The sequence below is a fragment of the Nuphar pumila genome, chromosome 12 (genome assembly GCF_984573655.1).
Source record: "Nuphar pumila chromosome 12, dmNupPumi1.hap1.1, whole genome shotgun sequence".
Taxonomy (NCBI): Eukaryota; Viridiplantae; Streptophyta; class Magnoliopsida; order Nymphaeales; family Nymphaeaceae; genus Nuphar; species Nuphar pumila.
In genome coordinates, this window is record NC_143260.1 from 20,113,610 (window position 1) to 20,257,788 (window position 144,179).

Here is a 144,179-nt window from a genome sequence, read left to right on the forward strand (position 1 = left end):
CTTCATTCTTCGTAAGAGTGATAGTTGTTTGGTTGTCGCACTAAATATACATTGGCCTATTGGTTATATACAGCTTCAATTATCTGATCAACCAGCTTATCTAAACAACAAAGGTAATAGTAGCATTGCAAGCAACATACTCAGCTTCTTGGGTATACCGAGCTACACATCTTTGTTTATTGCAAGACTAAAAAACAACACCTCCACTAAGGAAAAAAAAAATATCCATAAATGGATTTACTATCATCTCTACTACTAGCAAAACAGATAGTTAGTTTTAAGTTATCTACTTGAAAACTCAATTGCAAGTTTTTAGTCTCTTTCAAATATCTAAATACTTTCTCCAATGCTTGCCAGTAAAGCCAACCGGGATTATTCAATGAGGCCAATTAGGATTACTATGGTAGCGTCTAACAAGGCCAACAATTAATCTGATATCAGGCTTTCTATATAACATAGTATACATCAAGCTTCCAATGGTTTATGCATAAAAGACATTCAATCTTTCTTTTCTTTTGCTTGGACAATCATTTTTACTCAATTTTATCCTTTTTACCATTGTCCTAATAAGCTTGCAATCACTCATTCTAAACTTTTTTGAGTAAATGATTAATATACCTTTCTTGACTCAATCTTAAAAGTTTAGAATTCCTGTCTCGAGTGATTTTGATTCTAAAGACATAGGATGCCTCTCCCATGTCTTTCATCTTAAATTGAGAACTTAACCATGACTTGATTTTGATAAGCACTTCATTATCGTTACAAAACAAGTATAGAGAATTTGCTTATGCTTTTCTAAATATAAACACAATGGCCAAATCTATTTTTCATGAATCTCAATGTAGTAATTATCTTATAAAACCTCAAGTACCATTGTTTTGGTGATTGTTTAAGTTTGTATAGAGATTTTTTTAACTTGTCTTGGCCTTTAACAATATATCCTTCAAGATGATTCATAAAGATAGTTTCTTTAAAATCATTATTTAGGAATGTAGTTTTAACATCCATCTAATGTAGATCTAAATTATAATGAGATACAATAGCCAAGATTATTCTTATAGAGGCAAATTTTGCAATGAGGGAATATGTATCAACATAGTCTAAATCTTCTCTCTAAGAGAGAATCCTTTTGCAACTAATTTTTCTTTAAATTTGTCTATACTACCATCGGACTTGAACTTCTTTATTAATATTTATTTATATCAAATGGCTTTTCTTTCCTCAGGTAAATAAGATAATTCTCAGACTAGGTTTTTTTCAATAGACTCAATTTTCTCGTTCATGACTTTTATCTAATCGGTTGACTCAAGTAAATTAATTATCTTATTATATGATAAATTATCTTTCATGTCATCAAGGTTTGCCAAGTAACATAATTCCTCTGACAGGTAAATATAGTAGTCATTTAGATATAAAGGATGAGCTCGTGCATTTTATCGCCAGCCTGTGTCGGGTATGAGGTAGATGAATCACTAACTGATGGCTCATCATTATCTAATTGCTCTTGAGAATCATCAAAATCATAGATGGGATCAAACAAATCATTTTCATTTATTTCGGGAATGACCGGTTACATGTTTTTCTCTTTCAAGAATACAATGACTCTACTTTCAATCAAACATTTATTAGGATAATAAAATCTATAATCCTTAGATCCTTTAGAATATCTAATAAAAATATGTATTATAGATCTATTATCTAGCTTATCTCTTGACCGATATATAATTTTTATGTGAGCTATTGAACCCCATCTTTGAAGATGGCTTAGATTTAATTTTCTTTCAGTACATAATTCATGTGGTGTAAACACTATGACTTTACATAAAACTCTATTAAGGACATAATAGTTGTGCATATAGCTTCTCCCCAAAACACCTTGGGTAATGATGCATGAGCCAACATGGATTTAACGTCATATTATATCTTTCAGCCACATCATTTTTTTAAAGTGTTTTAGGTGTCGTGTTTTACGGTTTGATTTTATTCTCCTTACAATATTCAATAAATTCATTTGAGGTATATTCTTCACCTCGGTCTGGCATTTAAGTCTTTAATTCTTCTTTTAAGTTGAATTTCAACTTCTTGATGATACTTTTTAAATTTTTCTAATTCTTCAGACTTGATTGATATAAGATATATAACTATATCTTAGTTACTCATCGATGAAGGATATATAGTATTGCATTCCTTTGTGGGTTTTGGTCTTAAAAGGTCAACAAATCACTAAATGAATAATTTCTAATAATTCAGATACTCTAATTACTTCAAATGAAAATTATTATTTTTATCATTTTTTTATGAATACATGATTCACATCTATGAAAAGAAGTTTCTTCAAAATTGAACATTAAATATAGTTTGACAAGTTTCTTCATTTTATTTAAACTAATATATCTTAATCTTTGGTGTCATACATTCCCACACACATTAAACACACTATCAATATAAGTAGAAGATGCAACTTTATTCATATCAGAAACTTTAAGTTTGTACAATCCATGCTCTTTATCAAAGACCCCTTCAAACTTGACTTGTTCATATTTTTTCAGTCACCTTTCCTAGGACAAACCTAACTTCAGCTCTCTTATTAGTTAGAGTAGGAACAAACACCATATTTTGTCTCATAGATGGTACAAACAGCCACGAGACATAAACCCATCATCTTGATTATTTCAAAAACCACCACACTATTTGCCCAAGAAAAGTCACAAGCGTTATTTTTTAGAATGGGGTGAGGGTCCTAGCCACGGCTTTTTATGCCCCCAAGGATGGCGACTAAATCTCCGCACCCAGAGCTGCTGTTTCCCCGTTTAAAACATTGAAAAAAAAAAAAACTAAAGTGAATGGAAAGCAGCTAGGCATATCTATTCACCGGAGCAATTTCTTCAAAATTTAGGTGTTTTTTTAAAATATTTTAAACCTGAAATATCTACGTGTAAAATTGCCATATCTGAGGCACATATGTGTAAGTTAACAAATTGTGGGTGTAGATAAATTAGACCTTTTCCTTGCATGATTCGCCAAATGTTGGGTCCGAACCACAACCAATCAATTCTTACCTGCCAAGACTAATATGGTTCATGGATATTGTACTGTAGCATCACATGCAATACATCCCATTGCTGATGTTAACAATGTAATTGTGCTCTTCAACTGGTGTTGCACAAATTGGTTGATGAATAGTTACTCCATTGTGACGTTTTATAAAAATTATTGACTTAGACTTTGGTACATGATCTCTTGCTATTACCACCTATACGTCAAAGAGATAAGCCACTTTGGCCGCATCTTTCTGGTGACACGTCCGAACATGCTGATTCGGACATCGCTGCACGGCAATTGTTTTAAATAAAAATATATATTTTTATATTAAAATCAATAAAAATATTTTTATTGATTAAAAAATTAAAGAATTATGTATCTCCATGTCATATTTCTCGTAAAAAAACAAACTTAGGAGTCTAACACGTCGCGTGTCCTCGAAGTCACTATCAATGTGACAGAGATTACACTTGGGAGTTATAGTAATCAGGAAATAGGTCACTATATAACTCATTTTATAAAGCCACTTGGAAATTTGATGTCAAAGTTTTAAATAACTAATATAAAAGCATAGAATTAATAGAGCAGTTGGCACACCTCTGTTAGTGCCCAACTGCTAGCGATTTCCGTAAGAAAAGCGCGGTTGGCGTAACGCATTATGAAAGAGGAAGGCCTTGCTTTCTCCCCTTTCTTTCTTTTTTTCACTATGTGAAAGTTATTTTGGGGAGCTTGCTCCACAACGCATTTGTCTTCCAAAAGGATTTTGAAGGTGTTAGAGCACTCACGCAATAGCCCAATGCGAATAAAAACTTTACGTGATTCGGTTCAATGCTGAACCTATGTCCAAGGGAAATTCTCTCTCTCTCTCTCTCTCTCTCTCTCTCTCTCTCTCGTTTTTTCATGAGAGAGGTTACATCATATAGTTTTGGCAGATTCATTAAATTGCCTTGATACATTCGTAAACAATCATTAAGAGTCTTACAAAGACCTTCATTAGGAATCTTGAACTCCTTACTGCGCCTTCCTCTAATAAGGACTCTTCACGTGAAGAGTCACCCTCTTGTGAGTAGTCTTCTATCTTAACATACAAGTTTATCTTACTATCGCTGAGATTGAGATTGGACCTCAAGTAGTTGAATCTTTGAGCAGCAAGCAGTTCAGTTAAAATATCTGACAATTGAACCTTTGATGAAATAAATTTTAGTTGCAGCTCATTCTTTTGAACATTCTCCTGAACAAAATGAAAATTGATTTCTAGTGTTTGTCCTTGCGTGCTGGATTGGCTGGGAGATATGTGGCACCTAAATTATCATACTAAAGTACTGGTCGAACCTTCTGTGAAACACCCAATTCTTTTAATAAGAAAATCATGTGATTTTTTAGGCAGCACCCACAAGACTCTTGTATTTTGCTGTTGTGCTCAACCTGGTGACGGTTTTCTGATGAGAGTAAATCAGGACCGAGCTTGTGATCAACTGGGCAGCTTGCCCAGTATGTGTCAGAGTACCTACAAGCTAAACAGAGGACTTGTAAATTTTGAGTTTATAAGTTGTGTGCTTCAAGTAGTGAAGAATCTTTTAGCATGGCCCCAATGCTCATGCATAAATAGGCAAGCTTTATTTACGAAGAAAGCTACGTCTGGTCTTGTGAATGTGACATACTGCAAGGCAGCCACAATGCTTCCGCAGAGAATAGGATTTTCAAAAGGTACGCCTATAAATTTTGAAAGAATAACATTCACTGTAGCAGTAGTTATAGGCTTGGCACCCATTACATTTTCCTTGGTCAAAACATCAAATATGTATTTCGTTTGTGAGAGTCTTAACCTGTCAGTTGTGGGTACTGCCTCTATTCCCAATAAATAATGCAGCCTTCCCAAGTCTTTAATAAAAAATTCTTGTCGGCATCCTTGTATCATGTTCTGCATTTTCTTCATTGAATTGTCAGTAAGTATAATATCATCAGCATAAATCAATATAAACAACATATTATCACCCAATCTCAGAATGAACAATGAGGTGAAAATCTGTGATGATTCATTGAACCCAACTGACACAATGAGGTTTCATTATGTGATAGGCTGGCTAGTATTAGCATATAAAAACTTTGATTCATCAAAGATTACATGACGAAAAATATATACTATGCAAGCAATTGAAACATAACACAGGTTGTCACCCATAACCAATAAACACGCAAGCTTTTGATTTTTCTGAGTTTACCCTTGTTATATGGAACCATAAGAAGATAGCACGTGCAACCATAAATTCTAAGATGATCCAAACAAGGAACTTCCTTGAGTAGTAACTCATAAGATGATTTATACCCTTGATTAGAGCTTGGCAACTGATTAATTATATATATGGCAGCTCTAAAGGCATCAACCCAAAACCGAGAATGCATTGAGGCATGTAGAAGCATACTCATGCGAATTTGAACCACATGCCTATGCTTCCACTCAACCACACCATTTTGTTGTGGTGTTGAAGACAAAACAACCAACCAGTAATGTCTTTATACTGAAGAAAATGAGTGAATGCATCATTAACAAATTCACAACCTCCATCACTGTGAAAAATCTCAACTTCAGAGTTTAGCTGTTTTTCCACAATATTGTTGAAATTTTTAAAGCACTGTAATGCATCAGACTTTCTAACCAACAGGAAAATCCATGAGAAATGAGAAAACTCATCTGCGAGCTACATATAGTACCAATACCCTTCTCTGGAGCAAACAGGGGATGACCCCCAAAAATCAACATGAATAAGTTCTAAAAGACTTACTGACAAAATTTGGATGGTTTAAATGGTAACTTGTGTTGTGCATTTTTGCAATAGCACAATTGGAACAAAAATTAAATGTCTTATCACTACCAAAGCTAACATAACTTTTCTTTTGCAATAAAGCTAAAATATTCTGATTAGGATGACCCAACCCGAAGAGACACCTCTCCTTAGAGGTGACTTGAGCAAGATTTGTTTGTCCTCTTGAGCTCCTAACACGCCAAGCATAGAGCCCTCCTTTTGTGATCCCTGTGTAGAGAATTGTCTTGTTCTTTAGATCCTTTAAACAAAACTCCAGCAATAAACTCAAAAATACAATTATCATATTTGGTAAACTTGGCTATAGACAATAAATTCTTCCTAATCTAAGGAACATGAAGAACTTCATTCAAATGAAAGAGCATTCCAAAGGTTGAAGTTAAAGCAACATTACCCATGCTCGATATAGATATGTTGGCCTCGTTGTCAACCATGACTGTTTCTAGATCTTGACACTCAACTTTGTTTCCCATGGTTTTATCATCAGAGGCCATATGATGCAAAACTCCCGTGTCAAGGTACCACGTGTCATTGGAAGGTGCACTCATGCACATAGCAACAAAAGCTTTGGGAATGTCATAGCACTGCCTAGTAGTATGGTTTTTGCATCCACAAATCTGAAAAATAACATGCTGAGAAGAATTTTCTTGAAAACGTGAATTGTTACCTCCTTTAAGGTCGCTCTGAAAACCACAACCAGCAGACCAGCATTATAACCTCTTCCTCCGCCTCCGCCATGACCTCTGTTCTGTCTATTCTCATGCCCCATGCCTCTTTGGGAAAAGAAGGTAGTGGATGTTGACTCTTGATTTGTTTTTTGTTGTATCAACTGAAGTCTATTCTCCTGATTTAGGAGCATATCATATATTTCGGAGGGTAACTTCTTTGTGATAGTGACTGCAGTGGCAAAGCTCTCATACTCATTTGAGAGCCCATTCAAGATATACTGCACAATATCACTTTGAAGTTGAACTATAGATTCACCAACTGCACTCGATGAATATGAGATAAACTTCACATGATTAAGGTAATCAGTCTTATTACACTACAGGAAAAAGTGGCTTTACTGGCACAGCATTTGCACCAGTAAAAGCCTTTACTGGCGCAATCGCTGCGCCAGTGAAAGTTCCACCGGTGAAGCTTTCACTGGTGAATTCTGCATTCGCCAGTGAGAGTTTTCACTGGTGCAAAACTGCACCAGTGATACTATTTTCACTGTCAGACAGTTTGCGCCAGTGAAAAGCTTTTCAGTGGCACAAAACTGCACCAGTGATAATATTTTCACTGCGCAACAACTATGGCAGTGGAACTTTTAAAATGGGCTACTGAAAATCTTAAGTATAAATTCTTGAACAACTCTAAATCCTTGAATGATTAAAAGCATTAAAGAACAAACCATTGGCTTAAAATTCTAGAACGATTTCCATCAAGTAACAAAATCAAGCATGCCATTGGATCAAGGTAAAAGCATTCACTTATGTGTGTCATATCATCTACCTCCACAATAATATCACATTTGCTTGTGAAAAGAAAAGAAAATTCTCCATCAATCTGAAAGATACCTGAAAACGGCCTTTGCTCAAAAAAACAAATTCTTGATCATATGTTTTTGTATTTTCAAGCTAAAAGAAATGCTTTTCTCCAATCAAAAAATACCCTAAACAGAGTTGAACCATTTCTAGCAAAACAGTGTATTCAAGTCATAAACCTTCTCATAGCATATATGTTCCAAGCATTTCAGATAAAGCATTTTGTTATATTTTTTATATATAGTGGCTCGAAGAATCAAACATAATCTGCAATAGTATCCACAAAAGAACCAGAGAGAGACTGGCAGCAATTCATGTATCAGTTCTTAAAATTTGTTCAATGTCTTCTCCGCTTTTTGAGAGAATGAATCAAATACAAACAGAGATACTCATACATGTATTTAACTAGATTCCACTATATAAGAGAAAGACTCTGGCAGTTCAATTGATCAGAGGGTGTCTCTCTCTTCGAGTGGCAGAGGTCATACTTGAGCTACATTACATGTGTACAGATGAGACCATTTCTAAACACACATTCATAAATATCACTTGCTTACTGGTTTCTTGGGATACTTCCTTGCCCCAAATATGGTAGATCTGATTCTGACATTTGTACTGCCATGTCAATCTGTAAAGAGCAATGCAGACATCATCAGCTTATGTGTGATTAGCATATGAATAAGTTTGTGCATTTAAACTCTGATTGGTCCAGCATGAATCTCCAGACAATTAAAGTTTCATTACCGCTTGCTCAAAGTCTCCTGACATGCCCATTGACAACTCACACTGCTCCTCTGCAATTCCAAGTGCCTTGCAGACCTCACTCCTGCAGTTAGCCAGAGCCTGCTCCCCACAATGCATAGAAAATAGAGCATGATAAGAAACAGTTGCCAGCAAAGAAAACAATGACCAGAATTATGTAATGAATATCATAAAATGTGGAATTGAAAGAGAAGGGCAGAAGAAAGAAAGTGTAATATCTTGCAATTTTTGCCTTTATTTTTAATTTAATTAATATAATTTTTATTTAAATAGTGACATTTTTTATGTCTGAAATTAAAACAATATTATATATATATTAATAAATAGTGGTTGACTTTAATGGGATCTTGATATGGATCTTGGATCTGTTGCCAAGATCCATGATCTAATTATAATATGGATTTTGAAACCGTTGCCAAGATCCATGATCCAGTTATAATATGGATTTTGGACCCATTGCCAAGATCCATGATCCAGTTATAATATGGATCTTGAAATCGTTATCAAGATCCATAATCCATTTATGATAAGGTAAATTAATTTTCTTTTTAAAAACTAAATTATATTAATGATAGAATAATAACTAAATAATATATATATTAGATATATATGTATATAGGAGTCCTGGTTTAGAAAGACTTCTATTTCCATAAGGAAATAGAAAGCTTTCTATTCCAAAACAAGATGGGATGTCCCGTCTAGGGAGTCTGTCTTGCTTTATAAACCTCATATCAGCCCTCTCTCTATACCGATTTTGAGAGAGAGGTAGAGGGCTGAACACAGAAAAAAAAAAGAGGTTGTAAAGTGGGAGAGAGAAAGAAAGAGGCACTACCTCCTTCTCCAATGTCTTCTTTTACGGATCTACAAGCAAAAGTCTGGGTTTCTCTCTTAAACCGATAGATGAAGAGATTGGCATGGGTTGGATCATGCGTAGGTTTGAGAAAATAAAATGTGTTCATGCACAGACCTTGGTTCATCATGCCTTGATCTTCGCTAGTCTGTATATAAATTTCTTTTGGTTCGTTACGCTTCAACTGAACCTGCCTTTGATCCTGATCATAATTCAATTTATTTACAGCTGTCTTTTTTTTGGGTTTGAGGTTCAATATTTGAATCTGCATTTTTCTTTTCTTGGTTGGGTTTTAAGATGTCTGATTTTCTGTTTTCACTTTGAGTCTTAAACCAGCAAAGAAATCTGTGTGATTTTAGTATTCACACGGATTTGAAAACCATCATAACATGTAAGGTTTTGGGTTTCACAATGGGTTTTAAATCAAAGAGAATCAGATTTATTTTGTAGATGTTCACGTTGGATGGTAGTTAAATAAAAATCTGTTTTCTTGTTCTTATATGTTCACGTTGGATGGTAGTTAAATAAAAATCTGTTTTGACCGATGCTTATGTTAGGTGTTGAATTTAATAAAACTGCTGTGATAGATGTTCAAAATCTTGTATGGCTTAGGGTTCAGGCACAAATCAGATGTTTTCTGTGAACATGTATGATATTTGTCTGTTTTTTTAAATAAATTGTGCAGAGGTGCAGTTTGTTTTTTACTGCGCTTATGTGTTGTCCCTGCAAACCTGAATAGGATGTGTGTTGGGCTTCCATGTGTAACAGTTTGTATCTATGCTGATTTTTAGGTTTATGCGATCTGATCCGAAACGAAAATCGAGATTTGGATCAATCTGCTGATGGATCTTTGGACTGAGCCCTGGATCTATCCCAAACCCAGATCACGTGGGGTTTGTACTGAAAATAAAAATCAGTGGAATCGGTTTTTGCTGGTTGTGGTCAGATTTCTGGACTGAACCCAAAAATCTGATTTGTTTTAATGTCCTGTTAGTATTAGATATTTTTACATATATATACATATGTCTGCACAATATAAATTTTATTACAGGTTTAGGATAGAACTTATATCTTAAAAAAACTCTGAGTTATTTGATACACGCAATAACTGAATTAAGTATCTACATTCATCTTTGTGTGTCACTGAAGTGTGAATGTTGTTGATGACTGAGAAACACTTATTGGACCGTTTTTAATCTTGGGATGTGAACAGTGATTTAAAAGGGGGAATTGGTACAGTTCTGTACTGAAATTTTGACTAAAAAACCTGTCAAGAACCCAGTTTTTTTAGTTCTGGGTTGTTTTCAGGGTTGAACAGGGATAGATTTCATATATTAAAATTTGCATATGCAAGCAGGGCAGATGCTGAAGCATGCCTACCAACTGATCAGACTTTGAGATATATATATATATATATATATATATATATATATATATATATATATATATATATATATTTGAGAGTGAACCCTGGTAGATCTATCTCAGTTCAACTGCAAGTATAAATCTGATTTTATTCTGTATCATTTGGTTTTCTTTTTTTAACATGATTGGCTTAGTATATATATATATATATATATATGGGTTTGGCATTAAGCATTGGGCTTAAGAAGAGACCTTATCAAAATCGTTAAGTTGAATTTGGTCAGTCATAAAAAGTTTAGTTTTTTTGCTAATATGATAAATCGGATTTGCTTGATACGATTTGCAATCATTCATTAACCATAAATATGCTTTGGTGTCATGTCTTGTGAACTATGAATACTAAATGTGTTCATCTATGGGTAACTATTATTAACTGAATATTTGTAATGTTATTTCATTAAATTTTGTAGTGGTTATATGTAAACCAGAAATGGGCCTTTGGAGGCCAGGAGCATGTATTGCTCATGTCGTGGTAAGTTGTAAGCATTGCAAAATTATGTGGTATGGATTTTGAATTAATTATATTGTTGAATTTAATAGGGCAAGGGCCCAAAATTGTTATTGCATGTTGATTTCATAATTGTTCTTGTATAAAGAACCCTTAATTGATTAAGAATAGTAACAGAGATCAAAAGTGTAATAATTTTTCTTCCTTTGTGGCGCTCTGAAAGGGTGTGAATCTTAGATGACGGTCATGGGAGACCATGAGGATACTAAACGCCATATGCATTGTTTTTTCCAAGAAACCGACGTGTGATTCGTGTTTTCGACCATGGTTGTAGAGAACTCCCGCCACTTTTCCTGAGGATGGTATTGTTAGACTCAGTTGCAGTTATTGGTATACCGAGAAAGTGACGTCAATGGATGTTGATTAAATTTGTCGTCCTGGCATTAGGTGATGATTTCTAATGTTCTGATTGATGGTGATGATTTCTTATGTCGGTTGAGGAACATGTGTAGAACTGAATTAATAAAAATATAAATTATGTTAAGATCAGTGTTTTAAAACTCGCCGAGTCAACTCGTTGACTCAGCTGACTCGGCTCGGCTCGGCCCTCCAGCGAGTCAACCCGGCAAGGCAAACTCGGTTTGCCAAAACTCGGGCTTGACTCGGCCTGACTCGGCTTGACTCGACCTGACTCGGCTTGACTCGGCCTGACTCGGGCGAGTTCTGGGATGTTTGAAATTTGTTTTTTGAGTTTCAAATGGTAATGATATATATACATATATGCAGTCTACTGTTTACTGTCTGTACAATCTAGTTGAAAAATCACAGGTGCAAGTTGTATCTAAGCAATCTGACCTCATATATGTGTTCAACATGGTTTATTTGCTAGGAATCACACCTTTATCATATTTTTTTATATAAAAATATGTTTTTTGAGTCATGAAATTTTGGCATATTGTAGGCCATTGATTTGTGAAGCCCTTGAGAAACTTGCTTACATGTTGACAAACTATTTGAAAAAAAAAATTGTGTTCTAATAGATTGTATGTACAATTGACTGTGTAAAAACATACATTGAAAAACTTACTCTATTGGCAAAACCAGGAGATTTTTGTATGCATTTGCTTTTGCCAAATAAAAAATGGTCTATTTTGCAGTTTCAGACCTTGTTTACCTCAAAATTGGGATTGATATGAAAAATCAGATAAATTGTTGAAATGGAGAACCAGGTCTTGAGTAAGGCTAAAAGAGTCTAGTACTTTCTGTAAGCTGATGAAATGGTTTGGGAGTCGGGACTTAAACTAGCAAAATTAATGATTTTTTGCTTGTCATGACCAAATGTTCTACATCTAATAAACTTTTAATCTTTAAACTCCCAAATTTTTGTGGCACATGACAAATTGACAGTCAAAGTGCTTGTATACAACAAACAACAAACAACAACAACAACTACGCCTTCATCCCAAAACAATTGGGGTCAGCGATATGAACCAAAAAAGAAATTCATTTTGGGTCTTCCACATGAATCCTTTTCCTCCAATCATTTCTATCCAACGCCATGTCCTCGGTGAGGTTCAAAGCATTCATATCCTTTCCTATCATCTCCATCCAAGTCTTCCTAGGCCTACCCCGACCTCTTTTAACTAATATATTTTCCCATTTCTCCAACCTTCTAACTGGAGCATCATTAGGCCTTCGCCGAATATGTCCAAACCACCGTAAACGATTCTCTCGCATCTTATTTTCAATGGGTGCAACACCTACCTTCTTACGTATCTCTTCGTTCTGAATCTTATCTTTTATTGTATTTCCACACATCCATCTAAGCATCCGCATCTCAGCTACACTCATTTTTTGAATATGATGTCTCTTGGCAGCCCAATATTTCGTACCATATAGTAAAGCGGGCCTAATAGTCGTCCTATAAAACTTTCCCTTCAACCGCAATGGCATTCTACGATCGCACAACACTCCAGTTGCACTCTTCCATTTCATCCACCCAACCTTTATCCTATGATTTACATCTCCATCAATTTCTCCATACTTTTGAATGATAGATCCCAAATATTTGAAAGAATCATCCACCGGTATTTCTTGCTCACCAAGCTTCACTACACTCCCATCTCTTTTTCGTTGCTTACTAAATTGACATTCCATGTATTTTGTCTTACTCTTACTCAACTTAAAACCTCTTGCTTCCAATGTTTGTCTCCATAATTCTAACTTAGCATTAACCCCAACTTTAGACTCATCAATCAAAACAATATCATCAGCAAACAACATACACCACGTCACATTTTCTTGAATTAATCTCGTAAGCTCATCCATCACTATCGCAAATAGGAAAGGGCTTAAAGCAGATCCTTGATGTAACCCAACCGTTATCGAAAAATTGGTTGTCACCCCTCCACAAGTGCGGACATTGGTTACTACTCCTTCATACATATCTTTAATTATACTAATGTACTTGAGAGAAACACCTTTCTTCATCATTGTCCACCAGAGAACGTCCCTAGGTACTCTATCGTATGCCTTCTCTAAATCAATAAAAACCATATGCAAATCTTTGTTCCTCTCTCTATATCTTTCAATAAGTTGTCTAAGAAGATGTATAGCTTCCATAGTTGATCTTCCAGGCATAAAACCAAATTGATTCTCCGATATCATGACAACCTTCCTCAACCTAGACTCAATCACCCTCTCCCAAAGTTTCATAGTATGACTCATGAGTTTTATACCACGATAGTTTGTGCAATCTTGTATATCACCATTATTCTTATATAAAGGCACCAAAGTACTCTTCCTCCACTCATTAGGCATCTTATTTGTTCGCCAAATCAAGTTAAAAAGATTTGTCAACCATTCTAAACCTTTCTCTCCCAAGCATTTCCAAGCTTCGATAGGTATACCATCTGGGCCAACTGCCCTTCTTGATTTCATTTTCTTCAAAGCCTCTGCAATTTCTTTCTTTTGAATCTTGCGCATGAAGTCACGATTTATCTCATAAAAAGGAATGGAGAAGTCTCCAAGATCTTGAGCATGACTATCATTAAATAGCTTATCAAAATAATCTTTCCATCTCTCCTTAATCTCCTCATCTTTGACTAAAACCCTTTGCGTTTCATCTTTGATACATCTAACCATACCCAAATCCTTCGATTTCCTATCTCTCATCTTTGCAAGCCTATAAATATCCTTCTCGCCTTCTTTGGTATCCAACTTGTCATAAACCTCCTTATATACCTTAGCCCTCGCGTTTCGAACAACTTTTTTAGCTTCCTTCTTTGCTATCATATACTTCTCCAAATTCTCATTATCACGACTCTTACTTAGATTTCTATAACACTCTCTTTTAACCTTAATAGCTAATTTGACATCCTCGTTCCACCATGATGTATCCTTACCTAGTGGTGCAACCCTTTAGACTCACCCAATACCTCCTTAGCTACTTTTCTCATACCACCCGCTATCTTATTCCACATTGATTCTGAATCCTCCTCGAGACACCAATCAACTTCCTTAACTACCTGCTCTACAAACATTCCTTGTTTAGCTCCTTTCAGTGCCCACCACTTAATTCTAGGATCTATCCTATGTCTATCCCTTTTGCGGCATTGTCTAATTCTAAGATCTAAAATTAAGACTCTATGTTGTGTAGCTACACTTTCTCCTGGTATAACCTTACAATCGATGCAACAACCCCTATCTCTCTTTCTAAGTAGGAAAAAATCTATCTGACTCGTATTAACCCCACTTTTAAATGTTACTAGGTGAGACTCCCTCTTCCTAAACCAAGTGTTTGCTAAGATCATATCATAGGACAAACAAAAATCTAAAATCCTTTCTCCACTTTCATTTCTTTCTCCTATACCATAGCCTCCATGGATATTCTCAAATCCATCCCTACTAATGCCTACATGTCCATTAAGGTCACCGTCGATGAAAAGCTTTTCTCCATAAGATGTCTCTTGTACTACTCCATCTAAATCTTCCCAAAATTGATGCTTAATGGAATCATCTAAACCTACTTGAGGTGCATAAACACTAAAAATATTAATAATATCCGTACCTAATACTAATTTAATAAGTAAAATTCTATCACCCTTCCTACGGACCTCAACTACATTATCTATAAACTGACGACTCATAACAATCCCTACTCCATTCCTATTCCTATTTATTCCTGTATACCAAATCTTATATCCCCAAGGTTCTATCACTTTAGCTTTCTCACCTACCCATTTGGTCTCTTGAAGACATAAAATATCAATCTTTCTCCTACACATAACATCTACTAACTCTACCAACTTACCAGTTAAAGACCCTATGTTCCAAGTGGCTAACCTAATATTGTGGTCTTGGACTAACTTCTTTACCCCCACCCGTCCAACAAAGTGAGGGAACCCTTGCCTATTTGACACCACACCCGGGCGCCGGTGTGACGCGTCGCTTCTGGGCGACGACCTAGCAACCCTTGCACATTTATCACTGCCTCCGGGCCTAGAGAGTACAGCGCGTCGCTCAGTAGGGAACGCCCCAACGAAATTCTCATATTGGTTCATTTTCATAGGATATGACAGTTTTTATGCTGGCTGTCACAGGCCTACCGCAACCCTCCTCCTTTATCCGGGCTTGGGACCGGCAGTGTATAACTACAAAGTGCTTGTATAGATATCAAATTCAATTATTCAAGCAAACCTCTATAGCTCTTTGCAGTTGTTTTTATATTCTTACAGACATTTGGAGACTATGTTTACTCAAAAACATGGTTTCAGACAAATTATATATTGTTTTTCTTTTAAAATCAAAAGCTAACAAAACCCGGTCCGAGTCACCGAGTTGACCCGTCGAGTCACGAGTCAATAAAGAACGAGTCGAGTTCCGAGTCACGGGTTTTAAAACCTTGGTTAAGATATCACTGAAAACTTGAACCTCGAGAATTTGGCATGTTTTGAGTTTCTACGGGTTTTATATAGGTGAGAATTTAATTGTGTGTATTATATAGGAACATGCATGTAAAAGCAATACTCATAATTAAATTTAAAAAGTCATTTATGTGTCTCTAAATGTTTAATTTAGCATGAGATTGTTGGTTGTTTGAATTGATTGCTTATATTGCAAGCTTATACTGAATATGTGATGTTTGTTGAGATTTATTAAACTTATATTTGATTTAATTTATGCTAATTTTCTTACTGTTATATTTTGAGAGGGTCTCGTACGAGAACTTTGGTTCTTACCCTATTTTTTTTAAACCTTTTTCAAGTATTAAGACACAGTGATGGATGGACCAGTTGGTCGGCGGGAGCGAGGGTGATGATACAGTGGCTCGAATTATGACTTTGTTGGAAAGTTTTTGTTTTGAGGGAACATGTAAACCCTAAATGGGAAATTATTTATTAAATTCAATTCAATATAAATTCATGAATTGATTTGTTCTATTTTTGGAATGATGGTTAGGTTGTGTAAATTAAATCTATAATGTGTCTCGTGTCACAGGGATATTTTTTGCAATGTTTTAAAATTATTTATTTATAAAAAAAAAATTTGCATTTTCCGAGGGTCGGTATGGGGTCGTTACAGAAAGAAAGATAAAATAACAAGAAAAAAAACTTAAAGAGATTAAATAAAAAATTTTGTTAAGAACTTCCACTGGCAAATCAACAACGGTTAATATTGGAATGTTATTGGTGTTAAAAGAGGAATCCTAGATAAGGGCATTAACTTTCAAAAATACCAGGTGCAAAGTTACAGTTGTTGAAAGCTAATTACATCCACCTATGAAGGAATGCCACATGAATGAATGGCATGACTAGCATGATCTATAACCCAAATTCAACATTACTTTGTTGAATCTATCATACCAAGCTTTGGGAGTTTGCTTAAGCCCATACAAAGTTTTTCTTAAATGAAGAACTTTTTTTCTCTCGATTTTAAGACCAGAAGGAGGATCCATGTACACCTCTTCATTTAGGTCACCATTCAAAAAAGCATTTTTGACATCAAGATAGTAAATAGGTCACTTCCTAATGAATACTAAGGCAAGGTCTCTTCATAATCAATTTCATATTGATGAGAATAACATTTGGCCACTAACCTAGTCTTATATCTTTTCAAGGATTCATCCCCTTTTATCTTGACTTTATAAACCCACCTACATCCTATAGTCTTTTTTCTTATAGATAAAGATTGAATTTCTCGATTTTTGGCTTTTTCAAGGGCTCCTAGTTCTAGATTCATAGCATCTACCCATTCTAGAATATCTTTGGCCTCATCGTTGGTTGAAGGATCATGGATGGACATACGACAAGCTCTATATCTAAGTGAAAATGATTCATAAGACACAACCCTATCAGGAGGCCTAGAGGTTCTATTGGATTTCCTAATATTAGTGTCTCCAAAAGATTTGTTTTAAGAATACCTATCAAGTGCACATTAAGGATTTTCAATTGTTCTTCTAGAATAAGTTTGAATATCACGATTCTGAGCATCATCTAAGAAAATAGTACAATCATCAACATGCATAATACCATCATGCTTATTTTTTAATTCTTCATTAAAAGAATTTTTCTTTAGTAACAAATAAAATAAAAAGGAATACTTGACTTCATCCTTCGTCTTATCCATATTAAAACCATTTTCATTTTCAAGGAAATTCACATTTCTTGAAATATATAATTTGTCGTTCTTCAAATCATAGCATCTATATCCTTTTTGGTTTTTCGCATAACCAAAAAACACACATTTGATGGCTTTAGGGATAATTTATCTTTTTTTTCAATAAGTACAAAACATTCACATCCAAAAACTCTTTGAGTGACTTAAATCAAGAGTAGTTTGGTAAAGTTTTTCAATTGGAAATATATCTTGTAAAGAAGATGAAGGCATTCAGTTTATAAGATATACAACAGTTAGTGCAGCCTCAGCCCAAAGCTTTTTTGGAATACTTCTTGAAATAAGCAATGCTCTTATTGTCTCAACAATACGACGATAATTTCTTTTAGCTAAACCATTTTGTTGAGAAGTATTTAGACAAGATCTTTGATATGAAATGTCATTTTCTTTTAAGTAGTTTTTGAAATCATTAGATAAACATTCTTCTTTGTCTCCCCTTGAGTCAGATTGAAAAAAAACAATATTGATTTGAATTTGGTTTTACATGAGTTCGTGAAATTCTTTAAAAGATGAGAACACTTTATATTTTTGCCTAATGAAATAATCCATCAATAAATATCACATAATAAGAGAGCCATCCTTTCGATATGACTGGAGTCGATTCCTATACATCCGAATGCAATAATTCAAAAGATTTTGAAGAAACAAAGGTTCTAGAGATAAATAGAATAGATTTCATTTTCCCAAGAAAACAGGCATTACATATGAACTCTTTTTCAATATAAGAATCTTTCAAAAATGAAAAAAGAGACAATTTAGATACATTGTGATGGCCTAATTATTGGTGTCATAAAATAATATATTTTTCCTTTACAAAATTACAAAATTACAAAATGATTCTTTGGGAATATGAAGAAAATTCATGTCTTAGAGATCTCTCCTATGGCCTTCCCCAATCAGCTTCCCTAACTGGCAATCTTGAACCCAATATTTCTTAGATGAGAAAGAGACCTCATACCCACAATCTGAAATTTGTGATACCGAAAATAAGTTTAAATTGAGTTTTGGAACAACTCTAACTTTAGGAACTTAAAAATCCTTTGAAATATTTTTAAAAGTTCTAATACTTTTGATTTTCAAATTAGTTTCATTGATCGCAAACACATGTACCATAAAAGAGTTTAGTGCATTCAGATAAGAGGGATTTTAAAGTATTCATGTGAAAGGAGGCACCACAATCAAAGAAAGCATAACTATAGGAAAGGAGGTGGAGAAGGCGGCACCGGAAGTGTGTAGAGGATGTCTTAAAGAATTGTTGTAATGCCTCTGTTAGTTGATTGATAGTATCTTTAAGATCTCCTTCTTTCTTGATTGCTTCTTCACCCTTTTTGGGTGCCTCTTCAACAGTGGCCACCTTCTTTTTGAGTTTGGGACATTCTGTGTTGATATGTTTTGGTTCACTACAAAAATGACAAATTATCCTCCATCCTCCACCATTGTTGTTCCTCCCAAAATGAGGAGGTTTATATGATTTAATATTGTTGTCAAGTCTTGACACGGCAAAAACTTCCTCACTTCCTCTAGTCATGCCAAGTTGCGTTTCGGCTTGGTACACTTCGGCAAGGGTACCATTAAGAGAGGTGATGAGCATCCTATGTAAGATTATGGACATCACTTGCTCAAACTCAAGTTCCAACCCGAATAGGAACGTAAATAATTGTTCCTTCTCAAGTTGCTTTTGTCTTATTTCGATGGCGGGACCTTCCCACTTAAGCTACAACAATGCCACCTCGTCTCAAAGAGGTGAGAGTGCCATAGTAATCTCTCACACTCTTATCCCCTTCTTTTGTGGTATGAATCTTTTCTTGAAGAAAATATTGTTGTGCCAAGTCCTTTTGCACAAACATATTTTTAAGAAAATTCCATGCATCGCATGCCTTTTTAAATGTGACTGTTTGCAGCTATCTTGAGTTTCATACTATTTAGGAACCAAGAAAGGATTTGGGCATTTTCGGCTTCCCAATCCTCCAACTTGATGTGATATATTTTAAGTGCCTTTTTTCTGTCATCATCATCATGGGCTTTGATTTGATTTTCATCTCTTTTGGTGGGTATGAGTTGTGATTCACATGAAGTATCACTCACATACCCCCATAGCTTCTTACCCTTAAGAAGATTCTCCATAGCGGCAGCCCAGATTAGATAGTTGGAGTTATTTAATTTGAATGTGATCATTGTGATGGGTTCTTTTAAGCCCATCTTGAAGGACAATAACAAGTGCTTGTGGAAGATCCCTTCTTTGCTGCAAGCACAAACTTTGGAGAAGCTTTGCACAAACCCAAGAGCATGTGGCTCTAATACCATGTAATGAAACAAGAAAGATTATAATAATAAAGTCGCTAAGGGCATACAAGAATGAAAAACAAGTGCACAAGCACTAGTCCACCAAGGGACAATACAAGAGCCAATTAATGACAAATACAAAAGCACTAAGTGCATACAAAAAGCCACAAAGGATTAACACATGAGCACAAGATAAAAAAAATATAAGCCTTTTATTCACTAAATAATACTCAAGAGAAGCACAAAGAAATAGAGGAAGAACTCTATTTATAGAGGTTTACATGCACAAGAGGCTAGCCAATCTAGCTATTGGGCTAGTCTCTAACAGCTAAAAACTATAAAATAAAAAGCAAAAAAAAGACAAAAATAAAAAAAAAGTCAAAAGTGCCCCTAATGGGCACTACCTATTACATATGAAATGACCAAAATGCTCCTACATGGGCAAACCTAATACAATAAGGAAACAGTTACATATATGTATTATATATGCGCATATGTATATATATATACAAGAAAAAATGTGTATGCGACTAGGTATACATACGCATATGAATATATACAACAATACATTTTAACAATAACTAGGCCACAATCAAGATTTCTCTTAATCCCATACATCAGGGAAAGACAGCATATTGGAATAAACCAGCATTTTATCAAGAGGAAGATTGAAGATCAAGAATTGGAAGTCAAATTTATTGGTTCAAAAAATCAATTGGGTGACCTTTTCACGAAAGGGCTTCCAAGATGGAGATTTTAGTTTCTTATATCCAAGTTGTTCATGATAAAAGATCATGTACAACTTGAGGGAGGTTGTTGAGACGTGTTTAGTTTTGGATCTCAAGTCCCTGGGTCATGCTCAAATGTGTTCTCTTATGTGTTTTTATTCACATTTATTTTCTCTTTTTGCCCCTTCATGTGTGTTAGTTTCTTTTGTATCAATAGGGGTAATATTGTCCATGTAATATTATATGATTGAGTGTAAAAGAAACAGCCCTAAGACAACCCACATTGGGAATTCTCTCTCTCTCTCCTTGTTGTCTTTGTTGTCAAAGGCAGCCTAGGCACAGCCCCACCGCCTAGGCGATTGGGTTTGGGGGGTGGGGCCCTATTTTACCGCCGAGGCTTGAAGCCTAGTTTTGTCCCTTTTCTGTTGACCATTTGGTGGTATAAAAAGGGAAAGGCGTAGACCTTTCCCTTTTCACTCTCTCTCCCTCTCTCGCCCTTTCGTTTTTCTCTCTCTCGCCCTTTCATGCTCTCACGCTCTCGGTTTTTTGCAGCAAGAAGAAGAAGAAGAAATAGGTGCGTTGTATGTACCCCTTTCTTTGTTTCTCTTTCTCTTTCTCTTAGTTTTTTGCAGAAGCAAGAAGAAAAAGAAGGTACACCTACGCTCCTCTATCTCTTTGTTTCTCTCTCTTGGGTTCTCACTCCCGTTCTATGCCTCTCTCTCTCGGTTTCTCACTCTCGCTCTCTGCTTCTCACCTCTCTTTCTCTCGGTCTCTCTCTTAGTTTTTCTCTCTCTATCTCTCGAGTTCTCACTCTCTACCTCTCTCAGTTTCTCACTCTCTACCTCTCAGTTTCTCACTCTCTCTCTCTCTGGGTTTTCTTCTTCTTTTCTTCCTCCCTTTTTTCCTTCTCTTTTTTTTTCCTTTTGCTTCTTCTTCATGTTTTTCCTTCCCATTTCCTTTTTTTCTTCTCCCTGTTTTTTCTTCCTTTTTTTTATTTTCTTCCTGTTTTCCTTCCCTTTTCTTTTTTTTTTCTTTCATCTTCCAGTTTTTCCTTCTCTTTCCCTTTTTTTTCTTCTTCCTGTTTTTTCCTTCCCTTTTTTTTTTTTTCTTCTTCCAATTTTTCCTCCCCTTTTCCTTTTTTCTTTTTGTTTTTTTTTTTCCTTTTTACAATAGTTTATGTTTTCCAGTTATATATATATAATTGTATTTCAATTATTATAATATATATTTTGTGTTTGTGTGTTTCATATATATATATATATATATATATTTTGTGTGTGTACATGTAATGTAATTTATATATAATCTGTTTGACTATTTCTAAGTCTTATTTCTGAGTTATATTTCTGGTTGACTGTTTCTGAGTTATGTTTTGTGAGTTATATTTCTGGTTGACTGTTTCTGAGTTATGTTTGTTACAACAACAACAACAACTACGCCTTCATCCCAAAACAATTGGGGTCGGCGATATGAACCAAAAAAGAAAATCATTCTGGGTCTTTCACATGAATCCTTCTCCTCCAATCATTTATATCCAATGCCATGTCCTCGATGAGGTTCAAAGCATTCATATCATTTCCTATCATCTCCATCCCAGTCTTCCTAGGCATACCCCGACCTCTTTTAACTAATATATTTTCCCATTTCTCCATCTTTCTAACTGGAGCATCATTAGGCCTTCGCCGAATATGTCCAAAACATTGTAAACGATTCTCTCTCATCTTATTTTCAATGGGTGTAACGCCTACCTTCTTACGTATCTCCTCGTTCTGAATCTTATCTTTTATTGTATTTCCACACATCCATCTAAGCATATGCATCTCAGCTACACTCATTTTTTGAATATGATGTCTCTTGGCAGCCCAACATTCCGTACCATATAGTAAAGCGAGCCTAATAGTCGTCCTATAAAACTTTCCCTTCAACCGCAATTGCATTCTACGATCGCACAACACTCCAGTTGCACTTTTTCATTTCATCCACCCAACCTTTATCCTATGATTTACATCTCCATCAATTTCTCCATACTTTTGAATGATAGATCCAAAATATTTAAAACAATCATCCACCGGTATTTCTTGCTCACCAAGCTTCACTACACTCTCATCACTACTTTGTTGCTTACTAAACCGACATTCCATATATTTTGTCTTACTCTTACTCAACTTAAAACCTCTTGCTTCCAATGTTTGTCTTCATAATAAAAACGTCCCTAGGTACTCTATCGTATGCCTTCTCCAAATCAATAAAAACCATATGCAAATCTTTGTTCCTCTCTCTATATTTCTCAATAAGTTGTCTAAGAAGATGTATAGCTTCCATAGTTGATCTTCCAGGCATAAACCAAATTGATTCTCCGATATCATGACAACCTTCCTCAACCTAGACTCGATCACCCTCTCGCAAAGTTTCATAGTATGACTCATCAGTTTTATACCACGATAGTTTGTGCAATCTTGTATATCACCCTTATTCTTGTATAGAGGCACCAAAGTACTCTTCCTTCACTCATTAGGCATCTTATTTGTCCGCCAAATCTTGTTAAAAGATTTGTCAATCATTCTAAATCTTTCTCTCCCAAGCATTTTCAAGCCTCGATAGGTATACCATCTGGGCCAACTGTCCTTCTTGATTTCATTTTATTCAAAGCCTCTGCAATTTCTTTATTTTGAATCTTGCGCATGAAGTCATGATTCATCTCATAAAAAGGAATGGAGAAGTCTCCAAGATCGTGAGCATGACTTCCATTTCTGAATTACAGATGTATGTTTAATTCATATATGATTTGTCTGATTCTTCTTTTTCACACTTCACATGCACCCACACATAGAGTTGTTGATGCACACATATATGTTTGTTTAATGTGTAAATATATAGAATTATATATTAACATATCATAAGCATATATTATAATATTCTATACAACAACAACTACGCCTTCATCCCAAAACAATTGGGGTCGGCGATATGAACCAACAAAGAAAATCATTCTGGGTCTTCCACATGAATCCTTCTCCTCCATTCATTTCTATCCAATGTCATGTCCTCGGTGAGGTTCAACGCATTCATATCATTTCCTATCACCTCCATCCATGTCTTCCTAAGCCTACCCCGACCTCTTTTAACTAATATATTTTCCCATTTCTCCATCCTTCTAACTGGAGCATCATTAGGCCTTCGTCGAATATGTCCAAACCACCGTAAATGATTCTCTCTCATCTTATTTTCAATGGGTGCAACGCCTACCTTCTTACGTATCTCCTCGTTCCGAATCTTATCTTTTATTGTATTTCCACACATCCATCTCAGCATACGCATCTCAGCTACACTCATTTTTTGAATATGATGTCTCTTGGCAGCCCAACATTCCGTACCATATAGTAAAGCGGGCCTAATAGTCGTCCTATAAAACTTTCCCTTCAACCGCAATGGCATTCTACGATCGCACAACACTCCAGTTGCACTCTTCCATTTCATCCACCCAACCTTTATCCTATGATTTACATCTCCATCAATTTCTCCATACTTTTGAATGATAGATCCCAAATATTTGAAAGAATCATCCACCGGTATTTCTTGCTCACCAAGCTTCACTACACTCCCATCTCTATTTCGTTGCTTACTAAATTGACATTCCATGTATTTTGTCTTACTCTTACTCAACTTAAAACCTCTTGCTTCCAATGTTTGTCTCCATAATTCTAACTTAGCATTAACCCCAGCTTTAGACTCATCAATCAAAACAATATCATCAGCAAACAACATACACCACGTCACATTTTCTTGAATTAATCTCGTAAGCTCATCCATCACTATAGCAAATAGGAAAGGGCTTAAAGTAGATCCTTGATGTAACCCAACCGTTATAGGAAAATTGGTTGTCACCCCTCCACAAGTGCGAACATTGGTTACTACTCCTTCATACATATCTTTAATTATAATATTCTATATTTCAGTTATATATTATATATTTTGTGTTTCAGTTATTATAATATGTATAGTATATATATTATGTGTTTGTGTGTTTCATTTATATATATATATATATATATATATACATGCATACATATTTGGGTACATAATTCATATATAAGGCTTTAATTATCATGAACTATCAGTAGTTCAATTGTGACCTATGACATTTTAGTATGACCTAATATCGTTGAGGCTTTAATTGTGTTTAAATTATGTAGTTGCCTATTATTTACATTGTCAGATGACTCAGTTCTCTGTTGTATGGTTTGCTTATTCAATTGTTAATTTTTTTCTTATTTGTCTATTGCTTATTTTATGTCTATTGTTGTTAATTTTTTATATACATGATTTTATTTTTTGTATATTTTTTATTCACATTGTTAGTTGTATGGTTTGTTTATTTAATTTTTCATTTATTCTTAAATTTTTTGAGCAGGTTATCAATTGCATGGTTTGTTTATTTTTCTTGTTCATTTCTTCTTATTTGTCTATTGCTTATTTTATGTCTATTGTTAATTTTTTTGTGTACATGATTTTATTTTTTGTATATTGTTCATTCACATTGTTAGTTGTATTGTTTGTTTATTTAATTGTTCATTTATTCTTAATTTTTTGAGCAGGTTATTTAATATAATTGCTTTACAGTGTTTGATGACGTGTTTTGGCTATTGCTTATTGTTGATTGATTTTATATTGTATACATGTTTGTTATTAATTTTAGCAGTTTGTTTACATATTTTGTGTATTTTAAAAAAAAAATTGGGATAGTTTAGTCCACCTAATTTTGCCTAGGCCCTTCCTAGTCTTTTAGGGACTCACTGCCTAGGGGCCTAGCGCCTTTGACAACTAAGTTTCCTGTTGAATATCTTGGTGTGCATAAAGTTTATCAGGTTGGTCACGAGTCAGGCTATGTCACACGGACTAAGCTAGGGAGGTGCCGCACCCGAGTCGACACGCCCCGACACGAGTGCGGACACGGGTGCGGCTTCGGACTCGGCCCGAACTCGGTCAACGCCGAGTCAAACTCGGTCAACGAGTTGAGGCCGAGTCCATCCACATTTTGGACTCGGTCAACTTTGACCGAGTCCAAAAATATCCATTTTTAAGACAAAAGACAAAAAAATCATTTTTTATATATCTTTTTTTTTAATATATAACCAGACTGTGCAATGCAGTTGCACAGTCACTACACACAGTCTGTGATTGTGCACAGTCTGTGTGACTGTGCACAATCTGTGTGACTGTGCACAGTCTGCACAGTCACAGACTGCATTGCACAGTCTGTCTGACTGTGCACAGTGTGCCCAGTCACATACTGCATTGCACATTGCACAGTCTGTGCAACTATTAACGTATAAAGTTTAAACATTTGAATAATTGAATGTCAAAACTGAACAGATGTGAATGCTATAGTAAAGGGGTCATTTCAAAAATTGGACCAGATTATGGACCATTTCACAAGGTCATAGTTTAAAGTTTTTTTTCTTTAACCATGGCTCATAGATGTGTTTACCTTAATTTTAATTGTTTACTAGAATTATTGTTATATATATAGCTGAGTCCCCGTGTCCAAAATTTTTGAAATTGCGCCGCACCCGCACCCATGTGACATAGGAGTCAGGTGAGCAAATCCGAGCCTGATTGAAATTGGGTCTGGCCCGGCCCCACAATTATCAGGTTGGGCTCTTGGCGGCTTCAAATTTTGTCGATCAGCTGAGCCCTTGCAGGTGTTATCAGTCTGACCCAATGTCCACCCTAAGCATAGTAGCTACATATTGCACCATCAAAGAGATATATATATATATAAGAGAGAGAGAGGGGGATCAAAATTACCAAAAGACACAAAATATACAAAACAAAGGCAAAAGATTGAAGGCCACAAAACCAAATAAAGAGAACAATTATTTACGATATTTACACTATAACCTTGTATCATCAATGCCCCACTTTTAAAACATCAAACAATCACAAGACTAAATTTCAAGTACACAGAAAAACACTAGAAACTTGGTGATAATAACTTCTACGCTAACAGCATGAAAACAAGACAAACAAAAAGAAAATAAATTGAAGTACCTTATAGTCAGATGTGATCAAAACTTCATAGTCAAAAGGAATTGAGTCAAACACATAGAAGACAACAAATCACTGTTATCTAAAAGGCTGGAAAAGTCCCATTGGTTCATCATAAAACCACCTGTAAGCAAATGAAAATTTAGATAAGATGCTATATATGTAAGATAACCTAGGAAGCTAAGTTTCAACAATGGAAAAAGCAAAGCAGCCAGCCTGCAAACATAAAACATCATCTCCAATCAAAAGGTTAAACAGAAAATTAATTTTTGCAACAGCTCATCAAGACCAATCGAAAATGGAGAAATGTGAACTAGTTATTTGAGATAGAAGCTGTGGTAGCCCCCTCTAGGACTGCCCAGATCACAAAAGTGAATGAAAAGTTGGATGTTTGGATAAAAAGGCATGTACTGTACATGAAAATTGAATGTAAACATGCAAAAGAAAAGAGAACAAAAAAACACCAGCGGCTAATGATTACATCTTCAAAAATACATGTAAATGGAATAAGAAAATGTGGAATGGACAATATTATTGACAAATATAAGTGAATATACCAAATATTATTAAGCTAAACATATTATATGAAACTAACACCAAAAGGCCTAAAATAAAATTAAAAAAAAACAATCACAAGCATGACCACATGCTTTATTCATTACTTGCTCCCAAAGTTGATTGGACAAGAACGTTAATGCAACAAAAAATAAAGTAGGTTTGTTTCACATGCTTAAGCAATTATGTATAAACTATAAACCCTTTTTATTAGATGCATGTTTAGTGCATTTGAGTCAACTTATGAATGCTTTCAATATATATCTCACATCTATGTAGAATGAAGCAGTCAATTAATTATTAATTCACAATTGCAAGAAATATTATGAAAGAGGCATCACAATGACACGTACTTGCAAAGAAGAACTGGTCCCAAAGTTTTACTGGATTCTGATCCTAATTGGGTTCCACTTTGCCTTTCTTGTCTATACTTGCTTGCAGGCAGTATACGGCATGGACCTTGAATTAGGTGCAGAAGTACATTGCTTGTGTGATTAGATTCATAGACCTGTGTAAAACATGGAAATTAACAACTTGCTGGAATTGAACAATTAAGCCCAATAAATAAATGAAGTTGATAACTGTTAAAATAAAATAAATGAAATAAAAAACCTGAACCAAACATTGGCAATGGATAAAAATACGAGATAGCAGCATAGTTACCAAAAATCAAAATGGATACGAGAAGCAATGTGTGAGGCAGAAGTGGGGAAACGAGTGCTAAAAAAGTAGTATGAAGCAGGAAGCTGGATACTGTTGTAAAGTGATTATAAAAGCCATGAAAAATGAAAAGGGAACACACAAACAGATAAAAAATACATGAACACAAGTATAAAATCCTATAAAACCAGCCTATCCAAAAAAATTACATAAAACCATGTTAACTTGTTATAAAAAATATTATTTTTTAATATGAAAAACATAGAAAGTTAGGGAAAAGCGAGTGGGAAGTGACAAGAAGCAAGAAGGAAATGTTAAGGGAGTGAAAGGGAATCGATTTCAAAAACGAGGAGGAAGAGGGTTTCCCACAAAGGGAAGCGGGTTTGCCGAAGCTTCCCCTCCTTTCTAGGAAGCGAGGAGTTTTCCGCTTCTGAAGCGAGCTTCCCCAGTATATACCAAACATGAAGCATTTCAAGGTGAAAAGTATGGCAGTCAGGGTTACAAACCTCGTTCTCTTCAGGAGTACAAGGCCGGCCAACCATCTCCGGTAGGTCACCAGGAGAGTAGCACCTATTCACAAGTGCCCATCTTGTTCCATTTGTATTATCCTCCGACAGAACCTGTAGTAGAAAATGTGTTTTGAGAATTTGTCCAGTGATCCAAGCCAGCAGCTGCAAGATGATTTATATTTATGGCATGCCTATGCCACGAACAGAAAACTAGAAATGAAATACAACAGCAGAAAACAGTGTGCTTATAATTACTGCCAAACCACAGTCGAAATATTATCATGCAATTTAACTTAGAAATATGGGAAATCAGGAGATAACCTCAAGTTTTGCAATATAAGGTGCGATGTTCGGATCTTCAGAGTGAAAAAAAGCATGATCCTGCAGCTTGTAAACTATTTCATTAACACAACAAGCCTGGTAGTAAGTTTTTTCATATAGAACCTGCACTCTGTTACCCACCCAACTAACATTGCTAAACCCCTCTGTCAGAAATTTACTGCAATCTACAGGCCCATTTTCACTCTCCATGGCCCCACCAACTGAATGAGAAATATCTTGATCTTCTTGACTAATCACTCCACCAATACTGTCCTTATGAGAATCTTGTAAGATAGTTGATCCATTTATCCCTGCCTGTGTGGTGCGGCCATTTTCAAGAAAGGGACTTGCAGAAACTCCAAGATAAACTCTTGCATGGGGCATTCCATTGGGTTGGGCTTGATTTGAAGGTTCAAGGCCATCATGGGGACTAGTATCGGATTGTTGAAGTGGACAAGGATCTTCAGGTCTAATGTTTTTGACTGGAACAAATTCATCATTAACAGTTGAATGCCCAACCTGGCTTTGAGCTACGGTGTCATCTTTCGTCTGCAACTTTTCCGATTCTGGAATAGAACAAGAATTAACTGGGTCAACCTTTTTTTTTATCACATTTGTATTAGTAGGCTGCTTTTCCCCATTTCCCATTTCAATTGGGGCATTAAAAAGGTGAGAGGCAGAAGTTTCAATATTCAAAGTCCTTGCATGTGCAGTGATGTCTTCATCAATACTGCCTTTAGTAGTATGGATATGGTTCACCAAAGTAGCACCTCCATTGGTTGCTAATTTCTGCTGATTGAACATTCCATCACCGCTTCCCGTTTTGTTCTCCTCAGAGGATTGTACTCTATTGGCATTTGATGGTTTTGGCACATTAGCAGTTCTACCAACACGTCCATATTTAAGTGGTAATGGCTTTCCATTATTTGAAATCAAGCACTTGGGGCAATGCCACTCACCGTGAGGAATGCCTTTCTGGTTGTACGCATGAAGGCATTTCACATGGACACCCTTCTCACAAGCATCACATACAAGCAAACTTCCAACATCTGTAATAGTAACTTTACATATTTGGCAAGTGAGAGGAGCATTCATGTATGCAATTGAAGGTGGTGACCACTCAGGATGTTTATGAATTCCATGCTGTAAAATTTTCTGAATGTCTTGGGCAATATCATTGTGGTTAGCATGAGTTGATAAATGTCCCACTGAATTGGCAACTTGAGCAGACTGATGCATAATATGAGGACCACGTGATGCATCTTGTCTAAGCATTTCAGAATTCTTAACATCAGGTGGTTGAGAAGACGATAGTAATATAACATCCTTATGTGTTTCCTGATCCACTGTTAAGGCATTAATTGGGCTTTTGATTCCTTGATAAACTTTATCTTGTGGAGCAAAAGAGAGTTGTGAAGAGGACAAACCAGGAAAAGTGCCTAACACTTGATCACTGGCAGAGGCTGCTGTATTTTAAAAAAAAAGGAAAAAGAAGAGAGAAATAAGAGGAGAAACAAAAAACAACAATGTGAAACAGAATAAACACTTGAACACGGGCTGGCAAAAAGAAGACTACTACAAAAATGTCAAATGCAGAAGAAAAAATCAGCAATAGCTACAATATGCCAGGTTTTCATCTAAATGCCAAGGCAAGAAGAAAGAAAATCAGCAAAAGATTGCAGAGCTTCAAGTAATTTATCACAGCACAAAGATTCAGGAGATAAATAAGTAAATACATCAAAAAATCAGTTACTTGCATTGTCAAACAAAGTAGACCCCACACATCAATACACCATATGATGGAGCAGAGGAGACGTCAAACAAACCTTTTACAGATTCAGCAGAATATAACATTTCATCAGAACATGCCTCTGATTTAAAATGCTTCAGTGTTGTTACTGGCAACGTAAATCGAGAAGGTTCCACTTCTGATGGATTTCCGGACAACGACTCCAGAGTAATTCGAGGTGCTTCATTGTTTCGTAAATGGCTGTGACCTGTAGATGCTGGCACTAACCTAGAAGCTTGGTTCATAGGTGTGACAGGTTGCAAACCCATCAAAGATGGTGCCATGGAATTCAGATTGAAAGGTGAGACTTTGAGATTTGCATCGGTCGTACTCTGGCCATGAATGTTTGAAAGGAAGCCAACATGTTGTATCTGAGAAGAATAAGTTGCTGACTTTGATGCAAATTCCCTTGATTCTTCTATCTGCTAGACAACAAGAAATACCAATTTAAACATTATAAGGAACTTGAGAAGAAAAAAAAACTATGAATTGTACATAAAAGCGAATATAATAATGGTTCTATCAAAGAGAACATGATGATGTATGATTTTCTTATATTGGAAAGAACATTTTCAGCTCTACTGCTTTGACTTGCTCTGCTAAATGAATTATCTAAAAGAACATTGAGTTTAGCAGTGAATACACACCCTTTGTGCTATAAAGAAGTTATAAAAAATAGGTTGTTAGTTATGACTTATTCATGAATCTAATTGAATCAAACCAACCAAGGAAGTGCAGTACCCATGCATAAAACCCATGTCCTAGAAAGCATGATTCCCAAACAAGCCCCAAAAGTGCCTTCCCTCCAGCTTTCAAAGCAACACCCCAGGATATATAGTTTCTAGCAACCACTGTGTAATCTAAAATAATGAGATATATAAATTTTACCTTGCTGGGTATTACATTACCTAGCAAAATGAGCAATATATGGGCAGGATTGATGCCAGCATCAGGTTTTCTACATAAAAACAGAAACCAGCTAGATGACCCAAACACGACCCCAGTCTAATTCAAATATGACCAAGACATGGTAAGACCCAACAAGGCTGATCGGAGTACGCAAACTAACTCTACCTTTGACCCCAAAAAAAATATATGGGACAGAATCTGACACCCACGTTTACCCTTATCACCACAACTAGGGTTAATAAATGAGACGAACGAACGGAGTACAGGTTGTTCAAGCTCAGCTCATTTACCAATAGGCCCAGCAAGGGTCCATGCAAGCCGAGCTCGAGCCCAGTCTAAGCCAGGTGAGTCAAGCTTGAGCCCAGTCTAAGCCAAGTGAGTCAAGCCCGAGCTGGCTCATGTAAAATAAATGTACGTGCCAACTCTGGAATTCAAAAAGCCACCTCTGTTACAAACCAAGCAATCCCGTTGAAAATCACCTATGTTACCAGGACACGCCACTTTAGGTGATGTACCCATGTCAACACAGGTATGGGTACCGGACACGCCATTTTGCATGTCCTATATTATATTATATTATATATTTTCAGTATATAATATATATTTTCAGTAAATAATATATTATATTCAGTTTATTTTGTATTTATGTGATATTTAATATATTTACATATATATAGTTGTGTCCCCGCACCCACATTTTTTGGAATTGCCGTGTCGTACCCTCCGCACTCGTACCGAGGTGACATAGAAAATCACTTTATTTATAAATTATGTGTATATTATATATATTCCATTTATATGAGCTCATACAAACCCAGACGAGATGAATAGCCTATGCTTGTGCTCAACTTGTTTGTGTTAACCGAGCAGATGATGGCTTGGTTCGCCATTTACACAAACCGACCACGAAACAGTCGGGGACGAGCCGAACTGAGCAGATCCATGAGCTGCTCAGTTCATTTACCAGCCCTAACCACAACACACTTTGAGCAAGGGAAAGAAATAGTTCGTGACGCATAGCAAATGAATATTTAAATAAGAAAAAATACCTGGTTAATGTATTGTCAAAGAGAAAATAAATTGTTAGCATGAAGTCAAGCTAAGTAGATCAAACTAAAGACAAGTATTTCGCTAGTCCTTGATGTTTTGATATGCTAGCACTTAACCATGGGAAATTTTCTAGGACTATGCAAAAGCATTTGAAAAAACAGTAGGTAAGAGGACGACCGACAGCAGCATTCCATCACCAGTTTCAATCTGATATCCTTTTGGAAACTGTTCAAAGAGGCCAAGAGTCAGATAGTGCAGATGTCATAGATCCAAACTTCTCCCATGTATCTAACATGACCATGACTTGGATGCTGCTAAGGATATGGTAACGTTTCATTTCTCTCAAATAGTCAACCATCTTCAGTGATCTATTACATGATATGTATTTGTTAGCTACCCTTTTCAAGAACTGTCCACTTTAGAGAGCAATTTCCTACTGAATGCTAGTAATGCAAGCTTTCTAGCCTCATAAACATATGTGCATTAAGTATCAATATGTGCAAATATTTTTGACATTAACACATACACTTTTTTAAAATGCTTCAAAAGCATCCATATTAGCCATAGATTTAAAACTATTCTGTTAAGTCTTTATATCAAATTCTATTTATTTATTTATATGCATTCTGTTTGATATTTAAGATGCATAAGTGTAATAGTTTAGGATGGGCAATACTGTCTACAAGCATGTTAGCATTACAATGAAAACCACTGTGTTCCCCTTTTAAGCACAAGTTATTAGTTTACAACCCTAATTAGAAAATAGAAAAGCAGGATTTCCTCATTTTCTTGTTATTATTCACTTTTCTGGATAACTTCTTAGTGTCTTCTTGTTTTTATGAGAAAAAATCAAATGGAAAGTCTTACAATACTTTCCCTGCCTGCATTATTTTGAATAGACTTTTCTACTTTATTAAACTTTTAAGCTACCTGTTTTCTTACCTACTGAATTGAGAGTATACACAATAGTTACATTGCCAAGCCATCCAAGTTACAACTTGAAGTTGGCCAAGTCAATTTTGACTTTCAGGTTACCTTATCAGGTCGTGCAACATATGTTTCACCCTAAGACATTCTCATGAACATATAACCATTTTATTTAAACGAACTGACCAGTAAAAATATTTGACACTTTCCTCTTAAATTTTTGTTTGTGCAGCTTATCAGGGTGTGTTCAAGAACATTGCAGATGGACTTCCATGTGGTGTGAGTCCCTCACCTGCATCATTTCTCTCATTTGAATTATTTCAGAATAGTATAATCAACCCAATAACTACCTAATAAGTAGAGAGTATTGGGATGGAGGTGGTGGCAAGACCAGCAGAGTTCTCTTGTTGACAGAAATCACATTTCACCTCTTCCATAGAACAGTGGTTTTATCTGGGCCCTCTGTTGAATTCCTTTTTCCAATCAAGGAAGAGGTTCCAGCACACGCCCTAAAGAAAATGTACAAAAAAGAAGTATCCTATGCAGGTTGGGAAGAATTAAATGTCATCTTTGAGCTAGATGAATTCCATACAAAGCAACTCTAACTAAAGAGCAGAGTTGTTCAAAAGTTCTTTTCCCAATTCTAGCAAGTCTGCCAGTTGAAACGCCTCCACATGTATCCCTGTCTATGCTGCCAGTACCACCCTGCCACTTTTGGTATCAGCAAAAAAAATACTAAATTCATAACATTTACGAAAACTATCTAAAACATATGAACTGACATTGCAGTTCAGTGCCCACTTATTGTATCAGCAAAACCCAAAAAAATTATGATAACCATCTAAATCATACGAAACTGCCATTTGCAGTTCATCCAACTTCATTTGTGGCTCCATAAACAAATCAATAAGAAGCAAAACGGTTGTCTCCAACTGTATATCAAACCAATACTCAAATTCGACATCAAAATAACATGAAATGGGGTTAATACCGAGATGAATCTGGGTTATACGAAGGAAATAAGCAAAGAAAATTTCGGATATTAAGTACGTCAAATAAAAAAAACAATTGGGAGATTGGAGAAAAGGTGGACCTTTCTCATAGTGAGCCGCAGCTTCTCTGCGATAGACGGCCTCGGCCGAGCAAACTCCTTTCGATCGTTCACCATGTTGAGATCAAAATCTTCTACCAAAACACCAAAGTCATCCTTCGAAAGAAGCTCTCTCGGAGGCAAACTTTCGCACAAGGAAGCCAGCTTCCTCCTCGCCTCTGCCATAAGCTCCCTCTCCACATCCGCCGGGCCCCTCCCGCCTCTCATCCGACCCATCGCAGCCAAAACAACCACGATCTCCGCAACCCGCTTCATGTACCCATCAAAATCACCGGACGGCTCGGAGCCCCCAGAAACCTTCGGCTTCTTCCCAGGTCGATCTGCAGATTCCTCGTCTCCTCCGTCGACCACTTTCCCAATCATCGTCGATGCATCCTCTACCTTCACCGGATCCATCCCCGCCGCCTCCGTCTTCATCGAATACATAACCGCCTCTTCTTCCATTCACCACAATTCCCCTCAGATCTCGGCAACGATGTTCGAGAGCAAGCAAAATTCAACGCTACAGACACTGTCTAAGGTCGAAATCGATCCAAACTCGTTCCTCAAAACGAAATCTTCACAGGACGGAAAGAAGGCAACAGCGTGCAGGAATCCAAGAGGGGGAAATCGAAAGAGACCCCCCATGACCACGAAACCCTAGAAGCGCGGAGAGAAGGTGAGAGGCTAGAGAGTGGAAGCAGGGAAAAGAAGAGAGGGGAGAGGAGGGAAGATTTTGAGAAGAACGATTTGAAAAACAATACAAAATAAAAGAAATATGAGAGAGTGAGAGTTGGGAACTTGGGATGGTGTCGTTTGGTGACCCTTCCCGTTTTGAGCCAAAACTCAAAGAGCTCTCTCTCTCTCTCTCTCTGATGCGTTTCTCCCCTTTTCTAATATTGAATGCCATGTCGCAAATATCGACGATATTTGGAAAAATATCGTCATTTAGAGCTATTATGAAAGGCAGATATAATACTGAAAAAGATATATTTTCAAAATTATTGTTTCTTTTGAAAATAGTACGCTTTTATGTGATATTGACATGATAAAAACATTTTTCTTGTTTTTTTTTGTATTATCAACATATATATTTTACATGGCTCAATATATATGTGTGAGTTTTCCGAGAAAAGACAGTCTTCAAAATATCTATTTTTTATGGCGGCATAGTCTTCAAATTCTGCATCTCAAATATGACGTTTTCTTATAAAATATTTTTGTTTCAAGGGCAGCCCTCACCCTGACAAGAACATCTTAACATTTTTTCAACCCAAATTTCTCTTATCATACAAACAAGAGAAAATGTTCTATATAACAAAAAAAGATTGATTGTAAAAACCTCTAATAGGCAAAATTTCCTTTTTTGGGATGATTTTTTTCCACTTTCAAATATGCCCTTAATATTTCTTTGTTAGATAGCACAACATAATTGTCTATTAGGCAGTGTTTGAAACATTCTAATTTCAAGGACTAATGCATCTGCTTGAATTTTGAGATCCAAGGATCTTTCCCTTAACGTTATGAATATACAGACTTGTTACTAGAGAAGCCAAAAGATTCATTTGGTATGTAGTTTTTGCATCTGAATGTAAACCTAAAGATCATTTGGTAGAGATGCCTCCAATTTTTAACATTAAGAAAATCATATTTTTATATAAAAACCACGCAATCCAAAGTAGATTTCCTAGTAAATGTACCAAACTGAATGCCTTAGTGGGGTCAACTTGGCCAAATAAAATGCAGAATCTCTAAATAACATAACAAAGTGACTATATGAAAATATAAAATCATAGTGGTTATTTGTAAGAGAGAAAACAAAAGATTGGCCACTCCATGCAATAAACAAATTGGACAGCCTTGTTTTTTTTAAAGGAAACTGTGAACTCTGTTAAACTTGCTTTTTGAAACTTAAAAGCATTAAACTTTTACAAACAAAGCTGGCCAACCAGGTATTTGCATGTTGAAATTGTAGCTATATATATATATATAGAGAGAGAGAGAGAAGAACATTTATCATTCAGCATTACCAAAATACATCCAACCCAATATCGGATGAGAGAGGAACATAAGAGTAAGACAGCCACCATCTAGATGGTGACTGTGCACAGTTTAGAGTACAAGTAGATCCAAACCCCCGTCTCTACTATGTAATTTAAGAGTCAGATACACATCAAACATAACCCGCTGACGTAGCCTTCCAAAATTAAATTTGATGCCCCTGAAAAAGATATCGTTTCTTTCGGTCCATATCACCCACCATGCTGAAAACCATCATACCCGCCACAATAATCTCCCTTTTTTTTTGTTTCATAAACTCATGGAACCAAACAAGAGGTCCCGAATAACAGAACTTGAACGCGTTTGAACCGGCGGTGCACCCCAAGTTTGAAAGAATAGGTCTAATACTACCGGGCAAAACCAAAATAGGTGAGTCGTGTCCTCTACCGCCTTCTCGCAAAGAACACACATGCTTGGAAACTGAAGCCCCCGTTTCCTGACATTAATCTGGGTTTGAACACGATCCAGAGCCACTAACCACGCCAATGCCTTTGCCCTTGGAGCGGGCCCCTTACCCCATATACAATCAATGGAAAACCAATCTATCCCGGATGGCAACAACGAATAGTAAACTTGCTTAATTGAGAACCTATCTCCGCTTGCCATGGCCCAATGAAGCCACGGGCGACCATGGCCAGGCCTAAGATCCCTGTCACTGAAGGAACGAAGTGTTTTCCGCCACTCCAACCAGATGGACGAATGACACACTGAACTGGGCGTCGAAAGAAGGAAGTCAGGTAAATTACCATATTTTTCCCTAACAAACGTAGCCCAAGAAGATGAAGATGTGGAAGCGACCCAAGCCCACTTTAAGACTAACACGATGCTCCTCTTTCTCAGAGCCGGAATCTCCAAGCTGCCTCGCTGCTTCGAGAGAACGATCTGCTGCCAAGAAACAAGTGGGTACTTTTTTTGAGACGCATTCCCAGACCAAAGAAAGTGCGAAAGCAAACGGTTAATCGTTCGTTCTACTGTCGGCGGTATAATGGACATGCTCATACGAAAATCTGGTAATCTGGCCAAAACACGGCGAATGAGCGTCAATCGTCCCGCAAAGAATAAATATCGGGCCTTCCAAGACTGCAATCTCCCTTGCACCCGCTCTATAGTAGACGTCCAAGACGAAGTTCTCGACGGCAGCAGTGAGTGCAATGATAGACCCAAGAAATTAACAGGAAGGTCGGATATCGGGCAGTTGAAGATCCTTGCAGCAGCCGATTGGAGGAGAGGGTCAGCATTGAGTAAGACCAGAGCGCACTTGCTCTCGTTCAGGCGAAGGCCAGAAATTGCAGCGAATATTTTAATAATGAAGCACAACCTAGACATTTGATTAACATTCGCATGACCAAATATTAAAGTATTATCTGCATATTGAATTTTGTGACCAACAAAACCAGGAATGCCCAACGGATTCAAGAAGCCTGTTTATTTTGCCATTTTCATGGGAATAGGTAAACCATCTGCCGCGATATTAAAAAAGATGGGGGCTAGGGGACAACCTGTCGCATGGCTCTAGCCAACTTGAATTTTTCCCCTCTCATTCCGTTGATGCACACCGACGACACTGATTTCGTGACCAGCTCCTTAACCCATGCAATAAACCGGTTGTCGAACCCCATATTTGTTAGAGATTCAAACAAAAAATCTCATGCCAGACTATCATAAGCCTTGTGAAAATCCAATTTTAACAAGAAGTACGGTGCTTCAGTCGACTGTAAAGAGTGAAGAAGCTCAGTTGCACAAATAAATGACCCTTGCACACTTCGACCTGGAATAAAAGCCCCCTGATTCGGAGAGACAAATTGATCAATGACAGCGCGCAACCGGTTAGCCAACACCTTAGATATAATGCGCTACAAAGCGCCCATCACCGAAATCGGCCTGAAGTTGGATATGTCTGACACCCCATGCCTTTTAGGAATCAAAGAAATGACTGCCACATGGTATGGTTTAGGCAGCCTGGCATTACGATAAAATTCATCGAACAACTGGACCAGGTCGGCTTTAACAATTGGCCAAAAAGCTTTGAAGAAGTCTACGTGAAAACCATCAATGCCTGGGGCCTTCCATCTTGAGAGGCTGCTAATAGCATCTGAAATCTCAGCTTCGGTGAATCTAGACTGCAGAGGAACATATTGGTTTGCCGCCAACCGCTTATACCCCATATCGCCGATGACCCCCCCAACGCCTACGTGAGTCGAATACAACCTAGAGAAATAAGAAGTAATAGCTGGCAGGCAATTATGCTGATCAAACTGGCATCCATCGATCTCAATCAAGAGGAACCTGTTCTTTCTGTACTTATTTGATGCATTCATATGAAAAAAATCATGTATTATCATCACCATTTGCCAACCATGCAACTCTGACCCTCAATTTCCATCTAAGCTCATCTCGCGCTCTCCATTCTGCAACGAGGGCAGAGAGAGCAACGATACGCTCCTGCAATTGAAGCACTTGACCCTCCGACACACCAACAAAATCGACCTGACGTTGGGCCAAGGAGGAGAGCTCAGCTTCCCACTGACCGATGAACCTAAACTTGTTCAAGTTGTTAACGCTGAGTCATTCCTTAATACGATGCCGAAGACGAAGAAGCTTTGCATGGATGCGGATGGCCACCCAAGATCCTGAAATCGGTTGAGCCCACGATTGACCAACCAGCTGCTGAAATTCTGGCATACGAACCCACCATTCCTCAAAGGAGAACCTGCGACACGCTTTAAAGCCTGCGCCCCAAGAAACAATTAGTTGTCCATGATCGGACATGGTCCGCGGCATCAGGCAGGCAGTGACATCCGGTACTGCGTGAAATAGATCTGGCGAGAGAAAAACACGATCTAGTATCCGTAAGCAAGGGTGAGACCTCATATTTGACCACGAGAATTGCTCCCCCACATGAAGTACCGAGTACAGTTGGTTCCGCTGAACAAACTACTTAAACCCCCTAATAGAGGAGTTGAGAAGAACCGGTAGACTAGAATCCTGCGTAGACAATAGGCAATTAAAATCTCCTCCTAAGCACTGAAGAGCTCCAAAGGTAACCAAAACTCGGTCCAATTCAGCCCAAAAAGTTGGTCGCGAGGACGACACAACAGGACCATACACAAAGGTGAAGACGACATCTTGTAGCGACGGTAACACGTTTGCACAAAGAGAGATGGAATAGAGACCAATATCCACTATTGTCGCCTTAAGAGAAGCTTTCCAAAGAAGCAAGATGCCTCCAGCAAACCCAACGGTCGGTTTAAAAGCATATGCTGCACTTCTCTATAAGTAAGACGCCACTGATAACAAAATATCTTCCATTTTGGTTTCACAAATTGTAACGATGTTCGGACTTTCATATCTAATCCAATTTACTAAAAACAATCGCTTACGAGAGCAATTCATGCCCCTAATATTCCAAATACACATCTTCATGATAAGAAATCAGGGAGCACCCTAGTGCGCCTTTGCCTAACTGAGCGTCGCACTGAGCTTGATCCATCTTTTTGAAACTGGGCTTGCGAACGGGCCAATGATTTCGCTCTACGAAGGCTATTTGCAACCCTGTCCGCCGATTGTACTCGAGAAACAATCTGCTGCTGGATCGAAGAAAGCTGCCCGGGTGAAATCTGCACTCCTAATGCCCGCGTAGCCTCGGCGAAGGACATACCCCAAATGACGAACCTATCCTCGACCCCCTCTGCCCCACACTCCGAACGAAACAAATCTAAGCAAGGTTGTGGATGCACAGGTTGCGAGCAAGAGACCTCTGAGATCCCCTGAACAGGTGCTCCGAGAACGTCCACGGGACAACCTCCGTCTTGATCGGGCAGGCAGTACGTTGAACACAAAAATTGAGTTGGTTGCGACATGCAAGGAGAAATTGAGACCACGCAGGTAAAACCAAAATAATACATCGGGGTAGACCCCATGCAAACCAGAATGCCTTTATGGGGTAGGAATCTCGACAAGATACGATGGGTAGAATCGGTAGAACAAAAGATTTCACGATCATAAAAAAAAGAACGATCCCCGGATCCATCATGGTCGATAGATGCAGCACACCTCTCGGAAGCAAGATTGTGCTGGCGACTCAATAATCAAGGAGGCAAACCAGATGAACGTACGATGGATGTACGAACAGAGCCCAAAAGTTTCTCCATGCAAGTTGACCCACACTCCATCCCGAGAACAGACGTTCTCATTAACTCGTTAGGGCGAATGTGACAGTTAGCCGACTGATAAGGACGCTTCTCGATGGCTGCTTCGATATACGAGCGAAAGAACTGCGGTGAACGATCGGCCTTGGGGAACGAACATACGACATCAGAAATCTTCAACGGTACCCAGAGCGATCCGATCTTAACCGCCGAAAATGGAGAGGTGCCTGCCTCCAAAGCACACACTTGCACCACATCACAGAAAGATATACCAGGTTTACAAGTAGCAGGTACCCGTTGCCTGGCCTGTGGTGAAGTTTTCGACATACGAGACTCACCGGCTAGACAAACAATACGTTGAATTCTCGAACTATCTGAGCCACACCTATGACAAAAAACTCTCGAACGAAAATTGCGATTGGAACACACATTACACCACCAGTCTCCCGGCTTTGCCCGACCCACATCGGCCCGTCGCCTAAGGTTACAACAAGATGGTTGCCACGTCGGCCTAACCAACTTCCACCCCTCTAGTACATCCTTGTTAGAGCACGGTCGAAAAAAAGGAGCACTGAGCGACCCCTGAATCCCATTGTCTTCAAGAGCTTCTCTGCGAAGGGACTTAACAAACCCCCGAACGTCAGCTAAATCAAACGCTCGTCGACGCACGCCGCAGACCAGGAACCCGACTAATGATGTGAAGAATCCCTGAGACAACCTGAAAGGGACCCTAATGGGAGCCCCCCACTTACGGAGCGACACCGCCAAGGCCCAAGCATTAATCCCATCCGCCAACTCTCGGAGAGCCTCTCTGTTGCGAGAAACCGAACGACGACACGAGATACTCCAAAAACGATTGTGCCCCCATGACTTGTCTCTCATCTTCAGCAAGAGAGAGAGAGAGAGAGAGAGAGAGAGAGAGAGAGAGAGAGAGAGAGAGAGAGAGAGACTTACCGTCTCCTTCAACGAGACCTTTGCAGGGAAGGTGGAAGGCCAATCTGAAGGCTGGAGACGCGAAACTGCTCCTCCAGGACTGGAACGGGGAGTTTAGCTAGGCTGCGTGGGCTATCTCTGATCTCAGCGACAACCCATATAGTTTGGGGAGTGCAGACTATGCAGAACGCGGGAGGGACTCAGTTGGCTGAGCTCTGCCACAGATAGTAGGGGCTGTCGCAGATTACTACCGCTGGGGGGCCAACGTTGGAGATGGTGAAGGCTGCTGCTGGGGCCGACGGCGGTCGAAAGAGGCTAAAGATGGGCGCTGACGACGGAGGCCGCAGAAGGCTGCCTGATGTCCAACGATGGAAAAAATGGCAGACCTCAGACGCCGACGATGGCTCAACGACCAGATTTTTCCGAGGGAGAGAGCGTTGGTGAGAGGCGCCGGTCGGAGAGAGGGGCAGGTCACAGAGGATGCCTGCCGAAGAGAGGAGCAGGTCACAGAAAACGCCGGCGGAGGAGAGGCAGGAAACTCAGGAGCGTCGTCAGGCCGTCGGATGGGCGAAGGGTTGAGACCGCAGAGAGCGGAGGCAAAGAGGAGGCTTCCAGAGCTATGGAGCTCAGATCAGAGAGAGAGAGAGATAGAGTGCCGATGGGAGGGGAAGGCCGACGACAACAATGGGGGTGCGACAGTGGCAGTTGTTGCGATTGTGGGAAAACAAAGGGGGGGGGGTACAATGGCCGACGGTGAGGCTCGGGTAGTGGCTCTTGCAATCAGGTAGGTGGTGGGTGTTGAAGGCCAGGGAAGATTCAGGCGACAGGCATGACAGAAGGCATTAGAGAACTGGTCGGACCAAAAGACGTCGCTCTCCTCGAGCTTGAGAGCAGAGGAGTCAGGGTCGGGTTGCTTCAATAGCCGAGGAAGCGAATGGCGGAGAAGACAGGGTCGGGTTGCTTCAATAGCCCAAGGAAGCGAAGGCGGAGGAGTCGGGTTCGCCGGAGAGCCAGTCCGAGAGACAGAGATTCAAAAGAGCCCTGGTGAGACTGGTGGACGGCGGGAGTGGGAGGGGATCTGGAGAATCGACAGCGTGGTGGTGGTGCTCGACGTCTCAGGGGAAGAACAGGCGGCGGCGTGGTGGTGCTTGACGTCTCAGGCGGCGGCGTGAGGAAGGAGAAGGTAAGCTCAAAAACGGAGGACCGAACCAGGGCTTTGGGATGGGAGTGAGAGAGAGAGAGAGTTGTTGAGAGGAATCGGAAGACGGGAGTCTTTGGAATGGGAGTGAGCGAGAGCGACGACGCCGAGCTGAGCGAATATGAGCCGACCGAGAGATTTTGGGGAGGTTGAGCAAATTTTGCCCTCTGGTGTTGGCCGGAGTGAGATTTGGGGAGGTTCTGAGAGCCGGAGGGATGGGATGAAGACCGAAAATGAGAAAAGAGCAAAAGACGCGAGATTACAGGGATGAGAGGGGGGATTCTTTTTTTGTTAAAGAGAGAGAGAGAGAGAGAGAGAGAGAGAGAGAGAGACCTATGTGACCTGAGTCACATGCGACGACTATACCTGGTAAAAAAGCCATATATCTTGTTCTCTTTTCTTGTCTTTTAAGTTTTTGTCTACAATTTACAAAATATAAACAATCGGAAATTCTGAAAAAAGTATAACTTACAATCAGTGAAATCAAGGGCAAAAACAAACAAAATGAGTGCAGACAATATAAAATAGCACTCAGTTATTTAACATCACTTGAAGCATATTAATTTGGGATATAATCACTTTCATTTGCTCGTATTTTTATAATTTAATATTTGAAAGAAAAATTAACTTTAAAAATATAATTTAATTATATACAAGCTTAATTTTGGTGATGAGTCATGATTTGTTTATTAAATACTCCAATGATCACAATTTGTTGAGAAAGGGACTGACTAAAGTTGACTTTTTTTTATCTAGTTAATTATGAATGATCAAATTTCTTATGTCACACTAAACACCTAAAATCCTATATAACCCCCCAAAAAGATGGAAAAATGAACAAAAATCAACCGTAAGAACCTCTATACCTTGAAAGCCAAAGTACTATCCTATGGGACCTTTAGTAATAGTGAAAAGGAATCAAGATCCACTAAAACCAACCCAAAAAGGCAATGACCAAAGATGAAACCAAAGTAGACATGCATTAACACATCTGTGTGCTCCAATCCTCTAATATCTATGACTGGACAGAGCCAGAGCCAGCCATTTTCTACTCTCCACAACAAATGATCTATCCAATGACAGGAGAGAGAAGAAGAAGAAGAGGAGGAGGAGAGAGAGAGAGAAGAAATTTCCCACTACCAATTAGACTGGTTGAATTTTTGGTCATCGGACGGCAGCCGTCAGCCACCACTAGTGTAGGAACTCAGTTACCGTGGGAAGTAGTGTGACAAATATCACGAAATTTAAGAAAAATATTGCAAAAATTTAACGAGAAATTACCTAGAAGTTTTAAATGGCAATTTCTCCTCATATTTTCAAGATATCACAGTCTTTTCTTGATAACATAAACAATGCGTTCTATACGAGATGTTTATGTTTTTAACAACTATTTTGTCGGAAAAAATGTATTCTGCATTTGTACTTCTTCATAAATATTTATTTTTGTAAAATTTTAATTTGTTCATTGTTGTGGATATTTTGACAAAAGCAAGCACGAGATTTTTAAAAAATTTATATTTATCGCTAGTTTTTGACTGCCGATATTATTCCGTTTTAAACTTTTGTCATTAAGGTAGGAAGGAAGAGAAGAGGTAGAGGGTAAAGGCTTTGTTTGGGCTCTACCAACGGGGGCTCCGCTTATCTGGTAGGAGCAGCTAGTGGACGTCACCTTGTGTTGGGACGTTGCAAGTTAGGGGTCTGCCTAACCCCAGCCTGCCTTTAAAAAAAAAAAAAATTTGGGCTCGACTGATCAGCCAGCCAATTTATTTAAAAAGTTGTGAAGAATGCTATTCTCAGGAACTGCATTTACTTGTTCAATCGAAGAATCTAATTCTTGAGAGGAATGAGAATGTCATTCCGTTCCTACAAAGCGAAAACAAACAGAGGATCGAGGATTTGCAGGGATTTGGATTCCAAATCCACACAATTCCACGAATACAAACAAAAGCATCATTCTGGTGGGACCCACAAACTCCACTCTAACCCCCACCCTTGAACCCTTGCTAGGCATTAATAGGAGGGGCGCCCTTCTCTTCCCCTATGAGTTTCCCACTCAACGCTCTCCCTCGCTTGGTCTCCTTCCCTCAGCGACTCCGCGCCATCTTCATCCTCGCTTCCCTTCCCTTCTCTTCATTCCCTTCTTCTGCTTCCTCTCCTCCTCCTCCTCCTTCTTCCTTCGTCGACTCTGTTGATAACAGACGTGCGGTCGAGGGGGAGATGGGGGAAAGCAGCGGCAGGGAGAGAAGGGACGAAGCCTACCTCGACGCCGTCCTGCAGAAGAGGATCCGCATATTCGAGAGCATCAAAGCCAAGCAGATTTCGGATCGCCAGAAGATCGGCGGAGAACTCATCAAGTAAGTTGGGGAATTCGCTGAAAGAGACGGGTTTTTTTGGGGCGCCTTCTTTGTTCCTGATTGAGCTTTGATTTCGGTTGAACTTGTTCAGGGAGTTTCTTTTTTCTATTTTTTTCTTTTGCTGTTTTGGTAGTTGGGTTCTTCTTCTTTTGGTCTTGAAAGGGAGAAGTTGGTATTCCGTGGAATTGGATGGGTAGAGATAGAATGATTTGCGATTGTGCCTGTGAATTTTGTTCTGTTACTTGGGGAGTGTTTGGATGGACCCACATGTCTGGAAATGCTGAATAAGTTGGGAAATTGCACTGTACTTCACAATGCAAACTTCCAACTTGCCCTGCTTTTTGGGATGAACAGGACACATTAAAACGCACCGTTCGGGGGCTTTTTGGAAGTACCGATATATGAAATTGTGGGATAAGTTTGGAAAGCTGTAATGTGATCTACAATGCAAACCTCCAACTTATCCAGTTTTATTTGTGAGTTGATTCATCCAAACAAACGATTAGGCGGGTGCTTGGCTTCATAATTATCTAGAAGTGCGGGATTAGTTGGAAAATTTTATTGGTGTTCCATAATGCAGCACCGAAGTTAATCTTAGTTTCTGGATAAGTGGTTGCATCCCGACACCCTTCTTGCTTGCCGTTTATGCATTTGAGCATTTCTATGACATTGGTGTTGAGTATTTTATGAGTGGTAATATGAGAGAATGGAGATGGTATTGGTGGAAGCTGAATTTCTGCTGTATGTGAGGTTTGGATCTGGATGGAGGATTGGTTGAGATAAAATTCACACATTTCTTGAATTGGAAACAAGAAAGAAAAGATTTTAATTAATGAGTAGGTTGGCACATGGGGACTACTACTGCCACTAGTTAGTTACTTTTTTAACAGATTTGGAGCTGCTTTTATTAGATAAATCAAGTTAAGTTTTTTGCATGCTTGCTTGCCCTTATGATTCTAAGAAGATTTAATATCCTATTCCCGTATTTCTGTTCAGAATAACATTGCCTGATGGCAATGTCAAGGAAGGAAAGAAGTGGCTGACATCACCCATGGACATTGCAAAGGAAATTTCAAAGGGCTTAGCTTCAAGTGCTTTGATATCCAAGGTCAGATTGCCAGCTCTTAAATGAATCATTCCTGATTCATACTGACATTCTTTAAGCTTTTGCTTCTAACTGCATCAGTCGTTGAATTGAGAGTTTCCTAGTTCACGAAGGGTCTTACAGTGTTTGACTAAACAGCTTACAGTGTTTATGTTGTGCTTATGAAGCAGTTTTTGATCCTTTTCTTTGAGGAAAATATTTCTAGGCTTGCATCATTGTTATTAAAACCGCACCTTGATACTCACCCCTTTGTGCCTTGCCTCGAAGCAAGGCAGATTATGCTTCGAGGCTTAACATAAAACTCAAGGGACATGAGGCTTGTTGTGCCTCATGTACCTTGAAGTGCCTCATGTACCTTGAAGCACATGCGTCAAGTTGAAGAGGTAAACAATTTTGGTGACATCTGGTCGCTTATCGATGACCTTAGGCTGTTGAGTGTTGAAATATTTTGGATAGAGGTTATTTTTCTTTCTGGTTGTTAAAATGAAAAATCGTATAAAAAAATTCGATCTTATGTTAGTCTTAACTTTCACTGCTATACTCTCTTTGCATGTGTGTTTTTAGTTTCCTTTCTTTCCTCCCACCTGAATGCACTATTGACCTTTGTTAATATTTATTCTTTTCTCTTCATTTTTATTTTCTAGTTTTCTTTTTCTTCTACATAAACTTGGTTGTTTGAATTGGGCTTCCCTCCTCTCCCATTGGCTGGGTTTGTGTGGAGGGATCACCCACCTTACCTTCCTACTATCAGGATGGAAAACCAGAGATTTTGGTGCCAGGTTGTCTCTAGGGGACCAATCTTCCACATATCAAGGAGTAGTTGGGCTTTGGGAGAACAATCAAGTACCTTGGCTCCTAGTTTATGCTCCAATTCCAATAAGAAAAGATGGATTTTACAGAATTGATAGAAGATAGTTGTTATTAAGCCGTATTCCTCCATTGACAACAAATGTTTCCACTTGTTGCCTCCCTTTTCCGGTCTACTATTATCTATCCTTGAGGAACAAAAACAGCAAGCCTAAAATGATCCGACAACAAATCGTCATAGTAGATGATCAATTAGCAGTTATACATCGTCAGCCTTGAATGAATCAATCAATCAGGGGCTCCATCCCATATTTCTTTTTCATAATTTTTGTTCCTCTTTTTTAAATTGTGTACATGTATACACAAACCATTGTTACCAATATTGGTGATATTTTGAAAATATGGGGAAATTATCATTTTTTTTTGCAACAGCTGAAAATAACATGAAATGTCACAACATCGATGTATTCATTTAGTACTAGTTTATTTGGTAGGAAGCATATTTTGGATCATGTTTTTTTTTGGATGCAAACATGTGATTTTTCAAGTCATGAGATTATGCACATTGTGAGGTTTTGGTTTTTGAAGATCTTAATGAGAAAAACCTAGATGCACATCATGATCACATGATTCAAAACTTGTTTTCTACTAAGCAATGTATGTAGATCATATCTCACAAAAGGTGTGGGTGCACTTTAACACCTTATTGTTTCCCTCCCATTTTTCTTTTTCATATTTTTGTTCTTATTCTTTAAATTGTGTACATGTATACACAAACCATATTTACCAATATTGGCGATATCATTTTTTTTTGCAACAGCTGAAAATAACATGAAAAGTTCACAATGTCGATGTATTCATCCTAGTTTATTTGGTAGGAACCATATCTTGGAGCATGTTTTTTCGCTTGTAAGCATATGATTTTTCAAGTCATGAGATTATGGTACATTACGAGGTTTTGATTTTTGAAGATCTGAATGAGAAAAACTTAGGTCCACATCATGATCACATGATTCAAAACTTGTTTTCTGCTAAGCAATGTATGTAGATCATATCTATAGGGTTTGATCAACACAAAAGGAAATAATAGAGAAATCATAGTTTCTACTATGCAGGTAGACTTTGACACCTTATCGTTAATATATATATATAAATATATATAAAAGTGGTAGCTGCTAACCACTTTTCTAGCTAACCAGGCTTTTGAAGGGTTTTTTCCCATGTTTGCCTTAAATCTGACCGTTAGATGTGTTCAACATGATCAATTTACTAGGAAATGACACTTGGATCATGTTTTTTTTCAATAAAAAAATGATTTTCTAAGTCTTGGATATTTATGAAAATCTTAGTCCATCGATTTTTAAACCTTATAAAAACTTACCTGCGCATCGGAATTGGATGATCCAAGAGTCGATTCCTACAAAATCAAGCACATAGAACACGTCTGTACATTCAGATTTAGGGAAAACATGGAAAAACCCCTTCAAAAGGCCGGTTAGCTAGAAAAGTGGTTAGCAGCTACCAGCTTCTCTCTCTCTCTCTATATATATATATGCATGAATTTGTATTACTGCCAGCTGCATCAGTGCAAATGGGTGCACAAACCAATGAATATGGTTGGATGAAAAAAAAGTGTAAACACGAGGTAACCATTGCATACAAAAATTGAAGTGTTGGTTGATTTGCAGGTGGGTCCACATGAATGCCGGTTCACAAGAACCAATCACTCTATGTATGTGTGTGTGTGTGTGTGTTTTGATACATATCGGCTAGCTCGTGAGGTGCTAATTTTAAATACTTGAGTGTGTGGGGTGTATGGGAGCTAAACTATGTCACATGGGTGCGGGTGCGGTACTTTCAAAAACCTTGGTGTGGGGGTGCGGCAAAAAAATAAAATAAAATAAAATAATATATATATATATATATATCTATATCTATATCTATATATATAAGGGGGGTCCGCGGGTCCCGCTGCGCGGTCAGCGGGTTATAGGGGGGGCAGCGCCCCCCAAGATTTTTTTTTTAAAAATTTCCGCAGCCCATTTCATAGGGCAAATAAAAAAAAAATCCAAAAAATGGACCAAAATGACCCTGGGTGCATTGACTGTACCCAGGGTCGGGTTGACCGCACCGGGTGCCGCACCCGCGTCGCGTCGATGCGGGTGCGGCACCTGACGCGACACGGGTGCGGCACCTGTCTGGCCGAATCCCTGTGACATAGGAGCTAAAGAGTTAATTGTGGGTAGTTTGGTCATTAAGGAACCAATTAGGGAGACATTGGGGTTGGACATCCTATTTAAGGCTCTTGTAATAAGTTTCCATGCAATGAGAAGAATAGTGTTCCTAGAGGACTCCTCCGCTTCGGAGGGACTGTACGCCGTCACCTACTGTATGCCCAGACACCGCTGGCTGGCCTTGTTCTGCTGCACAGACCCCTGCGATTGCAGGCACACAGGTGCACCACTGCCACATGCATTCCCTCCAGCCAGGGTGCCGTATGTACACTTTGGGCACTGGTACCTCCCCTGCCACATGTGCACACTTTGTTGTGTGCAGGCCCTTCCCCACGCCTCTGCGCACCTTGTGCCATGTGCCATCTCCCTTTTTGACAGACCAGCATCCCGTGACACGCCAGCATTCTGCTTGCCATGCTGTCACACCTGCGCAAGCCCATCTCTTACCTGTCGTGCGTGCATGGCCTGTGTACCCTTGTCCTTGGATCATCTGATGTGCCCCTACTTAGGCAGATACACTCACCATTTGGGGCCTCTCACACACCACTAAGGCAGTGTGTCAATCTGTATATTCATGTGTGGGTGCCTATGTGTGCATGCGTGTGCATGTAAGTCCGTGTGTCTGTGTTTGTGCATATGCTGTAATGAAGTAAGCGGAAGTTCAAGAACAAGAGCCACAAAGGGCATACAATAGCACAAATACAATGTACACAAGCACAAGTCCACTAGGGGACAATACAAAGCGCCAACAAGGGCTAACAAGAGAGCACAAGAATATAAAAAATAGTCTCTTATTGAACAAATGCTTAAGCACAAAGCATTAAGAAATAAGGGGGGGAACACACCCCTATATATACAACAAAAAAAGGAGAAGAAAGGGCCATTGCGAGCTCCCGATAGAGTGGTTTGGAGCTCCCAACGGTTATATTTCTGACCGTTGGGAGCCCCAACGACTCTATGGTCATTTTGACCATAGAGCCCCCCAAGGGCTTCTACAAAATTACATATTAGAAAAACAGAAAATAAAATAAGAGAAAAATAACTGTTTAATTAAACAGTTTTATTACATATGTGAAATGACAAGAATGCCTCTATAGGGCATTTACCTATATAACTAAATATATGTATATATGTATGTATATATGGATATATACATACATGTATACTTATATTTTAATGTATGCATGCATGCACGAGTGTGTGTGTGTGTGTGTGTGCATGTTTATGTGAATTTTCAATTAATGTGTTAAGTTTCTGTATACTGTACGTTATGCATGTGTGTGTGTGGGGGTGTGTGTACTCTGAAATTGACATGTGTTAAATTTCTGTATATTGTAGGTAAATGGGACACTCTGGGACATGACAAGACCACTCGAGGGTGACTGTCAGTTGGAGTTGTTTAAATTTGATTCCAATGAAGGGCGTGATACATTTTGGCATTCTAGTGCCCACATCCTCGGAGAGGTGAGATGTTTGAATATCTGTGTGTGTATATTATTCTGTAATATGAATATCAGCTTGTCTACATAGCCATCAGCTGTTCTTTTTTATTATATTTGTAATCTTTCATGGTTGTTGTTGAGCACTGGAGTCTGGAAGTTGTTTTACAAGCATTTGCTTTTCTGGTTTTCATTCTCTGAAGAGGTTCAAATGTTTTCATGTTTTTATTTGCCAAACTCTATTATGTTATGTTTTCATTGTCAGTGAGTACTTGCTTCCATCTTTATAAAGTTTGTTAGCCTTTTGACTGAAACGGTTGTCCTTAAATGGCAGTCAATTGAAAGGGAATATGGATGCAAGTTATGCATTGGACCCTGTACAACAAGAGGAGAGGTAACTTTCTGTTCATTTTTATCATGCCAGAATAATTTAAGCTTCAGACGTTCTACTAATGTATTAAAAACCAAATTATTTAATAAAAAAGACAGGAGTTCATAATGATTTTACTGGAATTAAAGTTCCTAGTAGCCAAAATACATGTCCAAGAAAGCACACCCAATTTCAAACCAACACTTCAAGGAGCAAAGACATTCAAATTTTAGGCCTCCAACATGCTTGTTTCCATTTTCTACATCCTATGTCATTTAAGCTATCCTCTAAAGTAGTATACACAAATTGCAATTCATAAATCACAGCAGTCCACAACAACTTATTAATGTCAAAAAACACTTGCATGCAAGGAATGGAAAAAAATGCAGCATTAATTTACTCAATATGACAAACTTATTTTGAAAATGGAGAAAGAGGATAGCCTTTGCTACCTCTGCACAAAAAGAAATATGTGCTTCAAGAAAATCTACATCAACAGGCTATAAGAAAACCACAATCTCCACCATTATCACATTGGAAATGAATTACTAAAATGTATTTCACAGATGAATGAAATTCTTCCTTATTGGGCACTTCGACCTGTTTCAGAAACAAAGATATTTAAAGATATTTGAAAACAGGCCAATTGTCCATGCAAAAACACTAGGCAACTGAATTAAGTAAAGACTCAAACAGAAAAGATGTAAAAGGATGATAACCTTTTTGCTTTTTCTCCCAGTTTTTTTCTGGTGGAAAATTATGAAGCAATATGTGCACAAAATCTGTGGCTGAAGGCACCAATGTTGTCTCGATATAATTGAAAAGCTTTTTTTAGTGAATAAAATTCATTCATTTCAGAAAATATGATGAGCTGTCATATCAGATACAACTGGCACATATAAAGATAGTGATTGTCCAATTGGAGTTGATCCAATCCATGATATACTTGAAACAGGCAATCTCACTTTTGTGCAAGCAGCTATATCAAATTGAATATTAAAGTGAATGGTGGCATTGAGTATAACTATTCCTCATGAAAATGTGGTCATTCGTCTATGACTCTATAGCCAAACAAGCCACTAAGCTGGAAAGAACAACAATTTCCAAATGTACCTCCATCTTTTATCTGTGCAAATATTTCCAGGCCTCAAGATCAGTTTTTGATACATGATTCCTGGTTAAAATGAACTGTGAACTGGTCAAGCAAGTCAAAAAGGTGGCTGGAGAAAGTTGCAGGACCAAAGAAGATGGATGATTGACTCCTTGCTTTTGCACAATATCACTTAATGGCTGGAGTCCTTTTTTTTAAAGTTAATTTGAGTGTTGATTTTTTACCGAGTGTGACCAACCAAGCAAGACTTTGGCTGTTGGTGAAGGGCCACACCAAACCTGGTGCTAGGCAGGGTGTTGTGTGTTGAAGATACTGTAAGCAGACCATTTCTACTGCAATCCGGATGATTTGATCAGCTGAATTATCAGGTCTCCATTCATTCATTAAGCCATTTCAGCGTATGAGTCCAAGCTTAAAATTCATGTTCTTTAATTTTCCTTCTGAACAAGATGCATTCACCTCTCATTAGGATACCAGCAATATTTGAACAAACAATTCGGATCGTTGTCCAGCCTACGGAAGCAGAACAATGTATTTCTTTCAGAGAATCTCCTAATTGTTCCATAGAAACTAGAAAGAGATCCTTTAAAACTTAAGCGACCAACCATTACTGAGTTTGGCACCAGTAAGCATTTTGAAATCCTCTGGTATATCAGCTAACCTTTCCAAATGCTGGATTGGAGGATCACTCTGTAAAGATACTTGTTGATGATGATGCATCAGATCTAAATAGTTGATATGTTTGCTTGACCTTTTCAGTCAGTTTCATGCAACCTATAGTTGGCAGATAACTAACATAGATGAATGACAAACTAAGCAGTTGTTTGTATCTTTTCATATAAACTATACAAAGCATGCCATGCCAGTGTCAATGAAGTCATGTGATTCGTTGCTTGAGCACAGATTTTAAATGTATACAGTCAAACTCGTGCATTTGTGTTTGCTGTTCTTTATAGCGTTTCTTTTTCTTGCATGATGGTCATCATTGTCGTCATCATGAATTTCTCTTTCCATCTTTATCATCACCATCATCGCTCCATCATTGATTTTACGACCCACCCTCTCTCTCTCTCTCTTAAATCATGCTTCATAACTGAACTCTAAGCAAGCCAAAACTTAACTTCATCATGAGCATTGTATACACGTGCAGTAATCTGGAAATATTTTCATGATAGTAGGATTATTTGTTTGCTGGATTCCTGTGATGAAATCATAAATCTTTTGAAAATATTGTGATGTTATTGTTGAGGTCAAATATTATTGCTGATGTTTTGAAAACATTGGACTATTTAAAAGGGTATGTCATTTTCTAGATAATCTCTGTGAACTTAACTACATGTATAGCGTCTAGTTATAATATTACATGGCAACTAACTGCTTCATGTCTTTGTGTGTGGTGCTCTTAAGATATGCATGTATTCTGTCAAATATCCTGCTTTTGAAAAATCATACATAGGCTAATTTTGGCTTATGCTTGTTCATTTGGTATTATTTTATATTAGGATTTCATAGTAGAAAAATCAAGTGGGCGATATCTTTCCTGGTAGCAGAAAACACGTTCTCAAACCCATAAATGCTCTTTTATATGTTATGATTGTATCTCTACGTATGTTTCATATGCTTATGCATGCATTTGTTCTTTCTTTACATTTGCTTTTCTCTTTTTAGTGTCCTTGAATTTAGAGTACAAGAATATGCACCTAGCATTAACCAAATTGTAATTTGCTTCAATGCCTCATGCAGGGATTCTACTATGATGCATTTTACAATGGCTTGACCTTGAATGAGGAGCATTTTGACCAAATAAAGTCCCAAGCAACTAAAGCTGTTGCAGTAATGCTCAATCAAATGCTTACTCCCTCTTCAAAAACTTTTGAATCTATGTGTGTTCATACTCATGTGCCATATATGTTATGCATGTTAAGGAATGGATATGGATCGTGGATCTTGGGTGGTTGTGTTCCTGTTTGAATTGTTGTATTGTGTTTACATTGTGCAACTTACGAAGAGCAATTGTGTAACTTATCATAGAGAAGTAATACACATACACACACATTTATATATATATATATATATATATATATGAATATATGTATATATATCGGATAATGTTTGCTATCCTCATGGATAAGGAACACCTAGAAAAAAAGTGTAACATTTTTTTTTAAGATCTGACCGTCCAGACGCGTTCTACATATTAGGTTTAGTAGAAACTGACCTTTGAATCATGTTTTTCTGACGTATATGTCAGATTTTATGAGGGTTGAAAAATCAACGGCCTACTATGTATCAAATTTTCAAACCTCAAACAAAACATATTTTTACGTCGAAAAACTATGATCTAAGGGTTGGTTCCTACTAGTTTGACCCATGGTTGCCAGTTGAGGAAGCGGGAGCGGGAAGCGAGGCACTTTCAAAATTTTAGGAAGCGGGAAGCGTGGGACCACTTAGGAGCGAATCAGGATTCGTCTCGGAAGTGACCTAGGAAGCGAACCGGAAGCGACCTAGGAAGTGAGGGGGAAGCGAAAAATAATAAATAAATAAAAAATACCAAAAAAATTTAAAAAATGGGGGAAGCGTGCTTCCCATTAAAAAAGGGCGCTTCCCCGCACGTTTCGGAAGCGCGACGTTTCGCGCTTCCGAAGCGCGACGTTTCGCGCTTCCGAAGTGCGCTTCCCTACTTACCTAGTCGCTTCCGGTAACTCTGGTTTGACCATACTGAACACATCTATGAGGTCAGATTTGTTTCAAACAACCTCTCCCTATCAATTGTAACGGTTTCCTTACCCACGAGGATAGCAAATGCTATCCCTATATATTAGATTCCCAACTCTAAGGCGGCTGCATGACGTGTTTCCCCTCCCAATTCTTTCCTGTCTCCTATAGCAGTGCACAATTCCCAAGGCACAACTTCACATGGTATCGTAGCAGGCCTGAGATAAGTCCCGAGAAATCTTGACTGCTAATTCCTCTGTCCTATCTAAATATCCTTCTTCTTCTATATATGTAATATCACACAAATTTTTGCCAAGTTATAGATTAATAAACAAAATTTTTATTCATATATGTATTTTGTTACTTAGATTAATGCCAATTTTTATATATACATGAGTATATATGGGTTGACTTCTATATGGATCTTGACATGTTCCAAGATCCATTGGCCGAGACCTATATATATATATATATATATATATATATATATATATATATATATATATATATATATATATATATATAAGGGCTGGCATCAATATGGATCTTGACATGGGTCATGGGTCCATCAGCTAGGACCCATAGTCCATCCATAATAAGGTACTTTAGCCTTTAAAATGAATACAAATTTAAAACTTTATAATAAAAAAGTATATATATATATATATATATTAAGAAGATAGAATGGAAAGGAGTTCTATTTCCATAGAACTCTATCCTAATTGAGAGGGGCGTCAACTCCTAGAGGAGTTCCTCTCAAGTTATAAAACTTGAGAGCGAGCCTCTCTTAACATTAGAGAGAGAGAGAGAGAGAGAGAGAGAGAGAGAGAGAGAGAGAGAGAGAGAGAGAGAGAGAGAGAGAGGGTGTCACCTCCTCCAACGTCTTGTTCTTCCCCAGCTTCTGTTTCTTTTACGTAACAATAAAACAATGTACAAGTTCTTCTCTTTTTCTTATGGATCGAGGGGTTTAGCATGGATAAAATCATGCATGGTTAGCAAAAGCATGAAATCTGTCTTTTATGCATAGATTTTGATCTTCCGAATCATGATTCTTTGATTGTTCCTTGTCTGATTTGGGTTTGATAAACCTAAAAGGATTAAGTTTCTTTATGATTTATTGCTGTACATAAATTCTATTTAAGTTGGATATATATACATGTCTGCATTTTTCTGTTCTTGAAAAGGGATTCACAATAGGGATATATATATATATATATATATATATATATATATGTCTACGTTTTTTTGTTCTTGCATAGGGTTCGCAGCAGGGACATATATATGTGTCTGCACTTTTCTGTTCTTGAACAGGGATTCACAACATGAATATATATATATATATATATGCCTGCGTTTTTCTGTTATTGAACAGGGTTCACAGCAGGGATATATGTCTGCATTTTTTTGTTCGGGATTCGCAACATATATATATATATATATATATATATATATATATATGTCGGCGTTTTTTCTGTTCTTGAACAGGAATTCACAGCAGGTATATATATATATATATTCATATATATATATATATATATCTGCGTTTTTCTGTTCTTAAACAGGGATTCATAGCAGATATATATATATATATGTCTGTGTTTTTCTACGTTCTTGAACAGGGTTCACAGTGGGTTTATATATATATATACACACACACACACGTCTACATTGTCTGTTCTTGAACAGGGTTCACAACATGGATTGTAATAACCACATTTTTTTTATTAATGGGAAATTCCTTTAATACGTAAATGGTTTGATTTGGGCCTGGGATCCGTGTTCCAGATCCAGGATCCATCTATACGTATAACCTCGTTTACATATAGACCTATTGAATATATATATATATATATCAAAATTTAAAATAATATATATATATATATATATATATATATTATGAAACAGTATTTCGGACCCAAAATTGGATCTGTATGGGTCCAAATCACGGACCCTAATAAGCATCAGATCCGCGGCAAGTTCACGGGTCTCGGACCCTGACCCGGGCCTCACCCTGCATTACCGTAAGTAAAAAAAAATGCGTTCTCACTTAAGGGCGCTACAGCGCTGCCCGATAGTAAGAAGCGTTAGGGTTCTCTCAGATGACTAACACAGGTAATGGCTAAAAGGGGAGGGCTTATGCGCAGCCACCGGGGGAGGGATGCTCCTTCCTTTTTGGGGGTCGTCCCTCATCAAAAAAGGGGTCCCAAACCCCTCTTCCTCCCTCGGTACCTCTCTGTTCCCTCTGCCTCTCATCTCTCTCTTCCTCGCTCTCTCCTCTCTTCCTCACACTCTGTCTCCCTATTTCTCTCTCGATTCCTCTCCCTCTCGGCCCGAGCTCGACAGTGACGACACCGGCACCGGCAGACCTCCACTCTCACGACAACACCCTCCAGATCGCCGGTTAAGGTAGGGATATGTAGATTTTTTTGGGGTATCGAGTGTGCCGGGTGTGTGCGTGTGAGAAACTTAAGGGAAATCCCCAAAGTAGGGGGGGGGATCTCTGCTAACCCTAAAACGATAACCCCAAATCGTTGATTTGGGGGTTTCAGGTTTTTATTTAAGGGATTTGAGGATTTTTGAAAACCCCAAATCGTTCGATTTGGGGATTTCGACTGTCAATGAATGAGGGTTTTCGACCCTCAAGAATGGGGGGGTTTCAGATTTGCGGTTCAGTAAAGGGGGTACTGCAAGGGCTAACGGAAACCCCAAATCGCTCGATTTGGGGATTCCGGCTGCCATGGACTAAAAAAAAATACTAATAATATGTTTAGGGCCGCCGAAAACCCCAAATCGACAGATTTGGGGATTTCAGGCCGGTAAACAAAAGGGGTTTAGCAATGTCTGTGTAATTCAAAGTTTTGTTTACCTTTAAGTTTTTCTTTTGTGATATTATTTTTGCATACCGGATACGTCTTGCAATCAGTAGGTAGGTATTTGAGAACGGTGAGATGTCGGGTGATGTACTCTAAAAATTTTCAGTGACAGATGCAATTTTATAGCGTTATTTAAATTCCTTTTATTCACTTAGTTCTGAAAAAAAAGGGGGGAAATGTTTGGTTCTGCGTGGACTATATACGCAGACCGTGCGAATTGCTGGTTTGATTCAGGAACTTTTATTAACAAAAAACCCTGTTTTTGCGTGTTTATTGTTTTAGCAACAATCGATGGCCGACAAATCTTCTTCCCGCAACAGCAACATCCCCCAAGCGTTAGTTCTGAGGTACGGGTTCTTTCTTTTGAATCATGTGAGAAATCAAATACGGATTCGATTTCCATGCGGTAATTTAGTGTAAAACCATGTGGATGAGTGAATCCAAACTTTTACTCTATGATCCATGGATGGAATTCATGTATTTTCGTTTATGGAATAACATACTTTTTATAAAACAGAATTTTGTTTACGATGGAGGTACTTACTCACACCGAATAACGACCTCCATATGTATTATTATATGCATGTGAGTGCCTGATAAAATATCGAATAATACATGTATTCTTGGTTGAAAGTTGTATAACGGTGGATGAGTCAGAAAATTTTCTTTTAATGTGTTAGCATGCATTTATATGTTCATCCAGCTGCCACTGAGTTACATTATGGCAAAGTAAAGATCTTATGCAACATGTTTCTTGCCTTTGTTAGCACGATACCACCTCATCTTGGCATCTTGAAACTATGCCATTCTGAGACACCAGGTATCCTGGCAAAGAGATGCAAGTCATAGCGGATCCCCTTTGATCTTGTAATTCATTTGCATGGAAATTGTTATTTACAAGTTTCTTTATTTCTTGGGGCAGTTGTAGGTCATTGAAAGGATGTACTTATTTGCTAAGGCTGATTATACCCTGTTAATTTTGGGGCATTATGAAAATGTTTGTATAACCAAAAGATAGTACGTTGGCCGTGGATTGATCCATATTTGTTTTACATTTCTGTAGAGCACTAGAAGTCATGGTAATATATAATAAAGCATTACTCTTTCCAAAATAAAGTTCAATCAAACTAAGCTCATTAAAAGACACATTGTTATGTTTCATCATATCATTTCCTGGGTTTATAGTGCATCAGGTGACAATTTTCAAATGCTATTATTACTGCTGCCCCTTTTGTCTTGGCTGATCTTTGGATGCCCTATTATGTGACATGGTTTCTCCTAACATTTCATATATATTAGTTCTTTGTACAAGCGTAATACATATGCTTGAAGGCATGTACGCACACAAATGCACTCATGGACTCTTAAATCTGAATGAGCTGCATACAAATATTAAAAAAAAAAAATCTGTAAACATAATAGGGATTTTAAAAAGGTTTCAAACATATTTTAAGTTAATGACAGCTTAACATATTACTAGTATGCTGTGAGCTCCTGTTCTTCATGTAAAGAAGCTTGAACAAAATTTGTTGAAAGTGTTTTCACACATGTCATCTTTTCAATCTACTTAAAGTACAATGGTAGTTCAGTGTATGTTCACATATTTTGATTGGAACTGGTTCATTAATAAAAGTATGCATTTGACTTGAGTATGCATCCGAATTGAACAAATACATGCTTAGGAATATTTTTGTGGCATACACATGATACATGTTTGCATTTTTGAATGTGCATATAAATTTTCAGAATGTGTGGTGTGCATGTATTTTGGTTCTCGAGACAAGCCATATGGAGGCGGTTAAGAGAATATTAAGGGGACAATTTTAAATAGATAGTCTATGAGAGACCTATGTACTTCAGATGCTGATTGAGGAAGAGATCCTACTAGTCAGAGCCCTCTCATTGGATATGGCATCTCTTTGGGGCCAGACTTGATTTTTTGGTTATGAAGAAGGCAAAGAACCGTAGCAAGATCCAACACTGAGGCAAAATATCATGCCACTGCAGCGGCTACATATGAAGTTTTGTTGGGTGAGCTTGCGTTGAAGGATCACTCGTTTTTGTGCTTTATTGTGACGAGTGCCATAGAAATATCCACTAACCCAGTTCAGCATGGTAAGATGAAGCACATAGAGTTGAATCAACATTTTGTGAGAGAAATGGTTGAACACCAAGAAATCAACGTGTTCATAGATGGAAATGATCATATAGCTGATTTGTTTATAAAGCCTTTCACCATCAGCAGACATTGGTTTGATTGTGGAGTGGTCCATTCTTTGGTCAATGTGGTATTGGATGATAGTGGAAACACAAGAGTGTCTTCCTAAGTGATAATTTGTATATGAATAAGTGCATTTACATAGTTCTTGATATACCAGAGTAAATGCTGTAGTTTTGAATCCATAAAAGTAATTTATGCTGGATTCTTGCCACTATATACTTAGCGTGCAGTATGCTCTTGACAGAATAGTTTAAGTGGTGCTGAGGTTGTTTGTAAAGTATGACTTGTAAAGTATGACAGAAATATCTGGAGATTGCACATCTTAATTAAATGGATTCTAATTATCCAAATTACATGGAGGGCATCTGACATAATCATTGAACGTAATAATTGATATCTATTGTGTTTTATATATTTCTATCATTAGAGTAATGGGATTTTTTTATGATATGCCAAGCACTTTAACTGGAGTGCATCAAGGAACTGCACAGACACATACATGCATATTCGAACATATATACATGCACATGTAAAATACTGTAACACCCCAAAATTTTAACCCAACTTTTATGAGATTTTTTTTTATATAACAGCAGAAACAAGAAATATTATAGGGTTAAACATTCCGGAACATTACAGTGGAGAGCAAACCCAATATATGGCATGAACAATTAAATTACTATAAACCCAAGCCATCTCTGGAACAGTAAATCCAAAATCTCGATCCGATGCCTCATCCTGCAGTCGCTCGTAAATTCGATTGTTTACCTGAAAATAGTAACATTATAGGAATTAGACTACAACTGCCTAAGTATGAATTACTGTAGATTTTCTTACAGGTATATCATGTGTCAAGTATGTGATGTGGGTGTCAAGTGTGATTTTCAGTATATAGAGAAACAAGTAAAGCAATCTATGCAACAACAAGAACAAGCATACCAATGAGCAAGTAAAATAAATTATGCAACATCAATAACAGACATATCAATGAGCCAGTAAAACAGATTATGCATCAGCAATAACCGCAACATGCATAACTTTCGTGTAACAGTCACAATATAAATTCAATTATCTCATAATTATAATCCTTAAAACATACTGGAATTTAAGGAAATACATTCTGCAATAATAGGCAAGATTAACAATATACTAAGTCTACTCAATGTGATACCTAAACTGTTCTAATTGTGATTATTTTATCTTATTCCGCGGGTACACATGGGCCAAGGCAACCATCACAGAAGAGAACGTTCGGGGGTATATTATTCAAAGGTATTTTATTAACCCGAACATTCTAACTGAGACTGAAAATCCTAAGGGAGCGGCCAGTGACCAAGAGAACCTCCCAAAGGTCAAAACTAAAACAGGATGCATCCCTAACTTTTGCAGAAGACATGGAACTACCACCTAGGACACATAGGTAGTCCGGGTCCCTACTCCGAAAACGGGGGACCAACGAGCTACTTTACGCTCGAAACCAAAACACAAGTCCTCGAAGTTTTGTACCACCTACCCTGTCCAAGGTAAACCCAAAACTGAGTGGGTTAATCTTTTCATTTAATTAATTTCCCAAAGTAAAGGGGCATTTCCTCAACTTTCTTCTACTACCATTATAGTTGATCCCAACCTTAGTCATTTTACCAAGGTTTATAAAACAATCTCAATCTTTTGTAATATTGATTTCATAGACCCACTTAAAGTGCTCCGGTGCCTTTAAACTAGTCCAACACACAACATTTACAATTAAGTTTTCATCATTTTATTGCCATAGCACAAGCTAATAGCCTAAGTACCCGCATCCGGTAATCCATTCATATTGCCCCTTTAGGCAAAGCACATTTCTATATGTCACTAAGTGCACCTTCATATATTTGAAACCAACATAACATCCTCATTCCTCAAACACAGATAACATGTTGCATACAAGCATTTCACATCACACATTTTCTGACAAAAAGCAGTTTAAGAATTTATGAGGAAGAAGCTTATTAGACTGCAGCATTTTTTTTCATACAATATCATACATACAACTTGTATAAGATTATACATGATCACATGTATTCAGATTTGATCCCAGCCAACATAACTACTTGAAGTCAATACTGATGATGGGAAATAAAATAACTTTGAACTCAAGTATGATAATAAGTAATAAAATAACTCGAAATCAAGCATGATAGTAGATAACGAAAACATATGTATTCAACTTTGATATCAGTTGTTAAACCAACATTGAAACAAATTTGACAGTCACTGAAATGACAAATAGTTATCTTGGATATTAGTCAATATAATAATATAGAAAAATCAGATTTGATGACAGAACACAAGATATCTTATAATCAAATCTAATCACAGTCAACAAATTAATAGGAAAATAGATTTGATACAATCTACGGAATTAACATATTACTCAAGTATTTAAACTGTCAACAAAACATCATATAAACCATATGTTTACATTGTTTTTATGTTTGTGGAATTTGCCATATTTGAATCTCCAAGTCAGATATGTATCCTCATTCATGAGTTTTCCATTATCAACTACTTAGTGTGGTGTATAAACTTCACGACCATATAGGGAGCTTAACTGTGAAACTAAGGCATTGATAAAGTAAAGTTTCAATGTAAAAGTAACATCAGAACCTACAATAGCAAATATTTGTAATTTGAACGGATAGCATGCTCTATTGTAAAGACAATTAACATGAGGAATAGGTTCACGCACAAATAAATCCGTATTTGGTTTTATCGAGTCCCAAATTAGGAAACCCCCACACCTGGGGTTACCAGTTTCAAGAAATCGAAAACCCCACGCCTGAGGCTATCCAAAGCTTCAGCCGAAATCTCCCAAAACGAACAGATTTGGGGTTTTGTTTTTTGAGTTAGGGTTAATCAAGAAAATCCCCAAATCGGAATGTTGCAGCTACCAGAAACCCCATCTCACCGACTTGGGTTTTTTCCCGACAACCAAGACTCCCACCAGAGGCCTGGAACCAAAGTGAATCAGAGTTTCCCCCGTGACCGACCCACACACCACCGGACTCAGTCCATACCCAACAAGAAATGGTACAAAATCCTACCTTTTCCGGCGACTGGAGGAGGAGGAAATGGCTGGCGACTGGTTTCAGGTGGCTTCGACGTCGTTACACCTGCTGCGTGCACAGAAACGGTAAGGAGGAAGAGAGATGAGAGGGCGGAACAACAAGAGCTCCTTTCCCCCCCCTTCACCCTCCTTTTAACGCTGCAAACTCTTTATCTCCAAAAAAAATGGAGAGTCAGTTACGTTTCGTAACCTCTCCCCCCCAATTCTTGATTTCTTTAGCAAGAATCGTGCCCTAGGCACGATTCTTATATTCGGGACTTAATTAAAAGAGGGTCGGGTCTGAACCCCGACCCGCGACTCGGGATCCAACAAAAAAGTGGATCTGGGTCACGCTAATAACGGTGGATCCACAAGTTGGATCCAAATGGGTCCAACTGTGAACCAAATCCAAAATTTATTTATTAATTTATTTAGTATTATTATATATATTAATATATATATGATTTATATGGATCCGGAAAGTGGATCCCAGACTCATCTACATATTATTTTTTATAATTCTCACTTAAATAATTAAATTAATTAAAGTTATTGCATATATATATATGTATAAGTTTATACGATATATATATATATATAAAGACCCCTTTATGGATCATGGATCCGAAACTTGGATCCCAGACCCAAATCACAATATTACGAAATTTGTATATCGCCTTCATCCCAAAACAATTGGGGTCGGCGATATGAACCAAAAAAGAAAATCATTCTGGGTCTCCCACATGAATCCTTCTCCTCCAGTCATTTCTATCCAATGCCATGTCCTCGGTGAGGTTCAAAGCATTCATATTCTTTCCTATCACCTTCATCCATGTCTTCCTAGGCCTACGCCGACCTCTTTTAACTAATATATTTTCCCATTTCTCCATCCTTCTAACTGGAGCATCATTAGGCCTTCGCCAAATATGTCCAAACCACCGTAAATGATTCTCTCTCATCTTATTTTCAATGAGTGCAACACCTACCTTCTTTCGTATCTCCTCGTTCCGAATCTTATCTTTTATTGTATTTCCACACATCCATCTCAGCATACGCATCTCAACTACACTCATTTTTTGAATATGATGTCTCTTGGCAGCCCAACATTCTGTACCATATAGTAAAGCGGACCTAATAGTCGTCCTATAAAACTTTCCCTTCAACCGCAATGGTATTCTACGATCGCACAACACTCCAGTTGCACTTTTCCATTTCATCCACCCAACCTTTATCCTATGATTTACATCTCCATCAATTTCTCCATACTTTTGAATGATAATATTCCTAAATAAATGTATAAAATTTGCAGTTATTACACATACATATGTTTCTCTATCATTATAGCAATCATCATTTCTGGCTTTGTCTCATCTACTTGGTGCCGTGCAAGTCATTGTTCTCTGTTCTTATTTAAATTTGAAACTTGCGTCAGACTGGAATCATTCATCTCGCTACTTAATATATGCCTCAAAATCAGCATTCCTCATAATTTACTAGCGGATCAATACATATTTAAAGTTTATGTTATTGAATTGGATTGTTTGTTTCTACAGTTTTAAGATATAATGGTTTGTGATAACGTTTATATCTGGGGAATCTTGTGTTCACGCTACTGTTGCACTGGCCACTATGTTGTTCTTATTCATGGTGTCAAACCTAAGCTTGTCATCCTAGAAAATCATAGGGTTAATCTGTCTTACTACTGATATAGATGATGCTTATTGTTGTTGTTTCTGTTGCTTTTAAGTTTCCTTCATTTATAGTCTGTACTATTGACTTGCAGGAAAAACAACCCTTTGAACGCATTGAAGTTTCCAGGAAACAAGCCCTTGAATTGTTTGCTGAAAATAGTTTTAAGGCAAGAGATAGTTTGTTATATTGCTAAATATGATTGTATATTTTTGAATATTTGTTTCTTTTCCTTTTCAACTTTCCATGTGATTTCTTATTTTTAGATTGTTTATATAAGCTCGGTCCACTGTTATCAGGTTCTCTACTTTGGGATGTGTTCTGAGGTTACCAGGTTCATTTTTAGTTGAAATGATCCTACTGCAGTATACCCATAATTTGGGTCTGAGGTTCAATGTAACAGCACAAATTGCACACACACACACACACATGCACACTGATATTGCTTTTGTAAGGTCATCTGCATGGATTAGAGTGATAGCTGATGCATTTTTACTATATACGTTTATACAGATTGAAATAATTAATGATTTGCCAGAGGACAAGACTATCACTATTTATAGATGTGGGCCGCTAGTTGATCTTTGTCGTGGTCCACACATCCCTAATACATCTTTTGTAAAAGCTTTTACTTGTTTGAAGGTAAATATTTATTTGATGATACCTGATCATCTTTTAACAAACTTTTTGCTAAGAAAATGTTGATTTTGCTGTTTTTCTTTTTTCTTTTACCCTTTTCACAGGCATCTTCATCTTATTGGAGAGGAGATTCAAAGCGGGAAAGTCTACAAAGGGTTTATGGTATTTCATTTCCAGAACAGAAACTTCTTAAGGTGTCCGTATCCCCTCTTGTTATTTCACTTAAAACTAACATTTCTTTTCTTTTGATTAAGGTACTAATACTATGACTTCTTTATATAGTCGAGCTTGATATTTATGTGATCTGGTGTACAATTAGCAGTGCTCAACTCTTGCTGCATAAACTTGCATATATGAATTATAAGTTATCTATACCATCTTCCAACTGTAAGTAGATGTATCATATATTTATTCTACCACGGAGATTCTTCCAAGTGGGATTTTTTTTATACATTGTTGAATGTTTTTTCAGCCCTTTTTTTTATATTTGAACCAAAAAATCTAAAATGTACCTTTATTGATTTTTCAGAAAATATAATGGTTCTATATGAAGGATCTGGAGGAATATCTTAGGCTCTGTTTTTGAAATTGGCAGTCAATGGTAGATAGGGAGGGAACTAAGAAATCCATAAATTCTTCAGATATGCTACTTCCAACATGCCTGTTTGGGAGCACCATAAAAAATCGGGCTAAGAATTAGCAAATCTGCCTGAAGCGTTTGGGAGATGTGGATTCCATAGATGTTTCTCCAGCTACCAGTTTCCAAACAGTCAACAAATATTGGAAATGTGGTATTTCTAATGGTTTTATCTGTCAGAGGTTACAAAGGCTTGGACTCTTTGACTTGTGGATGCCTTCAGTCAACATATCAGGCGTGGACTGTGCTTGACTTGTTTGTGCAGGTTGTGCTTTACTTGATCCAGAGTAGTCAAGTTGCACCATTTTTCAAACATGTCCTAAACAATTCAGACCAAAGCCTTATTACACTTTGGACTAGGTCAAGGATTATGGTTATGCTAGAGACCCAATTTGTGCACCGAGCGAAATCTGTCCCATGATACATTACCAATTTACCATGTTCATAGAGTAAGTAGATAATCAAGTGACACTATTCGTTGGAAAAGCAAATAAACTTGAGCTAGTGCACAAAGACGTCCTATAAACTTTGAGCTGTATATCTCAAATATGAACAATCAACAAACTGTAGATAACACAATTTTGTAGAACTGAATTGATGATGGAAGAATAATAGAAAAAAGGAAAAAGTGAAGATAAGGAAAAAAATTGTTTAGTTATCCACATTGTGAAATATTTGTAAAAATTATACATTTTGTTTAGTTAAAACAAAATACATTGATAGGCATTTCTTCAAAGACTTGGAAAGCAAATACAATGAGAAAACAGAAAACCATGGGTGTAGCCTGGTAAGAATGTGATTGGGCTTACCCAATGACGTAGAAAGATCTCCTCAGGATTTTCTTGCTAAGATAACCCCAAAAAACAGAAACTAAAATCGGGCTTTTACAGCAAAAACTTCAGAATAGTGAAGGAACACAACCATGTCTCTGTCTGAAAATATAAAATGCATCACACCTTTGGTAGAAATCACAGAAGATGACGTTTCCTCTGTTTTGGAACATCCCCCAGCACTATGGTTTTCTGAAGAAGCGCACACACACACACACACACATAGAGAGAGACATATATATATATATATATATATATATATATATATATAGAGAGAGAGAGAGAGAGAGAGAGAGAGAGAGAGAGAGAGAGAGAGAGAGAGAGAGGGTAGTTGGGAGGCCAGTTGGAGAATATAAGGGGATGCCGGAGAGTAGGTCGTCGGTGCGGTATTTGATAATTACCACCTCCCTATGAAGGCAATCAAATCGTGGAATTGGAATCAGAATTTGCTACCGCAGCACCCTCAAAAGCCTTTTTTCCACGCTTCCAAACACTATAGGATGCTCTGGTTCCACAGCGTCCACTCCGGCGACCTCCGACAGTGGGCTCCCAAACAGAGCCTTATTGTTTTTTGTAAATCAATTCAAATTTTCCTTTATTTTTTTTCTATTGATCATAGGGTTGACCTTATCTTTTTATTTTGAGTAGGGCTGGACATCATGCTGATAGCTAGACAGGGTACCTGCCCTTGGGAGGGGTACATAGGCCCAAATTTTGGTGTTCAGATGATTGACATGATAAATAATGAGGCCAGGACTGAACTCGGGTTGAATTTTTTCACGGTAGGCCTGATTGAAGCTAGAATTGATTGCATGTTTAATCAGGCCCCATAATTGGACCAGGCTTGGCCCACTGTGGCATGATGACTCCTGGGATAAACTAGATTTCCCTTCAGGGTTGACAGGCCTTTTAGCTTCCAATTAATCTTGGCCAGGCCCAAACCTATTTTCCTGTCATGTCTTTGCAGTTCTGCTACCCTCTGGGAAAGGATAATTGAGTTAGTTCTGTTGGTTCCTCCCCTCCATATCAAGGCATATTTGTCTGCACTTTCTTCAAAGAACGTTATTCGATAACAGTAGGTAATCTTTGGCAGTTATTTACTGGTAGGAGACTATAATATAATCTACAAGTTGATGTCTTGAATCACACTTTTCTTCTCTGGATAATCATGTTGCTCAAATTGTTGATTCTGGATGATGTCCTTAAGTAACTGGAATGTCTTTCAAAGACATGAGCAGCCTTTTGATTTGCATTGGAGGTAGAAAAATATAGTTGGATTTGTAATTGATCTACATTCTCAAGCCAGCTCATCTGCTGTACTAACTATTATAAAACTCAAGTGTGGGGAAAATTTAAATGATATATGGACATTCTTGAACCTTATATCAAATATCAAATATCAAATGGAGATACTATGATTTTAGCTCAAGACGAAGATTTGTTCGCCATAAGAGTTCTCAAGAGCCCTTCCTGTGCTTGGGGTAACCTTCTTTCTAGCTGATACAACTTAATGGGGATAGTGCATGGCACCACTTTATTGGTAGAGGCAAAAGAGCTTCTACATCCTAACTCCTAAGGGACCATATTGTCTTGGTCATTACTCATTATGTAGCTAAATGTCTTAGGTGATGCCTCCGCACAACTTCTAATGGCAATGGTTAAAACAATCAAAGATATGAAAAATTGTATAGGCATTTCGATATTGAGAATTTATATGATGTAAAAAGTTGGTTTCATATAGGATTCTTTTCCTTGTTATAGGGCCTCATTGTACAAACGAAACATGGTTTCAAGTATTAAAGGGCAAATCTCTCCTTTATCGTATCAGTGACTGGCCGTGTTTCTGCTCCAACCAGCAAGAGGTTTGTATCTCTTATGATATGCACTGTACATGGCTTTTTTTCCCCAGAAAGCAGAAGAGGATACTAGAACTTAGATATCTATTTTAGTTTTGATAGGTGTTCATCCATGTGACATTCCTCTTGTAGGGAGCCTCCTATACAACAACAACTACGCCTTCATCCCAAAATAATTGGGGTCGGCGATATGAACCAAATAAGAAAATCATTATGGGTCTTCCACATGAATCCTTGTCCTCCAATCTTTTCTATCCAATGTCATGTCGTCGGTGAAGTTCAAAGCATTCATATCCTTTCATGAAAAGGAATGGAAAAGTCTCAAAGATCCTGAGCATGACATAGGGAGCCTCCTATGATCTTGAAATTTATAGAGGGCGCACAATTGTGAAGAAAAGATCCTCTTATGATCTTGAAATCTTGGACTAGGATTTTGCTTGAATAGAAGTGCCAGCCAGATTGGTCTGCAGTCTAGATGCATGGGAAGTGATAAATGTATCTTTTTTTGAAGTTTTCTCCTTTTCTCTTTCTTTTTGTCTTTTAATAATGCGTCTGTGATTGATCCCCATGATCTCTTTCTTACTGAAGAAAGAAAATTTAGGGTGGAAGTAGTTTCTTTTAAAGAAAATCCTATTTCTGAAAACAAAATCTCAGAGAATTTCCTCAATTTGTGAGGAGCACAGCTGTAGGTGGTGATAACCATATCTTCTGAATCCACATATGTTTAAATAGCTGTTGGAATCAAGGAGCGTAGGTATATTCTTGGTGGTGTTTCTTTGAGCTCAAAGGAACTGATGTCAAGTTTCTGGACAACAAAGCGAGAAAACTCCTAGGTACACTGTATTGTTCAAGTAAAGCAACCATTACTCTCATAAAGTCCTTTATGAGTCTGGAAATGGACAAAGAAAGTTTGAGATGTGATGGTGGATGTTTACTCAGGGAAAGAGAATGTTTCAGAAAGGGAAGAAAATTATATATTTGTGGGTGCAAACAAGGTAGAATATTGCTTAGACTAATGTCTCTTTCAGAGTGACATCACTTTACACGTGTATTTGTATCTTTTTTGAACTTTGTCTGCGTATTCTTTGATAAGGAAGCAGTAAAATCAAACACCTCTGTCTTTACCTATTCACCCTTCAATATTGTTGCTGGTTGAAGGAACGAGTATTCAATTTATACATGCACACATATGTAACACACATATGCACATGCACACATATGTCGACACACACATGCATGTATGGATGTATGCAACTTTTTATAATATGGAAGCTTGTTGCATATCACACACAAATTTGTAATATTTATTGTTTAAATTGATCCCACTTTTTTGTTATTTTGTCTTCTCTTATAACTTCATGTATAAACTTCTAGTCTGCTGGTGGTGTCTTTTGCAGGAATATTTGACTCAGTTGGAAGAGGCAAAAAAATATGATCATAGAGTAGTTGGGCTTAACCAAGACCTTTTCTTTTTTCATCAACTCAGGTCTAATTATGAAGTTATTGAATTTAGTGTAACAAATGTGATTTGCTTCCTGAAGCTTGATAATAGATGTTTTCTGTTTGTGTGCTTAATATTAAATACATGTGAATGACATCCAGCCCTGGAAGTTGTTTCTTCCTGCCAAACGGGACTAGAATTTACAACAAGTTGATGGACTTTATTCGAGCTGAGTACAGGAAAAGGGGATACGAAGAGGTCTTTTTCTCATTCTCCTTGTTTTTCCACGACATTAAACGAATATACTTATTCTAACTGATTTTGGTTTTCTTTCAGGTTTTAACTCCAAATATTTACAATATGCAATTGTGGGAAACATCAGGGCATGCTGCAAATTACAAAGAAAACATGTTTGTCTTTGAGGTTAACCACCATGTCTTTACTGCATTTCACAATAACACCTTGGACATTCTTGTTGTGTACAAGGCATTTTTTTCTTATATTGTTGTCCTTTCTATCTGTATTTATTTTTTCTTCTTTGATTGCCAATAATATTGTGGCTTTTCACCAATGTTTCTACTTTCTAATGCAAATGCAAATCTAATTTCTTTTGTAGGTTGAGAAGCAAGAATTCGCTCTTAAGCCAATGAACTGTCCTGGCCATTGTTTGATGTTTGACCATAGGGTTCGATCGTATAGAGGTGAGATCATCTACTGAAAGATTCTCAAGATTATATAACTAGATTCCAATACTGAAATATGTGGTACGGATCGGTGTTCTAAGTTGAACTATGCCGTGATTGAAAGGTGTTACTTTTCAACTTGGCAACCTCATAGCTGCTGATAATTTCACTGATGGGACTGTGACCTACTTGGCTGGGTTACTTGCAAATTCTGAATCACATGACTTGACTTTGCTTTTTCACAAGTTGTTTTGATGGGTCCATAGTTAGATCATTTGTCTGACTTCTACAAACCATGTTTGCTGGGTTGGTGGGGCTAGTAATCTGAACAATTCAGGAGTTCTATGTAACATCAAATAAATGATGCTATTTTGCATTATAGAGCCAAGTGTACTTTACTGACCAAACTAAATTCATCCTGCCAAAGTTTTTTGTTTAACCTAGTCATTAATGCTGATGCCCGTCGATACTCGAAGCATTTTGGTCTATATTTCCTGGATTTTTCAATGTGAAGTGATTCTTTAACTTGGTGCACTGGCTGTGTGTAACTCCATGGGTCGGCTAATAATGAAACATGCTGGAATTGACCATCATGCATGTTGATTCTGTATAATAAATTATTTAAATTTCTTGACTTTTATTCAATCCTATGTAACACGGGTGCTTCTGCATCTCCAAATCTCTCCCACCAGCTGCTCCCAATCTATGTGACAGGTCCAACATTCCAAGTTAAAAAAAACTTAAAAATTTAAAAAAACTTATAATTATATAATTGTAAATTCATTATATATATATATATATATATATATATATATATATATATATATATCATCCCTGCAGTTATAATTGTATAACTGTAAATGCATTATATATATATATATATATATATCACCTCCGCACCCATTTTTTTTTTTGAAATTGCCATGTTGCACCCTTGCCTGCGCCTGCATCTATGTGACATTCTGTCTTACTTGGTCAGCAGTCCGAACGTATTCTGGTTCAATTTCCTTCTCTTCGACCTTCTGTCTTACAAAATGCTGATCAATTTCAATATGCTTGGCACGAGTGTTGTAGATGGGATTGAATGACATGTTGATAACACTTTGATTGTCATACCGATTCTCCTACTTCTGCCAATAGGTGTCTGATCCATGTCACTTCGGCTGTAGCAGCTGCCATTGATCTGTATTGAGCTTTTGTGCTCGACCTGACATTGACCTTTTGTTTTCTACTGCTCCATGGGACAAGATTTAGGCCAATGAAAACATAATATCCTGAGACTGATCTACGCTCATCTGGATCTCCTGCCCAATCTGCATCTGTGTAAGTAAGAAGTTCATGCATGTGATGGTCATGCATACTCTTTTTGTACAGAAGACCATCGCCAATAGTTCCCTTCAAATATCAAAGAATGCGTTTAACAACTTTCGTATGTCCAATATGTGGTTCATGCATGAACTGAGATACCTGATTGACCGAATAGACAATGTCAGGTCGAGTGAAGGTAAGATACTGAAGCATTCCGACTACCCTACGATATCTTGTAGGGTCCTCATACAAATCTCCATCTTGGTAACTTAGTTTCTGATGAAGTACACTGGGTGTGCTTAGAGGCTTGCAATCTGTCATACCTGCCTTGCTAAGAACATCAACAGTATACTTATGTTGAAGTATACTTATGTTGAGTAAGTGTCATACCTTCAGGAGTCCTATCAACTTCTACTCCAAGAAAGTATCGCAGTTTACCAAGATCTTTCATCTTAAATCTATGGTTCAAATGTTCTTTGACCTGTTCAATATGTTCATTAGAGTTACCTGTAATGATAATGTCATCAACATATATCAATAACAGGGTAACTATATCTTTGCATTTGAATATGAAAAGGGAATGGTCAAGAAGAGGCCGACTAAAACCATATTTTTCTACTTCAAGAGAGAAACTATCAAACCAAGATCGAGATGCTTGTTTCAGACCATATATAGCTCTCTTTAATTTGCACACGTATTCTTTGGAGTTCCCTTCAACATACCCAGTGGGTTGCTCCATATATACTTCCTCCTTCAGAGTTCCACGGAGAAAAGCATTTTTTTACATCCAGTTGACTAAGAGTCCATTGGTGTTCAATAGCCAATGACAATATAATGCGGATAGTACCCATTTTCACGACTGGACTGAAGGTCTCATCATAGTCTTGTCCTGGCTCCTGTGTGAAGCCTTTGGCAACTAGTCGAGCCTTGTATCGCTTGATAGTACCATCCGGCTTATACTTTATCTTATACACCCACTTTGAACCAACCACATTTCGATTGTATGGTCTGGGAACTATATCCCAAGTGACACACTCATGAAGAGCCTCCATTTCTTCGTTCATAGCTTCAATCCATCTTTTAGAATTTACTGCTTGATAAAACGTGGTGGGTTGATCTTCTTTGCCCAAGGCGGTTAAGAAAAGTTGAAAATCCATTGTGAAGTTCTCATAACTAACCCACCTATCAATAGGATGCCGAGTCCGGGTAGACCTTCCTATGTACAGGTGATTAAATGGAAGCAGAAGGAGAATTCAGCTCCTGATTAGGGTTGGGGAAGATCTCCTTCTCACGTCGAGAGTAAACAATGCCTTTATACCTTTCGGGAGCCAATGATGATTCAGAGATCACACTTTCCTGAGTTCTTTGCACAGCAGTAGACACGTCTGCCTTATCTCTTTGATTACAGTCTGTAGAGCAAACACCGTCAATACTAGAAAATAGATCTAAGTTCAGCCAAGGGTGGTAAGTTTCAATTTCAGGAGGAGTGTCTACATTATGACCAAAATTGCATTCATCAAACACAACATTTCTGGATATCTTGATGCGTTTGCTCATGGGATCATAGCATTTATATCCTTTGTAATCATCAGCATATCCCACAAATCTGCACTGTAAGGCTTTATCCTGAAACTTGTGTCGCATTGAACTGTCAACATGAACATAACATACACACCCAAATACACGCAAATCGTGATAATTTGGATGCACACCATGCAAAGAAAAATGAGGTGATTTGTTTTCCAAGATATTTATGGGCAATCGATTTATGACATAGACTGCTGTATGAAAGGCCTCTGCTCACAAGGTAACAGAAAGATTACTATCATGCATCATACTCATTCCACTTTCAACAATATGGCGATGCTTCCATTCAACAATCCCATTCTTGAGGTGTATGAGGGCAAGACACCTGCCTACTTATTCCATTTGTCTGGAGGAAATTAATAAAGTCATTTGAAGAGAACTCACCCCCTCCGTCAGATTGGAAACACGTAATATTCTCAGAGAATTTATTTTGAACAAAGGTATGAAAATTCTGAAACAATTTGAAGGCTTCAGATTTATTTTTTATAAAGAAGATTCATGTATATCGAGAATAGCTATCAATAAAAATGAGATAATATTTAGTGCCAGACATGGAAGGAACTGGAGCGGAACCCCAAACATCAGAACATATGGTCTTGAAGCTCTTTTATTAATGGAATGAAATGGGAGAACATGACTCTTACACTGAAGACAACTGAAACATTTTTTATTATCGACACTTAAATTCAAACTTGACTTGGGAATAAGACTGCTTGAAACAAACTTATCAATAAAACGACTACTACAATGACCCAGACGACCATGCCAAAGATTCGGTTCAATACATTCATAAAGATTAAAAACACTCTCAGGAGCAGCTGAAGATGATGATGTGAGCTTCAAGATGGAATCAACAGGTTGAACACGAGGGGAAGGATTCTCTTGAAACACGTACATATTCCCTTGCCGTTTTCCTTCAGCGAACGTTTCCCTCGTGTGAAGGTCTTTAACATGAACATAAAAAGAAGTAAACTCGACTAAAGCATTAATGTCATCGACAAGTTTAGAAACTGAAACAATATTTTTCTTGATATTAGGAGCATGAATGACATTTGAAAGAGCAAAAAAAGAGTTGGACATAGGAATTACAGAATTTTCAATATGCGAAATATGGTGATAAGACCCATCTCCAGTGACAATACTATTTCTACCAACATAAAGAGCAAGATTTAGGAGCTTACCAGCATCACCAGTAACATGGGTGGCTGCACCAGAATCAACATACCAAGTATCGTGATCATTCTGTTTGATGTTCAATTCAGCCAAGGCAGATAACAACTCCTTGACTTCCCCAGTATTCTTCAATGTATCCGGTCCCTTTCTTGTCTCCAATTATTTCCCTCGATTTTGAGGGTTATACCAGCAATTTGCTTTGATGTGCCCCCTTTTGTTGCAGAGAAAGCAGGTAGGTATCGTCCTTTGCCTTTGCAGATTAGGAGACATACTGGGATTAGGTAAAATTCCACGGGCTCCTTGTCCATTCTTCTCTTGACCTCCCCTTTCCCGAGATTCACACCTGCCACGTCCTTGACCATAAGTAACACCTGTGGCAAGGACCTCATGTGCTCCAATGGGATTGTGAATACCTTCAGAGAATCCCTTCAAGGTCATCTCATATTGTAAGAGCTTAGCACAAAGTTCTTCAAAAGTAGGTAAGTATGACAAACACAGCAAAGAAGTAACCATCATGTGATAATCAAGTCCCAACCCGCTCAAAGTCTGTTGCACCATATCTTTGTCATTGACCACACAACCCACGATGGCCAACTGATCAGTGATAGTCTTCATTTTGTTTAAGTACTTCATAACCGTCATGAAGTCCTTCCTCAACATTTGAAACTCTTTCTTTAAAAATAAAATTCTAGCTTGAGAAACTTAAGAATATGTCTGAACAAGACGATGCCATAACTGCATAGTTGAGCAGTCTTCTGGGATTGCCACAAGCACCTCCTGTGACAGAGTGAAAGTGATGTAGGCAACCAAAGCCTGATCTCGCTTCATCCAGGCTATATACTCTGGATTTCTAACAAATGTAATTGAAGTTTCACCCTATCCATTCTTGCCTTCTTGTGATAAGAACTCTTGAGGGACAGGAACAGAGCCATCCAGATGTCCAGAAAGATCCTGACTCCTTATGAATGGAATGCTTTGTCTCTTTCAGGTTAAAAAGTTGGAATTGTTTGGTTTCTCAGACATAAGCTGACTGAGAAAGTTGGAAGATAGGCCAGAGTGCGAAGAAGGGAATGAGTCCATAGTCAATGGGTGAAAAACAAGAAGGATTAAGAGACCGGAAAGAGAAATCACTTTTAGAGCAAACAAAGTAAACTCAAAACTCGGCTGCTGTTTTTTTTTTACCTGCAGACCCGAGACAAAAAACAAAATATGCAGTGAGAAAGAAAAGAAACTGCTCTAAAGAAAATATGGATCAATCAGTAAGAAGGCACGTTAATATGAAAATAACATGTTTTATCTAATCGTATTTTCTTTCTAAAAGGGAAAATTCCAAAGTTGAGAGGTAGACAGAATATCATTAATCAATCTAAGAAGTACAGTGAACGTACAGAAGTAGACAGGTCAGATTCAGTTCTGACGTTAATTATGAGGAAAGATAAGGGACGAGTTTGACATGATTTCAAACTTTGAAATCACGCAAACATGAATTCAGATTTGTGGGGTTAGAAAAGAAAATAATATTTTATGGGTGAAATCAGAAAAGAATATGCTTTATGAAGAAAGGAATAGAGAAAGTGGAAACAAACAAGATAAGAAGAAATCGTTGGATTGGGAAGAAAGGAAGAGACGATGAGAATCAAGAGAAAAATACCTTTAGAGAGTAGCAAGGAGGCTGGACACAATCTTCAAGGGATATGTTCCTCTGATACCATGTTAGAAATGGTATCCCACCTTCAACACAAGAGAAAGAGAAGCACAAAGGGAGAGAGATATCGATGGTTGCAGAAAACCCACTCAATTTTGGGTTTGCTGTATTCTCTATTAGATATACACACATACACTTTTATTAGGGTACAAAAACACCCTTTACACAAAGTATGGAATTTACAACATGCCATTAATGAGCATGTGTTTAAATACAACTAAAACAGATTGGGTCTGGATCCTGAGATCCAGACCCAGTCGTGATAATCTTTTCAATAGGATGGAACCCATCATATGCCAAAAGACTGGATCCTTTTTGATAAATGAAAAGGAGGTATCAGACCATTCAATATGCTTTATGGGTTGTGGAAAGTCAGATCTCTAGGTTTATAATGGCATTTTTGATGTCTTTCTTTTATAAATAGGTGTTTTTCCTGGAAATATTGAGTAATTCAGAGAAGTCTTTGAGTCTTCATGAAAGTTGCACCCTTTTATAGTGGCTATTTATCCTATGCTTGTGAGAGCTGCTATAGCCATTTGGAGCAATCTAATTTTTAAAATATAATTCTTATGTTATTTGGTGCGGTTTGAGAGACAGAGAATTCTCTTGTATGGAAAGAAACCACCCTTTTTTGGTGCATTTAGTGGGCGAATGTATCAAACTGTCACTTGCTAAGCTTGATATCTTGATTGCAGTTTGGATTTATTCATGCATGACATCACTTCTATTTGTTCTGCATTATGACCATGTTTTACTTCATAGAATAATTCCTATTGTTTTCTTTTGCATCTTACTTTATGTGAATCAGATTGCAAGTTGGTTTCTTCTAGGATTTTCTTGACATGTTTCAAATGTACTTGCAGAACTACCATTGCGTCTTGCAGATTTTGGGGTTTTGCATCGGAATGAACTAAGTGGTGCTCTTACAGGTTTAACTCGTGTCCGGAGGTTCCAGCAGGTACTTTAGATGTAATCATAATGAGTGGGCATTCTATGAGGCTTCCCTTTAGATTGACCTGGAACAGAGTGGACATATGTAAAAGCATGTAGTCTATTTAATGATCCATTTTGTTCAGTCACTGTTTGTGGACTTGACAACCCAGTTGAAGATACTGGTGAGTTGAATAAATACTGCCAGTAACAACATTAAGTGTTGCCTAAGTGTGCTGCCTAAGAAATCCAAGTTGCTTAACCTTAGACTGACATTTGTTATCAGATACCTAGGGATCTGGCTCAGTGTGCATGAACTCCATGCTCAGATTTTTAGAGATGATTTATTGCTTGTTTCTTGTTTGTATCCGATGATCCAATGGCTGCATGCATGGCTGAGATCTATATAAAATCTATTGTGGCTCTGAAGTCTGAACCACAGTATACCAATACCCATATGGTAGTACAGCCTCTTGTGTGCCTGGATCTAGCCAAATGTTGGATCTAACAGTCTTCTTTGTTTAGCATGATCTATTTACTATGTCAATAGGTTTAGTCATCTTTAACATGTGATAAGATTCAATTTTCAATATGGTCAAAGATCAACGGTGCACAGTTATCAAGATGAGGATGCTTTAAAAGAAGCCCAAAACATGTTGGAGTCAACTTTGATACATGAAACTAATAAATAGAACATGATCCAGAGGTTTTTGCTTTTGCAGATCACATCTATATAAATCAAGAGTCAACCACAATAACTTATGCTGGTTATCACGTTCAACATGATTTCTATCCACTCAACCTGGCCTCATAGATGTGTTCAACATGGTTTGCTTGCTAATAATCACATTTTGAATCATATTTTTTGGATCTAAAAATTTAACTTTTGAGTCATGTAAATTGGGTACATTGTGAGCTGCTGATTTTTAAGCCCTTAAACGAAGAAAGAAAAGAGAGAAAGAGAGAGGAAAACCAACTTATGTGTCACAAAAACATGATCCAAAACCTGTTTACTACTAGAGAAACTATGTAGATCACTTCTATAAGGTTAGATGTACAAAAAAAAAGTGAGAAAATTGTGAAAACAGTAGAGTTTCTACTAGATTGCGTCTACAAACAGAAATTTGTGTCACATATATATATATATTATATATATCTGTGTGTGTACCTTTTGGAGATTACATCTATGTAAATCAAGAGCTAACCACCGTAACTGATGGTGGTTCAGTACCACAATAGACATACCCCAATATATATAGAAAATGCCGTTTTTTCACACACACACATATATATATATATATTTGGTTTTGTTTGGTAGATCAGACCCTGCAGATGTGATCTACAAGATTTGTTAGTAGGAAACAGGTTTTTGGACCATGTGATTACAACGTGCAAGCAGGCTTTATTAATGGCCCACATAAATAGTATGCCTTAAAAATTCATGTTTATACATTGAGAAAGCACAATTGAGTGTTCGATCCCTCATCCCTAGAATCAGTCCATACTGAATGCATCCATGAGCTCGGATTGAGTTGAGACAGCTTGCACCCTTGATATCCAGCTGGGTTGGACGGTCGTGGTACATTGACCAAACTATATATATATATATATATATATATATATATATATATATATATATATATATATATATATATATATATATATATATATATATATATATATATATATATATATATATATATATATATATATGGAGTGATGAGTAGCTGCTCACTCGTTAGGTGCTCAAACGAAGGTCACTCACACTGAGCGTCCATAGCGTGACATGATGGATCAGAGTTACCGGAAGTGCCTAAGTAAAGGGGGAAGCGCGAAACGTCGCGCTTCCGAAGCGTGAGGGAAAGCGTCCCCCTTTTTTGGGAAGCGCGCTTCCCCCCACACTTCCCCCATGTTTCCCCCACGCTTCCCCCTCGCTTCCCTATTTTTTTCAATTTTTTCGCTTCCCCCTCCCCACGCTTTCCCCTTGCTTCCCCATTTTTTTCAATTTTTTCGCTTCCCCCTCGCTTCCGGTTCGCTTCCTAGGTCGCTTACGAGACGGTTCGGAATTTTCTTCTAAGTGGTCCCACGCTTCCCCGCTTCCTAAATTTTTGAAAGTGCCTCACTTCCCGCTCCTGCTTCTCGTATCGCTTCCTCGACTGGTAACTCTGTGATGGATGCTCAACATCTTTTTTGCGCAAAAAGACTTTTACTGGCCCTAAAATAGCACCAGTAAAAGTCTAAAAGTGTCTGCTTAGACTTTTACTGGCGCTATTTTAGCGCTAGTAAAACTCGTTTTTGCGCAAAAAAGAGGCTGATGCTCAGCATGTGTGACCTTCGTTTGAGCATCTAACGAGTGAGCAGCTACCAATTTTCGTGTATGTATATATATATATATTCCCTGAGCATAGCCCCCATGAGATTCAAACCAAAGAGCACTCAGTCATACTTCATATCTCAAAACTAAATTTGGTGCCTTTTATTTTTATAACTTGTATTGACTACTGTGATGCTCTAATTTGTAATTGCAGGATGATGCCCACATATTCTGCACGGAGAGCCAGGTAACACTTGCTGTTTACATGCTTATACCAAAAAAAACTTGCTGGTCGCATTGCTTATATTAGTTATCTATTTAATAGATGATAGGCATGGATTTTGTCAGCTATGGATGATTACATGCTTAATAGCCTAAGTGTTTACTTTGAGTTACCATATGTCATCCTTAGTCCTCAATCATAAACTCTGGCAAACTGGGTTGCTATGTAAGAAGGTATGGCTAGAAGTAGGGATGTCAGTGGACCTGGGAAAAATGGGGATTCGTCCGAACCCGCTCCATTTGGACTGGGGATGAAGGATATAAATCCGGGGAATCGACCAGGGATTAAGGTGAAATTCAAAACCCTTACATGAAGGCAGGGATGGACTTACTCTTGTCCCCGCCCCGACCCATCCCCATCCCCATCCCCGTTAATGAAATTATTAATATACCCTTATATATAATAAAATCTTTATATATATATAACCCTAAACCCTTCTCCTTATTTTCTCCTTCATCCTCTTAAAATAGGAATAAAGTTATTTTGAGACGGGATGGGGACGGAGACAGGGACAGGGATGGGGATTTTGAGACTAGGGATTGAGGGAAATTTTTTGAGACGGGGGAGGGGTGGAGACCTTGTCCCTCGCCCCGCCCCCGCCCCCGTCTATTGCCATCCCTAGCTAGAAGGCACACATATCCATGTTGTCCCTCGCCCCGCCCCCGCCCCCGTTTATTTTTTTCTTTTGAAGTCAAATTTCCTCTGTTTGTTATAAATTTTGCTTTCTACGGTATGAAATTATATGTATATCTTTTCACTTACATATTATGTATATGTATGTATGTATTTGTATATATAGCCATACTCCTGTACCCACAGTTTTAGATATTCCCTTGTTGTACCAACAGTGCCCTCACTCACACCAGTGTGACACAGCTGGGTTATCTAGGGAATCATGCAATGTCTGAAATACACAACACAAACAAATACGTGTGTTCTCATTTATTGATCAGTTGAAATTTTGATAAGAAGCATCATCCTGAATGTTCTATTTGATATCATTACACGGTACTCGGTTGCATTTTGTTTGTGATGTGACATTGCTGACAGCATCATAGCTTTTGAGACATTTTGATCCTCAACATTTATCCTTGTGGCCAATCATAGTTCCTTTTTTTTATAAATTAAAAAATTGTTTTATTGGTAAATGTCAAAAAAGAAAATAGTGAAGAGTCAGAACATAGGATGAGGTTCCTAATTCAATCACAATTAATACAATTGAAGGAGTGACTAGCTGGATTTTTATCCATGACATGTCTGCTCACACATCTTTGCGTTGATACACATAAACACATCATCAGTAACAGGATTTTGCACATGAACTGGATCTGCGTGGAGCTCCTTAAGGGGCTTTTTGATCATGCTTCCTGTGGGACACCACGACGATTAAACACTGAATGTGGCGGTCGTGTGCAACATGCATCAGTGGAACGGTGAAATACCCAATGTTGTACGTATCATATCGTTACCCGTATTGTTCGGGCCCAAAGTAACACCATATCATATCGTAAACGTATAGTAAATTTTTAATAAAAAATTTCCAACATTTAAAAAAAAAATAAAGAAAAATAAAAAAAAACTAGAAAAAATTCTAAAAAAACATAACACATGAAACAATGATGAATTACACAAAATACAACCATAAAATCACATATGAAGCATTTATGTCTCTATGAGCTATATAAGACTTGCAATTAAGAACATGTCACAAGACTCATACTTTCATATTACAAAAACAAAAACAAAAACAAAAACAAAATATTATATAAAACCTCAATCATCATCATCATCTTCTTCTTCTCCTCCTCTTGTTGCTAAAATTAATAACAAACCATGCAATGCAATTGACAATTGACAATGTAAATAAAAAGAAAGTACATAATTTAAATTTTAAACACAATTAAAGCGTTAACTAACAATATTAAATTCACATCCAAGTCATACTAAAATGTCATAAGTCATAACTAAACTACTAAGATTTTGTGATAACTAAGAACATTACATTTAACCAACGTTTTACATGTCGATTTTCATCTCTAAAGTTTAAACCATAAAGTTCCTAAAACTAAGCTATTTTCTAGAGCCTATTTGCCAAACATTAGGACAATAATTCCTCAATGTTGCATCCAACTGCCGTGTGATGATCTCTTTGTCTTTGGCCATTTATTTGGCAAGTGGGTCATTATCATCATTTTCAAAATCTGGAACAATGGTTGAAAGTTCTTTGCATTTTTGCAAAATTCTTTTTGTTTGAATTTCTTCTAGTTCAACAATAACATCAATACGAAAAGTGGTAGGAATAGATGGATAATCACATGGATGTACATTTTGATAAATATCTGCAATGTGTTGCTTAAATCTATGCAGTCCACCTCTAATAATATATCCACAAAACATACATCTCAATGATGACCTTGGTCGTGGTACATCATCCATGCTTTTGCAGTATTGCCATGCAGGATCATCTTTATAAGATGAACATGAAGACGGCATCGAAAGATCTAAAATAAAACATAACCAATTAACCACCAAATAAAAATAGACATACAAATATTCGACAACAAGCTTACACACATAGAATAGAGATTTTTACCTTAATCCACTTCCTTGAGTGGAAAAAGGTGAAAATACACCTTTTCTTGAAAAAATCGTAAAAGCCTTGTCCCTTGCGTACGGATCGACTCTCAAATCGCTCTCACGATTCTTAGGGTGCGTGGATTCCTCTCTAATGGCCTCTACACAAATAAGGGAGTCAGCCCTCAAGAGGTATTTAAAACCCAAAAAGTAAAAAAGTAACTTTCATTTTTTTTAAAGTGTGTTGAAGGTGTATCGTACACTACGACACGATACATGAGTGTATCGTATGATACACTCGATCGGGTCTGAAATTTAAATCGAAACCAAATTCAATTTAATTTAGGTTCGAGTTTGAGTTCGTGTGCAGCTGAAAATTGTGGAGTCATATAGGTTCACATGTCCTGGTATGTTTCGGGTCGGGTGTTCGATACACATGGTTTTTAATCAAGTCTAAGAATTAAACCCAAACCCAACTCATCTTTATTTGGGTTCGAGTTCAATATGTTTATGATCCTAATTGTTTTTACTTTCAATCTTGTTAAATGTATTTGATATAGACTTTTTTTGCCATTTGTTTTTGTAAGGCCTGGCCATGGGCGAGCCAATTTTCTATAATTTTTTTAAAAACAAAAAGTTGTTAAATGGCATTTTATAATTTTTCAAAACATAAAAGTTACCATTTATAACCAAAACTCACTTCTCTCTCAAACATATCTAGGGGTGGGCATCGCCGGCCCATTGAGAAAACTGTAGCCCATGGCTCATGGGCCTAATCGGGCTGAGCCTATTATATAATATATATTATAGTATATATAAAATATAATGTATTTTATTATATATTATATATTATATATTATATATTATATATTATGTTATATATAATGTATTATACTATATATTATGTTATATATAATATATATAAAGGGACCGAGTCGGCTCGCAGGCCGGGCCAAAAGCCCAGTTCGAGCCGAGCCGGGCTGGCCCCGCCCGACCCACGGGCTGCTTGGCCCAATGCCCACCCCTAAACGTATCTCTCTCTCAATGCAAAAATCTTGCCTACAAACGTGGGTGTCTCCACTCCCCACTTTCTCCTTGCTACTTATCTTAATTAGAAACAATTATTTTTTGTCAAAAATAATTACTAACTTATCTAATAACACGACCCTCTACCTCCTATATATTTGACCATATTTACTCAATTTTGTTCCAAAATTGTTTGTTCTTTCCTTTCACAATACATCTCTCCAATTGCAAGCATACAACTTCCTCTTATCAAAATTGTTCGACTCCCTTTACGAATGATATGCTGTTTTTTTTTGCATTTTTTTGTATTTTAATTTGGTCAATTAGGAAGGATAATTAAACAAAATGACACAATGGTCATTGGGCTTATTGGTTGAAGTCAATATAATATGCTTCACCAGGTGCTTCCTTCGCTCTTTGCTTTCATGTTTGTTTTCTTTTATCTCATGTCTCAGTGAGAGTTTATTCTTGAGTGAGTGGCCACAATTTTTGCCCGGTCTTGCTATAATATAAGAGCTTTGTAGATTACCCCTGTATATGCCATTGCAAATATTTTGCTTCCCAATAAAGGATGAGGGCTTGTTTCCCTTAACTTTATTATCGAACAAAAAAGATAACACAATCTTTTCTGTTTATTTTTTTATTTTTTTGGTGCATATTTTAAATTGAACAGATTATTTATTTGCTTTTAGTCTTTTTAGTTGTATATTTAAAATTAAAATATAAATATAGTGTGTTTTAAACATATGCCTTTATTCATCTTATTTGAAATGAAAATATCCACATAAACATGCATTTTTAGTCCTGACCATAGACGGGTCGTTATACTATGCTAGTATAGATAATGAAAATACATTGAGTGGTATTACCCAACTATAGACTATAGTAGTACACCAATACCATATTTCTTAACACTGTCAAATTTGGGATAATGCTAGAGAAATCATCCCAAGTCTGGAGAAGAACAATATGAAGAACGGAGCAAGACTCTTAGTGAACACTTCTGGGACTTTCTCTTTAGACCGCACATGCTGTAGTGAGATAATTCCATCCTTATATGCCCTTGTAAAGTGATAATCTATCTCAATATAATTTCTAGATTCTTGGCACTCATGTTGTCATAATACCTATGTAGTCAAAGGCGCTAGACGGTGCCTAGTCGGTGGGCCCCTAAAAAGACTAGTTGCAGACTAGGTGGACTAGTCGGTACCTTAATTAAAAAAAATAAATATAAAAGATATGCAAATGAACTGCTATAATCAGTAACAAACATGTATGCAACATAAAATCAATCAACAATAAGCAAAAGATAAAAAAACATGTCGAACATTACAAAACCTGCCCAAATATTAAAAACAATTGAATAAGCAAAGCAGATAACTATCAACAAATGCCAAATAATTTTAAAATAATCTAAATTCTTAAAATAAAGTGCTAAAACTAACAACAAACATGTATCCAACATAAAATTAGTCAACAACAAATGCATGAAGCATAAGATATTGCTATCGTCAAGCATAGTAAACATGTTACAAAACCTGCCCAAATATTATTAAGGCTAACAGAAAAGATGTATTCGACATAAAATTAATCAACAATTGCACAAAGTACAAAATACCACTATCCTGAAGCATAACTGCATAGTAAACCTGTTATAAAATTATAAATGAAACAATCAAAGAACCAAAAATATATTAGAATAAAAAAATCATTGCGTTAGGAAAACTCAAGTTGAGATTAGTGAATCCATCTGCACATTCACATAAAAAGAATAATAAAATTGCATATGCAGCACAGAGAAAGAAACACATTAACACGAGGTTCATGATATAAGATTAGGTACATATAGGAGCTGACTTATAGAAAATTATGCATTTGATTACTATCATTGATATAAAAATATAAGAAAGAAATAGAAATAACAATTATTTTTTAATACCCTTTCTTTCAGCAGTAAATGATTTATTTTAATGAAAACAAGTGAATGGACTATATAGATCATGTGCCATCTATCAAACCAAGATGCTTGTCTTTGTGAGTCTGTATGCTTAAACGATAATCTAGGAAGAATAGGCAGAGCAATACGCTTCATAGAACCCCTGTCAGCAACAACTATACATACAAAATTGAATAAAAGAATAGGCAGAGAGAAGAGGAAGAAGAAGAAGAAGAGGCGTAGGAAAGGGGAGAGAAGAAGAAGAAGAAGAAGAAGAAGAAGGGGCAGAGGAAGGGGGAGAGAGGGAGAGAGAAGAAGAAGAGGTGGGGGAAGGGGGAGAGAAGAAGAAGAGGCAGAGGAAGGGAGAGATAGAGACATTGAGAGGGAGAGGAGAAGAAGAAGAAAAAGAAAAAGCGGCAGAGGAAGAGGGAGAGAAGAGGAAGGGGGAGAGAGAGACATGGAGGGAGAGGAGAAGAAGATGAAGATGTAGAAGAAGGGGGAGAGAGACACAAAGAGAGGGAGAAGAGAATAAGAAGAAGAGGTGGAGGAAGGGCAGAGAGACACAAAGAAGAAGAAGAAGAAGAAGAAGAAGAAGAAGAAGAAAGGAGAAGGGAGAAGGGAGAAGGGAGAAGGGAGAAGGGAGAAGGGAGAAGGGAGAAGGGAGGAGAAGGGAGAAGGAAGAAGGAAGAAGGAAGAAGGGAGAAGGGAGAAGGGAGAAGGAAGAAGGAAGAAGGAAGAAGGAAGAAGGAAGAAGAAGAAGAAGAAGAAGAAGAAAGAAGAAGAAGAAGAAGAAGAAGAAGAAGAAGAAGAAGAAAGAAAAAGAAAAAGAAAAAGAAAAAGAAAAAGAAAAAGAAGAAAGAAGAAGAAGAAGAAGAAGAAGAAGAAGAAGAAGAAGAAGAAGAAGAAGAAGAAGAAGAAGAAGAAGGAGGAGGAGGAGGAGGAGGAGGAAGAAGAAGAAGAAGAAGAAGAAGAAGAAGAAGAAGAAGAAGAAGAAGAAGAAGAAGAAGAAGAAGAAGGAGGAGGAGGAGGAGGAGGAGGAGGAGGAGGAGGAGGAGGAGGAGGAGGAGGAGGACCCTGATCGATGTGTTTTTCATTCACATGGCTTCTAAAATCAATATCTATCAAATCTCTACACCAAACAAAGCTGGCTCAACCAGCTGACTTGATGATGCTGCGAAAATTAAGGAAGGTTCTAGTAGACTAGAATGAAGTCTCTCCAAAGCCTCTATCTCACCCTCTGATGACCTTTTGATTTGTATATGACTTTGATACCCTATCAAAGCAATAAAGGAAGTTGCACATGATAGAATGAGAAGCACTCAAAGATGAACCTTCATTAGAGAGAAAACGAATGGCTACAACACATATATGGGTCGACCCCTCATCCTAACGACCTATCTAAAAGTGGAAGGAAATGATACTATAACAACATTACAAATGAGGATAAGAATGCCCTCATAAATAATGTAAATAGACATGAAGGGTATTACCCAACAATAGTACACTAATATTACATTTCTCAACAGGTCAAACAATAAAATCTTTACAAAAAGGAAGAGGGAAGCCCATCCATTCTTCAAAATTGTGTGTGCGTGCATGCGCGTGTTCACATGTGCGTACATGTTTTCTATGCACGTGTATAAAATATTTACTACCCTTGTGGGTATGTGGAAAACTCTATTTTTTTTTAATTTAATTTTTTTGTTACCCATTTGACCCTTCTACATGTTTGGTTTAGTAGAGATCTATTGGATCATGTTCTCTCAACATGTATGTCAGATTGTCCAGAAAAATCCATGGCCTACAATTTATCAAATTTTTGATCCTCAAAAAATCATATTTTTGCATAAAAAAATATGATCCAAAGGTTGATTCTCGCTATTTTGATCATGCTGAAGACATCCATGGGGTCAGATTTGGTCAAAACAGCCTTCTATGAGTTTTGATTAGGGGGTTACTTACCCACAAAAGTAGCAAATAATTTACCCATAATATATATATGTATGTATGTATGTAGAGAGAGAGAGAGTCTCATTCCCACATCAATATCCATGTGGCATATATGATTTGTATGCACTACAACCCAAAATGTTTTTTTATTGAAATATATTTATTATGCTAGACTGTTGAATGCATTTAGTAGTAACTGAACTGTTTGCTAGGTGAGTGCAGGTTTCATGCTTCATCTCATACATTAGTCTTCTAGGATGAGAAAGCTAAGTATGGCCTTTCTTCTTGTTTAATTGATTGTGTTGGACTCCATGGTAGAATCTGTCGGGGAGGTCTGAGAGGCAGTGGTTTACCCTTACTGAAAAATTTGAATCAAACTTAATCTCTGACCTATTTATGATTTGTGTGTTATGTTTTTTCTGAGGAATGCTGTTGGGAGGGGAGATTCTGAATTTAAAAGTTAGCTCATTTTCTTCAACAGACTTGGTGTCCTGAATTCCTATGGCTTGTGAAAATTTTGAAAGCATTCCATTTTGTGGGTTTCCATTAACATGTGTTCACCATTTCTGAGTGAAGAATACCAGTGTATCATGCACAGGACTTCTGGATGTTATTGTAGTTCTAATGCATATACATGGAGGTCTGTTCTTATATTGGTTGTTACTAGGCCTTGTCACAAAATGTTCAGAAATAATTGTCAGTGTCATGTGTACTATTAGAATATTTTGTTAACATGCCATGGAAAAATCCCTGATAACTTGTTTAATCATGATCTTATTGTACTTTTATATTTTTGAGCGATGTTACTATTTCACCTCTGCAAAATGATGGTAGTGGCATTCATTCTTTAAGCACAAATGAGACGTTCTTTGGACTCTTTGCTAACGTTTTTATTATGTGTTGTCATGTATTGATCTTTTTCAGATAAAAGATGAAGTCGGGTCTGTCTTGGATTTTATAAAGTATGTCTATGATGTTTTTGGTTTCACATTTGAGTTGGAGCTGTCAACGGTATGGTATTTTTCCACTTTCAACGATCACTTGCATTTGATAAACAATAGTTCGTTCAATATAAAGTTAGTTCATTGTTCCATTTTTCTATTAATATCTTATCTTTTAATAATGTTACATTTTGTTTTTTATTTTTTCTGGGTCTTGGTTTCAAGTATGTTCATGATTCTTGGTATGTTGTCTTACCATCATGGAGTAGCATCATTCACTGTCACTGGGTTAATATTTTTCTATTTTTGTACTTTATGTGCTTCAGAAAGTTATGTTCGTAGTTCCTCTTATGTTCACCTTAAATGATTTTGTAAATTGTAGCTACATGTTTCTCATTCTTTTCTTGTCTGTTTGCTGTTATATTGTTAGAGTTCTCCAGATTTGGTTCTCATGCATCTAACCTTTGGTTATCTTGTTGAATCTGGGAGTGGTTCCATGGACTGGACTTTTTATCCCCAAAAATTTGCACTTGATTCAAATCCTGCAGAAAGAAAAAAGCTTTAGTACTGGAACTTTTCAGTAAATACTCTTGGTTTGACCAAATACGTTTTCAGTTGTAGAGCCACATCTATATCTGAATATGGAATGACTCAAAAAGAACATTGGTGAATATCAAACTAGTTTAACGATCATGCAGCTGGATATCTATATGTTAACATTAGTACATTCGGTTGTGTTAAAATGTTCAGTAATTTTTGATATGTTGCCTTCAATTGTTTGATGGAATAGCAGTTTTTACATATAGATCATATTTATTGCTTGAAAGTTGAAAAGGAATTGCAGGCTCAGTTCATATGCCGTCTGTTTTGAACTGCACTTCTAGAATTGGACCTTATCTGGCTTCATAATCATGTAACCACTGAACAATTGTTAGTTGTCACTGTTGGGTTGTTAAGTAATTGGTGTCAAAAGATTTTGCTGGCATTCTTTCAGAAGATACCAATCATGCCATTTGTTACCATGTGCTCTGCCTTAGAGTTAATTTCTTAACACTGTGTCACTTTGTGACAGGTGTTACTATGTTATTATGATTTCATTGTTGTTAACTGCATGGAATGCATTTATCTGAGGTCTTTTCAATATTTTTCTTTGTTTTTTATATTATTTTCTTGTTGTAACCCATGACTTGCAATATGGTGAAGCTGTCCACTGGTTTAATTGTGATTATAATATCCCTATGTTTTGATTTCCTTTTCATATCTCTAGAGGCCAGTGAATTACTTGGGTGATATTCAGACATGGGAAAAGGCTGAGGCTGCCCTGGCAGAGGCACTAAATGAGTTTGGTAGGCCATGGCAGGTAACTAGGAATTTTTTTCTTCTTATTTATCTTATTTTGCTTTTATTTTGAGTGAGTGCATGACATTTTGATTTTGCTTCTTTTTCCTTGTTATATGTGATGTATGGTATATAATCTGTTTATTATTTTTATATTGCTATCTGGAGAGGCTTCCTCTGTCGTGTGGCTGTTTTTCATTGCCTTGTTTGTTTTATTCTTGTATGTAAGTGTAGTTTATGTCTTGAATTACTGACCCACTAAAATGACAGAATCTTTGTCTTCATTGTTTTGTGTCCTATAAAATTATCCAACGTAGCCTTCCTATCATGAAAGTGTTTACTACAAGTCTTTAAAGATGTTCCAAAATACAGATATGAGCCACACGATGGGATTCTGTTCCCTCGTGATTTAAATGAGTTAAATCATGCACTTGCAAGGATGCAGAACTGCATCCTCGTAAGAGCATGGCTTCTTGTTCTTTATTTAATATCATGACATAGTATCCCAAATTGTTGCCTTTTAGTGAAATAGTTGTTGATATCTGACAAACTATGCTCTTATGGCCTGGATTTGTTAACACATGTACCTTTATTTTTACATTGATGTGTTGTTTAGGAGGTTTCAATTGTGATGTAATTGTGCTATTATTATGCCCTTGATAACAATCAGGCACATATACATGTATATATGTATACACCTTCAAATTTGATGAGCTTGTTCTATCATACAAGCTAAGTCACATGGGTACGAGCAGAGTTACCGGAAGCTTCTTAGGTAGGTGGGAAGCTCACTTCCCGGAAATTCGCTTCGGAAGCGTGATACTCCTCGCTTTTGAAACTTCATGGGAAGCTCGATTCCCCCACGCTTCTTCTATGCTTCTCATACACATGGTCTATGCATACTTGTTAAATTATTTGTACTATATATATCTAGATCATGACACATACACACACACACACACACACATATATATATATATATATATATATTACATATGCCGACCCCAATTGTTTGGGATGAAGGCGTTGTTGTTGTTGTTGTATATATTATATATATATATATGTCTATGTGTCTATCTATATATTTATAAATATATATATTTTCTTTTGTAATACCCATTAGGGGTAAATCTGTCTTTTTACTTATTCACGCACATATGTACTTTTTCCCCTTCCTTTTTCCTTCCTTTTCTTTTCTTTTTTTTTCTTTTTCTTTCTTTTCTTTTTCTTATTAAATGGGCTCACCATATGGGACGTTTGAGCTTCCAATAGTCATATTTATGACCGTTGGAAGGGCTCCAATGTCCCATATGGAGCCCTTCCAAAGGTGCCTCTTTGTCTATAAATAAAGGGGTTTTTCCCTTGTAATGTAAGCTTCTAAGAAGCCATTCTTGAAGTGAAATACTTTTATTCCTTCTCACTTTGTGTGTTTACCACTTTTGTGGTTCATTGTATTTTCGCCCATTAGTGGCTACTTTGTATGTGTGTATGCGGTTGCGTGGCTCGTGGATATATCACATCCCTTCCTTGGCACTTCATTTCATGGTATCGGAGCAAGTTGGTAAAAAGCTTCATTGGACTTCTTTTAACAAGTAATATCTCTCCTCTCTTTTCCTTTCAAATTTCCTATGTTAAGGATGGCCGAAAAGGATTCAAAAATTGATCTCTCATTTAAATTAAATGGGACCAATTATCGTATGTGGGATGCCGCCATAAAAAATAATCTCAAAGGTAAAAAACTTTGGGGTTGTGTGTGTGGAACCATTCCGAAACCACAATTGAAACTCACTAAATTTGAAGGTAATGAGGAGAGAGCTTTGAACGAAGAAGAAAAAAAAAGGCCATTCTTGAATTTTCTTCTAAAATGGAAGATTGAGAAAGTGAGCATGCTAAATTATTAGCATGGTTCATGAATAATGTTGAGCTAAAAATTTGTGCCAATCTTGCCAAATTCAAGAAAGCCAATGAAGCTTGGTTTTTCGTGAAAGGGATGTACACGCAACGTGATCTTGCTAGACACTTCTTTTTGCAAGAAAAAGTTAGAGAAACAAAGCAAGATGATAAGAGTATTAGGGGCTATTTTAGTGCCCTATCCTCTTTATGAGATGAACTTATCCTTCTTGAACCTCAATGAGAAGGTACTGCTATTGTTACGAGGCAAGAGAAAATTGAAAAAGATAGATTTTTTCAATTTATTCATGGGCTTAGTGTAGCTGAGATGCGTATGCTGAGATGGATGTGTGGAAATACAATAAAAGATAAGATTCAAAATGAGGAGATACGTAAGAAGGTAGGCGTTGCACCCATTGAAAATAAGATGAGAGAGAATCGTTTACGGTGGTTTGGACATATTCGACGAAGGCCTAATGATGCTCCAGTTAGAAGGATGGAGAAATGGGAAAATATATTAGTTAAAAGAGGTCGGGGTAGACCTAGGAAGACATGGATGGAGGTGATAGGAAAGGATATGAATGCTTTCAACCTCACCGAGGACATGGCATTGGATAAAAATGAATGGAGGAGAAGGATTCATGTGGAAGACCCAGAATGATTTTCTTTGTTGGTTCATATCGCCGACCCCAATTGTTTTGGGATGAAGGCGTAGTTGTTGTTGTATTCATGGGCTTCGTCTCGAATTTGAGCAACTAAGAGGATCCCTCCTTCATAGGGCTTCCACTCACCTTAGTGATATCTTAGCCGACTTATGTCAAGAGGAGACTCGTTTGGCCTTAAAAAAGGAAGGTGATGAAGTTCATGCCGTGTCTAGACCCGGTAACAATGTCAGACCATATAAACCACCTCACTTTTGAAAAAATAATGGTGGAGGAAGAAAGATTGTTTGTCCGGGCCATATTCGATCGGATTGCCCCAAGCTTAAGAAGAAAGTGGCTTCCATTGGAGAGACTTCTCAAATCTCAAATGAAGATTCAAAGAAAGATGAAGACATTAAGGATTTCATTGCACGTCTTACCGAAACTCTCCAACAATTCATGAGAATGAACTCCTCTACACCTTCCACTTTTGGTGCCGCCATTTCCTCCATTTCAGGTATGACCTCTTGGATACTTGACTCGGGTGCCTCTTTCCATATGATTCCAAATGCATCACTTTTATTAAAACCAAGTCTTAATTCTTTTAAATCATATGTTTCCACAACCGATGGAACATCTTTAGATGTTGAAGGAATTGGAAACCTTGAAAAAGTTTATGGCCAAAATAAAGATTTTTTTGTTCCAAAAATAAGAATTATTCCCAAACTTAGTTTAAACCTTTTTTCCGTTTCTCAAATCACTGATTTTGAATGTAGTGTCTCCTTTTCACCAACCCATTGCTATGTGCAGGATCTCCGGTCCGGAAAGCAGATTGGGTAAGGCCATTGTGATCATCGAAAAAAAATTTTTTCTCTCGTAATATTCTCTCTCTTCCTTCTCTTTTCCTTTCCAACCTCTTATTTTCCTCCTTTTTGAAGGGAGAAAGATAAACGATAGAAAGAAAGAGAAAAGAGAAAAGAGAAAAGAAGAGAAGAGAAGAGAATTTCTTTTGCGGGTCTCACTTGACCTTAATTTTGAAAATGTTTGAAATAACTCGCCTCCGTTTTTGAAATATTTGCGGGAAAATCGGAAGACGGGATCCGCTCGTCGGTACGAGGTTCGACCGTTCCTGGCGCCTTTGCCAGGGGTAATCGAACCAAGGGTCGAATTTTATGCCTTTTGCTTTGCAAAGAATTTATCTAAGTATTTATCCTAAGTCTAAATGCACAATGAATCATGCTTGTGCAATATGCAAAGATGTATGCTCTTTTTGAAAATATTTTGAAGAATTTCCAAGTGAAATTGATAAAGTGAAGAAATGATTCCTAACTTAGAACTTAAGATTAAAGTTCTAAGTTTTTAGAATAATCAAGAGTTTGGGAAGATAAATCTAGATCTGGAAAGAGATGGTTTTTTGAAGTTTTTGAGATAAAAGAAGAAGAAAGAAATTTTCTAAGTCATAAATGGACTTTGAGTCAGAAATAGAAATGAAAATGGAATTGAATCAGTAGGAAAGATAGAATTGGGAAAAATTGAAAAATGGAATTGATTTAAAAGTTGGAATTTCAAGATGAAATCCGAATCCAATATCTGGATTCTGAATAGAGTTCAAAGTTGGATTTTGAATTTAGGATCTGAAATGGGAACTTGATTTGAAATCAGGAATGAAATGGAATTGGCTTTTGGAATTAAAGTGGAATCGGATTCAAGATTTGGAATCCACAATGGAATTGGGATCTGAAGTTTTGAATGAAATTGAATCCGAGGCTTGGAATCCAAGATGGTATTTGGATCTGTAATCTGAGATTCAAGATAGAGCTGAACTCTGGGTCCTAAGATGGAATTGGATCTGAGGTCCAAAGTAGAATTGGATTCTGGATCCTAGAATGGATTTGGATCTGAAGTCTGAGATCCAATGTAGAATTGGGTCCTGGATCCTAAGAATTGGAATTTGGATCTGAATCTGAGATCCAATGGTAGAATGAGGATCTGGATCCTAAAAGAAATTTGGATCTATGATTGGAGATCCAGAGTGAAATAAGGGTTTGGGTCCCAAATGGAATTTGGATCTGTGATGAGAGATCCAAAGTAGAATAAGGATTTGGATCCTAAATGAAATTTGGATCCGTGATGGGAGATCCAAGGTGGAATAAGGATTTTGATCCTAAATGGAATTTGGATCTGTGATGGGAGATCTAAAATGGAATGGAGTTTTATACTTTGAAAATCTGGATCCAAGTTTGAGACTAGGATTTGTTTTTGGAATTGGGTTTTGAGAAGTCCAAATAGGACCTTTAAAGACGGATCTGGGTTTTAGAAACCCAAATTTAAATTTGAGATTCAAATTTGAGATTCAAATCCAAACCTTGATTGAAGATAAGGGGACGAACTTGGTTTTGAAATCAGAAGATAACTTCAAAGTTAAAATTGAACTTTGAATTTGAATTTTGATTTGAGTTGGAAATTTGAATATAGAAGTGATTTTGGAATTTCGAAGCCAAATTGGACTTCGAAATTGAATTCTTGAATCTTGAAATGAAATAGAACTGAATTGGAATAAGATCTGATCTGAGAAATGAAGAAGAAGAATCACTTGGAATTTTAAAAAGAAAGTTTTGAAAATATGATGCAATTCTATCCTATATGATGAATGAATTTAAATAACTTTGAAATTGGTTTTGAAAATCATATTTCATTCTTCAAATGAATTTAAACAAGACTAATGATATAATACATTCCTGACTATGGTCATTGAATGTATTATATAATAGTCATATCTAAATTCAAGTGAAGGATAAAATACCCTTTTGGTGCTTTTATAGAATTTAAAATGAAATTAACTCTCAATATACCCTGACTATGGCCATTGGTATATATTTTGAGTTAATTTTAAGTTAAATTCTGATAAAAGAAGAAAATATTTAAGAAAATATGATGAATTTTGAAAATGGATCCAGTGCGGATCCAGTGTTATTTCATAAAAGATAAAAATACTGAGTTTTGTTTACGCCCCGACTATGGCCGTTGGTGTAAATCATCAACTTAGAATTAGCTTACCTCTTATGAAATGGTGTACGTGCCATTCGTGTTCCCATTGTGAAAATTTTGAGAAATAAAGGAAAATTGCATGAAAACAAGCAATTTATAATGTTTTATAATGCTCATTCATTCTACCTAAAGCTTGAAATGTAATTTCTCATTAAGATCTAGCTTATTACATTTGTATCTAGAACTTAAGTAATAACATGTTCCCTGCAAAAACACTTGGTTAGTATGAAAGATAGAGAAAATTTATACATGTCATGTAGATAAAAAATGCTCACATGCCAAGGTACTTAAAATCTAAAATGTGGAAAAATGATATATCTATATACATATATACACGCATATGTGTATACATGCATATCTATATGCAGTACATACATACATATATGAATATATATACATACATATATATATATAGATGGAATGGTGAAATGTTTAGAAATGTGAGAGTATACTAGTGGATTTCAAGTATAAATGGTCTCCACAGGAAGTGGAGCATGCTAGAAAATGATGAATGGACCATAGCAAACTGTTTTGCTTTATTCAATCAACCGAACTCCATCCATCGGATTCAAAAAAAAAAAAAAAGTGGTTTGGAATCCTATATAGACTTGTTACTGCATGATAGATTAATGAAGACCACTTATATGAACAAGGAGAGGTTTTTAGTTGAGACCAAAGGACACTGTAGGTCTGTCCTGAAGATTTAGTGAACTCATCAGGCATTCTTGATTACGAATGGCCCAAGCAAACCTTATAACAGATATCAACCTAATTTTGCAGTGAAACCAATATTTTCTATGGAAGTTGTGATAAATTTTACAATGGGACAAACAAATCCATATTAGATTAAATAATTGATAGCAAGAATAGATGTTGGAAGGAAAGTATCATACCTGCAGCAAACTGGTATTATCTGTAAATTAATAACCTGCAACAAACTGGTATTATCTGTAAATTAATAACCAAGATTTAGATTGAATCTGCACAGCAAGTCTTTTCGAGTTGGTTCTATCCTTAATGTACTGGGTCTCTGCAGATTGGTGCTCATGCGAACAGACCAATTTCCAAGAGGGGTGACTGCAACCATCAACTCCAGCAAGCTTGAATTCGTATGATGTTATCAATAACAACTTACGTTTATACAGCAAGAGACTAGATTCATGCCTTGGCAAATTGGGATGGATAGATATAGTAAGATGCTAACTCGCAGAAGGCCCATCACATGAATGAATGTCAAGCTGTAGAGGAGGTGCCGTGAAGAGGGGTCGACGATGGCTACTTGCAGAAGATAGCTCGGATGTGAGTGGGGTGGAAATGGATGGTGACAGTGGATTCGCCCAGAAGCTAGAAACACTGCAGAGATTTGGATGAAAGGGGTGGTGTTTTTTTTTTTTTTTTTTCTTCAACCGCGAGGCCCTTCTTGGCGTTGTAGGATGATTAGTATCCTTCCGCTGTGCAGGGGAAAGCCAGGGAAGCGAGAAGAAATGAAGGGAGATGGGAAAAAGAGAGATCGAGAAGTAGAAAAGAGGGAAAGGAAAGGATGCGCGAAGCGATGGAGGGGTGAAGACGGTGGTTCTTAGGGTTTCCTTGAATCCCCTTTTAAGGAGGAGCAGGGAAGATTCAGGAAGAGGAGGTTAGAAATGAAGGGTGAAGATGGCGGTTTCGTGATGGGGGGTGGAGAGAGACCCAGCGGTTTCATGATGGAGGGTGGAGAGAGACCCAACGGTTTCGTGATGGAGGGTGGAGGGAGGTCGGCCATGGAGGGCTTGGGCGACGAAGAGGGTTTCGGGAGAGGCGGCTGCGCTCTTTTCCCATCTCCTTCCTTACGAAGGGTAAAAAGAAAACCCTAAAAAAAAACCTGTTTTGCAGAAGGGGCCCCTTGTTATTTCGAAAATTTACAAAGAGGGGGCTCCTGAGGCTTTTAGCAAAATATCGATTTTTAAAAGTCTCAAACTCATTCGTTTTTCTTGAAATTTTCCCAATTTTTGGTTTTTGGTGTTATTTTTCCATTTTTTTTGTATTTTTAAGTAAAAGTCCTAAGATTTGAGAAAATAAAAGATTAAAACTAATTTTTTGTGTTTTTGCAAAAATATTTACAAAAGGGAGTTTTTCTGAGAAATTAAAAGCTATTTTGAGAAAATTTCCTCAGAAATGGGTTTTTGATCCGGATTTTGAGGAAATATGGATTTAAAGTATTGGATTCGGATCCGAATATATCAATATGGAATTCAATCCAGAAAATCTGAAGAATGATTGGATTTTAGCTTTGATTTTCTCAGAAGATGGAGTCAGGGGCAAAAAGGTCATTTTTGGATTTTTTTGGAAAATTTGGGGTGTTCACAGATGCCCCTCTTTGCTACTAAGCCGGTTGAAAGCCGAGCTTAGTGGCAAAGATAACACTCCAAATTTTGAAAATGCCCCAGTCAGCAGATCTGAACTGGGTGTGGAATAATTATTTTGGAAATATGGTTTTTCAGGCTTTGAAACCTTATCCTGAATGGTTTTGGGGAGATGAAATCCTCGAAGATGATATGATTGAGTAGAAAATGAGGAAATCGTGGTGAGACTTTAGATGGAAATTCTGAAATGGTGGGAAATGAAAATTTTGATCAGGTCTCATGGGTGAGACAAGATACTCTTTTTGGAATGATTCAGGTTTAGCCCTTAACCTGGATGGGACGAAGATATATCAAAAATAAATTTGGAAATGAGGAAAGGAATACATGAGGACCTTGATGGGACATTTTGGAAAAGGCCTTGTGAAATGAAGCTCGAGTATGATCCTTTCTTGGAGGAATATATGAAGCAAGGGTTCCTTGATGGGAAGAACCATGGTGGGACTGGAAGAAATCATCTCGTCCAAACGAGGAATCTTGTTGGAACGAGACTCATGTTTAACCCAAACCTGCAAGGAAGATACCTCGCGAAGCGAGGTTCCGGGTTAACTCTTAACCTAAATAAGAAATCTACCATATGGATTTCTCAAAATGGAGAAATCACGATGGGACCTTCGGAATTTTGGATGAACAAATCCGAGAGGGGTTTTTGCGAAAGGAGGAAATATAGAGTCCCTAAAGCTTCGAAAAGGGGAAGAAATGGCGTGTCTCATTGCTGAGACTGAAACAACTTTTGAAGTCAAAGAATCTTTCGCAAATGGTTCAGGTTTGACCCTTGTCCTGAGTGGGTCATCCATACGGAATTCGTTAATGAGAAAACCGTGATGGGACAGGAGGAGATACTTCTTCTGAGGCAACTCTTTTTTGGGAAATACAAACAACGCTAGGTTGCATCAAAATGAATATTTGAATGTTTATTTAATTCTTGGAATAGCTAGAAAGTTTTGCCAATAAGATAAAATCGTAGCTGATTCAAATGTTTGAAAATGTGCATGCATGTGCAAAGATATTTCCTCTTTTACCTAAAGTATTTCCTCCAATGAGGTTAACTCCTCAGTTCTAAGAGTCAGATTCAAAATTTTAGCGCTGATGATCTTCTTCAAGGAAGTTATCCATTTCCCTGATATGAGAATAGAAGAAATATTCTTAATTTCATAAAAGCAAGTAATGAAAAGATATTGATAAAAGAATTTTGCATGAGAAAATATGACTTCTGGCAACTTTGGCAGTTTGATATCTGGGTGTTTTCCCACAATAATCTTTTTGCACTCTTTTTGAGTCATTGGGCTTTCTCGATTTTTCTCATCATCCTTCATTTGGATGGGTCCTGACTTTTCTCTCTTTTTCAGGGAAGGGGACGTCACAAACTCCTTCATCTTGGAGATGTTCTGATCCTTCTTTTATCTCAGGGATTCTATTGATGATGTTGGCTAAAAAGGTCTTTAGATAATAGCTGGAATCAAATATCTTTTAGGGTTTGTCGGTAGGTTCATCATACTCGCCTTCATCTTAACGGTGATCCGAACTTTCCCTGAAAGGATCCGTCACAAATTCCGTCATCTTGGAGATGTTTCAAATCTTCTTTGGCCCCGGGGGTCTACTCGCTTAATTCGCCTTCATCTTGACGACAATTGAGAGATCCCTTTTGCGGATATTTGATTGCAACTTTTAAACGAAAATGAGAAGATATTGGGTTGAGTGGATTCTTCTTATAGCTCAAGATATTTCCACTACCTGATTGCCAGAAAGTCATTTTAAAACATGCGCCATAGCCAAGATCAATATAAATTCACTTCTGGCTTTTCAATATCATTGAAGATTTCTTTCATTGATTATATCGAGGATATTTCTTACATCCTTTTGGTTGATCAACAGGAAAAGATTTGAATTTTACCTCTTTTTCGCAAAGAGTTTCACCTTCTTGGAAGGAAATACAGGAGGTAATCTAAGGAAATTCTTTTTGTGTAGTAAGAATATTTAGAATCAACAAAATGTTTTTAGCAAATTGGCAAATTTTTCATGAATTTCTCGTGAAATAATCACTCAATATAGATTTTGATACATCCTTTAGCTGAAATTTTGGAGGAAATAACATGAAAATACTGGCTTTATCACACAACATTGGCTCAACAGGGACTCAACCTAAGAGTTGTAAAGAATATTGAATCCGTAGGGATTCATCCTACAAATTGAAATTTTGGAAAAACATGAATTTTAATTTAATAGGAATTTCAACCCAAGAATTTTGTAAAAGAATTTGTGACTAATAAGAATTTATCTATAGACTGTATTTTCAAAAGAATGAATATGGTTTAATAGGATTTCAGCCTAAGAACAACAAAAGAAATATGGATTAGTAGGAATTCAATCTATAAATTGGATTTTTGAAAAATGAATTTTGGTTTAATAGGATTTCAACAAAAGAATATAGATCAGTAGGAATTCAGCCTAAAAAAAAATGAATTTTGTTCAATAGGAATTCAACCTAAGAACTGCAAAAGAATACATGTTAGTAGGAATTCAAACTACAGATTTGCTTTTTGAAGAATGAATGTGGTTCGATAGGAATTCAGCCTAAGAACCGAAAAAAGAACATGGGTTAGTAGGAATTCAACCTATAGATTAAGATTTGGAAAACTGAATTCTGGTTTAGTAGGAGTGCAACCTAAGAACTGCAAAAGAATATAGATTGGTAGGAATTCATCCTACAGGTTTACTTCTTGAAAGATGAATGTGGTTCGATAGGAATTCAGCCTAAGAACCGTAAAAAGAATATGGATTAGTAGGAATTCAACCTATAGACTGACTTATGAATGATCTGAAGGGAACTTAAAATGAGAACTGCGAATTAGTAGGAGTTTGACGTGAAGATCGCGAATCAGTAGGAGTTCAGCCTAAAGACAGAAAGAAAAGGTCCTGAAGGATTTTAACCTAAGGACTGCGAAGCGGTAGGTGTTCGACCTAAAGCTCGCTGATCAATAGGGGTTCAACCTAAAGATTGAGGGATGGAATGGTCCTAAAGGATTTCAACCTAAGGACTGCGAAGCAGTAGGTGTTCAACCTAAAGCTCGCTGATCAGTAGGGGTTCAACCTACAGATTGAAGGAAGGAATGGTCCTAAAGGATTTCAACCTAAGGACTGCGAAGCAGTAGGTGTTCAACCTAAAGATCGCGAATCAGTAGGAGTTCAGCCTAAAGATCGAGGGAAGGAATGGTCCTAAAGGATTTCAATCTAAGGACTGCGAAGGAGTAGGACTTCAACCTAAGGCTCGCTGATCAGTAGGGGTTCAGCCTAAAGATCGAAAGAAATGATACTAAAGGATTTCAACCTAAGGACTGCGAAGCAGTAGGACTTCAACCTAAGGCTCGCTGATCAGTAGGGGTTCAGCCTAAAGATCGAAAGAAATGGTCCTAAAGGATTTCAACCTAAGGGCTGCGAAGCAGTAGGTGTTCAACCTAAAGCTCGCTGATCAGTAGGGGTTCAGCCTAAAGATCGGAAGAAATGGTCCTAAAGGATTTCAACCTAAGGACTGCGAATCAGTAGGTGTTCAACCTAAAGATCGCTGATCAGTAGGGGTTCAGCCTAAAGATCGGAAGGAAAGGTCCTAAAAGATTTCAACCTAAGGACTGCGAATCAGTAGGACTTCAACCTAAAGTTCGCTGATCAGTAGGGGTTCAGCCTAAAGATCGAAAGAAATGGTCCTAAAGGATTTCAACCTAAGGACTGCGAAGCAGTAGGACTTCAACCTAAAGCTCGCTGATCAGTAGGGGTTCAGCCTAAAGATCGAAGGAAATGGACGGTCCTAAAGGATTTCAACCTAAGGACTGCGAAGCAGTAGGTATTCAACCTAAGGCTCGCTGATCAGTAGGGGTTCAGCCTAAAGATCGAGGGAATGAATGGTCCTAAAGGATTTCAACCTAAGGACTGCGAAGGAGTAGGACTTCAACCTAAGGCTCGCTGATCAGTAGGGGTTCAGCCTAAAGATCGAAAGAAATGATACTAAAGGATTTCAACCTAAGGACTGCGAAGCAGTAGGACTTCAACCTAAGGCTCGCTGATCAGTAGGGGTTCAGCCTAAAGATCGAAAGAAATGGTCCTAAAGGATTTCAACCTAAGGGCTGCGAAGCAGTAGGTGTTCAACCTAAAGCTCGCTGATCAGTAGGAATTCAGCCTAAAGATCGAAAGAAATGGTTCTAAAGGATTTCAACCTAAGGACTGCGAATCAGTAGGTCTTCAACCTAAAGTTCGCTGATCAGTAGGGGTTCAGCCTAAAGATCGAAAGAAATGGTCCTAAAGGATTTCAACCTAAGGACTGCGAATCAGTAGGACTTCAACCTAAAGCTCGCTGATCAGTAGGGGTTCAGCCTAAAGATTGGAAGAAATGGTCCTAAAGGATTTCAACCTAAGGACTGCGAATCAGTAGGACTTCAACCTAAAGCTTGCTGATCAGTAGGGGTTCAGCCTAAAGATCGGAAGAAATGGTCCTAAAGGATTTCAACCTAAGGACTGCGAATCAGTAGGTGTTCAACCTAAAGATCGCTGATCAGTAGGGGTTCAGCCTAAAGATCGGAAGGAAAGGTCCTAAAAGATTTCAACCTAAGGACTACGAATCAGTAGGACTTCAACCTAAAGTTCGCTGATCAGTAGGGGTTCAGCCTAAAGATCGAAAGAAATGGTCCTAAAGGATTTCAACCTAAGGACTGCGAAGCAGTAGGACTTCAACCTAAAGCTCGCTGATCAGTAGGGGTTCAGCCTAAAGATCGAAGGAAATGGACGGTCCTAAAGGATTTCAACCTAAGGACTGCGAAGCAGTAGGTATTCAACCTAAGGCTCGCTGATCAGTAGGGGTTCAGCCTAAAGATCGAGGGAATGAATGGTCCTAAAGGATTTCAACCTAAGGACTGCGAAGGAGTAGGACTTCAACCTAAGGCTCGCTGATCAGTAGGGGTTCAGCCTAAAGATCGAAAGAAATGATACTAAAGGATTTCAACCTAAGGACTGCGAAGCAGTAGGACTTCAACCTAAGGCTCGCTGATCAGTAGGGGTTCAGCCTAAAGATCGAGGGAATGAATGGTCCTAAAGGATTTCAACCTAAGGGCTGCGAAGCAGTAGGTGTTCAACCTAAAGCTCGCTGATCAGTAGGAATTCAGCCTAAAGATCGAAAGAAATGGTTCTAAAGGATTTCAACCTAAGGACTGCGAATCAGTAGGTCTTCAACCTAAAGTTCGCTGATCAGTAGGGGTTCAACCTAAAGATCGAAAGAAATGGTCCTAAAGGATTTCAACCTAAGGACTGCGAATCAGTAGGTCTTCAACCTAAAGTTCGCTGATCAGTAGGGGTTCAGCCTAAAGATCGAAAGAAATGGTCCTAAAGGATTTCAACCTAAGGATTGCGAATCAGTAGGACTTCAACCTAAAGTTCGCTGATCAGTAGGGGTTCAGCCTAAAGATCGACGGTTTAAGAAAGAATTTTGGTTTGAGGAGGGATGTAACCTACGAGTCATATTGGTTTGACAGGGGTTCAACCTACGGGCTTTTGATTCTATAGGAATTTAACCTAAAGAAAGGATTCAACTTGTGGATTGAAATAGACCATCATAGTTAAGCTGTATGTGGCCTGGTTTTCAGGATTAAACCCTTATCCTGAATGGGGCAGAAATAAAATTTTAGCAAGAATTGATAAAAGGTTTGATAAAGAATCAAAAGAATCAGCAAAGCTTGAAAATTTGATAAAGAAGAGATTTGGCAGAGATTAATGAAGCTTTAAAAGAGGTGGAAAGACATTCAAGACTTTTCCTTGTTTTAAAGAAATAAGGACCTCGTAGGATGAGGTTTTCAGGTTTATCCCTTAACCTGAAAGGAAAATTTTTTGAGATAAGAATTTGACAAAAGAATTAATAAAATGAATGAGTAAAATAAATTTTTAATAAAGATAAATAAAACTGATAAAAACTGAAAAGAAGATTTGATAAATGAAAATTTTGATAAAGTTTGAAAAAAAAAGATTTGATCCTGCCTGCATGTGGGATCGTCAAAATGATAGAAGAATACGAGAAAATCATTTTTGGAAAGAAAGATTTTCTGCGAGAGCTGATCTTTTGAAAGGGGATCATTCATGAGAAATCATCATGAGGGTTAACTTTTTTGAAGCAATGATTTGAAAACCAATTTTTAGAAAATATGATCAACACGAGGGTTGATATTTGGATGTAATGATTTGAAATTAATTTTTTAGAAAATACGATCAACATAAGGGTTGATCTTTGAATGAAATCAAATTTTTGGAAAATGAGATCAACACAGGGGATTGATCTTTGAATGAAATGAAATCAAATTTTTGGAAAATGAGATCAACATAAGGGATTGATCTTTGAATGAAATGAAATCAAATTTTGGAAAATGAGATCAACATAAGGGATTGATCTTTTGAAATGAAATAAAATCAATTTTTGGGAAATGAGATCAACACAAGGGTTGATCTCTGAATGTAATGAAATCAAATTTTTTGGGAAATGAGATCAACATAAGGGTTGATCTTTGAAATGCAATGTCTTGAAATCAATTTGTAGAAAAATATGATCAACACGAGGGTTGATATTTGGAATGCAATAATTCAAAAATCAATTTTCAGAAAATATGATCAACGCAAGGGTTGATCTTTGAAATGCAATGATTTGAAATCAATTTGTAGAAAAATATGATCCACACAAGGGTTGATCTTTGAAAAAGGTTGTAATAAAATATCTAAACTAAAATTTTCATGATTTTTGAAAGACCCTCATAGGTAATATCATTTCTCTCATGAATGATGTCAGGATTGTCCTGAATTTTTGAAAAAGAAATTTTAATGCCCCAATATAGCAAAAAGAAATAAGAATTGAACCTCAAAGATAGGAAGGAAATTGTCATTGCACTTATAAGCAAAATTGATAGTAAAGACTGAAATATTTACAAGCGTCCTTGAACGGAAGGTCGTAAAAAGACTCGGGCTGACTTGCCCTTACAGGAAAGAAAATGGAGGATAACAGAAAAGACTCTAGTGTCATCAGCCTTTTGAACGATTTGAAAAAGGCTAAGTCAGGGCGGCGGGCTGCTCTTCAGTTTTCTCCTCTATCAGAAGGTGTTTATCGATGCAGTCCTGGACGATATTTTTCAGAACGAAGCAGTGATCTGTGTCGTGCCCCATTGCTCGATGATACTTGCAGAACTGTTCTTTGAAGTTGCCCAAGACTACTGAAGGATCGCCAGCTTTTGGCAGACGAATCATATTCTTTGTGAGCATATATTCTAGAACCTCATCGAGTGTCTGCTCCAAAGGGGTGAATTCGCGGTCAGGACCCCAATCCTTGCGCTTTGGTTTTTCCTGATTCTTTTCTCGCTGCTGAGAATTAGGTTGGGAAGGCTTATTGTTGTTGGAAGATCTTCCTTTTTGGCCCCTGAATCCTTCTGAATTGCTATCATGATCCTCCTTGTTATCCTTGTTGTCGGATGAGGGACCAACGGAAAGAGTGAAATGGGTTTTCTTCTTTGCATCTTGATTGCCCCTTGCCAGAGTGGTGCCATCATAGACTCCGTTATTTATTCCCATCTCGAGCCATTCAGCTCGCTCAGTCAACTCAATAAATGACTTGGAAGGGTATGGGAAAATGAGGCTTTTCAGAGGTTGAGAGAAGTTATTGAGGATGAGTTGAAGGGCATGTTCCTCTGAGACGGGGGTTCTCATCTTGTTGCAAGTATCTCTCCACCTACGGATGAAATCTATGGCCTTTTCGTTGTCATCCTGCCTCAAATTGCATAAGTGATTGAGGGTTGGCGGTGCCTCAGTATTGAACATGAATCTCTCTACAAACAGGTTGACAACTTTATCGAAATCACGCAGCTCGATAGGGTTGATGTGCTCTGCATACCACTTAGCTGCTACGCCCTCCAAACTGCGAGGAAAGCATAAGAAGAGGGCCCGATTGTCTTCACTGAACCTGACACATTCGGCAAAGAACATTGCGAGATGGGCCTTTGGGTTGCCGGACCCATCGAACTTAATAAATTTTCGAGGGAGATCTTCCAAGCTGTTGTCCCCATCTAAACCAAGGTAGAAGTCTTGCCTGGTATATACTCTCTTTCCCTTATCTCGAGTCTGCAGGTCTTTGACCATCTTCGTCAATATTTGAACTGAGTCTTCTGCCGGGACTCCATCTTTAGGCTTGTTGACTGATTCAGGTTCCTCTGCCACCTTCTTGACTTGTCGCAGATGTTTCGGGACGAATACGAACTGCTCTTCTTCGGAATCCTCATCTGCTGATTCCGTGCCCTCAGATGTGCTGTCCTGCTGGACCCTCTTCTTGTTGATCCTGACATGCTTCTTCACTGGCTTTCTCTTGGTCTTGCTCTTAGAGGATGTCTTCTTTGAACTTGCCCCTCCTTGTTCAGACATCATCTTTGCCATCATTTTTTGAAAGATCTTATACATTGCCGGGTCAACATCATTCTCATCTGAATCATGTTTTCGGGACAATCTGGAAGAGTTTATCTCTTCTACTTCGCTGTCATTGTGCTGTTGAGCTGCCCTTCTCCTCGCTCTCGTTTGAACCATGATGAAACGTTGACGTTTTCACTGTGAATAAAATGGGGGGTTTTTAGAAAAGATCTAGGAAGGAAATTTTAATAAAGGAAGAAATCACAATTTGACAATGAAAACATCCCATTACGAGGGATCGGGTTGTCACCCAAAATTTGCGACAACCGCATTGTTTTTCTGAAAAAGTAAAATATGAACAAAAAGATTAATTTCGAAAAGGACATCTCCTGACAAAAGATGTTTTATTGTAAATGAGGGTAAGAAATAGAATATAGAAAAGAATTTCAAAGTTTTAAAATTTTGAAGAATTGCAGGCAGGATCAAAAGAATTTGAAGAAAATAAGAGAAGAAAGGAAAAACACACCTGGGTTTTGAAAACAAAGAGGAAATTTTGAATAATATATACCCAGGGTTGTTAGGAATATACAATATCATACAATCACAAATGTACAAAAGATGCACAAACAGTACTCCCTAAAGCTGACTCTAAATGCAATGTTTTGAAATGGCTGATAAGACCTTAATCCTAACTCTAGGGTTCAGATCATCTGATTCCAATCAAGATACGCCGATATACTCAAGCCGAAGCTCGAAGTACGTGGCATAAAAATATTTCTCCGGTTCTAAGGTAATGGCTTCCCAACATCCTTGAGCACCTACCGATATACCTCAGACTATGGCCCTTAGGTACGTGGTAGGGGGGCGCGAACCCAAATAAGTGGCCCAGTTGTGAGGCTCTCTCCCGAACTATGGTTCAGTGAGACAGCCCAGCAACGTGAAGACCGGGACAATGTAGGTAAGGAGGTTTTTAAAATATGCTCAACATGCAAGAAATCAGATGGCTCTAATGCAAGTCCTAAAGAGATAGATTTAAAATGAAGAGAAGCATACACTTGCATACATTGTTTGCATTCAATCCCTAAAATTGAGAGTTGTATTTCAGACCTAAGTCTAATGTGATCATGGAATAATCTCCTCAATATGGTCCTACCAATCCATACTTAAATCCTATATGCAATGGTGTCAGCTTTAGGACAGAATCTAGGCTTCCTAGGGTTTGCATGGAAAATGAAGCTGACATATGAAGAATAAAGACTTAGATAATATCGAAGCAAAAGAAAAGGCATAGATTCAACCGGACGAAGACGGGTCCCATCACGGTCGCCAAAACTGTGATCATCGCAAAAAAAATTTTTCTCTCGTAATATTTTCTCTCTTCCTTCTCTTTTCCTTTCCAACCTCTTATTTTCCTCCTTTTTGAAGGGAGAAAGATAAACGATAGAAAGAAAGAGAAAAGAGAAAAGAAGAGAAGAGAAGAGAATTTCTTTTGCGGGTCTCACTTGACCTTAATTTTGAAAATGTTTGAAATAACTCGCCTCCGTTTTTGAAATATTTGCGGGAAAATCGGAAGACGGGATCCGCTCGTCGGTACGAGGTTCGACCGTTCCTGGCGCCTTTGCCAGGGGTAATCGAACCAAGGGTCGAATTTTATGCCTTTTGCTTTGCAAAGAATTTATCTAAGTATTTATCCTAAGTCTAAATGCACAATGAATCATGCTTGTGCAATATGCAAAGATGTATGCTCTTTTTGAAAATATTTTGAAGAATTTCCAAGTGAAATTGATAAAGTGAAGAAATGATTCCTAACTTAGAACTTAAGATTAAAGTTCTAAGTTTTTAGAATAATCAAGAGTTTGGGAAGATAAATCTAGATCTGGAAAGAGATGGTTTTTTGAAGTTTTTGAGATAAAAGAAGAAGAAAGAAATTTTCTAAGTCATAAATGGACTTTGAGTCAGAAATAGAAATGAAAATGGAATTGAATCAGTAGGAAAGATAGAATTGGGAAAAATTGAAAAATGGAATTGATTTAAAAGTTGGAATTTCAAGATGAAATCCGAATCCAATATCTGGATTCTGAATAGAGTTCAAAGTTGGATTTTGAATTTAGGATCTGAAATGGGAACTTGATTTGAAATCAGGAATGAAATGGAATTGGCTTTTGGAATTAAAGTGGAATCGGATTCAAGATTTAGAATCCACAATGGAATTGGGATCTGAAGTTTTGAATGAAATTGAATCCGAGGCTTGGAATCCAAGATGGTATTTGGATCTGTAATCTGAGATTCAAGATAGAGCTGAACTCTGGGTCCTAAGATGGAATTGGATCTGAGGTCCAAAGTAGAATTGGATTCTGGATCCTAGAATGGATTTGGATCTGAAGTCTGAGATCCAATGTAGAATTGGGTCCTGGATCCTAAGAATTGGAATTTGGATCTGAATCTAAGATCCAATGGTAGAATGAGGATGTGAAATCCCTTTATCATCTAAGGGTTGCTTTCTATAGGATTTTCGGTCCAGGAAGCAGATCGGGCAAGGCCATATGAGGGGAGATCTCTACTTCATGAACTCTTTAAATCTTCCTTCAAAATCTTTTTGTAATTATATTCAAGATAAAGATATTGAATCTTGGCATAAAAGACTTGAACATCGAAGCTATTCAAAGATGTATCTCTTCCCTTGTGGGGATTTTTTTTGTAATTAAAAAGATGTCATTTGCAAAGATTCTATTCTTGAAAAGATGAAATCTATTCCATTTCCTAATAAAAGCTTTATTTCTAAAAAAACCTTTTGAATTAATGCATTCGGATGTATGCGGACTTTTTTCGGCCATATCAAAAGGGGGCTACTTATATTATGTTACATTTGTTGATGATTTCACTAGATATGTGTGGGCTTACTTCCTCAATTTCAAGTTCGATGTATTTATCTTATGTAAAGAATTTCATATGATTGTTAAAAATCAATTTCAAAACAATATTTTCATTTTTAGATCCGACTCGGGTGGTGAATATTTGTCTAATAAATTTCAAAATTATTTAAAACAAAATAAAATTTGTCATAAAAATCTTGCCCTAGAACTCCTCAACAAAATAGATTAACCGAAAGAAAGCATAGGTACATTATGGAAAATGCTAGGACCCTACTTATTTCTTAAGATAGTCTAAATTGTTTTTTGGGCCGAAGTTGTTGTAACATCAACTTATTTGATAAATAGAATTCCATCATCATCTTTACAAAATATTTCTCCATATGAAAAACTATTTAAAAGGACACCCGAATTTTTGGTTGCAAGTGCTTTGTTCTCTTATATAAGAAAGATAAGTTATCTCCAAAAGCCATTGAATGTATCTTCATTGGTTATGAAAAAAACCAAAAGGCTATAGTTGCTTTGATTTTAAGAATAATAAACTTTATGTTTCTAAAGATGTGACCTTAGAAAATGAAAATGGGCTTGATAAATATAAGGAGAAAGAGGAAGTAGAGTATATGTTTTTATTTGATCTCTTACCAAGAGAAGTTAATTCTTGTGATATTTCTTTGAACGATAATGAAGAAAACTTAGTTGGTGATGATAATGAGCATTCTAATGATGAGAATGTCGAATCACCATTAAGTAATGACGATGTTGAAAAACCTATACAAATATATACCCGGCATGAACAAAAATCTTCAAGTGCTTTAGAAAAATAAACACATGACTCTACTATGGAAGGAGCCTCACTTAGAAGATCTAGTCGTGTCTCTATTCCACCAAGTAGGTTTATATCTTATGACGCTTTGACTATAGGAAATATTTAATAGATTTACACTCCTATTATGAACCATCACATTGTAATGAAGCAAAAAACATTTCAGATTGGGTTGAAACGATGAATGTAGAATTAGATGCCCTTAATAAAACCATAATTTGGGAAGTAGTTACATTACCCTTAGGAAAGAAAACCATAGGTTTGTAGATGGTTTTTTAAGGTCAAAGCCTAGAGTGATAGAAACCTTAGCAAGATATAAAGCTAGGTTAGTGGCCAAAGCATATTCTCAGGAATACGAAATTGACTATGAAAAAACCTTTGCAGCAGTAGCTAGAACGATTAGTGTTAGGACTCTCACAGTCGTTGCATCTATTAAAAAATGACCCATATATCAACTCGATGTTAAAAATGTGTTTCTCATTGTAGAATTAAATGAGGTTTATATGGATCCTCCGTTGGGATTTGGTGTTGAAAAAGGTAAAACTCTTATACTTAAAATGACCTTGTATGGTCTTAAGCAACCTCCTAAAGCCTTATATGATAGATTTAGTAACGTTATGTCTCATATGAGTTTTCATTCTTGCTATACTAACACTGTTTTTTTTGTCAAAAATACATGTTCTAAGGTTATACTTTTATTGTATGTAGATGACATGATAATAACTAGAAGTGACAACAAAGAGTTATTGATATTATAAATGTTTTAAAAGAAAATTTTGATATGTTTGATTTGGGCTTGATATTTCTTAGGTATTGAAACTGCTTACTCTCCTAGAGTATATTCTTTCTCAAATGAAGCTTGTTGCTGATATTTGTGCTAAGTTTGACATTTCAGATGATAATAAAGTAGAAACCCCTAAAGTGATTAATGCAAAATTAAGGCTTAAAAATGAGACTCTTCTTGAAGATCCTATACCTTATCAGCAACTAATTAGGTCACTCACTTGTCTATTACCATACCAAATATAGCTCATGCAGTGCACTCCGTCAGTCAATTTCATCATGTTCCAACCATTGTTACCATTGTTCACATGAATGTTGTATTAAGAACTGTCAGATATATAAAGAACTCTATAACCAAGGACTTTTCTTATCTTCATCCTCTTCCTTAGATTTATTTGCTTATATTGGTGCTGATTGGGGATGAAATCCCAATGTTAGAGTCTCAACTATGGGTTTTTGTGTTTTCTTAGGAGATTCTCTAATTTCGTAGAGATGCAAGAAGCAATAAAAAGTATCTTTGTCTTCAACTGAAGTTGAATATCATGCGATAACTACGATAACAGTGGAGCTTGTGTGGCTATGAAATCTTCTTAGCAACATGGGAGTAATCAATTCAAAACCTTCGAAGATGTGTTGCGATAATAAGAGTGCAATCTACATTGCGAGCAACCACACATTCCATGAGCGAATTAAATACATTGAGATGGATTGTCATTATGTACGTAATAAGTATCTGAGAGGAACTATTGAGTTGTCGTATGTTACATCGGAGTACCAACTTGCAAATTTTTTCACCAAAGTTCTTCCTGTACCTTCGTTTATCTTTTTCCTTAACAAACTTTCGGTAACTTCACCATAAGTGTGAGGGAGGGAGGTATTAATATATATATATATATATTCTGTTATGTACAATTTTGTAATAGGTAATGCGCTATAGGTGCATTTTAGTCATTTTACATCATGTAATAGGGATTGTCCATTAGAAACAAATTTTTCCCTTTTTATTATTTTTTATTATTCTTTTGTCTTTCTTCCCATTGTCATGGGCTCTATGGTCTTTTGACTATAGTCATTAGGGGCTCCCCACCGGTCATAAATATGACTCTTGGAAGCTCCCAACGATTCTATTGAGAGCTCCCGTATGACCTCTCTCTCTTGTATGCGTATAAATAGGGTTTTTTTTTCCCTTCGTTCTTTAATGCTTTTGCTTAAGCATTTCATCAATAAAGTCTATATTTTTTATATTTTGTTATTGTCCCATAGTGGACTTGTGCATGTGCACTTTGTGTTTATGATCTTATAAGACCTTAGCGGCTCGTGTTTTTGTGTTTCCACATTGATCATTACAGCAAGTCCATTGAGTACTTGGCAACTGCAACTAACAACCTCAAAGAACATTACAATGCCCACAACTGATGTGCACCTGCATGTTCTATTGGTTCAAGTTGAAAACTCAGGATTAGGCGTGTTGTTCCCTGCTCCCTCTCTCTCATTTATACTTGGTTCAACTACTTCTCACTGTATATTAGAACTCATTAAATCGTGATTGCATCATTATGCTTAATAAGAGGAATGAGGGAAGAGAACATAGCAAGGTAAGTTGGAAGGGGGGAAAAGGTTTCGAAGAGGCATCTGTTCCCATGTAATGGTCAATCATTCTCGACTGAATCGAGCTGGATAAGTGTGTATGTGCATGCGCATATGGATGTTTATGTAAATTCCTCCATAATGCATTCTAAGATTCTTTACATTCCTAGAGTACAAATAACATATTTAATATGCTTCCTATGAGATTATTAAAATTACCAAAAATTGAAATCGTAGCGTTTCAAACTTTATTTGGAGTAATGTTTATTGCATTTCCATCCAGTTTGTTGTAGGTGATATTCTTCATGAACTTTCTTAAATGAGCGTTATGTGGCTGTTTTCTTTCTGTTTGGGGAACATTATATCTGTGATCATGTTTTGGTCACTAATGTATAAGGGGAAATATCTCTAGGTAAATCAAATGGTATTGATTGCAAGTAATTTGATCTTCATGGCTTTAGCTTCCTGTTCAATCAGCTATGTAACTAGTCCATTAGATTTTGTTTTCAGATCAATGAAGGTGATGGTGCGTTCTATGGGCCAAAAATTGATATTGGTGTTTTTGATGCTCTTAAGAGGAAATTTCAGTGTGCGACACTTCAGGTCTGTCTATCACCTGTTTTAGTTGTTTTTTGTAGTTATATGCCACTACTGAACTTGAAATTCTCTCTGTTGGCAGCTGGACTTCCAGCTTCCTTCTCGTTTCAACTTATCATACTCAGCTGAAGATGAAGCTAAAAGGGAGCGTCCTGTTATGATACACAGGGCTGTCCTTGGATCTGTTGAGCGCATGCTTGCAATACTTTTAGAACACTATAAAGGCAAATGGCCATTCTGGTTAAGTCCTCGGCAAGCAATTGTCTGTCCTGTCTCAGAGAAGTCTCAGTCTTACGCAATACAGGTTCGAAACTTGCTGAAATGCTTAATTGAAACATCTTCATTTCACTTTGTGAGTTACTGAGTGGAATGAACAGATTGATTAGCCGACTTATATTTATTTAAAAGCTTGTTGCTTGTCTTGCTCTGTCATGTGATTTCTGAAGCATTCTTTTCTGGTGACTCGATTGTTTAGTGATGGAACTGGTACTTTGAGTAATTTAGATAAATTGTGCACAACCACTTCTTCTAGGGCTTCACAATATATGGTTGTGATAGTGGTGCCAGTTTAGTGTATATGAAAGAAAATAAAAAGGTCGAGAAATTCTGTTCCAAGGGCTGCTTTTGTATGTGTCAGGACCCACTCTACTACATTGATTGAGATACTAAAGGGCTTCACTTGTCTGGTAGGAGCAGTTAGTGCATGTCACCTTGTGTTGGGGATGTTGCAAATTCAAAACCCAATGGTACGGTGGTATAACTGGTGGGGGGGTCTGCCTAACCCCTGCTTGCCTATCCAAAAAAAATACTATGCAGCTAGGTTTGTCTTATGTGAAACACATGCCATAATGCTATGCCCTATGTGGTTCTGTATTCCTGAGTAATATTTGCTGATGTAGAAGTTGAACCTCTGAAAATGCCACACATGTACTGTAAGAATAAGCATGTTTCACCTAATGGGGATGTTTCCTTGGGAAATTTATTTGTGATGTAGTTTGTTATGAACTACATGTACGTAAATATGAATGGTTGAAATGGCACCTAAGTGCTCATTCATCTGTAGTTATTGTTCAGAATTTACTGTGTTAGGAGCCTTTACAATGTTAATGGATGTGCTAAATGTTAGGAACCATTTGGGTCTAACCCACCATGCTAATCAATATTGTCAATGCTTATGATTGCCTAGAAGATAAAGAGAAATAATGGGGAGTAGTTAGATGGCAAGTAGATCATTCTACTATTTTGTAAATGAATATTCTTAGCAAGTATCGGGAGTAGCATTAGTTCTGTCCAACTCACTAATATCCTTAAGTGTTAAGTTCAAATTTGTCATCTACATATTGGCACCAAACAAAGCATGTTGGAACACATTTAAAGCTCAAACTTTTTTAGTTGTTAACTTGGAAAATTCCCTCTCTTTGGCACATTGTGGAAGTTTTATGAAAAAAAGTAAGAAATTATCTGGAACATTTGATCTATTGCCCTCTTTTCATTTGCCATATGGTACAAGGCATCTCTGAATACTCCCTAAACTTGATAAACTGAAACTTTGCTTTGGAGATAACTGCATTTATGAATCAGGCCAGTGCCTGATATGGAGCAGTCTAATAAAGACCTTTTGGCATGGTTTTTATTATGTTTTTTTTCAAAACAGTTGGTTTGTTATTGTGATGGCCTTTTGACTAGAATTGGTTTTCTTCACTAGATGGTGCCTCTGGTTGAAAAAATGCCTCCTACCATATCACTTGTTCAATCATTTTCTTAGAATCTAGGACTGCATGAATAGCTTGGATGCTTTGGTCAGATGGAAAAGTTGGGAAGTCCTTGCCCTTCTCTTCTATCCTTGATGTTGCATGTGGACCATACTCATCTAGAATTAATTTTGTAATTGATTAAAAAGTATTAAAATTTTCCATCTCGTTGTGCAAAAATGTCAATTTAAAAGCCTTAGAAGAAAGTGTTCACATTATATGCAGTGGCGCTGACAGCCACCCATCTTGGCATTTCTCGAGATGGGCATGGTCTTCATCTCAAGAAATGTTGAGATGGGTGGCTGTCAGCAGCGGCAGCGGCGCTGCATAAAAAATGCCTTCTAAGAAAAATATAGATTTTTATGATTAATTGGTTCACTCAATAGAGGGATTTCAATTGATTGTACTTTTTTTGGTACTGATTTTGTCAAATTTTTTAATTATTCCTGTGTACACAAGTGAAAGATCCTTTTTTAGTTTTTGTTTATCATATTTTTATTATTGCTAAAACATGATTTTATGTACTATGTTTTTTTAGAAGAAAGGTCAGACAAGCTCTGCAAGTGTGCTAGGGGTGGCAATCGGGTCGGGTTGGCGTGTCAGCATACCTCAACCCGAACCCGACCCGTTTATTAAACGGGTCGGCTGTGGCAAACACTAACCCGACCCATTTAATAAACGGGTAACCCGACATGACCCGCCAACCCGTTTAATAAATGGGTTGGGTCGGGAAAACAGGTTGGCGGGTAGCGGGCAGGTTGGCGGATCGGGTTGGTGGGCGGGTTGGCGGACGGGTTGGTGGGTCAGGTTGGCGGACGGGTTGGTGGGTCAGGTTGGCGGACGGGTTGGCGGGTTGACCCACCCGCCTAACCCGTTTATTAAACGGGTCAGCCGGGTTGGCGGGTTGGCATACCCCGAACCCGACCCGTTTAATAAACGGGTTAGGCGGGTCGACCCGTTTATTAAACAGGTTGGCTTAAGCCCAATCCGAACCCGCCTAAGAGGCGGGTTGGCGGGTCGGGTCAGGTTTTGCCACCCCTAAAGTGTGCAACTGTTTATGCATCCAAATGTATAACTTAGAGACCTTTCAGTCAATATATCATGCATAATTGCATATACTTTATTTAGATAATAAACTTTATTTTGGAATATCTTATATACTGTGCATATGGTGTACTGTTAGAGAAGCTTTCATTTGAAGAATTCTGATATCTAAAATTTGGGAAAAAAGATACTTCTTCAGAACCTTCTTTCGGTCTTGGTTGTTTTTCATTCTCGAACTTCATTTCAAGGCTTGGCTACTGTGCTTGAGGCTCTATCTAGACAATCTGTGTTATCCTTTTCATCATATTTAATCAATTTTATTTGTATGATTTGTATAATAAATTTCTTGGTAAGTTAAAGCTTCTATGACTACTAGTGTTTAACAGATTATGCTGAGACCTGTCTAACAATTTATCCATTTCCTTCATTAGAATATTTCACTGATTTTGTGTCACGTTATTGTGTCCAAAAATAAAATATTAACTTCATATTGTCATTTTTCTGTGCAGGTTAGAGACCAGATACATAAGGCTGGTTATCATGTAGATGTTGATACAACTGACAGAAAGATACAAAAGAAGGTAGTTGCTTATATTGATTTTGAAATTTTATATCCCTAAAATAACACTTGAAAAACACTTTATTCTATATAAGTCTACAGAGTTTGGTTTGATATCTTCGTTATATGCATAAAAGTACTCGAGTTATGTGTTGTCATGAGTTTCATTTGTACAAATGCCAGTTAGGAGTTCAATTTGTTTAAATTAGTCAATTGACCTACAGCATCTAGTTAAACTTTACATATATAAAGAGAAAAAAAATCATTGAAGCACTTAAACATTTTGAAAGTAAACCATCAACCATCTCGTGCATGTAAGAAACTAACATGTAATGTATGATGTAATTCATCAAATGTATGATACAGCCCAGTCCTGCCTCCCGAAACAGTTAATTTTTTTTTTTAAAAGCCCAGTCCTAGCCCAGCTCTGATTCCATATGAAATAGATTTTTATCCATTTTTGTAGCCCAGCCCAGCCTTGACTGCAGCAAATAGTTTGATTCGTCCATATGAAATAGATTTTTATTTATAATTATAGCCATTTTTTATTTTATCTCAAAAAAATTTTTTTTCGGGGGCGCTGCCCCCAAAGCCCTGTCTATCACACAAATTTTTTTTTTGCTGCACCCCTGTTTGCCCCCCCCCCCCCCCCCCCCCCTCACATGAATCCTAGCTACACCACTGTGTATGATATATTGTGGTATGTCTACATTGCTAGATAGCTTTCATTATTCATGCTGGAATTGATAATTGAATGATAGCACATCATCCTCATAATCATATCATTTCTTCTTTCTTAGCCTCATGTGATATGATGTATTAGTTGCTCTCTTCCCTTGGTGCTTGTTGATCTTTAATTCTGATTGCCTCCAATTACCATCTTCTTTAAGCATTGCAAGCTTCTCTTGCTGCTAGCTTTGAGAATGTCAATATTGCCTATACAGCCTATGTTGATTAGGTTGAAACATTGTTTCCATCTCCTCTCTGTCTCTCTCTTTCTGTGTTTTTGTCAGATTGATCATTTGGGTTATACCTTCCCTCAAGGGAAAAAAGATAAATTTTGTTATACCTAAATTTTCAATTTAAATATCAAATTAAGCTTATTATATGACTAAAGTTTCCAAATAAAAGATTAATGAACACAAAAATACAGAGCCACTTTTATGTATGTAGTCAGCTGAATTTCCTTTCACGTCCACTTGCAGTATGTGTTGGTTTACTATGCATATTACAAATTGTGTCAAAGCTTTAGCATGCTCGACTCACCTGTTCAATCACATCAACCATGGTTTTCTTCTGTTGCCATATAAAGAAATTTACTTTCGGTGGCAGCCACTAGGAAATGGGAAGGGTTTGTCATCATGCCAGCCTCATAAGAAAACCCTTCGCACAAAATCTATAGTAGCATCTTAGTACACTAAACCTTTTTTTCTAGGTGATGCACATTATGTCTTTGCATAAATATTGTATTTGTAACATTTAAAGAGTGGCTTTATTTTTGGTATTCATAATTAGCATGTTAGTTCACTTTAAAGTTACTTTCTTTCTAGGTTGTCCCTGTCTGAATTTTAAATTCCTTTTCCTTTTGCCCTTTGCTCATAATTCAAACGTTTTATGGCAACCATTTAGGTCCAAACTTATCCTGTTACTCAACAGATTGCTTATCATACTGAACGTGGGATTTGTTAACTGTGAATTGTGCATTGAAATCTGCAAAATATGACCATATCCCCCTATTTCTGGAGCTAAAACAGTTCTCTACGTTGGATAACTCTTCTTTTATAGTGCTGATACCACCATTAAATCTAATTTCAAGGGTTCTCTGCGGCCAGGCAGCCATTGTTTAGCGATTGAGTGGCTGTAGGCCACCAGTGCAAATTATTACTTTTAGGCACTTCTAGCATTGCAAATATCATCTTGTATTGCTTATCCAAAAAAATATAATCTTGTATACCTGACCCACATGAAGTTCAGGCCAGTCGACTTTTTGGCTTGTGAGGGCAAGTGATAAAAATGAGGGTGGTCCATTTACTTAATTGATTGAGGAATTGTAAATCAGCATCGAAGTGTTTGATCTCATGATTTCTTGTTATATCTGCTTTACCAGTGATTTTAGGTGGCATCTGGTTGTGGATTTTCCATTACTTGAATTGGCTTTCCTATTGGAATCCCGAAAGGATGCCATACATAATCTTTTCTTATTCTCTTCTATAGGTACGAGAAGCTCAACTGGCACAATACAATTACATACTGGTTGTTGGGGAGGAGGAGGCAAACACTGGAATGGTTAGTCTGATATTTAATTTTTTCTTATTTTGAAGTAGATCTGATTGTGCGGCTACAGCATAGTTACTATGTCTGCCGATTTCACCAGGTGAAAAAGTTATATAGATCAGGAAAATCTAACTTCTAGTCTAGATAGTGTCAGAAATGATTTACTGGTGCTATATTCGTGAACACTAATACATTGATTTGGCTACAGTTCTAAGCAATCATATGGGTAATGCAGGTGCTAATTCATTTTTGTTGTTCCGTGTATTCAGGTCAGCGTTCGTGTAAGGGACAAAGCTGATCATTTTGTAAGGAGCGTGGATGGTGTTCTTTCACATTTCAGGGAAGAGACTTTGCGTCATTCAATTCATAGCCTGGACTGGGACGTTGTGGTGGATCAAAATGGTCATTGATGTTAATCCTCCTTTTGGATGTTTGTTCTCCATTTCGTGTTTCAAATTATTCTTTGTAAGGATTTTTGAGGACCCAATATTTTCTGTTACCACTAATTAAAGAAATGCCCAGTATCAGTTATATGGCACTCACTCTTTTCATATTGCTACACTTTACGTTGACACCTCATGGGTCAAAGAGGAACATTTGCTTGCATCCAGATTTCTGGCTCATAAGACAAAAGTAATCATATGGACAAAATTATTTATTTGTTCTCCTTAAAGTGTGCATCCTGTTGCATTTCCTGGCCATTTTTTGCTTTTTCTTTGATCTCAAAGTTGGTTTGTTAGAACATTTCTTTATTGCCAAAGTCTCGTGGCTGGTCGACTAGAGAGCCAACTGGGAGAATATTGTTGCTTGTGTTCCTCATAGTATTTGATCTCCTTGAAGGATTGTGCTATGTTGGGAACTGGTTGATCAGTATATTTTGGATAAGAAAAATTTTCAAATTTGTGTTCATAAGGCTACATTTGGAAGTGAAAAAAATCTCATATGAAAAAACTAGAAGTTTTCAAAAGAAAAGGTCATATGATATTTTCTTTTGTTCGTGTGATGTGAAAACCAAATTGAGAGAGAGAGAGATTCAAAAGGATGCAACAGAAAGGGAGAATGATATAATAGGTCTGATGAGAAAAATTCTGGCCCACAATGTCAATCATTACTAAACCGGATAGGATTTAGTTGCATGGTACTGTATTTAGTTGCTCACCATAAATTATATAAATCTATTGATGTCGCTGTTGTTGCTTGCAATATTGTTGGCTGGTGAGAAGGCCAAGTTGTAACTCTAATCCAATTGGTTAAAACTTGTCTTTTGAGCAAAGGTTGAATTTGAAGTGTACAAGTCGCTTAGCCAAGTTGGGCTTCAGCCTGCGGTGAATTTTTGTTGAGCCGAACCTAGTGAAGGCATTGCGGTCAAATGATTGAAACTTAATGGGATCTAGGTTCAATTGTACATCAATCTTGGTTAAGTCAAATTCTGGATTGATGACACGGACCTGGTCTGCGTGATATAAAGAATGTCAAGTGCTACAACTGCCAATAGATGGATCATTTTGCTAGCCAATGTTTGCAGCTAGATCGAGAAGATGCAGCTGAGAAGAAGCTAACAATTTTTGGTTGAGTTTATGCTGTTGCTCTCCACGAGGCCCTTGCCAGTCTAGGTGTGGTGGAAGGTATACTTTTGATTCAAGAAATTTTTGCACATATTTTATATTTTATTTGACTTTGATGTCACACATAGTTTTGTTATTCCATCATTTGCAAAGTTGATACCTATTGCACCTTCACTATTAGATACTTCATATCTAGTTAAAACACCAATAGGAGGGTCCACGAGAGGCACAATTGGGTATAAAAATTGTGTTGTAAGTATAGATGACCATGAATTACCAGTGAATCTCTTATAACTAAAATTCAATAGGATCCATGTAGTCTTAGGGATGAACTGGTTATTGACATACCATGCCACTATTGATTGTAGAAGAAAGTGTGTGAGTTTTTGAGATCTCAAAACTTTAACTTTCACCTTTCAAGGGTTTGAGAAACTGGTCAAGTCAATAATCATATCATGCTTGAAGGCCAATCAGTATAATCGCGATGGATATGTTGGATACTTGGCCTATATGAAGATGAATAGTAAGGATGACCTTTCAGTGACTAACATAGAAATTGTGTGAGAATATGCCAATGTTTTCTTAGAAGAACTTTTAGGTATTTCCTCAGATAGAGAGATTGAGTTCCACATCGAACTTGTTTTGAAAACTAAACCCATTTCTAAGGCACCTTATATAATGAGACCCGTAGAACTCAGAGAACACAAGAAGCAACTTCAGGAGCTATTAAATAATGATTTCATCCGACCATCAATATCTCCATGGGATGCTTTAATCTTATTTGTCAAGAAGGATGGGTCACTGCGGATGCATTTTGACTACCAACAGTTGAATATAAGAACAAATACCTGCTACCCTGAATTGATGATTTGTTTGATCAACTGTAAGGAGCTGCATAATTTTTGAAGCTAGACTTGTGTTCTGGGTATCACCAGCTAAAAATCAGAGAAGATAATGTGGCTAAGATAACTTTTATTTCGAGATAGGGCCACTATGAATTTCTAGTCATGCCTTTTGGATTGACAAACACACTAGAAAAGATGTCAAGCTCAAGTGGAATGAGAAGTGCAATCAGAGTTTTGAGTAGATCAAAAAGTGTTTGACCACAACACCGGTCTTAGTATTGCCTTCAGGACCAGAAGGTTTCATAATCTACAGTGATGCCTCACATAAAAAATTGGGTTGCGTATTGATGCAACATAGAAAGGTGATAACTTATGCTTTATGACAGCCGAAAACCTACAAAGTGAAGTATCCGACCCATGACTTGGAGTTAGCTGTTGTGGTGTTCGCCCTTAAGATTTTGTGACATTATCTGTATGGCGAACAATTTGAGGTGTTTACCAAATTAAGAAGAAGCAACCATTAAACTTAGAATTTAAAAAGGTGAGAAAAGAAATCTCTAAAGGTGAAGTTCTAGACTTCAGAATATATGAGCAAGGTCTCCTAAGATTTTGAGATAGGGTGTGCATTCCTAAAGAAGATCAGCTCTAGAAATAGTTGTTAGATGAGACACACCACTCGAGATATTTCATTCATCCATGCAGTACTAAAATGTATCAGGATCTAAAGGATACATTTTGGTGGAGCGGCATGAAAAGGGACATTGCAAAGTTCGTGAGTAGATGTCTGGTGTGTCAAAAAGTAAAGATTGAGCACCAGCGACCCGACAGACTGTTGCAACCATTTTCTATACCTGAGTAAAAATGGGCAGATATCACAATGAATTTTGTCTTAGGGCTTTCAAAGACTAGAAATGAGATAGATTCAGTATGGGTTATTGTGGATAAGCCGTCTAAATCATCTCACTTCTTAGCCTGTAAGACGACTCACTCTTGTGACTAGTTGACCCAACTCTTTATCAAAGAGATAGTTAGACTCCGTGAAGTGCTTGATTCAATTGTGTCAGATAGAGACTCTAACTTCACTTCATGGTTCTAGCAAAGTTTTCAGGATGCAATGAGAATGCAATTAAAGATAAACATGATATTCCACCCTCTGACGGATGGACAATTAGAGTTGACACTCTAGAAGATATGTTCTAGGCATATACTTTGGAATATAATAACTCATGGAATGACATTCTGCCTTTGATGAAGTTTGCCTATAATAACAGTTTTCAGGCGAGCATAGACATGCCTCTCTTTGAGACACTGTATGGTTGACAGTGCCAAACACCCTTGTGTTGGGATGAAGTCAGAGAAAGAAGATTGTTAAGGCCTGAGTTGGTGCAGCGTATGGCAGAACAAGTCAGATTCATTCAAGAGCAACTGCTAGCGATGCAAAGATGACTGAAAAGTTATGCGGATCACAGGCGTCGTGAGTTAGGGTTTGAGTAGGGTGACCATGTGTTCTTGAAGATTTTTCTTTTTAAGAGAGTGATGTGTTTTGGTTGAAAGGAAAAAATGAGTCCAAGATATATTGGACCCTTTGAGATACTCACGAGGGTTGGTCTGACAACTTACCATTTGAATTTGCCACCTTCCTTGTCCAGAATTCACAATGTATTTCATGTCTTTATATTGCAAAAATATGTGCCAGACCCTTCGCACATACTGGATACAATGGAGTTTTTTTTGGAGATTCATGATGACATGAGCATTAGAGGATCCCATCGAAATTCTAAATACAAAAGAGCAGAAGCTACAAAACAAAGTTATATCTTTGGTCTTAATCAGATGGAGGCTTCACAACAAGAGTAAGGCTACTTGGGAGCATGAGTTGGATATCCGTGTACAATTTCTACAATTGTTTCCAAGTAAAATTCAAGATGAATTTTCTTTTAAGAGAGGTAGAATTGTAAAACCCATCTGACGTAGTCGGGTGGAGAAGATAAGGATTAACAAATAAAATAAAAATAAAAATAAAAATAAGAAAATGAGAAGAGAGTGAAAAAATGGTTCCTCAAATTAAGGAATCACTTTCCCTCACGTTGTTAGGGGACGAATATAAACCTCACCCGTCCATTAACGGAGGGGTGAGGCTTATCCTCACCCATAGTGCAGGCCTTATAAATAGCCCTCACGATGAGACCTACCCCACCTTACCATCAACGAGAGAGAGACTAAAAGAGATTGAGAGAGGTGACAAAGAGGAAAAGAGAGTGCAGACAAAGAGAGTTTGAGAGGGAGACTGAGGGAGAGCCATCACTGGAGCACCGCTGCTGGAACACCACCATCAGGGAAGGTAAAACCCTTCCCCTTTTGCTTGTTCTCTTTTTAGTTTAAGAGGCTGATAACCATGGCTGCTGGCATTGTTGTATATATATATATATATATATATATAAGAGAGAGAGAGAGAGAGAGAGAGAGAGAGAGAGAGGAACCAAAGGTTGCCGAAAACCTCTATAAGAGAGTGAGGGTTGGGGAAGGGGTTGTGCCCCTTCCACATTGCCCTCTTAGAGTCAGACTTGTCTGTTAGTTTGGGTGAGACCCAAACCAACCTAGGAAAAAAAAAAGAGTGAGAGAGAGAACGTCTCGGTCGACCGAATCAGACCAGGTCAGGTCTGACAGAGACCGACTCAGTCCAGGTTTAGTCCAGACTGAGTTTGGACAAGGAAAAAAAAATAATTTGTCTCGATCGATTGAACCGGTCTGGTCTAAACTAGACCGAGACGATCTGGCCGAATCTGGTCGGGTGAGACATAGTCTCGATTTTCTAGTTTGGGTTTGGATTGAACTGGATTAGATTGGGTCTGGGTCTAGTTCGATTCAGTTGATCTGAACTCATCCAGGTTAAACGAGATTCAGATCAGAACTGGATCTAGATCCTGTTTGTAACTAGACAGATCAGTCTTGGATGCAGATCTAAACTAGATCTGGATATAGTCCATAATTAGACTGATCAGTTCTGGATCTAGATCAAAACCAGATATGGATCTTGTCTATAATTAGATGGATCAGTTCTGGATCTAGATTCAAATTGGATATGGATCCAGATCATAACTAGGTCTCATCCAGTTTATTCTAGATTGGATCAGTTATGTTTCTTGATTGAGATAGAAATGAAGCAGTCTAGTTCAGGTCCAGTCCAGTTACACCAAACTAGATACAGATCCTAGATGAATTTTAGAGAATTTGGATGGGTCTGAACCCAAACCCAATTTGTTTGAACTAGGTTCAGTAAACTTAGTGTTCTAAACTCAGACTAAACCCAATTTGACATAGGTTGAGTAAGGTCATATCACAGAGAGGTGAAATGACCAAACTACCCATGTGTATAATCCAACATCCAATTAAATAAGATGAGCATAACTTTGCACCCCAAACTCAGAATTGAGTGAGGTTTGGTGCGTTTGGTTCATGCCATAGAGAGGAATATAATTATTCTATGGTTTTAACCAAACTAGGAGCACATAAATTGAGGTATGGCAGACCACCTTGAGAGGGGTATTTTGGTAATTTTAACAATACATATAATGTCTGTTTATTAATATAAACATGCAGGTGTGATGATTAGACTCTATTAATAGAGCCATGTGAAACTCGACTGCGACTAAAGTGCAACAATTGCATTTGAGGAAAGGAAAATTATAAGCATTTTAGTTAATAAAACATTGTATGCTGACACATTTGTAAATTAGACCACATGAAATCATGTTTGCGTGAGATCATAACTGAATTCTAATGAGTTTTCAATTTCATGATAGAAATACAATTTCCTTTTGATTAGAGAATAAATACATGTAAATTAGTCCTGAATGCCATGAATGATTTCATATATATGTGATATTTCAGCATGAATTGCATGTATTGAATTATTATATGTTAAATAAAATGCATGCCTGAGTTTGTGAAGAACTTAGAAATACATGCATGAGAACAGAGTTCTTGAGATGAGATTTGAGCCCCATAATAGTTACAGATGTACTACTATACTTGAAATACTATATCATGCTTAGAACTACATAAATCACCGAAGAAAATGCTGAAAATAACTGCCTGATAGCCGTCAGCATGTGAGCCACCACTATTGAGGTCCTTGAGATTTATAGATGTAGAGAGACTACATCTCTGCATGCTTAGAAAATTTGTGAATCTTAGAACCCTAGGACTTGTCCCTTAAGAATAATTGAATGAGAATGTCTCTTGAGAACACTGTCGGGAGATAGTGAAAATGAACTTAAGTGAGAGTTCATGTGAATGCATGAGATGCATATATCCTCAATATTTTTAGGGTTTCACTAAGAGAATTTGGGACTCTAGAGTAGATTTAGATGTAGCATGAACCACAAAAACCTTGTGGCAGGTATAACTCTAGATTTTTGACTTGCCGGCTCGCTACCAAGGGTCCTACATTGCAGTAGATTGAGTGTCAGTGGTTCATAGTCTAACCAACACCATAAAATTGAAGTATTTTATATGGGTTGCTACCCCTACAGTAGACTATTACCGGTATAGTCGAAGTAGATAATAATTAGTATTGATAGGATATTAACTTGTGACAATCGAGTGAGAAATATAGGGGATTAAAAGACACAAACCTGTGTGATGTGTGATCAAGAACTACAATAAGACTAGGGGCTTAGAGCCTACTACAGTTGTAATTTGAGTTTATTTTTGTTTATAAGTTATTTCTTACTGAGTAGTAGACTCACCCTCTTTAATTATTAAAACTGTAGGTTCCAGTTGACTTGAGGTACATGACTTGGTGTTAGGATGGTGTCAACCTTTTTTAGGATATAGGTGACTTCATCTTTCAGCTGAGCAGTTCTTTTTCTTTTCCTTTGTTTATTGAACTTGAGAGGCAATGCCTCATTTGGATGATGTAGCCTTCATGGCTTATGTGGGATTTGCTTTATCTGAATTTAATTAATCATGTTTATTTAGAAAAAATTTTGGTGTCATGTTTTTGCTACGTTACTTTGGTATTTCCCTCTGAGAAGTGATACCCACGAACCCCAACTTCAGAAGTCTCGGATGAGGGTGTTACATGCAATATATTCCCTCTGAATATCTGGTGGTTTGTCACTAAGGGCACGTTCAGTTGGATCATTCTAATTTACTTTCTTATTTGAATGAGAAAATGATCGAATCTGATTTGTATAAGCAGCCGAACATAAAAAGTTAAGTTGTGATTAAGTGAATCTCATTTTATAATTTGCTTGAGATTCAAAATCACGAGACCCATGTGATTCTGAATCTAAAGCAAATTAGAAAGTGATTCTGAATCATGTATTTTGAAAGGAGCAGCTGAAGCCGAACATGACCTAAGTGTTTTGAGTTCCTTAGGCACAAGCGTAATGTGCTCTCGAGCCCATTGCACTTGAGGGGGTGGGGGGTATTAGAGAAGCAGCTCATGTTCATGAGAGATTCATGGATCCTGTTCATGAGAAGAGGTTCAACGTGAAGGTTCTAGATAGGCTGGATATGTGTGGACCTAAAGAGCCAGTCTTTCTATATTGGTGAAGGACGGTTATAGTAGGAGACCTCCACAATTAAGTAATTCTTGTGAGTCCTGTTTGGTGAATAAAAATAGCAGGAAAAAGTCCAGTGAGTTCTGTAATTCTTATAGGGAAGGTTACCTTCCTAAACAGCCTTGTAATGTATTAAAGTGAAAGAGCTAGGAACCTCTTCTCACGTCATTAACAAAGTGAGAGGAGAGATCTGGTGGACATAGGACTGTTGGACCAAACCACGTTAAACTTTGTGTGAACTGCGTATGGTTTGAACTCTGATACTTTTTATCCATACCAATAGGGTGAATTGGGAAACGAGATGAGTCCCTTGTGGCTCAGCTCATATTTGGCTTATAAAGAGGTCATTAACACTCGCGAAACAAGCTGAACAGAAACAGTTCGGCTAGGCTTAAGGCTCATTAGCTGGTAATAAATAGAAGTGTTTGGCTTACAAGCATTAAGTTTATATAAGTCAAACCCCATTGCTTAAAGCTTCAAAACAATGTATTTATTTTGCAATGAGCCAGTTTGAACTTGAGTCAGTAGGCTGAGGGTCCAAAATTTTATTATTTTTAATTTTGAATATGTATTTTGGTGATAAACAAGTCAGATCAGCCTTGGTCTCGCTACAAAAATGAGTCAAGCTTGAACACCCCCTATTCAGTTCGTCAGCTTATTTACCAGCCCTACATCAAATAGAAAATTTTAAAAAGCCTGATTGTAGCACATCCCCACCTTACATCACCTGCTAGCCTGCGCCTACACCCACACATGCACATAGAAAGAAAATTGCTTCTGATTGAATGCCCAAACAAATCAAGGAAAAAGATTTCAAGGTTTCCTTTTCCATTTAATAGTTCGGTTCTTTTGTCCCCAAGGCTTTAAGGTCTTACTGGGCATTTAATGCGTAACAAACATTTCTCCACTTGGTGATGGTAAAGACGAATTGTTTTTAAAAAATATTGTACATGCTGCTCTTTTGGATTGATTGCTCATATATACTAATCATGAAAGAGAGTGTAAGCAAACATGTTCCTTTTGTCATAGCTGATCATTCCTATATGCATGCCTGCCAAAAAAAAAAAGGGGTTTGGATGAATATGGGGAGAAAGGGAACACCTCCTTCTCAAAGTATGGCACACAAGGAAAGCATTAAATGAGTAGGTTGCTTGTTTGGGTGTATTATTACACTCTAAGTTTTGAAATACTTCACCCATGAACAGAAACAGAAAGGAAAGTGTCAGCTTGGTCTGCCAATAGGGTTGGATGTGATTTGTCTAGCCATATAAAATTGAACTAGATAAACCTAGTGAGTTGATCGAACAAGCGTATTAGATTAGCTTGGGCCTAGCTCAATTAGTGTGGGTATGCATGTTTGAAATGTATCGAAGTCCAGCCAGATTCTAGCCTGATTTTTTAATGACCAGGAACCCTCGTCGAGAACCAGGGCCACTTAACGGACCCACCTCACTATGAGGAAATCCCTGGGTGGGGCTCACGACCACCCTGCCTTACGTGGCCCATCTTTGAAAGCTACGTACACACCCATGTGCCAGCAGGGTTGCACCTTCATCTCACTGCCTTCACGACCACCCTGCTGGCCATGCGGTCGATCCATGCAGTGGTAGATTCTGGCATGATTTAAATATGGTTCTGAAAATAAAAACATGAATGATTCAACTAGTTAAAATCAATCCATACCCCAGGGTTGGTTTCTCAAGTTTAGCCTTGGATATGTACCGATTGGAGAGAGAGAGAGAGAGAGAGAGAGAGAGAGAGAGAGAGAGAGAGAGAGAGAGAGAGAGAGAGAGAGAGAGAGAGAGAGAGTTAAACCTTATTGTTTTGGTTATGCTATATTGCTTCGCTAGTAAGATGAAGACTTTGTTGGTCGGTCCTCATTTAGCATCCTTGGCCGAGTGTCCTACATATCTCGGAGATGGACTTATGGTTTTACTATGCATGGCTTTGGACAATTTGTTTTTCAATACATAGGCATGGCCTAACATAGCCACCTTGGCCTATAGTGAAGTATTTTCCGGGTAAAATAATTAAGCAGAGCATGTCGGTCGGAGTAGGGGCCCTATCATTTAACATATGACAAGATTCATTCTACAATTAGTCATAGTTGAACCAATGGCTAGGATTAGTCCACAATTCTCACATAGATGTGGACTATCTAGCCGCCCATATGCATCAGTTCAACGGTTGGGATTGACATAGTATCCTCTGTATTATATTCATAGGATAGGATCCTTTGATCATGCAATATTTTGTTCCTTGTGTAGCATTTCTTTTCAACGTACTTGGCATTTACTATCGTTGGCTTTGACTTTATTTATTTGCAGCCGTACATACGAGTACACACATGAACGCACGTCGGCACACAAAAAACAGAGAGAGAGAGAGAGCTCTTTATAATGGAGATACTCAAGATTGACTTTGCTCTAAGAATTGACCACGCACTACTTAAAAAAAAAAATCATTATTGAACATGCGATATAATTTAGACTATGCATCAAGCCATATCTATTCCATTGACACATAAGACTCAACACGAAATTGATCGAGTGTACAAATTATTTTCCTGAAAATCATTTTATCTTGTAAGAATCTTAAAGAAATGGCAACTCTGAATAGGAATCTAATATTTTGCAATAGATGGTTTGGGCAATTTGTGCATAGGGATATGCGTTTTGATGGATATACCACGAAAATGAAAATTATAGGGCTGCCATATACCCAACTTGATTCTCTCTCTCTCTAATGAGGAAATGCCGTTAAATCATTTTTTGTTCGACAGAGAAACCTGGGGTTAGGCAAACCCCTACCAGTTACACAACTATACCACAGGGATTCAAACTTGCAACGTCCCAACACAAGGTGACGTGCACTAACTGCTTTTGCACTCCTACACAATCTAGGGTTAATCATTCCAATACAAGAAGGCAGTACAAATTAGAACGCCAAGAAAAACAAAAGATACAATTGGACAAAAGTTTCATCGAGTGCCATTAAGCACCAAGCCCGCCTTGCCAATACGTTGTTCCTCAGCCCAGTGCAACTCCGAACCAGGCTACTTGAGCTGCAAATGCTGCTGCAGCAGCTACCCTAGGATAGCCTGTAATAACCAGAGGAGGGAGTTGTGCTTGCCAGGGAAAATCCTATTATTCCTTTCTAACCATACATCCCTCCACATGATCAGTATTCAACATCGTCACAAGAATAACCACTTGGAGCCCCAACTCTCAATTTCTTGCGCAATGATCAAATGTCTGTGTGGTAAACCCCCAAGGTATGTTCTTGTTACCTAAGTGTAGTTAACAAGGAGTTGTACTGATGAGCAGCCCCATTAAAAAAGATGGTGTGTGTCCTCATCTTGTGCAAAACAAAGTGAGCAACGATTAGAAAAACAAAAACCTCTTTTCTTCAAGTTCTCATTCGTTAGAATCTTGTCCAAGAGCACAAACCATCTAGTGAAAGAAGCCCACTACCCCCACAAGGCATGGTTCGGGAGCCATTGTACCGTAGGCTAAAAAACGAGAGGGTGTTGTGTGTGTTCTCCCCCAAAGACAAATTTGCATGTTCAAGTGAGGAATATCTTGGGACCCATGATAATTCATATGCCAATGTTACCCACGATGACTTTATAATAAAATAACATATAAAAAAGGTAGATATAAGTTTGATGAAAATGTCCTCCCGTAGCGATTTACGAAAATACACGTTCAGACTTAGCAAAACAAACCTGAAACATGCTCTCCGTTTGAACTTTTCGTCATCATCTTCTTCTTCTTCCTTCTCTGTGAAACACTGTAAAACCTCTCTCTCTAAAGAGAGAAGAAATTAAGGGAGGCAAAGAGCCGGCGATTCGATGACGATCGTCCTCCTCTTTCTGCTAGTAGTGGCTGGATTGCTGCCCTCGTCCAACGGGCAACCGACTGCGGCGGTCCCTCCGCCACCTTCGAGGGACACCTACAACGAAATCTTCCTTCAGTACAACTTCCAGGTGAGCAAACTAGTGCGTCTACCCCTACCTCGGCAATACTTCCGATCAGAGCTATGCCTTCCAGGCCACCATGACACTGCTCAACACAGGCATTCACACCCTCAAGTCCTGGCGGGCATTCATTGGGTTCTAGCATTGCGAGGTCCTCATCTCGGCTTTCGGCGCCATGCTCTCTGATAGGATCGACCTCCCCGCCAACGTCGAGAATGGCACGTTCCTCTCCGGCTTCCCTGTCACGGACCTCAAGACTGCCATCGGGACAGCTGATGACTACAACCTGATCATGGCAAAGATCGTGCTCAAGGGGGGCAGAGTTTGGCATCGCGATTTACACGTAGCAAAAATAAATAAATAAAATAAACAAATAAATAAATAAATAAATAAAAAATGGCAAATCGCTCATAAATCACGTAGCAATTTTCATAAATCGGTATATCGAGTAGCGATTTACAAAAATCACATAGCAAAAAAAAATTGGCAAATCGCTATATCGAGTAGCGATTTACCAAAATCGCGTAGTGAAAAAAAAAATGACAAATCGCTCGTAAATAGCGTAGCAAAAAAAATGGCAAATCTCACATAAATCGCATAGCAAAAAAAAATGGTAAATCGCTAAATCAAGTAGCGATTTATGAAAACCGCATAGCAAAAAAAAACCCTGCAAATCACTACGTGATTTTCGTAAATCGTATAGCAAAAAAAAAGGCAAATCGCTATGCAATTTTCATAATTCGTGTAGCAAAAAAAAACATTGACTGATAGAGGACATTTTTTTCCTTTTCTAGAATCATTTTTTATGGCACCAATGGCAGGAAAAGGGTACTTAAGTCTTTGCAACCACATCGAACTCTGACACTAACTGATGCTGACAAACACGGGGATATGAGCCACACATGCTTACATACATGGCGCTCATTCTGACCCGCGAACATGCATATGCCTGTTCGAGGGGTGCACATATAACCTACTTCGCTCAAAAACATACTCAAAGCAAGCATCAATAAGAGTTCGGTGCCCCTAGACGTCTTCCACCATAACTGGTTTGGGTCATCGTTAAGCACCATGGAGGAGAGGAGACCCATGAGTTGTATCCATTCATGTGCAACTTGTTGGGTAGGGTCTGCCCTCAAGGTCACATCCCACCCACCACTAGCTGATCACCTCTATGCAATGAGGCTTCCCTTGAAGGAGCTAAGGGTCCTTCCAAAACAAAGTGTTCATCCCATTGCCAACCTTCACCATGGACCCATCTAGAGTATTGTGACGCCCCGAAAACCTCCACTCGATTTTTTTGTGTAAAAAATTGATTTTTTTTGTTTGAAACTTTTGAATAGCAAAAAATGAGTTTTTATGACTTGAAGTTCGAATCAGACGATTCCGACGGGTCACAGGTCGAGGAAAACACTTCTCAGAAATCAAAGTAAAAACAAAGCTTTATAACAAAATTTGCACATTCATATATATCAGAGTTTCAAAAATTATTTTACAACTTCAAGAAGACTTAGGATTCCAAAATAATATTACAAAAAGCATCCTAAGCTGGTCCGAAGATCTTAAAAGTTGTTGCTTTAGAATGCTGCCCTTGCCTCATGCCATCTCTTGTTCACTACTCACCTGAAGTTTTACAATAACAAGGTCAGACTTGTGACAATCTGGTAGATATCTTATCAATTCCAAGTAAAAGGCATAATATCTAATATTTACAATTCAGTGTTTATAAAATTTAAAAGTTTGACTTGTATTATAACTAACATGTAGTAGTGTGATTTTTGTTAAACTTAAAATTTGATATTTAACTCTCACGATAGGTACTCACAGGGAAAACTTCAAGTCAGTTGAGACCATACGGGTGTTTATTATGCTATGTATTTTAATACTCCATATGACTAACTGGCTCTATGACTCCGCAGCGAACGATTCAATAACCATGAGAGAAGTCCACTCTCGGCCAAAAATAAGGATGCACCTAAACCTTCTGCAGAAGTATGGAAACTACTCACCTAGGATTCATTTGTGGTAGATCTTATCCCGTATCTCTGAAGGCCAGAGACGTCAAGTCATTACCACTCAAGTGGCATATTAAAAACAATATCCATCGAAGTTAATATCTCTTACCCTCTCTAAAGCAGGCCTAGAACTGAATGTGAAACAAAGAGTTTTTCTTTTTTAGTAAGTATTTTATTACTATGTCTGCCTCTCTTAGGCATTCCAAGGCATTAATGGATCGCATACCCCAATTGGGTAGCCAATGTTTTATGATACAATTATATGTTCCTTCCCATTCAGTGAGAGATCTGTATATGCGAGCATGCACCTATGAAGGCAAATGCCACTTTAGATGTGTGTGTATGGATTTTCTTATTTTTCAAGTATTGTCCTACCACTCTTGGCCTTTCTGGATACTCTGCCGATCTTGGCGGATTTGTACAAGCCTGTGCCTGTGAAGGCGGATGTTACTTGAGGTTTGTGTGATTATCTGATCCTTGAGTGTTGCTCTGGCACTCTTGGCCCTTCTGAGCACTCTGCTTATTTAGGCGGATTCTGACTATCATATTTTTCACACTCTTCTAGTATTCTAGGTTGAATCTCAAAGGTTCCTTGAACCATGTCTCTTGTTCTTGGAGCCAATTGTATGTTTTATAAGTCATTATGACTCTTAGTATTTTCTCAAATCTTAACTTAGTATTATTGGCTATTTAAAAAGTTTTTTTGCAAATCAAGGTTAGTTCTAAGGGATATTCGCCAAATATCTGCTTTTTTTTAGGATTAACTTTTATAAGATATTTGTGAAATATTTTCTTCTGAAAAAGTCATTTATTCTTTTTAGCTGAATATGTTGAAAATACTTTACTCTTCTTTGAGAATATTTATTTTTTTTGAAAATCATACTTCAATTGTAAAATAATTATAAAATACCCATATTTTCTTGAAAGAAATATTAATAATCGATCAATATTTTTGAGAAATCATATGTGAGCAAATACTCAGAATTGCATAAGTCTAATCTAATCACATTTACTAAACATTATACAATTTATGAGCATTTGACAAGAGAAGATCCTACCTTTGGAAGTTCATGGATAGAAGCAAAAAATTCTCAAAATAATCCATGGGAATTTTTCTCTAAAAATACAAATCCTTAAGCACAGTTGATTCTAGTCGAGTTGCAAGCGACATACAGGTCTGTGCAGTTAATGCTTGTGGTAAACTGAGGCAATGTCGATTTGCGCAGACTGAGTTGGTGTCAACGGTCAGTTTAGGAAACCAAGTTTTAGCAGGTGTAGGCTAGTACTAAACCCAATGGTTAGTGGCTAGAAAAATATAAAAGAGAGAAAAAAGAGAAGCTGAGGGCATTATCTTCTGCTCACGATCAATAGGTAGGTTGAATCGGAGGACAACCACAAACTCAACAGAAGAGAGGTTGTCGGCTCACACATCGGTGGTGGTGGCGAGGTGGTTCGGTTGGGGTCAGCACCATCGGTGGTGGTTGCTGATCAAAGAGGAGGAAGGGAAGTTGGTGGTTGCAGCTCCTAAAAGGGGAGAAGTGTGTTGATGGAGAGAGGGAGGAGAGGGGATAGGTGGTGGTGGTGGGTTTCACCCCACCGTGAATAAGGGAGGAGGGAGCAAGAGGGGAAAGGTAGGAAAGAGAGAGAAGGGAGTTATGAAATAAGAGGGGGAGGAGAGGCCTTTATATAGGTTGGGGAGGGGCTGACAACACCCAACCCTCCACGCTAAGGGCTTCAAAAAGCCATTTGATAAGGCTTAAAAAACAATGGGTTAAAACAGTGGGTGCCTCTTGCTTGGGCCTTAAACAGGACTTGGGTTGGATTCTAGTGTGATCCAAACCAAGGTTCAAGGTCCAACCAGTAGGTCCAATCAGTTCAATTAGCTGAACTAGATTGGTTTGGCTTTTAGTTACATTAACTAGGTCCTCTTAGTTAATGTAACAAAGTGTTTATATATATTAACTTTGATATATATATATATATATATATATATATATATATATATATATATATATATATATATATATATATATATATATATATATATATATATACAACAACAACAACTATGCCTTCATCCCAAAACAATTGGGGTCAGCGATATGAACCAAAAAAGAAATTCATTTTGGGTCTTCCACATGAATCCTTTTCCTCCAATCATTTCTATCCAATGCCATGTCTTCCTAGGCCTACCCCGACATCATTTCTTATCACCTCCATCCATGTCTTCCTAGGCCTACCCCGACCTCTTTTAACTAATATATTTTCCCATTTCTCCAACCTTCTAACTGGAGCATCATTAGGCCTTCGCCGAATATGTCCAAACCACCGCAAACGATTCTCTCGCATCTTATTTTCAATGGGTGCAACACCTACCTTCTTACGTATCTCCTCGTTCCGAATCTTATCTTTTATTGTATTTCCACACATCCATCTAAGCATCTGCATCTCAGCTACACTCATTTTTTGAATATGATGTCTCTTGGCAGCCCAACATTCCGTACCATATAGTAAAGCGGGTCTAATAGTCGTCCTATAAAACTTTCCCTTCAACCGCAATGGCATTTTATGATCGCACAACACTCCAATTGCACTTTTCCATTTCATCCACCCAACCTTTATCCTATGATTTACATCTCCATCAATTTCTCCATACTTTTTAATGATGGATCCCAAATATTTGAAATAATCATTCACCGGTATTTCTTGATCACCAAGCTTCACTACACTCTCATCACTACTTTGTTGCTTACTAAACCGACATTTCATATATTCAGTCTTACTCTTACTCAACTTAAAACCTCTAGCTTCCAATGTCTGTCTCCATAATTCTAACTTAGCATTAACCCCAGCTCTAGACTCATCAATCAAAACAATATCATCAACAAACAACATACACCACGATACATTTTCTTGAATTGATCTCGTAAGCTCATCCATCACTATCGCAAATAGGAAAGGGCTTAAAGCAGATCCTTGATGTAACCCAACCGTTATCGGAAAATTTGTTGTCACCCCTCCACAAGTGCGGACATTGGTTACTACTCCTTCATACATATCTTTAATTATACTAATGTACTTGAGAGAAACACCTTTCTTCATCATTGTCCACCAGAGAACGTCCCTAGGTACTCTATCGTATGCCTTCTCTAAATCAATAAAAACCATATGCAAATCTTTGTTCCTCTCTCTATATCTTTCAATAAGTTGTCTAAGAAGATGTATAACTTCCATAGTTGATCTTCCAGGCATAAAACCAAATGATTCTCCGATATCATGACAACCTTCCTCAACCTAGACTCAATCACCCTCTCCCAAAGTTTCATAGTATGACTCATGAGTTTTATACCATGATAGTTTGTGCAATCTTGTATATCACCCTTATTCTTATATAAAGGCACCAAAGTACTCTTCCTCCACTCATTAGGCATCTTATTTGTTCGCCAAATCAAGTTAAAAAGATTTGTCGACCATTCTAAACCTTTCTCTCCCAAGCATTTCCAAGCCTCGATAGGTCTACCATCTGGACCAACTGCCCTTCTTGATTTCATTTTCTTTAAAGCCTCTGCAATTTCTTTCTTTTGAATCTTGCACATGAAGTCACGATTTATCTCATGAAAAGAAATGGAGAAGTCTCCAAGATCTTGAGCATGACTATCATTAAATAGCTTATCAAAATAATCTTTCCATCTCTCCTTAATCTCCTCATCCTTGACTAAAACCCTTTGTGTTTCATCTTTAATACATCTAACCATACCCAAATCCCTCGATTTCCTATCTCTCATCTTTGCAAGCCTATAAATATCCTTCTCGCCTTCTTTGGTATCCAACTTGTCATAAACCTCCTTATATACCTTAGCCCTCGCGTTTTGAACTACTTTTTTAGCTTCCTTCTTTGCTATCATATACTTCTCCAAATTCTCATTATCACGACTCTTAGATTTCTATAACACTCTCTTTTAACCTTAATAGCTAATTTGACATCCTCGTTCCACCATGATATATCCTTACCTAGTGGTGCACCGCCTTTAGACTCACCCAATACCTCCTTAGCCACTTTTCTCATGCCACCCGCTATCTTATTCCACATTGATTCTGAATCCTCCTCGAGACACCAATCAACTTCCTTAACTACCTGCTCTACAAACATTCCTTGTTTAGCTCCTTTCAGTGCCCACCACTTAATTCTAGGATCCATCCTATGTCTATCTCTTTTGCGGCATTGTCTAATTCTAAGATCTAAAATTAAGACTCTATGTTGTGTAGCTACACTTTCTCCCGGTATAACCTTACAATCGACGCAACAACCCCTATCTCTCTTTCTAAGTAGGAAAAAATCTATCTGACTCTTATTAACCCCACTTTTAAATGTTACTAGGTGAGACTCCCTCTTCCTAAACCAAGTGTTTGCTAAGATCATATCATAGGACAAACAAAAATCTAAAATCCTTTCTCCACTTTCATTTCTTTCTCCTATACCATAGCCTCCATGGATACTCTCAAATCCATCCCTACTAATGCCTAAATGTCCATTAAGGTTACCGCCGATGAAAAGCTTTTCTCCATAAAATATCCCTTGTACTACTCCATCTAAATCTTCCCAAAATTGATGCTTAATGGAATCATCTAAACCTACTTGAGGTGCATAAACACTAATAATATTAATAATATCTGTACCTAATACTAATTTAATAAGTAAAATTCTATCACCCTTCCTACGGACCTCAACTACATTATCTATAAACTGACGACTCATAACAATCCCTACTCCATTCCTATTCCTATTTATTCCTGTATACCAAATCTTATATCCCCAAGGTTCTATCACTTTTGCTTTCTCACCTACCCATTTGGTCTCTTGTAGACATAAAATATCAATCTTTCTCCTACACATAACATCTACTAACTCTACCAACTTACCAGTTAAAGACCCTATGTTCCAAGTGGCTAACCTAATTTTATGGTCTTGGACTAACTTCTTTACCCCCACCCGTCCAACAAAGTGAGGGAACCCTTGCCTATTTGACACCACACCCGGGCGCCGGTGTGACGCGTCGCTTCTGGGCAACGACCTAGCAACCCTTGCCCATTTATCACTGCCTCCGGGCCTAGAGAGTACAACGCGTCGTTCAGTAGGGAACGCCCCAACGAAATTCTCATATTGGTTCATTTTCATAGGGTATGACTAAGTTTTTATGCTGGCTGTCACAGGCCTACCGCAACCCTCCTCCTCTATCCGGGCTTGGGACCGGCAGTGTATAACTAAACAGTTATACCCAGGCGGAGTTATATATATATATATATATATATATATATATATATATATATATATATATATATATATATATATATATATATATGCATGAAATTTTTTAAACTAAGTTGACTTCCAGTCAACCTAGGCTTGGACGTCTATAACCCTGAGGTAAAAAATGTTTCAGAAATTAACTCAAAAATTTGGTAAAATTACAACTATGCCCCAGAACTTTCGGGTGCGTTATAACTTTGGTTTTTATGAAATCAAGAACGTTCTTCTTAGAATTTTGATATGAATGCAATTCCATCTTTAAATTCGAAAAATAGATCAAAAAATTTATTATTTTACCCTTAACTCTTTTTTTTTCTCAAAAGCGGCGTATATATATAGTTTTGACTTAAACAAGAAATTCTTTTCTTTTATTTATTCAAAAATTTTATGGATATTATATCCTACCCCTCTAAAAAGAATTTCTTTGGCAAAATTCTCATCTTAGTCTTTATATAAACAACTTGAGGTAACTTTTCCTCATGTTGGAATACGACTCCCAGGTGAATTCCTTAATTTCATGATTTTGCCATCTTACTTTAACGAGAGAAATGATCTTTGTTCTTAGCACCTGATCTCTTCAATCAAAGATTTCTATGAGCTTTTCCTCTAGAGTCATATCCTCTTGAATGTCTATATCTTCATACTGGATAATGTGAGATGGGTCATGGATATATTTCCTCAATATTGAAACGCAGAACACATTATGAATTTTTGCAAACTTGAGAGGCAACTCAACTTGGTAAGCTATTTCACCAGCTCTTCTCAAAATCCTAAAGAGTCTGACAAATCTGGGACTTAGCTTTCCTTTCTTTTTGAATCTAAATACGCTATTTGTCAGAGATACTTTAACAAAAACTTCATCTCCAACCACAAAAATGAGTTATCTGTGCTTTAGTTCTGCATAACTCTTTTGATGGCTCTGAGCTGTACACAACCTTTCTTTAATCAATTTTACTTGTTGTGTATAGTACTTCAATGCAATAGGTGATTCTATTGTTCGTCCTTCTACTTTATCCTAATAAATCGAGGATCGACAAGGTCTGCCATACAGAGCTTCATATGGTGCCATCTCATTACTAGCATGAAAACTATTATTGTATGCAAATTCAGCAAGTGGTAAGTGAGAATCCCAATTTTTCTTTTAGTCTAACATATATGCTTGTAACATATCTTCTAGAGTCAATATTGTTTGTTCTGATTGGTCATTTGTTTGGGGATAAAATATGGTACTAAATTTTAATTGTGGCTCCAAGGCTTGTTGGAGTTGCTTCCAAAATTGAGATGTGAATCTAGGGTCACAATCAGAGATGATCGAAGTTGGCACTCCATGTAATCTAATAATCTCCTGAATATATAACTTGACCAAACTTTCTAAAGATTGATTTACACAGATTGACAAAAAACATGTAGACTTAGTTAAACGATCGACAATTAACCAGATGGTAACGTGTTGCTTTCGAGTCTTGGCTAACCCTACAACAAAATCCATTGTTACTTCTTTTCATTTTCATTGTGGAATTTTGATTTGAGACAAAACTTGCTACGTCTCTCTTCATACTATTCCACCAGTAATAACTTTGTAAGTCTTTAAATATTTTGGTACTACTTGGGTGGATCCTGTAGTGACTCTTATAAGCTTCTTTTAGTATTTTATTTATCAATTTAGGGTTATTGGAAACCCAAATTTTACTTTTCATTCAAATACTCTTGTCTTCTTTAAGACAAAAAGAAACATCATCTTGTTGTTGAGCTTTTGCCTTTTTTCTCGTATAGAGGATCTTTGCTCTACTCTGCAATAGTTTGAGTAAGCATCTCAGGTTGTACTGTCAAACTGGATATCTGAATTCTTTCAGGTTCTATCATAAATGGTTTTCAGTTGATAAAGTTTTTTATAAGTTTCCATCCTTTTACTATGAGGCTGGCAAATATATCTTCAGTTTTGTGGTTGAGGGCATCAACTACAACATTTGCCTTCTCCAGATGATAGAAAATGGTGAAATCATAATCTTTGATAAACTCCATCAAGCATCGTTGTTTTATGTTCAACTCTTTGTGTGAAAACAAATACTTAAAGCTCTTGTGATATGACCTTACCTTAAATTGTTCCCCATACAAGTAATGATGACATATTTTCAGAGCAAATACTATAGCTACAAGCTCCAGATCATGGGTGAGGTAATTCTTTTCATGAATCTTTAATTGCCTCGAAGCATAGGCAATAACTTTTTCATATTGCATCAATACTATTATGCCCCATATTTTCAAAACAATACTAAGTCAAAAATTTATGGATTTCTTTTTTTTCTTTGCAGTGAAAGTTAGAAAGGTTTTTAATAGCAAAAATAGATGACAATGAGTCATCAATTTTAGAAAACATCGGGTAAGTTATAGGTATGTGGCCAAGCACTTATTGACTACCAAAGTGTTTTATTTATAAAAATGAGTTGTTTATTATAAATATCACTACTTAGAAAAATAGTATTTTATGAAACTGATTTTTATAAAAGAAGCGGTACAATATTGTTTGGAGAAACCGTAGAACTAGATCCTGCCTTGCTTCGCATATGCATTGTAGGTTCAATACCTGTATTCTCCATTAAATGGGGTCAGAACCATTGTTGGTCTGGTAGGAAAGCATTCAAATAAAACCAAGTATAAACTCATGAAAATACATGAACTACTTAGGGTCACAACTTGCAATAATGATGCTCAAGTCTCTACGACTTATTGTATATTGCAAAAGCCTCCTGAGGGCTACAATTTGAATATTTTGCTCAAGTCTCCAAGACTTGACATCTATCATGTGAGCCTCTTTAGGGTCTCAATTAGAACATCGAGCTTAAGTCTCCAAGACTTGGCACATCCGTATTTCACAAATCCAAACGAGAGCTCCTCGAGCTTAGCTTAGTCATGAGGATACAACATGGGTCTTTGCCCTATCATTCTATTAGTATACCGATCTCAATACCTTTCAAAAACTTGTCAAACCAACACACATTCATTCATACATCGCTGAACTTAGAACTAATGCATTGTTTCGATATTAACTGTTCACCCTCTGGTACACAGAAGAAGCCTGAACTTTGACATCAACTCGGCGTTTTTAAAGTTTATTATTCTATGTATTTTAGATACCCCAGAGGCCTGATGACCATGTCTATGATAGGGTGGTAGAACTCATACGGGATAACCCTACCAGGTCATTTCAGATGCATTCGCTACTGCAGTAGTGGAGTTTAATCCTCTAATCTTAAGGATAATCCGACCTCTAAACCTCTTGAGTGACGGGAGGTCCCTTAAACTCTATCGATTCATGATAAATATGTGTCACTCATAGTTGTACTATCATCGTCAGCCATGATGAACAATAGTCCTGAAGGGGTTCAACGACATAACCATTTTTTATAGGACATTCGAACGCCACTCAAGCAACAAGTACGTTCTGTATTAAGAGAATATGTACCCCAACCCCATTCAGTATTTTGAACCACGGTCCAACCGTGTGGTCCAGGGACTATCATTAAGTTTTATTCATATGCACACATGACTTTGCTCTCGGCGTTTACGGCCTTTATGAGCACTTCACCTCTTTCAGGTGGACAATGAACTCTAGCACTCTAGCCCTTACGAGTCTAGTTGTATAACAATATTTCACATTAGCATGCATATACCACGATCACATCAGATCAATTGCTCAGTGTATATAGCCACAATGATCACTTTGCCTAGTCAAGGTGCAACAACTACTCTAGCACACCAGCCCTTACGAGTAGGGTGCCCTTACAGGTGAAGGTGGAACGAGCAATTCTGACAGATTTCCGACAACAGGGACAATAACTACTTAGGTTTTTATGAAAAAACAGTTTTGCGCAAGAACAAAGACTTTCCAATATAGGCTTTTTTTTTGTCAATCAGAATTTTGATCGAGGAGCAGCATATGGAATCACATTGACGATAAGAGTTGATCTCTATTAAAATGCTCATTTATGCGCAGCTATATGTAATATAAGTAGGAGCATGTGCGATATAGTGTGGTGGCGTAAATGAAAGCATATATAATATTCAACAAGAGAAACCAAACTAAATAACTTGGAGAAATCAAATACATATATATTTGCAAAAAGTATCAGCTTTGACATTGTTCGACGTGATGACAATCTTAAATGCATAAGCAAATTATAGAAAACAAAAGATTTGACATCATTCAAAGCAATGACAATCTTAATATATATATATATATATATATATATATATATATATATATATATATATATATATATATATATATATATATATATATATATATATATATATATATATAAAGCAAGAGCTTTGGCATCATTCGACGCGACGATAATCTTAAATGCATAAGCAAATTGGAGAAAGTATGAGCCTTGGCATTGTTCGACGCGATGACAATCTTAAAAGCATAGGCAAATACATATATATGTAATATGCGGAAATCATATACATATATATCGAGAAAGGTAAAACTTTGACAGTGATTAGTGCACAAACCTACTAAGATATGCAATGGTGCTTTAATGAGGTAGTCGAGACACTCCTAGGTCATGGGCGACACATCCTTTATGTCCGATACGATCACAACCAAGAGTGTTTCTTGCAGCTTTCGACGAAACAACGATCCGACGAAGTCTAGATTAAGAACCGGTTTGGAACTAACTTATATCCAACTAGGTTTGAACCTACCTCTACTAGGCTAGGTTTAGTCGGATGGGTTGGATTTAGGCAAGGAAATTGTAGAGAATGTCAAGTTACTAAGACCAAGTAGTCTTAACCCAATAGGGTTTGGTCCAAGTCAATTGGGTCAGGTGGGTCTGAACTTAGCTCAAGTAGGCTAGGTGGGTCAGACATAGGCTAGGACCAAAGGAGGCTGTCTTGATCAAGCTTAACTAGACCCAGTTGGGCTTAAGCTAGGTCAGGTAGGCTCAGGCAAGGTTATGCTAGGTCAAGTGGGCTCAGGTGGGCTAGGCTAGGTAGGGGAGGTTCTAGAGAGAGAAAGAGGTAGAGAGGGGGGGGGGGTAGTGATTTTTCTAAAAGAAGAGAGCTCCTTTATATAGGCAAAGGGTGGGGTGGGCCCCACCCTAAGGGATAAGCTTCCTTAAGGATAAGGCTTGTCCTTTTTACCCTTCTCTTTTAGGATAAGGACAAGTGGTTCTTTTTGAGTGGGGCCCACTTGGATATTTCTATAAGATATTTTGTGGGTTCTGCAAGATATTTTTACGTGGGGCCCACTAATATTTTTGTGGGACTCATGACTTTTTCATGGTTTCGTTGATATTTTTACGAAAAATTATGAGTACATCATTTTTTTTGTATTGACGAAACTAAGAAAATTGGCTTGTTGAAATCTTCAAATTTTACTCAGGGAGAAAGTTGTGGCTCCCTAACTGATTGAGCATATATTTGCAATGATACAAACGTCATAAGTATAATTGGTTCACTGAAATCTATTTGTTTTGTATTTCAAGTTTATATTCTAGTTTACATAAAACATCTCATGAATTTATTCAGAATTTTTGCTAAAAATTTATGGATCTTACAAATACGTAGCCTAGACCAGTTCCAAATGCATCAGTATATACTACAAATCCTCCTTGTCTTGAGAGCAAAGTTAACACAGGTGCTGAGGTAAGCTTCTTTTTCAAAATTTGAAAATTTTCTTCACTTGTCATCCCAATCAAACTTGACCCATTTCCTTAGAAGCTTGGTTATTGGTAGTGTTATATGTGAGAAATCTTGTATGAATCTATAATAATATCCTGCAAGTCCCAGGAAGCTGCGAATGTTCAAAATGTCCTTTGGTTGCTTCATTTCCAAAACTGCTTCTACCTATAATGACAAAGTTCTAAATTAAAAATATAGATTTTATCATTGAAATTCTTATTTTAGTTCAGAATAGAGTAATTACCATAGTGGGATTTACATATATTTCATCCTTTGATATTACGTATTTCCAAAAGTTTTACTTCCTTAAGCCAAAATTCACATTTGGGCATCGACTACAACATTCGCCTTCCCTGGATGATTGGAAAGGATGAAATTATAATCTTTGATAAATTTCATCCAGCGTCATTGCCTCATGTTCAACTCTTTTTGTGGAAAAAAAAACTTAGGGCTCTTATGATAAGACATTACCTCAAATTGTTTCTCATATAAGTAATGATGCCATATTTTCAGAGCAAATACTACGACTGCGAGTTTCAGATCATGTGGAGTAATTCTTTTCATGAATCTTTAATTTTCTTAAGGCTTAGGCAATAACTTTTTCATTTTGCACCAATA

At 37.4% G+C, this 144,179-nt stretch overlaps 2 protein-coding genes across 3 annotated transcripts; one reads left to right on the plus strand and one right to left on the minus strand.

The window, feature by feature from the left end:
- Nucleotides 1-5,765: 5,765 nt before the first annotated feature.
- On the minus strand, nucleotides 5,766-43,045 carry LOC149820229 (uncharacterized). 2 transcript variants are annotated; one of them, XM_089983787.1, is made up of 10 exons: nucleotides 41,586-43,045; nucleotides 34,426-35,082; nucleotides 30,484-30,868; nucleotides 28,658-30,123; nucleotides 28,334-28,447; nucleotides 27,521-27,675; nucleotides 26,616-26,736; nucleotides 8,138-8,236; nucleotides 6,259-8,021; nucleotides 5,766-6,074 (listed from the first exon to the last, which is right to left on the minus strand). In XM_089983787.1, exons 2-7 carry the CDS (start codon nucleotides 34,885-34,887, stop codon nucleotides 26,691-26,693), a joined length of 2,628 nt encoding a protein of 875 aa, XP_089839913.1. In that variant the 5' UTR covers nucleotides 34,888-35,082; nucleotides 41,586-43,045; the 3' UTR covers nucleotides 5,766-6,074; nucleotides 6,259-8,021; nucleotides 8,138-8,236; nucleotides 26,616-26,690. The 2 variants fall into 2 exon arrangements, with proteins under 2 accessions (XP_089839913.1, XP_089839914.1); XM_089983788.1 differs by lacking the exon at nucleotides 41,586-43,045 and having other exon boundaries at nucleotides 28,658-30,120; nucleotides 34,426-35,589.
- A 1,737-nt stretch (nucleotides 43,046-44,782) lies between these two features.
- LOC149820230 (threonine--tRNA ligase, mitochondrial 1-like) lies at nucleotides 44,783-119,264 on the plus strand. The gene is made up of 21 exons (XM_089983789.1): nucleotides 44,783-45,116; nucleotides 46,113-46,224; nucleotides 50,601-50,726; nucleotides 51,036-51,095; nucleotides 53,926-54,015; nucleotides 64,860-64,934; nucleotides 65,279-65,407; nucleotides 65,509-65,598; nucleotides 70,125-70,213; nucleotides 70,330-70,426; nucleotides 70,505-70,591; nucleotides 70,785-70,869; nucleotides 77,488-77,582; nucleotides 80,083-80,115; nucleotides 88,562-88,648; nucleotides 89,846-89,938; nucleotides 112,877-112,969; nucleotides 113,046-113,267; nucleotides 116,268-116,339; nucleotides 118,532-118,603; nucleotides 118,861-119,264. The coding sequence occupies exons 1-21, from the start codon at nucleotides 44,803-44,805 to the stop codon at nucleotides 118,999-119,001; spliced, it is 2,262 nt and encodes a 753-aa protein (XP_089839915.1). The 5' UTR covers nucleotides 44,783-44,802; the 3' UTR covers nucleotides 119,002-119,264.
- The last annotated feature ends 24,915 nt before the right edge of the window (nucleotides 119,265-144,179 follow it).

Coding starts and splice junctions, on each gene's coding strand:
- LOC149820230 (XM_089983789.1), top strand. CDS start 44,803: ATGAGTTTCCCACTCAACGCTCTCCCTCGCTTGGTCTCCTTCCCTCAG. Junction 70,870..77,487: donor TAGGGTTCGATCGTATAGAG/GTGAGATCATCT, acceptor ATGTACTTGCAG/AACTACCATTGCGTCTTGCA. Junction 89,939..112,876: donor AGTTTGGTAGGCCATGGCAG/GTAACTAGGAAT, acceptor TTTTGTTTTCAG/ATCAATGAAGGTGATGGTGC.
- LOC149820229 (XM_089983787.1), bottom strand. CDS start 34,887: ATGGAAGAAGAGGCGGTTATGTATTCGATGAAGACGGAGGCGGCGGGG. Junction 30,124..30,483: donor TTCTGCTGAATCTGTAAAAG/GTTTGTTTGACG, acceptor TTTAAAATACAG/CAGCCTCTGCCAGTGATCAA. Junction 27,676..28,333: donor GTACTCCTGAAGAGAACGAG/GTTTGTAACCCT, acceptor TGTTTTACACAG/GTCTATGAATCTAATCACAC.